This window comes from Felis catus, chromosome D1, assembly GCF_018350175.1.
Source record: "Felis catus isolate Fca126 chromosome D1, F.catus_Fca126_mat1.0, whole genome shotgun sequence".
NCBI lineage: Eukaryota > Metazoa > Chordata > Mammalia > Carnivora > Felidae > Felis > Felis catus.
The window spans coordinates 61,934,993-62,063,414 of record NC_058377.1 but is presented as its reverse complement, the minus strand read 5'-3'; the positions used below and the strand labels follow the sequence as shown (position 1 = coordinate 62,063,414).

Here is a 128,422-nt window from a genome sequence, read left to right as displayed (position 1 = left end):
AACCGTCTTATTATCCCATCATCAGAATTTAGAGCTGTATTCTACAGATATAGGGATCCATGAATGTGTCTCTCTAAACCCTCTCCTCCAAACTTTCCACATGTGACCATTCTCAAGCTGTCTGTGATTCCATTGTGTTGCCTCTTATATTTTAGCTCTCGATGCCTAGTCACCCCACCGTCCTGTTTACCCGCACCTTAGCCAGACACTTGCACACTGTACCTAGACCGGATAGTGTACTTATGTCTTATATTGTAAGAAAATGACAACTAAATGTAGGTTTGTGCTCAGAAGAATAATGTAGGGCTTATTAAAAATGAGGAATGGAATAGATTTCAATGTCTGTCTTAGAGGTAAGGAGGCAGTTGGAGATTTTTATGTTATATACCTGCCACTTTGAACCTATACTTTCAAATAAATAAATAAATAAATAAATAAAATTCAACAGGTAAAAAACTCAATTTAAAAAATAAAATCAAATATTTCTAAATTCTAAATGGAACTGCAAGTTTATCTCACTACCTATTTGATGATTACAAAAAATACATAGAAATTCAAATGTCCATTGAATTTTATAATTCTTTAAGTAGGTATATATGCATATCTCTAAGAGCCAATGTGTTGATTAAAATAATTGCATAGAGATATTAATTATGGTTACTTAGAGATTCATCAGTAATGGTGTATTATTGACATTTATGTCTCTCAGCTAAATCTGTATGGAATGTTAAAGTAAATTTTTTTTAATTTAAAACATTTTAAAAATTAATATGTCCTAAAAATCTAAAAATAGAATTATCTTACGACCCAGCAATTGCACTACTAGGTATTTACCCAAGGGATACAGGTGTGCTGTTTCGAAGAGACACACGCACCCCCATGGTTATAGCAATGCTTTCAACAATAGCTCAAGTATGGAAAGAGCCCGAATGTCCATCGATGATGAATGGATAAAGAAGATGTGGTATACATATATAATGGAGTATTATTTGGCAATCAAAAATAATGAAATCTTGCCACTTGCAACTACGTGGATGGAACTAGAGGGTATTATGCTAAGTGACATTAGTCAGAGAAAGACAGAAATCATATGACTTCACTCATATGAGGGCTTTAAGAGGCAAAATAGATGAACATAAGGGAAGGGAAAAAATAATATAAAAACAGGGAGGGGGACAAAACAGGAGAGACTCATAAATATGGAGACCAAACAGAGGGTTACTGGAAGGGCTGTAGGAGGGGGGAAGGGCTAAATGCATAGGGGGCATTAAGGAATTCACTCCTGAAATCATTGTTGCACTACATGCTAGCTAATTCGGATATAAATTTGAAAAAAATAAACTAAAAAAAAGTTTAAAACTATTTTATAAGGCATTAAAAAATAACAGTCACTCTGCTGTGTTTTTTTTTTTTTAATGTTTATTTATTTTTGAGACAGAGAGAGACAGAGCATGAACAGGGGAGGGGCAGAGAGAGAGAGGGAGACACAGAATCCGAAACAGGCTCCAGGCTCCGAGCTGTCAGCACAGAGCCCGACGCGGGGCTCGAACTCACGGACCGTGAGATCATGACCTGAGCCGAAGTCGGACGCTTAACCGACCAAGCCACCCAGGCGCCCCATCCGCTGTGGTTTTAATCAGCTTCGGGGCTATCACACAAGGAAGACAGTCATCTGGAGTTAACACATTTTTACAATTCCCCATTCTTATTCCTTATTCTGTTTAGCTGCTCCATTTTTCCTAACAAGACTTCTGATGTAAGCTTGTTACAATCTTGTTAGCACTGCAGTTCTTGTCCATTGCTGCCACTGTTCCATCAGAACAACTTCGACACCAAACGTAAAGCCTTTGTTGGTATTTGTATCCTTCATAGTTTTATATCAGTTCAGAGTTAGTTGGGTTTGTTGGCAACTTTAGAAAGAATAACTCCTCCTTCAAGTCACTGCTATGTGCAAATCACACATATAATAAAATTATGATGTTGGGCAACGAAAAATACTTTAAAGCTTTATTTGCTCTGTGAGTTGGCTTCTGTAACATGACCCAGTTCCCAAACATGTGGTGCCGTGCTGTCATTGCAAAATGGGCAGCCGGCCTACGGCAACCACAAGTGCAGGGTGGATTCCTCATTTAGGACTCTTAGGAAGAAATCACCATGTTTGCACAGTGGGCTCGCTGTTGACAGTCCCTCGCCTTATATCAACAGCTGCTTTTAGAGTTCCCGTTACAACGCACCCACAATGACTCCACAAGGGAAAGGCTGGACATGAGAGGCGGTTACTGGACTGTTCTAGAATATTAAAAGACACTTTTACAATAGTAGAGAATTGTTTTGATAACCTGTAAGTTTGTTCTGTGACAGTGTGAACAGAAAACAATTCATTCAAACTAGGTCTCCAAAAAAATCCACGCCGTGGAGGAAATACCGTGAAAGACCTGTCGTTACCGCATCCTCTCAGGCCCTGCTACGTGGAAGGGAGGGCACTTTTGAGGGAGGGGCGATGTTGTGAAAGGAATTATGTTGTGAAAGGAAGGGCCGGGCAGGACCCCATGTGGGCCCAGCAGGCCAGTTTTCCTCAGCTGACTCTGCAAGCCACGGCCTTGACTGATGTGGTGTCTGCTGTCCTAACACAGGCACCTGCTGGGGCTCCACGCTCGCTGCTCATCTTCACATCACCTGTTTGGGAAGATCCGGGAATCCTCATTGTACAAAGGAAAACACTGGGGTCGGAAATCTTAAGTAACTTGCTGCAGGCTGTCTGGTAGTGGAGCCTTAATCATTCCCCGTCTGCAGGACTCAACAGCCCAGGCTCTTCCCATCACACTTCTTTGTCTGTTTATAGGGCTGGGGGGCAGAAAGGATGCCAAGTGACGATGACGGCCCGTGTCTGGGTGGCACTCGGGTGTGTTATTTGTGTGTGGCGAGGCACGTCTCCATCTGAGTTCTCTGTGCCCCTTCCAGTGGTCCTGCCTGGTCTCTTCCTCTCCTGGGTCCTGAGCCCAGGAGCCCGTCAGGTATAGAGACCTGGGACCAGGAAAGTCGGCAGACAGGACTGCAGACCGCTGCTAATTCCTCATTAACAGTGCACAGCTGTGACCAGCAGCTTCTCAATCCCCCACCAGGGATGCAGGGTCCAAGCCCTCCCGAGGGCCCCGAGAAGCGACCCATAAATCCATCCTACCCATCCCTGCTCTCCCCCAGGCTTGCCCCGGGAGTCCCCGTGGAGTCTCCCTGGTCACCAGTGCACTGACTCCTGAATGGACCAGCTGGAGCAGTAGGGACTGAGGCAGCACTGGGTACGTGGAGGCTGGATGCCCTTCCTCGTCTCTAATCGCACCTCTGCAGCAGAGAGGTGAGAGCTCCCGACCCCTCAGCAGCAGGAATTCATCAGCCGAGATCAGGCACCCCCTAGACAGGGTGTGGGGCTCCTGAAAAGGTCTCCTCCCTGTGATCTACCTGGATTTATCCCACAGTGAGCCAAGCACTGAAGGTGCTGCTAAAATGCCCATCCCCATGGGATGGTCTGAGAAGCCTCTTTGTCCTGACGGAAATAGGTGGTTCAGACTCTTTTTCAGAGAACAACTTGGGGGTGCAAAGGAGAGCACGAGGCAGAGGCCACCGTGGCCGTTAAGTTTCAGAACTGAGGGTGAGGTATCAGCAACCCCGTCTCACCCTTTCTGGGTCAGAAAAATGTGGAAAGTGTGGGCTGGGGACCAGGAGTAGGGATTAGAGGACAGCACCACCACATTCTTTTTTATGTGGAAGCAGTCTTGTGTTCAGCCCCCTTTTATTGGCTCCGTCCTGCAAGAAGGTTCTTTCTTTGGTTGATGCCGTCTAATCTGATACTCTACGCGGTCTTTTAGCCATTATTTTTTCCTTACATGGGATCACATTGCTTTCAGATACACTTCCTTCAGTCTCCAACTCACAGTTTGGGGTTTGTTTTATTTTTTTTTAAGGTAATTTAAAGGGTGGATGTTCAGATGATAAAGTTGAGAGCTATGATCTCACTGGAAAGGAGCTCAGTAGGAACGGGCTCAAGAAACAATACAAGTGCTTCAAATAATTATGTCCATATTATTTGACATGTATGGGGATTCACTGTCATCCAGGGAGAACTGCTTTACATGTTATTTATTTATCCTTCAAGGATTCCTGTACTGTTGGTGCCTTTATTCTTATCCCTAGTTTAGGTAAAAGAAATAAAGGCATAGAGCAGTTGAGCATCTTGTACAAAGTCACACAGCTCGTTTGTGGAATAATTAGGGTTTGAACCGAGATAACACGGCCTCGGAGCCCTCTCTAGATCTAAACGGCTGTGCTGACGTGGGAATACTGGGAACAAGAAAAATGGACCTTTGTGCTGGCTTTCCCTCTCATTCCTCTCCCCTCCACAATCAGGGTGGCATGTCAAATTCTGATTAAATGGAGGTTCAAAGTGCTCAGTCAATTCAGGTTCATAGTGGCGAACTCATGTTGCCAGAGTTCAGTTCTGGAACTCTTCCCTTCTGCCTTCTTTTTGTCTTACTGCTGCCAGCCACATTTACTATGTTCTTGTTCTGCTCTTCCCTGGAGGGGAAACTTGTCCCTCAAGCCCCTTGGGTAGGACACAGTACGTGAGCCACTCTGAGGACAGGGAGGCTCCCTGAGAAGGATCCATAGCAAAGGGCGAGGGAGGACCCGGGCTCTGGCCTGGAACCCACGGGGCGGAGGCATTGATGATGGAAGGGGACGGGTCTCAGTCTGCAGCAGGTGCAGGCAGGTCTGTGCGCCCCCAGTGACCCTGCCAGTACAAAGGTGTGCATGTATGAATGGAGTCAGAGTGAGGACACCCTCAGCGTGGAAGTGAGACCCAGGACCAGATGATGTGCAGAGTCTGTGTGAGTGGCAGAGGCGGCCTCTCCTGCCCAGAGGGAAATTGCTGTCAAGTGAGGAACATGGTAAGGCTTACAGGAGAGGAAGCAGTCCTGGACTGGGATCCAGGGGTCCTTGTTCCGTATCCCAGCTGTGTGTGACCCTAGCTTTTTTGTGCATTGGTGTCCTGATCACGGAAAGGGACCCACGACAGGGTGATACTATGCATGCGGTAGCACATAGGAGAGGCCCCAGGACTTCAGCCCTTAGCACAGAGATGTTGCTCTGCCTGGAGCTCAGGAGGAGAGGCATCCAACTTCCACCCCCTCGGCATGTCCCTTGGCAACTCCTGACTCAGAGAGGATGCTGAGCTGTGTGAGGCCTGGAGACCATGTGAGATTGGACAGAAAGCAGAGCGGGCAGTGAGAATCACGGCTATGCACCTTCACTGAGTTGATGATACAATGTTCTCTGAAATTGAGGGCATAGTGAATAGTGTCAAACGCTCCTGAGACGTCAGGAAGGACTGAGTTTGGGACATGGACTTCACTGTTGATCTTAGTAGATGCCCCTCTGGTGGAAAGATGAGGACAGAAATGAGATTGATATGGGAGAAAGGGTAAGCCGGACATGAGAAGAATATAAGTGGTGGAGAAGAGTACATATCTAGCTATGAATGAGAGATTAGAATTGTTTCTATTAATGTAGACTAGAAAATATCTGAGCACACTTTAGTTGTTTGCTGAAGTTTTTAGTTGTTTAGTTGTTTTAGATATTGAAGAAGTAGAATTTTTAAAGGCTGGGTTGAGCTTAGAAGCAAGAAGAGAATGAAGGTTAATGAAGATTGGGAAGATATGATATAGAGATGGGTTTGTTTTGGGTCAGATACAAGAAGGATAGTTTTCCATTTATAATAAGAAGAACGGTAGCGTGTGTGTGTGTGTGTGTGTGTGTGTGTGTGTGTGTATTACATATATATGTAGATGTGAGGACTGTCTTGCACAATATCATATCTAATAGCTTCAAATTTCTCTGTGAATTAAAATAAAAGATTTTCCCTTGAGAAAGAGAGGTTTGGAGTTAGTGGATGTGCTTGGAGTAAAGTAGGGACAAAATCATCTAGGGAGATTGAGCTGAACAAGATCATGTTGTTGGGTCATCGGGCATTGGGGGTGAAGTGAATATTGGTTAGGATGAAATTATGGGAATACAAATATTCCTGGTCAGGAAGCATCTTTCCTTCATGTCCTAGAGTGCTTATTATGTCGGTGAATCTAGAAATTGAGTTTTGCATTTTTAGGTGATGGAAGGTCAGTGGAGCAAGGGCACGCCAAATATGTGTAAGAGAGTGCTTGACGTGATGAATCAGAATTTAGCCTAGAAAAGAGGAATGCAGTGACAAGGGGATACTGAATGAAATGAGTGAAAAAGAAAGTGCCCTGGAGGGCTCAAGGTTGTTGAGAAACTAACTACGTGTGTGATGTAGAAGGCAGGTGAGTTCTAACTTACAGTACTTCAAGATCCCACCCCAGAATCAAGTACTCAATTTATAGCAACAAGATAAAGCATCCAAGAGGTGTTATATTAAGTTTAGGGCAAAGGTTGGGGTAAGTGAGTGACAACCGGTAAACTTGCTGCAAAATGATCACCACAATATGTCAAGTTAAAATCCATCACCACACGATTGTGAATTTTTTCCTTGTGATGTGAACGATGAAGACGTAGGCTCTTAGCAAGTTTCAAACACACAATACGTATTATTAACCAGAGTCACCATGCTGTACATTCCACTCCCACGACTCATCTAGTGAATAACTGGAAAATTCATGCATTAGACTACCTTTACCCATTTCACTTACCTCCACCACCTCTTCTCACAAATATGTTCTGTGTGTCTACTAGTTCCAAGCTTTTGTATTGTTGTGTTGGTTGTTTTAGATCGCACACAGAGCATTTGTCTGGAAGATCATACGATATTGGTCTGTGTTTTCTCTATGTGACCTAATTTTCGATCTTCTGCTCTACAGATATCACGTACGTGCCATTTGCCATATGCTCTATAGAAGATTTCCTTTATCCCAGAAAGTCTATGAAAAGACCTGTGTTTAATGTGGAGCTCTACCATTTGCTTGTCATGCATGTGGCCTTTGGCGGGTTACTGAACTTCTCTGTGCCTCAGTGTCTGCAGCTTCAAACTGTAGGTAACATTATTACCTGTGTCATAGGGTTTTAAGAGGATTATGGAAGTCATTTCACGTAAAGAACTTCAGACTTGCGTAAATTGTAGAGGTTTCCAAAAATATTAGTTTCGTTATGGAAGTTTGCTGGCTTTGATCTTGACCTGGTATTCAGAAGGTAGCAATTTTATATTTCTTCCACTAGAGGGCCCTCAATCACTTTCTATGAATACATGTCTTCAGGAGTTTTGTTTTGTTTTGTTTTGTTTTCCCCTTTCCTTTTTTTAAACCACATATGCATAGTTTGAGAAAGAAGTATGATAGAATAGTTTAAAACACACAATTTGAAATAAGAAGTATCTGGGTTTGGGTCTTACTCAAATAGACCATTTATTTTCTACGTTAGTCTCTATAAAAGGGGTAAAATAATGCCACTTAGGGGTGCCTGGGTGGCCCAGTCAGTTAAGTTGTTGGACTCCTGGTTTCAGCTCAGATCATGATCCCAGGGTCATGGGGTCCAGCCCTGCATTGGGTTCCACACTGAGCTTGGAGCCTGCTTAAGATTCTCCCTCTCTCCCCCTGCCCCTCTTCCCTGCTTGAGGTCTCTCTCTCTCATAAGTAAGTAAGTAAGTAAATAAATAAATAAATAACGCTGCTTATATCATACTGTTATTGTTGATAGTTTATTTCATTCAAAACATTAAAAAGATTCTTTTTTCTTATTCTAGGAAACAATGATGATAAATGGGCTAAAATGACAAATGTCAACTACAACATTCTTACATATAAGTTAACCTCTTAAAATATTATTTTAAAACGTAATAATATAAATACATATTTAATGACAAAGAAAAGAACACTTGAACCGATTTCCTCAGTAAATCCTAAGAGGGATCTGGAGGCTGAGCCGTGTATCTGCTTCCATATAGTTCTGGTGAGGCACCAAACATCAGTCTCAGGAACATTCTCGTCTGCAAATGCCAAGTGCTTTAGTATAAGGGATATCAGGAGAGTAAGTGCAATCAGTGTAGGGTTAGTGTTCTGGACACACTGCAGTTTGGGTGTTAGGCTTTTCCTTACTGTCTTCTCTACAACCCATGCCTCTTCTCGGTCCTTGGCATCTCACAGTGTGTCACCTGAGGCAATCGCCTAGCATGGTACCACAGCATAAAGGAATATTAACTGAGGACTGTCATAATGCTAGCTTGGCCAGTTACTAGAGATGAGATCTTAGATAATATCATCACTCAGAGTTTTAGATTGTATAACAAAAAATAATAGAATAATTATTAACACGGCAATAATTATTAACACATTATTAACACGGCAATAATATTTTACACTATATGAAGAAGATTCCAGAGTGATTGAGTGACTACTACCAGGAGTATCATGTCTGGGGAATCCGTCTTAAAGACCTAAGCATTGGTCTTGCTAGCAGTAGGAGGTTCTTTCTTAACAGATAGAAAGAAGGAGGAAGAATTACCTTACAGTTTTTTTCAGGTTCGTTATACACAATTTGTTTTTCAGATACAGAATCTATTCATCAAATCACACCGGCCATGTACAACCTGAGTAGCGACCACACAGGTGACTTCACCCTTTTGGGCATCCCTGGCCTCGGGCAGTACCACGTCTGGATCAGCATCCCCTTCTGCTTTATCTATCTCGCGGCCATTGTGGGCAATAGTATCCTTCTCTACCTCATTGCTGTGGAACATAGTCTTCATGCACCCATGTTCTTTTTCCTTTCCATGCTGGCCATGACAGATCTGATACTGTCTACCACTTGTGTCCCCAAAACCCTTACCATCTTCTGGCTTGGTCCCCAGAAAATCAGTTTTCCTGGTTGTCTGACCCAGTTATTCTTTCTGCACTACAGCTTTGTGCTGGACTCGGCTATACTCTTGGCCATGGCATTTGACCGCTACGTGGCCATCTGCTCTCCCCTGAGGTACACCACTATTTTGACCCCCAGGACCATTGCCAAAATTATTGTGGGAATCTCCTTCAGAAGCTTCTGTGTTATAGTTCCATGTGTTTTCCTTGCAAATCGTCTACCCTTCTGCAGGACACGCATCATACCGCACACATACTGTGAGCACATAGGTGTTGCCCGGCTCGCCTGTGCTGACATCTCCGTCAACATCTGGTATGGCTTTGGTGTTCCCATCATGACGGTGATTTCGGATGTGATCCTAATTGCTGTCTCCTACATCCTGATCCTCTGTGCCGTCTTCCGCCTCCCCTCCCAGGGCGCCCGCCACAAGGCCCTTGGCACGTGTGCTTCCCATGTCTGTGTCATCCTCATGTTTTATATACCAGCATTCTTCTCCATCCTCGCACATCGCTTTGGGCGTAACGTCTCTCGTACCTTTCACATCATCTTTGCCAACCTCTATATAGTCGTCCCACCTGCACTCAATCCTATCGTCTATGGAGTAAAGACCAAACAGATCTGGGACAAAGTCATCCATCTGCTCTGTCCCCTGAGGTCCCAGTGATGCATGCCTGAAGTGTGTGGGCAGGGGCAAGTTCTTAGTGTATATCAGCTTAAAGGCTGAACCTGTAGCCAGTGGTTCAGAGAAGGGACAGATCAAAAAATTCTTTATTAAGAAGATTTGAAGTTTTGCCTACTCTGTTATTTTAGTCAGAATTTTACTCCTTAATTCCAGTTGCAAAAAACTAAATTCTGTGTCTGGGAAACGGTGTATATATATTTTCAATTTCTCGTTATTGTTATGAAATGATTATCAAACTCTTAATTGAAATAATAAAATAATCCTATCTCTTGAGGCACCTGGGTAACTCTGTTGGTTGAGCGTCGGACTCTTGATTTTGGCTCAGGTCATGATCTCAGGGTTGTGGGATTGAGCCCCACATCATACTCTGTGCTGAATGTGGAGTCTGCTTAAGAGTCTCTCTCACTCACCCTCTCACATGCTCATTCTCTCTCTCCGTCTCTAAAAATAAAAAACAAAAATAAAAAATGGTCATCTGTTTTTCATGATAAATATGTTTCTAAGGAAACAGATTTTTTTTTTTCAGTTTTATGTATCTTAGTAGTTTACACATCACTGGAGATCACAGAATTTCTCTTGTGATAGCTCTGAAGTTCTGGACTTTGACTTTAAGTATGAGCCTTGGCATATAATAGGTGCATAAGGAATGTTTATCAAATACACAAGTGGCAAATAATCATGCAATTTAAATTAGAGTGCAGGCATTTATTGTGGACAAAAAGAAGGCAATGAGGAAAGCAAAGCTCATTTTTCATTCAATCTTGAGGAAGGAAAATGAAGTGTGGTGGTTAGAGTCCTCTAAGAACAAATATAAAGATGACACTAACTTCCTTTGGCCAATGGGAAGGAAAAGTATGAGACGGAAAAGATTGAGATGAGGGATCGAAACCTGGACAATTGGAAGAATGGGTGGCCCAAGTCTCTTCTTCCTTCTCAAATCTCAAAAGAGATGTAGTCCAATGGTAAATATGTATCTTTATCTGTATGATGCATTCTTTTTCTAATTAAAAAAATTTTTTTAATGTTTATTTGCTTTTGAGAGAGAGACAGAGCATGAGCGGGGGAGGGGTAGAGAGAGAGGGAGACACAGAATCTGAAGCAGGCTCCAGGCTCTGAGCTGTCAGCACAGGGCCTGACGCAGGGCTCCAACCCATGAACCATTAGATCGTGACCTGAGCTGAAGTCAGACGTTTATCTGACTGAGCTACCCAGGCACCCCTGTGTGATTCATTCTCTTTTCAAATCCAGTATGTCTAATTTGGTCAGAGGCAGTCACTCAGTCACTAAATTAGTCAAGGAATCACTACTTTTGGTGTTTGTCGAGTGTCAAGGATAGTTGATGTCTGCTTTTCTCCCAGATCTAAGACGTCCTCAATGCTCATTGCTTCTTTCTCAACAACCTCTAGGAGTTACCAGTGAGTGTGAGTACCGTCTCCCTCCCCTCAGTGGTCCCAACACAGGTCACCTTTCCTCTGAATGAAACACCAGAGTTCTATGTGGTCTCTCTCCTACTCTTTTCCTGCCTCCATTCATGTGGGATTAGATTCACCATTTTACAGTAACTCTCTACATATAATTTTAGTAAGAAAGATATGTTTTTGTGGACACAGAGACTATAGTTTGACTCTATGTTCTTTTACATGGGACAGCAGTCATATATAGTTTCTTCCAAAATTATTTGATGTATTTTGAACACCATAAATAAAAATGTTATGAAGTGTAAGTAGAAAAGATAGTAGAGACAAAACACAAAAGCATAGATGAAGATTTTTTTAAAAAATAAGGTAAGAAATAGGCCAGTGTACTTTTATCTTCATGGGTTCCTATTCTCTTATTACATATGTGGGAAGATTTAAGCTCTAGAGTATGTGAGAGATAAGCATGATTTAGTTCCATAATTCGCACTGCATACAAATAAGAAGACAGTGAGATGGTCAGAGAAATAGAACTATTCCTGTTATGAAGAACAGAAAGAGATATCATCAGAAAGCTCTTAGAGAGAAGCTCCCAGTAAGGTAATTAGTCACATTCTTACCAATTATAGTTTCATTGGGTCTCCTATGTCCCTCATCTCAGTATAGAGCAGTAGAACATCCTAAATTTTCATTTAATAAAGGCTACAGACTTTTCTGGGAGCTAATATAATACAAATCTCCTTAGGTCTGGTGTGGTCCAAACATTCTAGATTATTCTGAGTACAGAGTAGATTCCAGTCAATCTTCATTCATTCATTCATTCATTCAACAATATTTACTGAATATTTGACAAATGTTTTCTAAATCTGCAGCACTGTGTTAGGTAAACTGTTTCCTACGTTGACCAAAACAGGGATGGGTGTTATGCTCCTGGTGTTTGTAATTTAGTGAGGGAACTGAGCCTCAATCATGTAACCAGACCAAAGGACATGTAACTTCAAGTTGTGTTAGGTTTTAGGACACACAGACACCAACAAAACTTTAAAAACGGTGCTCTTGAGGACAGACTCTCAGAGGAAACCAGCTTCCACTTAGGTGAGCAGAAAGCTCTTCCTGAAAGAAGCGTTATTTTCTCTAACAAAGATGGGAATCATGAGAAAAAGCCAGTCAGGTGGGAGAGGGAGGGAGGCAGAGGATTCAGGCAGAGGAGGTGAAAAACCTGTACACTGAAAATTGAAAGACTTTAATCAGAGAAATTGAGTAAGACTCAAGTAAGTGTAAAGGTATCCCATGTTCGGACTGGGAGAATTCATAGTAATAAAATGTACATATTCCCCCCAAAATCCACAGATTCAATATAATCCATATAAAAATACCAATGGCATGTTTATAGAAGTAGAAAAACTAAGCCTAAAATTTGTATGGAATTGCAAAAGCCAAGCCAAGCCGTGTTGAGAAAGAAGCACAAACCTGGGGCATCACAGTTTCTGATTTCAAACAGTATTACAAAGCTATAACAATCAAAACACTATGAAACCAGTATAAAAACAGACATATAGATAAATGGAACAGAATACAGAGGCCAGAAATAAACCCATGAATATACTGTTAACAAGGACCCGAAAATGGAAAGGATAGTCTATTCAAGAAATGGTGTTGGGGACAGTGCATATCTACATGCAAAAGAATAAAACTAGACCCTGGTCTTAGACCATTCACAAAGCTTTATTTGAAATGGACTCAAGACTTAAATTTAAGACCTGGAACTATAAAACTCCTACAGGAAAACATGGGACGATGGCTCTTTGATGTTGTTGGCAATGATTTTTTGGATATGATACCAACAGCACAGGTAAAGCAAGTAGAAATAAAATAAGTCGGACTACAACAAACTAAAAAGCTGCTTAGCAAAAGAAACATAAACACAAAGAAAAGGCAGGTATTTACAAACCATACATCTGATAAGGCGTTAATTTCTGAAATATGTAAGGAATTCATACAACTCCAGGGTAAAATAGTAATAATCTGATTAAAACAATGGGCAAAAGACCCTAATAGACCTTTTTTTCCTCAAAGAAGAAGACATTTTTTTTTGAAGTTTGTAATTTATCGGTATCCTGATTTTATTAGTTTTTAAAATTTCAAGCATACGGAAATATAGAGAATAACGCAATAAATACCCATGTGCTACCATTGAGCTTAAGGGGAAAAAAAACATATATAATTGAAGGGTGTTAACCTTCCCTAATCTTATTCCCTTCCTTCCTTCCCAATGATAATTACTATCCTAAATTGGTATGTAATACTCATATTTTTATATATCCATAAACAACATATATTGCTTTGCATGTTATTAAACTTATCATTAATGATATGTTTATTTAAAATTGTATATGTCCTGCAACTTGCTTTTTCATTTAATAGTGGCTTATAAACTTTATCTGTACATCTTGGTCTAGCTTATTCATAATTGTTGAAGAGTAGTACATTCTGCGATTTACTACTTTTTACTTATTTGTTTGTTTATTTATTTAAATTATTTTAAAAAAATTTATCCAAGTTAGTTAGCATATAGTGCAATAATGATTTAAGGAGCAGAATGCAGTGATTTATCCCCTACATATAACACCCAGTGCTCATCCCAACAAGGGTCCTCCTTAATGCCTCTTGCCCATTTAGTCCATTCCCCCACCCACAACCCCTCTAGCAACCTTCAGTTTGTACTCTATGTTTAAGTCTCTTATATTTTGTCCCTCTCCCTGTTTTTATATTATTTTTGCTTCCATTCTCTTATGTTCATCTGTTTTGTGTCTTAAATTTCTCATATGAGTGAAGACATATATTTGTCTTTTCTAATTTTGCTTAGCATAATACCCTCTAGTTCCATCCATGCTGTTGCAAATGGCAAGATTTCATTCTTTTGGATTGCCGAGTAATACTACATTGTATATACCACATCTTTATCCATTTCATTCATCAGTGGGTGGACATTTGGGTACTTTCCATACTTTGGCTATTGTTGTTAGCACTGCTATAAACATTGGGGTGCATGTGCCCCTTCGCAACAGCACACCTGTATCCCTTGGGTAAATACCTAGTAGTACAATTGCTGGGTTGTAAGGGTATTTCTATTTTTAATTTTTTGAGGAACCTCCATGCTGTTTTCCAGAGTGGCTGCACCAGTTTGCATTCCCACCAGCAGTGCAAAAGTGTTCTTCGTTCTCTGCATCCTTGCCTGAGTTGCCTGAGTTGTTCATGTCAGCCATTCTGACAGGTGTGAAGTGATATCTCATTGTGATTTTGATTTGTATTTCCCTGATGAGGAGTGATGTTGAGCATTTTTTGATGTGTGTGTTAGCAATCTGGATGTCTTCTTTGGAAAGTGTCTTCTCATATCTTTGCCCGTTTCTTCACTGGATTATTTGTTTTTTTGGGTGTTGAGTTTGGTAAGTTCTTTACAGATTTTGGGTACTAACCCTTAATCTGATATGTCATTTGCAAATATCTTCTCTCATTCTGTCAGTTACCTTTTAGTTTTGCTGATTGTTTCCTTTGCCATGCAGAAGCTTTTTATCTTGATGAGGTCCAAATAGTTCATTTAGCGTTTGTTTCCCTTGCCTCTGGAGACATGTTCAGTAATAAGTTGCTGAGGCCGAGGTCAAAGCGGTTTTTGCCTGCTTTCTTCTCGAGGTTATTTATGGCTTCCTGTCTTACATTTGGGTCTTTCATCCATTTTGAGTTTACTTTTATGTATGGAGTAAGAAGGAAGAAGACATTTGAGTGGGCAACAGGTACATGAAAATGTGCTCAGCATCACTAATCATCATGGACATGCACATTAGAAGCATAGTCTGAAATCATCTCACAGTTGTTAGGATGGCTAATGTCAAAAAGACGATAACAAATGTTGGCGTGGAAGTGGAGAAAAAGGAGTATGCTGCTGGCAGGAATGTAAATGGTTACAGCCATTATGGCAAACAGTATGAATGATCCTCAAAAAATTAAAACTCTCATATGATTCAGCCATCTTACATCTGAGTACATATTGGAAGAAAGCAAAATTTGTCTCTTGAAGAGATTATCTGCACTCCCATGTTCATTGCAGCATTGTTCACAATAAACAAAATATGGAAAGAACTCGTGTCCGTGTTTGGATGAGTAGATATATGTACATCACATTTTATACGAGGGAATATTATTTAGACATGAGAAAGAATGAAATCTTGCCTTTTGCAACAACATGGATGAAGTGCATTATGCTAAGTGAAATGAGCCAGATAGAGAAAGACAAATGCTGTGTGGTATCATTTGTATGTGGAATCTAAAAATAAAAAATCAGACTCATAAAAACAAAGAGTAAAATGATTGTTCCTAGGGGCTGGGTTGGGGGGACACAAGAAGATGTTGGAGAAAAGGTCCAAAATTTCACTTATAAGATGAATAAGTTCTAGAGATCTAATGTTAGGCACAATGACTATACTTTATAATACTGTATTGTTTCCTTGAAATTTACTAAGAGAGTAGATGATAAGTGTTCTCACTAAACACACACACATACACACACACACACAACGATATGACATGTTAACCAACTTGATTGTGGTAAAATTTCACAATATATATATATATATATATATATATATATATATATATGAAATCATCACTTAGTACACTTTATATATAATTTTATTTGCCATTTATACCTGAATAAATCTGAAAAAAATAAGAAAGTAAACATTTATGGATGAACAGATGGCAAGATGCTTACTTAGAAAGGAAGAAAGAGAGAGGAAGGAAGGAAGGAAAGAAGGAAGGAATGAAGGAAGGAAGAAAGGCAAGGAAGTAGCACATGAGAAGACACAGAGCTGAAAAGTCTCTGTGCATTACAGGAACTGGAATCTAATGTGGGGGGGAAGGGGTTAGATAGACAGAATACAAAATGGTAATGTTGCAGAAGATTGGAAAACCCAGATCATTTTAAGGAGTGTAATATTCTAAGAACAATGGGAAGTCATAGGAATTCTATAATTTTTTTTGAAGTTTTCTGATTTTGAGAGAGAGAGAGAGAGGAGAGAGAGATCATGAGCAGGGAGGGGCAGGGAGAAGGAAAGACAGAATCCCAAGCGGGATCTGTGCCATTATTGCAGAGCCCAACATGGGACCTGAACTCACAAACCATGAGACCTGAACCAAGATCAAGAGTTAGACACTTAACCAACTGAGCCACCTGGGCACCCCGGAAGTCATAGGAATTTTAATCAAGGCAGCAACTAAGTCCAAATTGTATTTTAAAACATTATTCCTAAATCTATTGTTTTTTACGGGGTTTGTCATAGTTTGGGGCGGTGGTGGCTCCCTGGATTCAGCAGTCACTCTACTACCCTTTCACATACATTTTAACCCTCAGGAGGTGGGCAGCCTCTTTGCTCAAGAAAACACTTAACCCCTCAACCGCCTGAAGGAAAGGCAATTTCACCACAAATTAGAAACAAAACAATAGAAAAGCTTTGCTCAGCCTACATGAAAAAACTCCGATTTCATTCTGTGCAAAATAATGAAATAGCAGTTCAAGTAATTGATAGGGGCCAAACTCAGCGTGTATAAAATATTCAAATAGGCATAAGGAAATTCCTCCCTACTCATTTCACCACTAAATCACTTTTTTTTTTCCACGTTTTTATTTTTGGGACAGAGAGAGGCAGAGCATGAACGGGGGAGGGGCAGAGAGAGAGGGAGACACAGAATCGGAAACAGGCTCCAGGCTCTGAGCCATCAGCCCAGAGCCCGACGCGGGGCTCGAACTCACGGACCGCGAGATCATGACCTGGCTGAAGTCGGACGCTTAACCGACTGCGCCACCCAGGCGCCCCTAAATCACTTTTTTTAAAAGTAACATGATTTTAAGTTAAACATACTGCTACAGACACGGTGGTGATTGAATTGTAGGAAATACCATTTTGAAATAGTGGGTCAGGACTCCTATGGGGCATCCTAGACAGAGGGCCAGTTGTCCATTAAGGTGCTACCCTTCGATCTTGCGAATAGAACCATAATATCTGTGTGTAAAATAATAGTTTTTGATGATATTTAAGGAAGTGGGAAGGCTGAGAGGTGTGACTCAATTTTTTAGGATGTAAATTATAAATAAAGTGGGAAGGGGCACCGGGGCACATTCCTATTTAGTCCAGTGGAAATCATTAACTGAGACAATGATTTTTATTAGCCCAAGACAATGATTTTTATTAGACAACACTAAGCTGCAAGTTCTACATAACCTTCTGATTGGACCAGGTGTTCACATGAGACTCATTCAAGTTTCCATAACCAGCTCTGCTCCACATAATCAACAAAGGAATGCAGACGTTTCCGGAAGGGGACAGATTACACCAAAGGTAAGGATTGTACACTTATATGACTTAAACATATCTCCTCTTCCTGTAAAATATTGGCCAAGGAACTTCCACTTCTAGTACATCAAACAAAACACCATTGTGCATTTGACCGTTGTTTTCAACAGTCTTGCGATACAGGATTTAAAACGATAGCCATTGGAACAAATGAAAGTTTTGTACAGTGTGTCCAACCAGAAGGAACTATGCCTGTGGATGAGACAAAGACCAACAATTGGCAATTTGGGGTCCACTACTCAGGGTTATTGACCAATGTCTATGCAAGCATAGAGACAGAGACTCTGGCTGTGCCGTCCCAGGGACAGTGACCTGGCTGCTGATCTGAGGGATAAGCGCCTGTCAGGTCTAAACAGACCTGGGCCTCCAAGCCACCAAGAGTGTAGGTGGGCATATCTGGTAGTCTTCCCACAAGATTGTACTTTATTGTTCATATTGGTTTTTACCAATAAAAATTATATTAGTGTTTCAATTGAGGTTGAGTCCCATTAAGGAAAACGTAAAGATAAGAGGAAAATAAACATGAAGACTGACAAAACTACTGGAAGTAGCAGGTGCCAGGACTCAGAGGTGAGAACAGAACAGGATTGAAGCGAAGGGAGGACATGATCAGATACACAAGGTAGGAGGAGCAGTGTGCAGAGGGGAGAGGCAGGAGGGAGACACAAGGAAATACGCTGATCCTTTAGGAAGCCATGAGAGTGATGTAGGTAAGAAGTGAAGGTAGCTGGACAATGAGAAAGAAAAGGGAATGGCTCGAGGGCATTTTAAAAGGGCTCAGCAGCACATTTTTATAAGAAACCTGAATCCTCATGAGCAGTAAAGTGACATTTGCTGATCCTGGGAGCACTAAGAGCAGGGCTAGGGTGGGGAGTGGATGCAGTTCAGGACGTGATGGATTTCAAATAAAAATGGGATGTTCAGGCAAAGATATTGCAAAACAGCAGCCACTGGATTGCCAAGGGCAACATACTGACTTTGGCCATCAAAGGAAATAGCGCCCAGGATCTGCTCTCCTCTGCCTCCGTAGAGGCAGTGCCAACCCACTTTCTTGTTTTCCGGTTGTAATGCTCACATCCACATATGCATTGGGCCCCCAGGGGAAAACAAGGCACAGAGATCCACTGTGGAGCCTATGAAGGCAGATGCTGGGGCCCCACTTTGAAGGCAGTAGAGCATCTTGACATGGGCCATGTGAGCAGTTTAACAAGGGCTCAGTGAGCCCGCACTGTGTTAAACATTTTCACAAGCACTGTTCTATCTAGTTGGTCACCCTTCTAGAATCTCGAGAGGTAGGTACTGTATTACCACCTTCTTGCACACATTAAGTGCGTCATCCAAGCCCTTTAGCACAGAGGCAAGGACATGAGCTGGAACCTGAGGAGATGTAGCAGGTGGGCATGTGCACAGCCATGTCCCGTAGGCATACGGGCTCACGTGTGATGCAAAACATAAAAATAAACAACTGTAGGCAATAGGAACTGCCAGGCATGGGCAGGGTTAATGTGAACTTCTTTCCATTCTCCCCTTGAGAGTGATAGGATGTCCCTGAGGCCCTATTTACCTCTTCCTCCCCCCCATTGAACATCAGCCAGAAATAATAAATGGGCAGGGAATCTACCTGTCCACCAGTCCCGGGCTTTCCCGTCCATTGTTTTCTTTGTTTGGTGTGTTTGCACCTCCTGCAGTTTCTGGCTATCTCTCAGCATGACCTTTCTTCTTCTGGTCTGGCCCAATCTCCATGAATAGGTGAGTGTTGGCTGTTTGTGGTGTGGGGCCTGGACCAGGATTGGCCAGAAAGAGGGGTTGGGTGAATGCTCAGGGCTCCATTTCCAGAAGACACGCACTGAGACTGTCGCTTCCTTTCTGGAGTGATTTCCACTTAGAAGTCCAGGTCATGGTCACACGACTCACACAGATACTCCATTTAAGGGACCACAAAAGATTTGAACGGATGCACAGTCATACACCTGGGTTAAGCATGGCCAAGTAACTGAGTTCAGCAAACTTCTGGGTCCGACATGTGACAAGGACTCACCGTCCTCACCTAAAACTTGGGATAAGTGTGCAGATGTGTGTGTGTGTGTGTGTGTGTGTGTGCCGGGGATACTCTGGTTAGTATATGCATCTGTCTGTCTCTGTCATCTGATGATACAGGTGATATCAAATATGATCTATTATTTGTCCTTATAATAAATGAGAATTATAGATATTAGGCTCTTTTGAAAAATGTGGGACCTAAGGATTATCGTTCAGGTATGTCCACACAGGTTGACAATAAATATGGATCTGGGACGAAAGTGCTCACCCATCTGGCTCCATAGCATATCCTTTTGGCCCATCCTTTACTGAGATACTGTGGCATCTGTGTGTGTGTGTGTGTGTGTGTGTGTGTGTGTGTGTGTGTGTGTGTGTATGCGCTTATCTACCATAATGCTATACACACAAAATTTAATAAAATGAGTACTTATGTTTTATATCATCCATTACCTGAGTCTTATTTAAATTCCCACAATTATACATCATATTCCATTACTGATTTGTTTCAACAGAATCCAATCAAGAATTTCTTCTTTCACTTTCTTAAATTCATTTAATCTAGAAAAGTATTTTGAACATCTATGTTCCCTGTACTCTATTGGTGGCACTGACTTGGTGAACTGACCGGACTCTTTCATAGATTGCCCCACATTCCAGATTCATCTGACCTTAGAATGACAAGCCTCAGAGTTCACTCGCCCCATGTGTGTCTGTATGTGTGTTTGTAGATGCTTGGATGACTGTATGAAGATGCGTTGTGTCTGAGTGCATGACACACAAAAACTAGAGAAGATCCCTCCTCGCATAGGTGTGAATAAAGGACGACCTCACAGGAGCTGGGAGAGAAGCGATTCCAAGCACTGGTTTCAAGGACCTGATGTGGGTTTTGTTCTAGGACGTGACCAGCACATGGATGGAACTTTTCACAAGAAGCCTGAACAACCTAATCAGCTCTCTCCTGTTGGTGACAGGTGGTGACTAGGTGCCCTCCATGCTTAAGAACCAGATGAAGGTCACTCAGCTGGAGAGCAGGAATACTCAGCAAATGGGAGCTGGACTGTGGCCACCTTTGAACAGTGAATGTGTTCCCAGAGCCCAGAACCTAATACAAAGGAGATGCTATGGAGGAGGGTTTTGTTGCTCCAAGAAAAGTGTTTTTACACCTTTTTACTGATAGAAATGGGGGGTTCAGAAAGAAAAGAAGAGAGTATTTTGTTTCCCTTTCCCAAAAGCAGAAGAGTGATGAAAGTAAGTCTGACGAGCTGGGTCTTAGAATGAGCTAAAACGCGGGGGTTGGCACAAGGCTGAACATGAGCTTGGCCTTGTAAGTCCAGGAATCGTAGGTGTAGGAACATCACCATCTTCCTCTCCCAGTGCTGCTCCTGGGAGTGCTTGGCCTTGCTCTGTGGTTGGTTATGTGTAGATTATAAGTAACTTCCTATGTACTGACATCACTGGAGGAAGAAGAAGGTAAGGAAACTAGTCTTTGAAAGAGCAGCTTTGCAAGTAAAAACGTACATGGCAACTAGCAGTTCCATAATTCATTTGTGAAATATGTTGTTTATATTTTTGTCGCCATGTGTTTGTATGATGTGCGCCTTGTGTATGATGTGTATGGTGTATGCATATGTGTAAGGTCTGTGTGAGTATGTGTGACACAGAGAGCAAGGTGCTAGGGGGAGTGTATCTTGTAGGAGCATAGGTAGGTGAATCTATTATGGTGAAATGTATGAGAGAATGTAAGTATAGATCAGGGAATATTTGAGATCATAAATATAAATTGTGTGTATCTGAGACAATGTATCTCGAGGGGCCTGTGTTTATATCCAATAGGATATGAGTTTATGAGGACACACTTGTCTTCTGGACAGAAATCTCAACTTGGAGTGTTATTAGTTCAAATGTTAGGATGTTATACAGCTGTATAGCTAAGGGGTACTTGAAAATGAGTTTTGTGTGTGTGTGTGGGGAGGAGAGGAGTAAGGACCCAAGAACTTCACTAGATGGAACTTTGCTAATTTTTCTTTGTTATACGTATTATCCAGTGTAGAGTAGGAACTCAATTTGTGTTTGCTGAATTGACTATATTTTTGCATGGCCATGAAGGGGTGTTGACCTCACAAAACTGAGAGCCATGGTCATCACAGATCCTTGAAAGAGCAAGCAAGTATCCTGGGACAAATTTTGAAATTCCACATGACAGAGCAAGCAGATCTTGTCAAGGTCTTGTCAAGACCAAGCAAACAATAATGTCTGTGAATTCACAGAAACTATTTCCACCTGGAAAAAGTATGTGCTGTAATTTTAAACTGGTATCAGTGGCATACCATAAAATGAGAAGAGTGATTGCAGCCCATCTGGAAAGCTGCTTGGAGGAGTTGTGTACAGGGCAAAGGTGGCCAGAAGAATGAACATATTCTCGTTAGGTAGTATGACTATATATCTCAATATATCTGAGACAATCCAGGATTATGCAAGTTCCCTGCAGTCGTTTTAATATCAACCTATTTTCACTTCAAAGGTGTCCCACGTTGAATGATAAATCATCTTACCTTTAGGAGTCAATAGTCATGAGTGGTTGGAAGTGAGAGTGACTCACGTGACCCTAACTACTCTCTACTACCCTCTGTCCTCAGGACCTGAGGCCTGTGTCACCGTGTTCGACCATGGTCACTTTCAACCTGAGCAATTACAACCCAGGACCCTTCATTCTGGTGGGGATCCCAGGCCTGGAGCAATGCCATGTGTGGATTGGGATTCCCTTCTGTATCATCTACATTGTGGCCGTGGTGGGAAACTGCATCCTTCTCTACCTCATCACGGTGGAGCGTAGCCTTCACGAACCCATGTTTTCCTTTCTCGCCATGCTGGCCATGACTGACCTCGTCCTGTCCACAGCTGGTGTTCCCAGGACACTCAGTATCTTTTGGCTCGGGGCTCGAGAAATCACATTCCCAGGGTGTCTTACACAAATGTTCTTCCTCCACTATAGTTTTGTCCTGGATTCAGCCATCCTGATGGCCATGGCATTTGACCGCTACGTGGCCATCTGCTCTCCCCTGAGGTACACCACTATTCTGACTCCCAGGACCATCATCAAGATTGCAGTGGGCATCTCCTTTCGAAGCTTCTGCATTATCCTTCCAGTTGTATTCTTGCTCACACGCCTGCCTTTCTGCAGGACACGCATCATACCGCACACATACTGTGAGCACATAGGTGTTGCCCGGCTCGCCTGTGCTGACATCTCCGTCAACATCTGGTATGGCTTTGGTGTCCCCATCATGACGGTCATCTCAGATGTGATTCTCATTGCCGTTTCTTACAGCCTCATCCTCCGTGCCGTCTTCCGCCTCCCTTCCCGGGATGCCCGCCACAAAGCCCTTGGCACGTGTGGTTCCCATGTCTGTGTCATCCTCATGTTTTATACACCCGCCTTTTTCTCCATCCTTGCCCATCGCTTTGGACACAATGTCTCCCGCACTTTCCACATCCTGTTTGCCAACCTCTACATAGTTATTCCCCCTGCACTCAACCCCATTGTCTATGGAGTGAAGACCAAGCAGATCCGAGATAAGGTCATACTTTTGTTTTCCACCAAGGCTACGGAATGATGTTTCAATGTGCTATGGAAAAGCAGATATCATTGTATAGGGGATATTAATGTAGCAAGACTGAGAAAATAGCTAATTCTAATTGAAGTGAGAACTGCCTGCAGGTGCTTTTGCATACAAGGAAAATGGTGTGGTCTCTTTAAAGGACTTTCATTATTCTATACATAAAAAAATCCTTGATGGTGTGTTTGCTTCTGGAATATGAAGTTGTATAGGATATGATCAAGAAGAAGAGGTGAAAACAGAGAGCTGACTTAGCGTAAATGGACAAAGGAATACAAATTTGGAAATTGACATTTGACTCTGTGGAGAGAGAAAAGTGTGTTATGCACAACAGAGACCCTGAGGAAGTGAGACTAAAAGTGAAAATATCAACAAATAACTCATTATTGAGGGGATTGGTAGATGGATTTAGGACATTTATGATAATATTCAGTTGTCACTAGTGTTCATCATGTGCTTCTGCCATTCACTTTATATTCCCTCTCCCCCCAACAGACACACACATAAAATCATTCAGTACCAGAGCTAGGAGCAGCACGATCAACCAGCAGTGCTGTGACGGGGAGGAGAGAGCATGTATTTCTCAACACCTGCATTCTAGCTCCAGTGCTGGCAGAAGAGAGGAGCTTCTAGGCTCCAAGACACTGAGAAAGTGAGCTGCAGAGATGTGCCAGGAGATCTAAAGCCAGTTCAGTGAGAACGCAAAGTAGATGTTTAACCCCATTTGCAGAAGACCTGTGGGACTTTTATCGACAGAGTGTGTTTCCTGGACTGGAAGAGAGAATCAATTACAAGACACATCAGTGCAGTGAAGGGGGATGAGGAGAGAAAATCTACAAGAAAGTGATGCATCCATGGTAAGATGCATCTAGTTCCACAGGATTACATTAGAGACAACACTGCTGTGTTCACAAAAAGATCTAGAGTTCTTACAATAAATCTTTTTTCTTCTTTTGACCATTATCCGCCGATGTGGAATTATTTGTTGGGTACTCACTGTATTGCAACACGGTTCTAAGCATTCGGGAAATGAAGGTTAACGACACAAAGACTCTGCCCTGCGTTTGTGGAGCTTATATTCTCAGGAGAGTGACACACGAGAAACGAGAGAACAAGTTCTACACCTTCAAAGAGGGATGTAACCGATGGAAAAATGCAGCGAATACAGTGATGCACTACAAGTGGACGAGGAGGATAGGGCAGCGAGGACAGCAAAGGCAAAGGCCCTGGGGCAGGACACAGTGTGACGTGACTGTGCACAGAGCGGAGGCCAGCGTGTCTGGAGCAGAGCGAGGCGGGGATGCAGGAGCAGGGAGGAGGGGGGAGCGTGGCCGGGTCCTGTGGGGCTGGAATCATCGGAACCTCATTGTAGGAGGAGGAAACTGATGCCAGCAGAGTGAACGTGACTTTTCCAAGGCACACAGCGGGGCGGTCATCAATGTGGAGCTACACTAGACTCTGCCAAGCCCCAGTTCAGAGTTTTCCCCACTTGACATAACCTCACTCTCGTAAAAAAGAAAACATGAGTAGGAATATCAGAGCCCATTTTTCTTCTTTCTGTGAAGCCTCTTGTCATAAATTAAGCCACATCCTTCTAAGGGAGGAGCCTGCTTTCTGTGCCAGCTGCTAGAAATGCCCTGAAGAGATGATCTTTTACTCTCTTCTGATTATTTCCATTCTGCTGAGAACATGGATTAGCCAATGCTTTTATTTTTAAAGTTTACCAAGGAAGACATAGTAAATAAATAGATTCTGAGCTATTTATTTTGTATTTTTATTATTTTTATTTATTATTATTTCATAAATTTATTTATTTTTGAGAGAGAGAGAGAGAGAGAGAGAGAGAGAGAGAGAGAGAACACTAGCAGGAAAGGGGCAGAGACAGAGACACAAAATCCAGAGCAGGCTCCAGTCTCTGAGCTGTCTGTACAGAACCTGAATCAGGGCTCAAACTTGTGAACCAGGAGATCATGAACTGAGCTGAAGTTGGACTCCTAACCGACTGAGCCACCCAGGCGTCCCTAGACTGAGCTAACTTAAGAGTACATATTCATTTCATTGTGGTAGGGAGTCAAACTCGTGGTTATTCACCAACAGGCATGAATGGCTCACATGAAAGCCTAAAGACCTAGAAAAACCAACATAGGAAGCAATTGTCTCCTGCACTGTCTCCCTTACCCTCTCCCACTATCTTTGGGCCAGTTATATGTTATTATGTTTCTACTTCTTTCCCAGGACAGTTCATTTATTTCTGTGACTTATGGCCTCTTTTCTGGTAACTCTCTATCTCAGTTTTCAAAAGAGCATCCTGATAAATCTCAGTGTGTTTTCCTACTTCATAGGCTTGGTATTAGGAGTACATGAAAAATGTAGATCAACGTGGATAGCAGACTGTAAAATACTAATCTAATGTCAGGTTAGTAGTTGACTAATTACCACTGCCGTTCTCATCTGGAAGCAGAATCTCAGCAGCATGTGCAACTCTGAGCTCATCATTGTCATTTAAAATCCTCCCTCCACTGTACTGTGCATTGGAGGAAAAAACAGGTTAAGTCTGGTGTTTCTCTTCCCTCAAGGTCCGATCTCCTCCCCGGCTGCCCCAATGGCTCTTTGTGGTGACACTGGCTGCAAACATTCCGTTCCAGTGTCAGACTAGGAATGAAATTATGTGTTGTGGTTGGATTTAAAAGACAATAATTATGCAAATATCAGCAGGTAACTTTCTCATACGTAAGTTATCGTTTCCTATACGTTGTTTTTATAAATTCCCCATCCCTTATATTAAATATAAAATACGTTGACCTTATCAATGGGGGATGAAACCGTCTTATTATCCCATCATCAGAATTTAGAGCTGTATTCTACAGATATAGGGATCCATGAATGTGTCTCTCTAAACCCTCTCCTCCAAACTTTCCACATGTGACCATTCTCAAGCTGTCTGTGATTCCATTGTGTTGCCTCTTATATTTTAGCTCTCGATGCCTAGTCACCCCACCGTCCTGTTTACCCGCACCTTAGCCAGACACTTGCACACTGTACCTAGACCGGATAGTGTACTTATGTCTTATATTGTAAGAAAATGACAACTAAATGTAGGTTTGTGCTCAGAAGAATAATGTAGGGCTTATTAAAAATGAGGAATGGAATAGATTTCAATGTCTGTCTTAGAGGTAAGGAGGCAGTTGGAGATTTTTATGTTATATACCTGCCACTTTGAACCTATACTTTCAAATAAATAAATAAATAAATAAATAAAATTCAACAGGTAAAAAACTCAATTTAAAAAATAAAATCAAATATTTCTAAATTCTAAATGGAACTGCAAGTTTATCTCACTACCTATTTGATGATTACAAAAAATACATAGAAATTCAAATGTCCATTGAATTTTATAATTCTTTAAGTAGGTATATATGCATATCTCTAAGAGCCAATGTGTTGATTAAAATAATTGCATAGAGATATTAATTATGGTTACTTAGAGATTCATCAGTAATGGTGTATTATTGACATTTATGTCTCTCAGCTAAATCTGTATGGAATGTTAAAGTAAATTTTTTTTAATTTAAAACATTTTAAAAATTAATATGTCCTAAAAATCTAAAAATAGAATTATCTTACGACCCAGCAATTGCACTACTAGGTATTTACCCAAGGGATACAGGTGTGCTGTTTCGAAGAGACACACGCACCCCCATGGTTATAGCAATGCTTTCAACAATAGCTCAAGTATGGAAAGAGCCCGAATGTCCATCGATGATGAATGGATAAAGAAGATGTGGTATACATATATAATGGAGTATTATTTGGCAATCAAAAATAATGAAATCTTGCCACTTGCAACTACGTGGATGGAACTAGAGGGTATTATGCTAAGTGACATTAGTCAGAGAAAGACAGAAATCATATGACTTCACTCATATGAGGGCTTTAAGAGGCAAAATAGATGAACATAAGGGAAGGGAAAAAATAATATAAAAACAGGGAGGGGGACAAAACAGGAGAGACTCATAAATATGGAGACCAAACAGAGGGTTACTGGAAGGGCTGTAGGAGGGGGGAAGGGCTAAATGCATAGGGGGCATTAAGGAATTCACTCCTGAAATCATTGTTGCACTACATGCTAGCTAATTCGGATATAAATTTGAAAAAAATAAACTAAAAAAAAGTTTAAAACTATTTTATAAGGCATTAAAAAATAACAGTCACTCTGCTGTGTTTTTTTTTTTTTAATGTTTATTTATTTTTGAGACAGAGAGAGACAGAGCATGAACAGGGGAGGGGCAGAGAGAGAGAGGGAGACACAGAATCCGAAACAGGCTCCAGGCTCCGAGCTGTCAGCACAGAGCCCGACGCGGGGCTCGAACTCACGGACCGTGAGATCATGACCTGAGCCGAAGTCGGACGCTTAACCGACCAAGCCACCCAGGCGCCCCATCCGCTGTGGTTTTAATCAGCTTCGGGGCTATCACACAAGGAAGACAGTCATCTGGAGTTAACACATTTTTACAATTCCCCATTCTTATTCCTTATTCTGTTTAGCTGCTCCATTTTTCCTAACAAGACTTCTGATGTAAGCTTGTTACAATCTTGTTAGCACTGCAGTTCTTGTCCATTGCTGCCACTGTTCCATCAGAACAACTTCGACACCAAACGTAAAGCCTTTGTTGGTATTTGTATCCTTCATAGTTTTATATCAGTTCAGAGTTAGTTGGGTTTGTTGGCAACTTTAGAAAGAATAACTCCTCCTTCAAGTCACTGCTATGTGCAAATCACACATATAATAAAATTATGATGTTGGGCAACGAAAAATACTTTAAAGCTTTATTTGCTCTGTGAGTTGGCTTCTGTAACATGACCCAGTTCCCAAACATGTGGTGCCGTGCTGTCATTGCAAAATGGGCAGCCGGCCTACGGCAACCACAAGTGCAGGGTGGATTCCTCATTTAGGACTCTTAGGAAGAAATCACCATGTTTGCACAGTGGGCTCGCTGTTGACAGTCCCTCGCCTTATATCAACAGCTGCTTTTAGAGTTCCCGTTACAACGCACCCACAATGACTCCACAAGGGAAAGGCTGGACATGAGAGGCGGTTACTGGACTGTTCTAGAATATTAAAAGACACTTTTACAATAGTAGAGAATTGTTTTGATAACCTGTAAGTTTGTTCTGTGACAGTGTGAACAGAAAACAATTCATTCAAACTAGGTCTCCAAAAAAATCCACGCCGTGGAGGAAATACCGTGAAAGACCTGTCGTTACCGCATCCTCTCAGGCCCTGCTACGTGGAAGGGAGGGCACTTTTGAGGGAGGGGCGATGTTGTGAAAGGAATTATGTTGTGAAAGGAAGGGCCGGGCAGGACCCCATGTGGGCCCAGCAGGCCAGTTTTCCTCAGCTGACTCTGCAAGCCACGGCCTTGACTGATGTGGTGTCTGCTGTCCTAACACAGGCACCTGCTGGGGCTCCACGCTCGCTGCTCATCTTCACATCACCTGTTTGGGAAGATCCGGGAATCCTCATTGTACAAAGGAAAACACTGGGGTCGGAAATCTTAAGTAACTTGCTGCAGGCTGTCTGGTAGTGGAGCCTTAATCATTCCCCGTCTGCAGGACTCAACAGCCCAGGCTCTTCCCATCACACTTCTTTGTCTGTTTATAGGGCTGGGGGGCAGAAAGGATGCCAAGTGACGATGACGGCCCGTGTCTGGGTGGCACTCGGGTGTGTTATTTGTGTGTGGCGAGGCACGTCTCCATCTGAGTTCTCTGTGCCCCTTCCAGTGGTCCTGCCTGGTCTCTTCCTCTCCTGGGTCCTGAGCCCAGGAGCCCGTCAGGTATAGAGACCTGGGACCAGGAAAGTCGGCAGACAGGACTGCAGACCGCTGCTAATTCCTCATTAACAGTGCACAGCTGTGACCAGCAGCTTCTCAATCCCCCACCAGGGATGCAGGGTCCAAGCCCTCCCGAGGGCCCCGAGAAGCGACCCATAAATCCATCCCACCCATCCCTGCTCTCCCCCAGGCTTGCCCCGGGAGTCCCCGTGGAGTCTCCCTGGTCACCAGTGCACTGACTCCTGAATGGACCAGCTGGAGCAGTAGGGACTGAGGCAGCACTGGGTACGTGGAGGCTGGATGCCCTTCCTCGTCTCTAATCGCACCTCTGCAGCAGAGAGGTGAGAGCTCCCGACCCCTCAGCAGCAGGAATTCATCAGCCGAGATCAGGCACCCCCTAGACAGGGTGTGGGGCTCCTGAAAAGGTCTCCTCCCTGTGATCTACCTGGATTTATCCCACAGTGAGCCAAGCACTGAAGGTGCTGCTAAAATGCCCATCCCCATGGGATGGTCTGAGAAGCCTCTTTGTCCTGACGGAAATAGGTGGTTCAGACTCTTTTTCAGAGAACAACTTGGGGGTGCAAAGGAGAGCACGAGGCAGAGGCCACCGTGGCCGTTAAGTTTCAGAACTGAGGGTGAGGTATCAGCAACCCCGTCTCACCCTTTCTGGGTCAGAAAAATGTGGAAAGTGTGGGCTGGGGACCAGGAGTAGGGATTAGAGGACAGCACCACCACATTCTTTTTTATGTGGAAGCAGTCTTGTGTTCAGCCCCCTTTTATTGGCTCCGTCCTGCAAGAAGGTTCTTTCTTTGGTTGATGCCGTCTAATCTGATACTCTACGCGGTCTTTTAGCCATTATTTTTTCCTTACATGGGATCACATTGCTTTCAGATACACTTCCTTCAGTCTCCAACTCACAGTTTGGGGTTTGTTTTATTTTTTTTTAAGGTAATTTAAAGGGTGGATGTTCAGATGATAAAGTTGAGAGCTATGATCTCACTGGAAAGGAGCTCAGTAGGAACGGGCTCAAGAAACAATACAAGTGCTTCAAATAATTATGTCCATATTATTTGACATGTATGGGGATTCACTGTCATCCAGGGAGAACTGCTTTACATGTTATTTATTTATCCTTCAAGGATTCCTGTACTGTTGGTGCCTTTATTCTTATCCCTAGTTTAGGTAAAAGAAATAAAGGCATAGAGCAGTTGAGCATCTTGTACAAAGTCACACAGCTCGTTTGTGGAATAATTAGGGTTTGAACCGAGATAACACGGCCTCGGAGCCCTCTCTAGATCTAAACGGCTGTGCTGACGTGGGAATACTGGGAACAAGAAAAATGGACCTTTGTGCTGGCTTTCCCTCTCATTCCTCTCCCCTCCACAATCAGGGTGGCATGTCAAATTCTGATTAAATGGAGGTTCAAAGTGCTCAGTCAATTCAGGTTCATAGTGGCGAACTCATGTTGCCAGAGTTCAGTTCTGGAACTCTTCCCTTCTGCCTTCTTTTTGTCTTACTGCTGCCAGCCACATTTACTATGTTCTTGTTCTGCTCTTCCCTGGAGGGGAAACTTGTCCCTCAAGCCCCTTGGGTAGGACACAGTACGTGAGCCACTCTGAGGACAGGGAGGCTCCCTGAGAAGGATCCATAGCAAAGGGCGAGGGAGGACCCGGGCTCTGGCCTGGAACCCACGGGGCGGAGGCATTGATGATGGAAGGGGACGGGTCTCAGTCTGCAGCAGGTGCAGGCAGGTCTGTGCGCCCCCAGTGACCCTGCCAGTACAAAGGTGTGCATGTATGAATGGAGTCAGAGTGAGGACACCCTCAGCGTGGAAGTGAGACCCAGGACCAGATGATGTGCAGAGTCTGTGTGAGTGGCAGAGGCGGCCTCTCCTGCCCAGAGGGAAATTGCTGTCAAGTGAGGAACATGGTAAGGCTTACAGGAGAGGAAGCAGTCCTGGACTGGGATCCAGGGGTCCTTGTTCCGTATCCCAGCTGTGTGTGACCCTAGCTTTTTTGTGCATTGGTGTCCTGATCACGGAAAGGGACCCACGACAGGGTGATACTATGCATGCGGTAGCACATAGGAGAGGCCCCAGGACTTCAGCCCTTAGCACAGAGACGTTGCTCTGCCTGGAGCTCAGGAGGAGAGGCATCCAACTTCCACCCCCTCGGCATGTCCCTTGGCAACTCCTGACTCAGAGAGGATGCTGAGCCGTGTGAGGCCTGGAGACCATGTGAGACTGGGCAGAGGGCAGAGCAGTCAGTGAAAGATGAGAAACCGCAACTTTGTCTATAGAAAGCCAGGCACAAAGCAGAAGCTGAGGCTGGAGGTTGGGAGCAAGGTCTTTGCCTCTCCCTCTCCCCTTTCTCTTAGCCTATGAAAGGAGATGGAAGGAGCAGAAGTGTGGACTGTTGGCATGTGGGATATGGGGCAGTTGTTCCTGGAATTTTGCCATAAGGAAGTGTGTTGATAGGGTCCACACCTTGAGTTCAGGACTTTTTTATGGGGCCCCTGTCTGGTACAGGTCATGTTTGTCCTGTGGTTTGGGGAGAGACATTCCCAGGCCCTGAGGGTGTTGACATCTTTCTTTCCTTGGAAAGGCTGGCCCTGTCTTGTTGGTCCTAGAATGACATCCCCAGGGTGCAGAGGAACCCACGGGTCCCCCACCATGAGAGTGTCAAGACCAGACCCCATGACTTGGCAAAGCCTTATTCTTCAGAAAGAAGTTCTGGTTTCTAAACCAATAAGACTTTTATTTGGGAAAGTCTATCCTGGTTTATTACCTAACACTTCTCTGCAAGAGTCAAAATGTAAGGCTGTGAAAAAAGGCCCAGGAGGCACTGCTGCAGAGAAGCCTAGAGCACACATGGACCATGAAATGCTTGATAGCCATCCTTCCCGCCCCCATGCCCAGACCACTGTATACTCCATTCACCTGCCCCTTCATTCCCTGGAACAGCTTAAAATACCAAATGCAATATCTCATGAAGTTCATGGACATAACTGTGGTCTTTAGCAAGAGCGTGGAAAGCACATTTAGCTTGCATCCTTTTTCTAGGCTGTTCCTTATCCACCTAAACCCAGGTAAGTAAAGTTTGTCCACATCCACCATTGGATGCACCATACTGCACTGTCATTGTGGTATCTGACCCCAGTCCCTTCCACTGCAGCCAAACCTTGATGCTCTTCTTTGTCCTCCCGGTGATCAGAACTTTTCCAGACTGAGTTCTTCAGAACCCAAAGGGTCTGTCCATGGACAAAGAACAGAAGAAAAAAGAGCCACAAAGCTGAGTCAAGGGATGAGTTTCTACACTGGTCAAAGCAGGAATTAATTTTCACAACCCAGGCATTTTGAACTATTATGAATAGCGCTGGAGGTAAGAATTTCAAAGCCATTGAAAGCTGGGACAAAATATTAGACAAACTAGAAGGAATATACTGTTTGGGAGGGTAAGTGAGCTAATAAAGTGGCTTCTGGAAAAGGACTTTGGAAGAGGAGCTTTGTCTGAGCACCTGTGGGTGAATGAATGGAAAAACAGCCATTCCATATATGCTTCCTTCTGACTTATAGCTTCCCTGGGGTAGAGGGGGACACAGACAATGTTGGCAAGATTGGGCTTGTTTGACATGAATAACTTCCTCTGGGACGGGTCATCAGGAAAAGCATATTCCAATGCTTTCATGTGCCTGGGATGTTGAGGAGACATTCCTCCCAGAGATGACTGTCAGAAGAGTGTGGTCTGTAATCAGATGAGTTTTGATTCAAATCCTAGTTTTATTAACCAGATGGGTATCCTGGAGTAGGTCTGTTGACCTGTCAGAAGCCAGATTCCTTCATTTATCATATGGAAACATTAGCAAACCCACAGACGGCTAGGAAATCCATAGGCCAGCATAGGGCTGTCAGCAAATGCTTTAGTACCCAAAGGCTGGACCCTCACCTCCACCTATCTGAAATCTCTGGGGGAACTGATGATTGCTTCTCACAGGCCTCATTCATACCCTGCAGGGACAGAGCCAAGTGGAACCAGGAGATGGAAATGGATCCTGTACTGGCTGCTCTCAACCAGACTGTGCTCATCTCTGGGCCCGGTCCCTTTGTCCTGCTGGGGGTGCCAGGACTGGAGACCCTGCATGCCTGGCTTGCGGTGCCCGTATGTCTGCTGTACATGGCGGCTTTGGCAGGGAATGTCCTTCTACTGGGGCTGGTGGCAGCTGATAAGACACTTCAGGCACCCATGTACCAGCTGCTGGGGCTTCTGGCAGCTGCTGACTTGGTTCTGGCCACATCCACGGTACCCAAAGCTCTGGCTGTGCTGTGGGGCCTGTCAGCAGAGATCTCTTTCGCGGCCTGCCTAGCTCAGCTCTTTGTTACCCATGTGGCCTTCATTGCTGAATCTTCAGTGCTCCTGGCCATGGCCGTGGACCGCTATGTGGCCATCTGTCAGCCTCTGCGCTATGGGGCATTGCTGACACAGCGTGTGGTGGGTGGAGTGGCGGTGGCTGCCGTGACCCGTGGTGCCTGTGTCATGGCACCCCCTGTGGCCCTGCTCCAAAGACTGCCTTACTGTGGGCAGCGGGAGCTCCCCCACACCTACTGTGAACACATGGGTGTGGCTCGGCTGGCATGTGGTGACACGCGCCCCAACGTTTGGTACGGACTAGCCACCACACTTCTATCCCCAGCACTGGACTTCGGGCTCATCGCCACTTCCTATGCCTTCATTCTCCGTGCTGTCTGTCGCCTGCCGTCCCACGGTGCCCGCTGCAAAGCCTTGGGTACCTGTGGGGCCCATGCCAGTGTCATCACTCTCTTCTACACACCCGCTCTCTTCTCTTTCCTGGCCCACCGTTTCGGCCGCCACACGGTGCCCGGCCACATCCACATCCTACTGGCTAACCTGTATGTGGTGGTGCCCCCTGCCCTGAACCCTGTGGTCTATGGAGTACGTACCCAACAGATCGCTCAGAGGCTCAGGCACTTGCTTCGATTGTGCTGGGTCGGGGCCATAAGGGGTGTAAGCCCTGAGAGGGCCTCCCATAGCAGTGAATGAGCACATGTTTTCTGCAGCCTGTGCCGTCAGATGGCCAAGTAGTGCTACAGCAATCCTTGGAGCAGAGCTCTGACCAGGGCATCTTCATCATCTGCCGATAGGTGACGCTATGGTCACCCCAGCCCTGTTCCCATCTCGTGGACAGAATGCGCACTGAACACATCTCTCCACCAGGGTCTACCGTGTCCATAGACTTTTCCTGCTCTTTCTAACTCTGTATTGATCTCCACAGTTGCATCTCACACACATAGAACAGACTGGGCCCGGACTGTGGCAAACAGGGAGGCCCAGGATGCAGCCTGGTCATCAAGATCTCATCTTTCCCCATCATTCTGACCAGCCAGGGCCAGATTACTGAAAGGTTGCTCTGAGTGGGGCCTTTTGTATAGCGCATGACGCTAAGCAGGAACTCCATGTTTGCTGAAGGAATGAAGACAGGAGGGCCTGAGGAAATGGCGCAATATGAGTAAAAGAGCACACAGCTCTGGAAATTGATGTGCTTTCTGACCTGGAGACTAACACCTAAATCTTGAGAGAGCTGCTGGTTCTGGGAGGGAAGGCAGTGGACTACCCCATGCTGCCCACCTAAGCTCTTTCTCCTGTCTGCTCACGTGCCGAGCCTTCCCCTGCTCTCCCGGCTAGATCCCCTCACTAGTTTTCATTGGCAGAATATAGGAAGATGACCCCAGCACTAGTTGTCGTGCTTCAGGCTCTGTGTTCTTTCATACTTCCTCCTTTCCATCCCTCTTTCCATAACGTTCTAGTAACACCCACCTGCGCAGTGATTCAGGATAGGTTTTCTGCTCCATGTAGCTTAGGGTTCCCAACTCATTCCTCTCATACCTCCCTAACCTCTATGGCTCCTCTGGGACAGAGGCTAGGCCACAGGAGCTGATGGAGAATGGATCCCAGGCCATGAGCAGGGAGTCAGAAGGTGAAAATCTGTAAAGCAAGATGAAGGTATGGTCTCTCATCAAGGATTGCCCAAGAGAGTCCAAGGCATTTCTTCCTGGAGTCATCCATTCACTTAAGCTCTCTCATCCTTTTCCTAGGAGGAAAAGTAGAGACTTCATATGCCTTTCTCTAGTAGGTATTATGTGCTGGGCAAAGGGCTATAAAGTACAGGATGCATTAGCAAATGGCCTTTATGCTGAATGTCTATGATATCTGAATTGGGGTTGCAATGATAAGTAGGAAAATAATAAGGGATACAAATTTCTCAATGGGAAAATGCAGTCTTCATAGGAAGCTGACATCCTCTTAGGTATTTGGGGGTTTGAGACTCACCACTTCCTGGGAAGTTCTCAGTAGACACAGTGGAAGAGAAAGGGGTAATTTCTGGTGGCCAGCCCTAGGAACACTGAGCTATGACTCAGGATCAATTCTTCCTTTTCTTTAGGGTACCCCAGGTACCAGGCCCAGAGGACCAGAGGCTTGACAAGAAGATATTGGGAGGGGGCTCTCTTGAAGGACAGGGAGTGAAGGTTGCTGACATCCGGAGCTTGAATTAGCAGATACATTTGAATACTAGTTGGGTGGGATGGAAACATATAGAGTGCTCAGAACAGTGAGGAGGACAGACTTCTAGGTGTGAGAGGGCACAGAGCAGAGCAGCCAGCACTGTGCTGCTGAAGCAATCCCCCCAGGTTCACAGCTTGGCCTGCATCCAAGGTCACTTAATTAAATAAATGGCTTCTGTCCTGGAGATGGAGCAGGTAGGGTTACATTTTCCTCTAGAGTATTCCTCCCTTAAAGCTGAGGGAAAGACCATAGTCCCTCCTGAAAGAGACCCATCCCAAGGCCCCCTCAGTGTGTCTCAGGTTAGTCTTAATCTATGTGGACAGGAGGGCCCAGCAGATGGAGGACAGATCTCAGCTTGAGAACACGACGAGAAAGATCTTGTTTGTGTAAAAAAGTCACTTCCAGCCCTTCTCTGGAAGCACAAACACACTTTCAGCCCTTCTCTGGAAGCACAGCCCTCTCCTCCCATGCCCCGCCCTGTCCCTTTCCAACCCCCCTCACACCCTCAGACCTTTCAGATGATGAAATCCTTATCTCTCCTACTGAGACCATTCACATGGACAAGAGATAAAAGCCTAGGGGAACTCATAGGTCTTGCTCCCCTCCTGCAGCAGATGCAACATGCAGTCTTCCTTGGCTCTCCTGATAACCATCCTACTGCTGCCTCTGGCACTCCCAGGGCAGCCTCAGGTACAGGCAGAGGATGGAGGGATCTCAAGTGGGTGAAGAGATGGTTCTGGGTTTTGGACTGGCTTCCCTCACCGCTCTGATCCATTTCAAGAAGCCCCAGGTTCTGAGAGAGAGTGAAGGTGGAGAGACCCAGGGACGTCTGAAAGGAGGATGGGATACCCAATATGCTCTGATTGTTGCTCTGATTGTTGTCAGGCATAGGGTGACAGAGGGAAAACACAGATGAACTCTGGGCTGTACATCCTGCTCTTTTATGAGGCATCATTTCCTGCAGAAATATGCCACCCTTTTCTTGTATGAAGGATGCTGGAACTAAGGAAGGACAACCTGGGCTATTGTAAGCATGCACCCTTTGTGTCATGATCCCAAAAGCTAAACCACTGGGCTGGAGTTGCAGACTGAAGACACAGCCAAATTAACTCCCAGGGCCACAGAAGATATGTGTGGGATTATTCAGAGAAGGACAGTGGCCACACATCTTGATTCTTGAAAAATCTATAAGGAAACCCTAGATGGTTCTTTCTTTTTTTTCTTTTTTTTTTTTTTTTTTTACATTCTGAGAACCTCTGGTTTTTCAACTACAAAATAAAGAATTCAAGTCATACCCTCCTGTGTTCTTGGGAATGCTAAATATCAGTCCAGACTTTGGTGCCTAATGGTGCTGTTAATATTCATTCCCTTCTTTGACAATTTGGAACTCTCTGTTCCTGCTGTCTTCAAGACAAAGTGAACTTGTGGGAATCTACTTATGTCCAGAGTAGAGGTACTGCAGCCACCAAGCTAGTCCCTGAACATTTCTTTTCAGATCATCTTTCCTCTTTTCCACAGAGCCTCAGAGAAGAGTCTACTCCCAGTTCTCTGAACTGCAGCCAGACCCAGTCAGTGCATGAGGTAGGGTGAGGATGGTTCCACCATTAGGAGCTGGAAGGAGACTATATTTCAGCTCTGGGAAATCAAGGGAAGGATCAAACTCACGACAGAAGGAGACTTAGACAGTCATGAACACTCTCCTGTGCAAAGAGGTCTCTTCTCAGACTCTCCAGAGTAGGGTCAGCTCTTCTGCTTCATGTTCCCAAACCGTGCACTGTGCTCCAATGTATTTCATTATGCTTAACGTGCCTGTGATCTTGCTTTTGCAGCTGGTGCCAGGCTCTACGGGTAAGGATGGCCTGTGCCATTGTGTGGTTCACCTGGCCAATGACCTCATTCCCCTGAAGAAGCTGGAGCAGCTACAGAGTACAGCCCAGGAGCTCATGGACAAGTATGATCAGGAGCTCTTGAGGGTGAGTGCTGGAGCTACGGGTTGAGGCTGGGAGTTACATGAGCACATTCTCTCCTGCATCCAGAATGAGGATGAGCTGGGCCAGTAGAGAAATTCCTGGAGAAAGCATAGCCCTCATCTTTGAGTTGAATCCTGAGTGTGAAGGAAAAAATTAGGTATTGTCCTTGGGATTCTCAGAGGCCATCACCATACAGAGAGGTTTGTGGAGGATGTGCTTTCCTACATTAACAGGCCAATTTGTGGGTATAAGTGCAGTGGGAGATGGGAAGAGGTTAGAGAAGAAGAAGGAAGTGGAATGGCCAGTGGAAAAGAGACAGAAAAGAGTTTGAATTGAGCTAAAATAGGGGCAATATCTGGAGAGACTTGTGGACCAGGCTAGTGAGCTTGGAATTGATGCTGTCAGTAGAGTGAGGAGTGAATAGAAATGTGGCATCCAGCATGTGATGTGGGCAGTTGCTTTTTGTAATGGGCACTTGGGGAAGGTTGATGAGAGAGGGCCTGAAAGCTAGCTGTCTGTGTCCATTCATTCACTCACCAAGACACTCCTGAGAATGTGGCTGTAATCAGGAAAGGGGAGAGAGAACCTGGGTATACAGAGGAGAGAGTCATTTTTTTCTGTAGCAAAGAGGGACACAATGTCCTCAGCTATGAAATGGAAATAACACTAATGCTCACCTCAAGAGCTGTTTTTGTTTTTGTTGTTTTTGTTGTTTGTTTGTTTTTTACTTACATCCAGATTATTTTATTTATTTATTTATTTATTTATTTATTTATTTATTTATTTTTTCAATATATGAAATTTATTGTCAAATTGGTTTCCATACAACACCCAGTGCTCATCCCAAAAGGTGCCCTCCTCAATACCCATCACCCACCCTCCCCTCCCTCCCACCCCCCATCAACCCTCAGTTTGTTCTCAGTTACTTATATCCAAATTAGTTAACATATAGTATAATAATGATGATTTCAGGAATAGAATTTAGTGATTCATCACTGACATATAACACCCAGTGTTCATCCCAACAAGTGCCCTCCTAATTCCTGTCACCCATTTAGCCTTTCCCCCCACCCAAAACCCCTCCAGCAACCCTCAGTTTGTTTTCTGTATTTAAGAGTCTTTTTGGTTTGTCTCCCTCTCTGTTTTTATCTTTTTTCTTCCCTTCTCTTTGTTCATCTCTTGTTTTTTAAATTTCACATATGAGTGAAATAATATATTTGTCTTTCTCTGCTGATTTATTTCACTTAGCATAATACATTCTAGTTCCATACACACTGTTGCAAATGGCGAGATTTCATTCTTTTTGATCACCAAGTAAAATTCCATTGTATATATATATACCATATCTTCTTCATCCATTCATCAGTTGATGGACATTTGGGCTCTTTCCATACTTTGGCTATTGTCGATAGTGCTGCTATAAACATTGGGGTGCATATACTCCTTCAAATTAGCACTCCTGTATCCTTTGGATAGGTACCTAGTAGCACAATTGCTGGGTTGTAAGGGAGTTCTATTTTTAATTTTTTGAGGAACCTCCACACTGTTCTCTAGAGTGGCTGCACCAGTTTGCATTCCCACCAGCAGTGCGAAAGGGTTCCTTTTTTTCTGCATCCTCGCCAACATCCATTGTTGGCTGAGCTATTAATTTTAGCCATTCTGGCAGGTGTGAGGTAATATCTCATTGTGGTTTTGATTTATATTTCCCTGTTGATGAGTGATGTTGAGCATCTTTTCACGTGTCTGTTAGCCATCTGGTTGTTTTCTTTGGAAAAGTGTCTTTTCATGTCTTTTGCCCATTTCTTCACTGGATTATTTATTTCTGGGGTGTTGAATTTAGTAAGTTCTTTGTAGATGTTGGGTGCTAACCCTTTATCTGATATGTCATTTGTAAATATCTTCTCCCATTCTGTCAGTTACTTCTAGTTTTGTTGATTGTTTCCTTCACCATGCAAAAGTTTTTTTATCTTGATGAGGACTCAATAGTTCATTTTTGCTTTTGTTTCCCTGGCCTCTGGAGACATGCTTAGTAAGAAGTTGCTGTGGCTGAGGTCAAAGAGGTTGTTGTCTGATTTCTTCTCTAGGATTTTGATGGCTCCTTGTCTTAAGTTTAGGTCTTTCATCCATTTTGAGTTTGTTTTTGTGTATGGTGTAAGAAAGTGGTCCAGGTTCATTCTTCTGCATGTTGCTGTCCAGTTTTCCCAACCATTTGCTGAAGAGACTGTCTTTATTCCACTGGATATTCTTTCCTGCTTTGTCAAAGATTAGTTGGCCATATGTTTGTGGATCCATTTCTGGGTTCTCTATTCTGTTCCATTGATCTATATGTCTGTTTTTGTGCCAGTACCATAGCGTCTTGATGATTGTAGCTTCATAATACCGCATGAAGTCCAGAATTATAATGTCTCCAGCTTTAGTTTTCTTCTTCAGGATTGCTTTGGCTATTTGGGGTCTTTTCTGGTTCCATACAAATTTTAGGATTGTTTGTTCTAGCTCTGTGAAGACTGCTGGTGTTATTTTGAAAAGGATTGCATTGAATATGTAGATTCCTCTGAGTAGTATCGATATTTTAACAATATTTGTTCTTTCAATCCATGAGCATGGAGTGTTTTTCCAGTTTTTTGTGTCTTCTTCAATTTCTTTCATAAGCTTTCTATAGTTTTCAGTGTAGATTTTCACTTCCTTAGTTAAGTTTATTCCTAGGTATTTTATAGTTTTTGGTGCAATTATAAATGGGATTGATACATTTATTTCTCTTTCTGCTGCCTCATTATTGGTGAATAGAAATGCAACTGATTTCCGTGCAGTGATTTTATATCCTGCGACTTTGCAGAATTAATGGATCAGTTCTAGTAGTTTTTTGGTGGAGTCTTTTGGGTTTTTCATATGGAGTATTATGTCATTTGTGAACAGTGTAAGTTTGACTTCCTCCTTGCTGATTTGGATGCCTTTTATTTCTTTGTGTTTTCTGATTACTGAGGCTAGGACTTCTAACACTATGTTGAATAACAGTGGTGAGAGTGGACATCTTTATTGTGCTCCTGAAATTAGTGGGAAAACTATGTTTTTCCCCATTGAGGATGATATTAACTGTGGGTTTTTCATATATGGCCTTTATGATCTTGAGGTATGATCTTTTTACCCCAACTTTCTTCAGGGTTTTTATAAAGAAAGGGTGCTGTATTTTATCAAATGCTTTCTCTGCATCTATTGAAAGGATAATGTGGCTCTTATCCTTTCTTCTATGTGAAAGTATAATGTGATGTATAATATTGATTGATTTATGGATATTGAGCCAGCCCTACATTAAGGAATAAATCTCACTTGATCGTGTTGAGTAGTTCTTTTAACATATTGTTGGATTCGGTTTGCTACTATCTTGTTGAGAATTTATGCATCCATGTTCATCAGGGAAATTGGTCTATAGTTCTCCTTTTTAGTGGGTCTTTGTCTGGTTTTGGAATCAAGGTAATGTTAGCCTCATAAATGAATTTGGAAGTTTTTCTTCCATTCTATTTTTTGGAACAGCTTCACAAGAATAGGTATTAACTCTTGCTTCAATGTTTGGTAGAATTCCTCTGGAAAACTATCTGGCCCTAGACTCTTGTTTGTTGGGAGATTTTTGATTACTGGTTTAATTTTTTTACTGGTTATGGGTCTGTTCAAATTTTCTATTTCTTCCTGTTTCAGTTTTGGTAGTGTATATGTTTCTAGGAATTTGTCCATTGCTTCCAGATTGCTCAATTCATTGGCATATAATTGCTCATAATATTCTCTTATTGTAGTTTGTATTTCTGTGGTGTTGGTTGTGATCTGTCATCTTTCATTTGTTATTTTATTCATATGGGTCCTGTGCTTTTTCTTTTTGATCAATCTGAGTAGGAGGTTATTAATTTTTTAAATTCTTTTGTTAATTCTTTCAGCTCCTGGTTTTGTTGATCTGTTCTACTTTTTTTTTTTAATTTTAGTATCATTGATTTCTGCTCTAATCTTTAGTATTTCCTTTATTCTGCTGTTTTTGCTGTTCTTTTTCTAGCTTTTTTAGGTGTAAGGTTAGGTTATGTATTTGAGACCATTCTTCCTTTAGGAAGGCCTAGATTGCTACATACTTCCCTCTTATGACCAGCTTTGCTGCATCTTAGAGATTATGGACTGTTGTGTTTACATTTTCATCGGCTTCCATGAACTTTTTAATTTCCTCTTTAAATTCCTGCTTGACCCATTCATTTTTTAGTAGGATGTTCTTTAATCTCCAAATATTCATGGTCTTTCCAAGTTTTTTCTTGTGGTTCATTTTGAGTTTCATATCATTGTGGCCTGAAAATATGCAAGGTATGATCTTGATCTTTTTTACTTCTTGAGGGCTGATTTGTGACCCAGTATGTGATCTATTCTGGAGAATGTTCCATGGGCACTTGAGAAGAATGTGTATTCTTCTGCTTTAGGATGAAATGTTCTGAATATATCTGTTAAGTCCATTTAGTCCAGTATGTCATTCAAAGCCATTGTTTCCTTGTTGATTTTCTGCTTATGTGATCTGTCCATTGTTGTAAGTGAGGTGTTGAGGTCCCCTACAATTATAGTATTATTATCAATGAGTTTCTTTATGTTTGTAATTAATTGATTTATATATTTGGGTGTTCTACATTGGGGCCATAAATATTTACAATTGTTATATCTTCTTGGTGGTTAGACCCCTTAATTATGATATAATGCCCTTCTTCATCTCTTGTTACAGTCTTTATTTTAAAATCTAGTTTGTTGGGGCGCCTGGGTGGCGCAGTCGGTTAAGCGTCCGACTTCAGCCAGGTCACGATCTCGCGGTCCGTGAGTTCGAGCCCCGCGTCGGGCTCTGGGCTGATGGCTCAGAACCTGGAGCCTGTTTCCGATTCTGTGTCTCCCTCTCTCTCTGCCCCTCCCTCGTTCATGCTCTGTCTCTCTCTGTCCCAAAAATAAATAAACGTTGGAAAAAAAATAAAATAAAATCTAGTTTGTTGGATATAAGTATGGCTACTCCAGCTTTCTTCTGATGACCATTAGCATGATAGATGGTTCTCCATCCCCTCACTTTCAATCTGCAGGTGCCTTTAGGTCTAAATTGAGTCTCTCATAAGCAGCATATAGATGGGTCTAGTTTTCTTATCCATTCTGATAGCCTATGTCTTTTTTTACATTTTATTTTTAATTTTTTAAAATTTACATCCAAATTAGTTAGCATACAGTGCAATAATGATTTCAGGAGTATATTCCTTAGTGCCTCTTACCCATTCAGCCCATCTCCCCTCCCACAGCCCCTCCAGTAACCCTCAGTTTGTTCTCCATATTTATGAGTCTCTTCTGTTTTGTCCCCCTCCTTGTTTTTATATTATTTTTGTTTCCCTTCCCTTGTGTTCATCTGTTTTTTCTCTTAAAGTCCTCATGTGACTGAAGTCATATGATTTTTGTCTTTCTCTGACTGACTAATTTCACTTAGCATAATACCCTCCAGTTCCATCCATGTAGTTGCAAATGGCAAGATTTCATTCTTTTTGATTGCCGAGGAATACCCCATTGTGTGTGTGTGTGTGTGTGTGTGTGTGTGTGTGTGTATGTATCACAATTTTTAATCCATTCATCCATCGATGGACATTTGGGCTCTTTCCATACTTTGGCTATTGTTGATAGTGCTGCCATAAACATGGGGATGCATTGTCCCTTCGAAACAGCACATCTGTATCCTGTAAATAAATACCTAGTAGTGCAATTGCTGGGTCTAGGGTAGTTCTATTTTTAGTTTTCTGAGGAACTTCCATACTATTTTCCAGAGTGGCTGCACCAGCTTACATTCCCACAACAATGTAAAAGAGATCCTCTTTCTCTGCATCCTCGCCAATGTCTGTTGTTGCCTGAGTTGTTAATGTTAGCCATTCTGACCCGCGTAAGGTGGTATCTCATTGTGGTTTTGATTTGTATTTCCCTGATGATGAGTGATGTTGAGCATTTTTTCATGTGTTGGTTGGCCATCTGGATGTCTTCTTTGGAGAAGTGTCTATTCATGTCTTTTGCCCATTTCTTCACTGGATTATTTGTTTTTTGGGTGTTGAGTTTGATAAGTTCTTTATAGATTTTGGATACTACTCCTTTACCTGATATGTCATTTGCAAATATCTTCTCTGATTCTGTCGGTTGCCTTTTAGTTTTTCTGATTGTTTCCTTCAATGTGCAGAAGGTTTTTGTTTTGATGAGGGCCCAGTAGTTCATTTTTGCTTCTGTTTCCCTTGCCTCTGGAGATGTGTTGAGTAAGAAGTTGCTGTGGCCAAGATCAAAGAGGTTTTTGCCTGCTTTCTTCTCGAGGATTTGGATGGCTTCCTGTCTTACATTGAGGTCTTTAATCCATTTTGAGTTTATTTTTGTCTATGGTGTAAGAAAGTGGTCCAGGTTCATTCCAGTACCACTTGTTGAAGAGACTGTTTTTATTCCATTGGATATTCTTTCCTGCTTTGTCAAAGATTAGGTGGCCATATGTTTGTGGGTCCATTTCTGGGTTCCCTATTTTGTTCCATTGATCTGAGTATCTGTTCTTGTGCCAGTACAATACTGTCTTGATGATTACAGCTTTGTAGTATGGCTTGAAGTCTGGGATTGTGATGCCTCCTGCTTTGGTTTTCTTTTTCAAGATTACTTTGGCTCCGATAGCCTATGTCTTTTGATTGGAGCACTTAGTCCAGTGACATTTAGAGTGAGCACTGAAAGATATGAATTTAGTGTTATGTGTAGAGTTGGTGATGTTCAATGGTCCTTTCTAGTCTTTGTTGCTTTGGGTCTTTTTTGTTTTTTTTGTTTTTTTGTTTTTTTTTTGTCTTTTCTCCACTCAGAGAGTCCCTCTTAAAATTTCTTGCAGGGTTGTTTAGTGGTCACGAATTTCTTTAGTGTTTGTTTGTCTCAGAAACTATATTTCCTTCTATTTTGAATGACAGCCTTGCAGAATAAAGAATTCTTGGCTGCATATTTTTTTGATTTAGCATGTAGAATATATCCTGCCACTCCTTTCTGGCCTAACAAGTTTCTGTGGATAGGTCTACTGTGAAACTTATCTGTCTTTCCTTGTAGTTTAAGGATTTTTTTCCTTTGCTGCTTTTATAATTCTTTCTTTGTCTGTGTTTTGTGAATTTCACTATGATATGCCTTGTTGATGGTCAGTTTTTATTTAATCTGATGGGAGTTCTCTAGGTTTCTTGGATTTTGATGTCTGTGTCCTTTCACAGATTAGGAAAGTTTTCCAGTATAATTTGTTCACATTAACCTTCTTCCCCTTTTTCTCTCTATTCATCTTCTGGGACTCCTGTGATTCAGATTTTATTCCTTCTTAACAGGTGACTGAGTTCTCTAAGTCTTGTGTCATGCTCTTTTGCCTTTGTTTCTCTTCTTTTCTGCTTCATTATTCTCCATAATTTTATCTTCTATATCGCTGATTCATTGCTTTGTTTTATCCATCCTTGCCATTGTGACATCTATTCAAGATTGCATCTCAGTTATAGCATGTTTAATTTCAGCCTGAGTAGATTTTACTTCTTTTATCTCTGCAGAAAGGGATTCTCTGGTGTCTTCTATGCTTTCAACCCCAGATGGTATTTTTATTATCATGGTTCTAAATTCTAGTTCAGACATCTTACTTATATTTGTGTTGATTAACCCTGGGTGTTATTTTTCGTGTTCTTTCTTTTGGCATGAATTCCTTCATTTTTGTCATTTTGGAGGAAGAAAAAATTAATAAAATAAAAAATAAAAAGTGAAAAATTAAATACACAATAAAAAATCAAATAAAAGAACTAGATCCTAGGTGTGTTTCAGTCTGATTGTTGAAAGAATAGAGAAAAAAGGGAAAGGAGAGAAGAAAAGTGTAAGAAAAAAATTTAAAAATTAAAAAATATTTATAGAATAAGATAAAATAAAGAAAATGAAATACAATAAAAAATTTAAATAAAAATAAAATAAAGTAAAAAACTATAAATAAAATTTTCACTTTCTGTATCCAACAAAGAAAAGAAAGAAAAAAGAAAACAACTTAAACAAAAACAGAAGCAAAGAAAGTGAACAAATAAATGAACCAGCAAACACAATGAAACCCGAATGAAGTTACATCCAGTTTCCCCTAGAATTTAAACTAAGCACTCTAGTGGCTCCATGGTGTAATGGCTCCATTATCCACTAGGTGACGCTGCTTATCTTACTGGGGTGGATCATTGTGCATGTGTAGGATAGGTGGAAATGGCTTCACCCAACTCCCTAGTCTGTGGCACAGGAAATTCCCTCTCTGACTGACCCATGATAAAGCATCCCTCCTTTGTCTCAGGACTTCATTCACTCCTGTCTCTACCCTGTCTGTGTCCAAGCCATCTGCCTGCCAGATGGCACCTTCCTCCAGAGTTTTATTTCAGATGGGGTTGTTTCAAAATACAACACTTCAGAGACCCCTTCACTTGGTCCCACTGATTCTCTGTGGGAGGGTCTTGCTGAGCAATGGCTGGGTGCCAGCTAGCCCCAGAAAATGTTTGTGTGATCCTGCAGCAGCAGAGGTTCAGAGATGGTGACAAATCACAGCACACAGCCGGCTTCAGGTTTCACCATACTCTGGGGTCTTTGTCCCAATACCCTCAAATGTGGCTCCTCTCCAGGGTCCCCTGGGACCTTTGCTGTGGGGAGGCCATTTGGCCTCTACCAAATGCTCTCCAAGCAGGGGAACTGCTTCTCCCCCTGTGGCACACGGACCCCTCAGACCCCACTGCTTGCTCCTGGGAATTTGCCCAGCTTCCTCACTCGAGCGCCACCAGGTACTGAGCTCCAGAACTTCAGACTCAGCAATCCACTGTTTGTAGAATCCTGGTGGTATTGGTATTGACACCTTCTCTTTTCTCCCCATCAATGGTTTTGGGGAACAGGTTTCTTGTTCAGTCCCCTGCGAGTGTTTTCACTCTTTCTTTCTCTTTCTCTCCAGCTACTTTTGCAGGGAATGCTTTCTTGCACCATGCCAATGTTTTGCACTCTCTCCCTTTCTCTTTCTCTCTCTGTCTTCTCTCTGCAAAAATGGCTCCCTACCCCCCAAGGCTTTTCTCCCCCAAGTTCACCTCTCCACACCGTGTACCTGGCAAGTTCTGTGACTTAAGTTATGCAGGTGGTTGCATTAATCCTCAGATCAACTTCCTAGGTGTTCAAAATGGTTTGGTGCTGATCTAGCTGCATTTCAGGGATGAGATAAGCTCAGGGTCTTCATGCTGCTCCACCATTTTAACTTCTCTCAAGGGCTGTTAATGGAACAAAATAAAATGATAGATCCAAGACAGTATTTTTTAGGCTACGTGGCACTGAAGGCATGCAAATAAAAGAAAAAAGTCATGGATGTTGAGGTTTGGGGGAACTGCCTGTCCATGCCTCCAGACCCAGGTCAGTGAGTACACATGCACCACTGAAGGTCAGGATAACCAGGTCTTAGAAATGAATGGTGCCCTGAAGTCCAGGATTCCCACTACCCTTGCTTCCTCCTAGAAGGCCCCAATCTACAACCTGCTGTGCCTGCAGCTGGAGAGACCACAGGAGTTGGTGACCTGGCTTATGGCCAAGGGAGGACTTAGTGAGGCTGAGAGCCTCCTCTCTTAATTCCAGAGCCATATACATAGATAGATTAGAGAATACCTCTGCCTCCATAGTCTCCTGTCTTACTTAATTTCATAAATTTGATGATTTACCAAATCACTTATTTCTGGAGGAAAAAAAGACACAGAGCTGAGCAATATGGAAGGCTGACATCAGTTCTTAAGAACAGTCTGTGACCCATATCCTTGGCATCTCATTTCCACAGGTGGCTAATGCCAGCCTCATACTCAAGCTTCTGGCTGACTCAGACCAGCACGATCTCTGTGCTCTTCGTCAGGAGGTGGATAGTCTCAAGGACCAGCTAAGAGAGTGTGAGAAGGAGAAGCAAGAAGTGGCCTCTGGACACTCTGGTCCACCCCTGCCCCCCGGTGAGGCCTCAGACTGAATTTATGAAAATTTCTTTTCCCCAAAGATGGTTTGGGAATGCAGTGTTGGTTATGGCATACTGAGGGGTGGGCAGTGAATGTCTTGATGTAGAATAAATCTTTCATTTCCTTGTTTGGTACATCATTAAGCAATGCAGACAGAGATAGGTATAGTCTCACATATAGGCATCCTAGTAAACATAGATATATATAAATACACCTAAAATCAGACATATACACTAACCTCTATTTGTGCAAAGTCAAGCCTGCTTATACACCTATGCATGTCTTCAGATGTACGGACACATGCTGAAATACACACATAGCTATTACACTTTCATAGCCCTCTCCCTGTGGGCTTTGTGCTTCACTCCTAGTTTCTACCTTGCCTGCTCTCTTCTCCAGGCTCTTGTGACCATGGAGGCCTCCAGAAAGTCAGCAGACCCTTTGTGGTGCAACTCAATTGGAGAGGCTTTGCACACAAGGCAGGTACCTGGGGTCGAGACTCAGCACCCAATCCAGACTCTTCCCTCTACTGGGTGGCCCCTATGACTACAGACAACAGGTAAGTTCAGGATGGTTTCTCTTTTGTACCCAGGTTCATTCCAAATGTTTGCGATCCTACCCTAACGGGATTCTTTATGGCCCCAGCACAACTTCCTCTCTCTGTTTTAGGTATGCCCCTGGACAAACTTAACCTAGGTCTGACAGGTCACCTTCTAGAGCTCCTCTCATGATTAAGAATGCCACAGATGGCTGTGAGCTCCTGCTTGAACCTGCTGTCTGAAATTTCTAAACCCATTGTAATCCAAACTGGTTCTATTGGTAGTCTGATCTTATCTCAAGAACAAACTGTTCTCTACCTGGGCTTCAGAATCCTAGGTTCTTCTCAGAAGAAATTTAGAAGATGAACTTGACTTTACTTGGGACTTGGACTCAGACAGGGTTGAGTTTGAATCTGAGTACTGCCACATAAGATAAGTGAACTTGGAGAAGTACATGAATGTCTCAGACCCATTCTAGCCATCTGGAAAGTGCGGATAGTTAAATTAGAGAATATCACATGAGATTTTATAAAAAAAAGTGTGGACAGCATTGTCGGTGTTGATAAATGTTTGTTTGTTTGTTTTAGATGAAAGGATAGCTAATTGAATCAAAGAGTAAATGAATGAGCCCTTAAATAAACTGGCAGCCTGGTTAGGAAGCTAGATGCAACTCACAAGCAGGGTGTTTAACGGTAGTCTATATAGGAATATGACAAAGATCCAACTGAGTAGGACACCACAGGAGGGAAGGATGAACGTGGCTTAAACCTGTCATTGAAGAGCTCAGTGGAAGCTCATCTCAGAAAGATTAGTGTTACTGATAATATTGCTCCCAATTCCTATAGGCATTTGCAGCATATGAAGCACAATTTATGTGTCTTTGCTTTTTAAATCTTCTCCAAATCTCTGTGGTAAAGGAAGACTTACTGACCAAGGCCAAGCAGTGACAACACTCATCATTCAGGAATTATTTATTTATTTATTTATTTATTTGTAAAAGTTTATTTATTTATTTTGAGAGATGGAGAGAGACAGTGTGCAAGCAGGGAAGGGGCAGAGAGAGAAGGAGACAGAGAATCCCAAGCAGGCTCTGAGCTGTCAACGCAGAGCCTGATGTAGGGCTCAAACTCACAAACCATGAGAAAATGACCTGAGCTGAGATCAAGAGTCAGACACTTAACTGACTGACCCACTCAGGCACCTCATTCAGGGATAATTTAAAGGAGTTTCCAAAGTGACCTCAATGAGCATAAATCTCTCCAAATCCAGCTCCAGAACCATGATCTACCACAGGACATTGTCTCAGGGACGGGTGGAGGGGCCATCCATAAAGAAGAGCATCCATAAAGAAGAAAAGAATAATAACCATCACTTGTTGATTGCTTACTTTGAGATAAATATTCTAATTGTTTTATTTGCATTATTTCGGTCAGTCCCGACAATCAATGAGATAGAATCTTTTTTTTCTTTTAATGGATTTTAATTATGAGCTGAGGGACTTTGAGCAAATTACTTAGTCTTTCTGAGACCCAGTCTTCAAATCTGTGGGGATAAAACCTACTTTATGGTACTTTCACTATAATTAAATGAGATAATGCACGCACAGTGTCCATGAGACATTGTTGCATTTGATGTTAATGTTATTGCTATTACTGATTTTTTACAGTTATTTTTTGTCACAGTATGTTATAAGCAGAAGAGAGATTACCAATCAGTTCTGTATGATTCCAAAGTTCCAACTATTAATTTGAACACTAGCCTGCTCATTTTTATTAGCATTGTGAACCCTGATAATTCTGGTGTGGGGCTTGGCCTAGGTACTTTGACTACTACCAGATGTACAAGTCCTATGATGACCTGGTATTGATGAAGAACTATGAGAAGAGGTCATTTGGCTATGGTGATGGCAGTGGTAACACCGTGTACGAAAACTTCATGTACTTCAACTACTATGGCACACGTGACATTGCCAAGCTGAATCTTTCCTCCAACACCCTGGTGCTACGACGCCCATTGCCCAGCGCCACCTACAACAACCGCTTCTCTTATGCTGGTGTGCCCTGGAAAGACTTAGATTTTGCTGGTGATGAGAAGGGACTGTGGGTGCTCTATGCCACCGAGGAGAGCAAGGGAAACATGGTTATAAGCCGCCTCAATACCAGCACCTTAGAAGTGGAGAAAACCTGGCAAACCAACCAGTACAAGCCAGCCATGTCAGGAGCCTTCATGGCCTGTGGAGTGCTGTATGCCCTACGCCCACGGAGCACCCACCAGGAAGAGATCTTCTATGCTTTTGATACCAACACTGGGCGGGAGCGCCATCTCAGCATCCTGCTGGATAAGATGCTGGAAACACTGCATGGTATCAATTACTCCCCCTTGGATCACAAGCTCTATGTCTACAATGATGGCTATCTGATCAATTATGATCTCAGCTTCCAGATGCTGAAGCATAAGCCATCAAAACTGCCAGCTGAAAAGTTCTCTTGGTTTCCTATTGCACCAAAGCCTGTCAAACCCCAAAAAACATCTAGTCCCTGAGACCCCTGGGGCAGAGTATTGGGAGAAGCATATGTCCTCCTCCTCACCCTCCAGATGGATCACTCCCCACACCCCCCCACAAATGGTCATCAGTCCTACTGATTGAGAAGTGTTGATTATATTTTTATGATTGATCACTCTTTATAATTGACAATTCTGTATGACTAATGACTCAATCACATTAAAGTTCTTTTTAGTAATGGTCTAGGTGGATTTGATTGGGGTTTGATTGGGAAACAAGCACCAACCCTAACAAGACACCTCTTTACTAGAAATCTACAATTCTAAGAGCTGCACTCCAATTTGTAAAACAAATCTCCTATTCTGTGCTTTGAAAACTGTGAATCCAACTCCTACAATTATAAAATTCTGTGAATTAGGCTTAGAATGGTAAGTCTTAGGTTGAGAGCATCTGGTACCAGTGCAGAAGACCCCAAACAGCTTGTCATTAGAATAGTATGTAGAGGTCCCCTTTCTTTTTTTTTTAAGATTTTTTTTAATATGAAATTTGTTGTCAAATTGGCTTCCATACAACACCCAGTGCTCATCCCAACAGGTGCTCTCCTCAATGCCCATCAGCCACTTTCCCCTCCCTCCCACCCCCATCAACCCTCAGTTTATTCTCAGTTTTTAAGAATCTCTTATAGTTTACCTCTTTCCCTCTCTGTAACTTTTTTCCCCTTCCCCTCTCCCATGGTCTTCTGTTAAGTTTCTCAGGATCCACATAAGAGCGAAAACATATGGTATCTGTCTTTCTCTATATGACTTATTCCACTAAGACTAACACTCTCCAGTTCCATCCATGTTGCTACAAAAGAGACCCCCTTTCTTATCTTCAACCTCTTGCAGGGTAGCTGGCGAGAAAAGTGCAGCATGTTGGTGTGAAAATCAATGTTTCACTGTCCTGAATCAAACTCACTCTGAGTGCAACTAGGAGAGGGGTTTAGGCTTGAGTTCCATTCTAGGAAGTGAGCAACTAATGGCTGAGCATCAGACACTCCACCTATTACTTATCTATCTGCATGGTTCACTTCTTTTCCATGCAATGGGATGGAATGTTCAAGATTTCAGACCCCAAAGTCTTCACAGTCCCATGAAGGATACCAGAATACTTTATACACCCAGTCTCATGCTTATACTTCCCCATATGTATATACATTCGCAAATATACATCCAATCAGACATGTATACAATATTCCATCTACATAGACATAAATGTATATTTTAACATATCTATTAGAAAATTCATGTGCTACCCAAATAAAGATCAAACACCATCCCCTACAGGTGCATGGAACTGAGAATCTGTTCTAGTTGCCCTGTTAGGAATTTCACTATGAATCACCACCCCCATCACCTCTTGATTTACAGGCATCTCTCCCCCTAATGCTTTGACACAAAGGTGGGCACCAAAGATTGGGCTAAGACATTGAAACAAATCTTTTTAAAAGTTCTGCTATAATGACATAGAAAAGACCATAGAAAAGACCAAGTGAGAGATGAATAAAAAATACTTTGCAAGGAAGGGCTAACTCACCTTTAATTTTAAATGGCCCTCAGAAAACCTCCCCAATGAGCCCCGCTCCTGCTTCTAGAATAGAAGAAATCTTTCCCCACGTGGGAGCACTCTCAATTAAGTGCAGAATCCCTAAGCCTAGAGGCAGAGAAACACATGACCTCCTCTACCCCTTGTGAACTTTGTTCTTGCTCCATTTTTCTTTGTAAGGCCTCACTTTTTCAAGATCACTAACAAAAGTGAGAAGATCTTTCCTACAGGAAAGATTCCATTCTTACAGGTATGTAGTTTTATCTATGGCTTCAACAAACTCAACTTTCCATTATAACAAGCCTATCATCCCAACAGGGACCCCCACACAGGACCACAGAGAAACATATCCCACATAAGCAATCTGGTCTCCCCCCCTCCTTTTTTTAATAGTTCCATCCTAAGAACTTTGTCCCCTGTTTTCTGGAAAATGACCTTTTTAATTTTATTATGGAGACCCGGTGTCTCCCACCCCCACACAAATATGTCTTATTGCCCTAGCTAGTCCTTGGAAAGGCTGTGAGACTAGAGTTGACATCACAATATCCCTTTTTTTTGAGAGGTTGTGGTATCTGTGGGTGGGGCAAAAGGGAGGGGCATCCCTGGGTGGAGTCATCTTTACTTAGCCCACCTTGTACTAAGTATGAATCAGTAGCCACCACAGGCCTCAGCTGGGCCACATCTGGAGACCTGGGGTGGGGGGTATAACATCGTAAAATACCTGGCCCCAGTCTCATCACTCATCCCTTTTTGGGCATCAAGGAAACCAGCCTTTGGCCTGAGAACACGACACCTGAGACGAAGGCCAGTGGAAACATTTGTCTGCCCTCACCCCTTCTGCCCCAGCTTCCACCTCCTCACCATCTGTCCTCCCACTAAGGTCCATGCTGCATGTCATCTCTCAGACACCCAAGATGGCCCAGAGTGGGCGTCCTTCAGGTTTGCCTACAAATGAGAACATCTCTCCTAGTGTCACCCGAGTGATAGTGAAGACAGCAGGCAAGGGGGAAGACTTTATGATAGCGGACAACACCTCTGTGAGGCAGTTCAAGGAGAAGCTATCTGCTCACTTTGAGTGTCAAATGGACCAACTAGTGCTGGTTTTCAGGGGCCGCCTTCTTAAAGACCATGACACACTGAGACAGAGGGGCATCCGAGACAGCCACACCATTCATTTGGTCATCAAGTCCAAACATAGGTCCAGATCCCTAGCCCATTCCTCCCAGAACCTGCTGACCAAAGATCCCTGCCACCGGGACAGAAACACCAAAGGAAATAGCAGTGGGGTACACCAACTTGCCAGTGTGAGTCACACCCCAGTGGAATCGGCCCTCCCTGTGGAGCCTGATGCACCCAAAGTGCATACCCAGGATCTGGAAGTGGGATATCCAGATTGCATAGCACAGATGCTACAGAATCCTAGCATCCAGCAGCTCCTGTCCAACATGGCCCCCATGAGACAGTTCATCTCAGAACACCCAGACTTGCAACAGTTGATACAGCAGAACCCAGAAGTCTCCAACCTCCTTGACAATTCTGAGATCCTATGGCAGACTCTGGAGCTGGCCAGAAACCTTGCCATGATTCAGGAGATAATGCAGATCCAGCAACCTGAACAGAATCTTGAGCATCCACTAAACCCACAGTCATACCCGGGTTTGGAGACAATGCCAGGTGGGGACAATCCCCTGGGCCGGAGTTATGCTGATTGCAATGACCACATGCTCAACAGCTTGCAAGATCCCTTTGGGGGCAACCCTTTCACACCTCTCCTGGAAGGACATGTTTTAGAACCAGTTCAGTCCTCACCCCTGTCTCCACCACAACCCCAGGAACGGAGGGACCAGCTCCCACAGCTCCCTACAACCCGAGTCATCTATACTAGTTCCTGTGGTTTATCCTCCATCACCTCAGCCAATGTTGTCCCTGACAAGGTGAACCATACTTCCAGTGCCAGTACTACCACTATCTCCACCAAAGACCGGAGTCATAACTGGGCCATTCAGCAGCCGGCTGGTGTACCAGCCTTACCTAGCATAGAGCTTACCCAGCAGCCCCAGGCAGAGGACAAAGATGCCACCACCTCTCGAGATAGCTCTGACCAGAAATTAAAGGATGATCCCCAGCTGTCGGATGAGCAGAGCAGCTCTCAGATCACAGGAAGCATGGTGCAGTTGCTTTTGAAAAACCCCTACTTGGCAGCCCAGATGATGTTGTTCATAACTATGCCCCAGCTGAGTGAACAGTGTAGGCAGCAGCTGCCCACATTCCTGCAGCAGACACAGCTTTCCGACATGCTTCTGGCCCTAGCCAACCCTAAAGCATCACAAGCAATATTGCATATTGAGCAGGGTCTGCAGCTGTTGGCCACAGAGGCTCCTGTTCTTCTACCCTGGGTTGCACCCTATCTATGGGGCCTGGGTTGGCTTCCTTCACCCAGCTGCAGCTACCCTGACACAGTGCCCTGGGCCTGGGATGTGCCAGATATGGCTGAACCCAAAGGTCCTGAGTGCTGCCACAAATCCGGAGCAGCCCGGCAGAGGCTACAATCCTTAGCTGGAGACTCTTCCCACCTTCCACAAGCCCCTGAGATTCGTTTCAGCCAGCAAATAGAATCTCTCCAGGCCATGGGATTTGGGAACCACCATGCCAATCTGCAGGCACTCATCGCTACTGAGGGGGACACCGGTGCTGCTATTCGCAAGCTCAAGAGATCCCAGGGATTCTAACCGCCATGCCTACTTCTGTGCTTCTTGTTACCTGCCTGCTGACCCATTTGACTACATCATCTGCCCCTTCCACCTCTTCCAATGCTTCCAGCCAGGAAGCATTGGCCATGGGTAAAAGATCTGTCAGTAAAATGGCTACTCCCACATGCCCCCATCTGAGGTTTGGCTTTGTTTCTCTTGCAAGAAAAGCCACCGTCTGTGTGTGATATCCCTGTCTCATGATGCAGACATGAGCACGCATACACACACACACACACCATGCATATAAAGCACAGATATCATACCATACTCTCATACCCAAGAACGTGTATATGTAGCCCCAGACAGGTGTGTGCACACATACACAAGGTCACATGGCCAAAGATTTACATATAAAGGCACACACATTCAACACACTGCACAGACAGCCATGGGCATGTGCAGCAACACACAAATACCTAAAAACACTACACTGACCCACGTGTAGAGGAAGACAGTCATAACAAAAAGGGAAAAATACTATAGATAGACACAGATATTCAGTCATAAAGACTTCCTCAAGTTTTCAAGTCAAATTGTTCAAGTCTGAAGGTGGGAGAAGAATGGCCTGGTGGGTCAGAGTAGGATAAGTCCACATTTCATCCAGGTCTTGGTAAGTATTTATCCTCCCAGGAATTTCTTACTAATTGTCACAATCATAGGACTTTTCTGGACTGTTACCATTGTCTCTTTAACTTAGAGAGGTACAGCTGCTTACCCTCACTGTATATTGCCATCACCAAAACACAGCCTCAAGGGGACATGGTACCTTCCAAGAATATCATGTCCTTCAGCATATCTAATGCTCATAACTTGAGTTCTCTGTACTTAGCCAAGGTCCTATCTCCCCCTCTCCTGGCCTCACCAAGAGCATCCTAGCCAATTGGCATGTAAACACTTGTGGCAATTATTCAATCATTTAATAAGTTAAATGTTGTTTTAGGTATTGAAGAAATAGCAGTGACCAAATAAAGTTCCTTTATTTATGGGGTTTACTTCTGTGGGATAAGACAGTACTTTACCTAACTTTTGAATAAGTGCTATGAAGAAAAATAAAGCAGGATAAGGTCTTACATAGAGGGCAATCCAGGAAGGCCTCTCTGGAAGGGCAAGAGTAGAGCAGAAACCAGAAGGGATTGGGAGAAATGAACATGCACTCCCTTGGGAGAAGTATGTTCCAGACAGAGAGGACGACTTAGGATAAAAATGTGAGGTGGGAATATTCTTGATGTGTTTGAAGAATAACAAGGAGATGATGTAGCTAGAGTGGAGTGAATAAAACAGTGGGAGGGAAAACAGGACATCAGAGAAATCAGGAAGAGCCTTGTAGGTCTGGTAAGGACTCTGGATTTAATTTTTTTTTTAATTTTTTTTAACGTTTTTATTTTTATTTTTGAGACAGGGAGAGACAGAGCATGAACAGGGGAGGGGCAGAGAGAGAGGGAGACACAGAATCTGAAGCAGGCTTCAGGCTCTGAGCTGTCAGCACAGAGCCCGACGTGGGGCTCGAACTCACGGACCATGAGATCGTGACCTGAGCCGAAGTCGGCCGCTTAACCCACTGAGCCACTCAGGCGCCCCAGGACTCTGGATTTTACTATGAACGCAGCGGAAAATCACTGCTGGATTTTGACCAAATAATGGAGGTGTTTCAGTGGATTCTCCGGCTGCCGAGCGCAGAAAGACCATGGTAGAGGTCCAAGTAGAAGTGGGAGCGCTGGTGCAGCTCCCTTGCAGTGGAGCAGGTGGGAGATGGTAGAGTCTGGAGCAGTGGAGATGGTGACATGTATTCATATTGTGGTCTGCAAAGGGTCACCACAGAATTCCGTGTGCTCCTCACAGACCACCTTCCTCCAGCCCTGTCTCTGCCATCAGCGAGAGTGAAGGAGAGCCCACAAAACTCCAAGTACTCCTGTGGATCTACCAGAATCCCACTCTTCCCCTTCAAACTAGGAAAAAGATCGGTCTCAAGAAAGACATGACCACCAAAATGGATTTTCTACTTTCCCATTAAGATGCCTCCATCCCATCAATTAGTCTGATTAAGCTTTATACCCTGTTTGCCTCAGGTTACATGAAAAACCCAAGTTGTTTGAGTCGTCTTTCTGATTCTTGGCCCACTATGCTCTGAAAATCCCTCAGCTGACCCAATTTTCCACCGGTCATCGATTCCCCACACTTTTCCACCCTACCATTTAGAACTCATAATTTAGCAACAGCAAACCCTACTGTATCTACAACCTTTTCTCTAAATGATCCCCACCTTTTCACCATGACTGAGATCTGGCTCTCCACTGACAGCCTGCATGTTCTCTGCTCCATCCTGTTGTAATGCATAAATTGTCTGTGGACCCAAATCAAGCTCTCCCTTTGGGCACTGATCCCAACCTCTCCAATCCATTTACTCAACAGCTGACTTTTTCAATCATCTTCTCTTCCTTCTGTGTCATTTTTCCCTCATTGTGTTATATCCACCAGAATAAAAGCATGCTGTAACATTCTCAGTTTAAGAAAAAGCAAAACAAAAATGTCTTTATCCCCACAAAGTCCACACAGCCATCATACCCATTCTCTTACCTGTAATACTCTTATTTAATCCATTTCCTTTCCAACCCACTTGCTTTGAAACCCCTCCAGTCAGTGCCCCCTCCACTCTTCCAAACTGGGCTCATCATGGTCCCCCCCCCTTTTTTTTGGTCAAATCCAGAGGTCAGTTCTCTTCCTTTATCTTCCTGACCTACTGGCATCATCTGACACTGTCACTCTCTCCGTTTTGAAACTCTTCTTCATTTGCTTTCTCTCCTTCTCTCCTTTTTCTGACTTGATGTTTTATTTCTTCTCAATTTCTTTTGTAGAACACATCTAATATTCCATATTTGAAAATATGTAGTGCCCATGCCTTGGTCTTTTTACTTCTATCTTGTTCCTATACTCACTAACCTTATGGCTCTAAATAGTCAGTGCTGGATAACTGTGGACTCCCAATAATGAACTCTCTCCCTTCATGTCCATTTGGGTATAAGACATCTTGAATGTATGTGACAATGAACTCTGGATTTTCTGTTTAACAACTTTATTCCCCGGTCTTTTTTTTTTTTTTTACATCTTGGTAAATAGCCAATTCATTCTTTAAGTTATTCTGGGGAATAACAATAATCTTTTTAGAAGTAAAATAAAAACTTCATGTCATTTTTGGACCCTCTCTCATGCTCTAGATCCTGCCCATCAGAAAGTCAACATTCTGAAAATATATAAAAAATTAATGGCTTATGAATCAAAGAGAATACAGAAACATCGAATGCCAAGAAGACCAATTCAGGGTGCAGCTGAATTTGGTCTTAACAGTGACATAGGGGGCTAAGCCTTTCCTAATTGCCTAATCCAGAGCTGAGGCTCCACACACTACCTACAGGTTGTGTGGAAGTAGGATTCTTGGCCTGAGATGGAAGGGTCAGCCCAGGCCCCTCCCTATGAAGAAGCCAATCAAGAGAAAGGAAATAGAAGAGGTAAAGGTGGAGGGGGTGGTTTGGAGTTCCTGGGGATACAGAGCACCTTGGAGAGGTCTCCAGAATCCATTGTGTGAGGCTGTGATGTCAGTGCTGAGGTCACAGAGGTCTCCTGATGGAGTGGGTTCCGGCCCAGAAGGCTTCAGGGGTGGCTGTTAGCAAGATGAGGGCGGTTTGGAGCCCTGTATAAGAGGAAGGACGGGGCCACAGCTGATTGGTATGTATGCCCTGACCCAAACCCTTCTTCCTGACTTTGCCTGTCACTCATCAATAGACCTCTTTCTCAGGGCATTTGGTCTCCTCTCCCAACCCCAACACCTCTCAGACCCATAATCCTCCATAACCATCCCATCCTGAGGACCTCATTGACCCTTCCATGCAGACCTTCCTGTGCTTTTACCCTGAGACTCCAAGCCCTCTTCCTGCTTACCTTTCCTACTTTCACCACTGCTTGAAAGGATGATGTTGGTACCCCATCCCCACCCCCCAGCTGTGTCCCCACAGACCTGGGCCTCCTGCTGCCTACCATGGCCAAAAGCAGAGAGGCCCTGCCACAGGGCAACCCAGCGCCGATCCCGGACCACCACCTCATCAAGGTGACGGTGAAGACACCCAAGGACAAGGAGGATTTCTCAGTTACAGATACTTGCACCATCCAGCAGCTGAAGGAAGAGATATCTCAGCGCTTTAAGGCCCACCCTGATCAGCTGGTCCTAATCTTTGCTGGCAAAATCCTCAAGGACCCTGACTCACTGGCACAGTGTGGAGTACGAGATGGCCTCACTGTCCACCTGGTCATCAAGATGCAACGCCGCACCATGGGCACTGAGTGCCCAGCTGTTTCAGTCCCTGCCCCAGCCTCCAGCCCTAGATCATTCCCTCAACCAAGCTCCATGTACCCAGCAGATGGGCCACCCACCTTTAGCTTAGGTGTTCTCACAGGCCTCAACGGGCTAGGCCTGACCTCTGGTAGTTTCCCCGACCAGCCAAGCTCACTGATGTGGCAGCATGTCTCTGTGCCTGAGTTTGTGGCTCAGATCATTGATGACCCTTTCATCCAAGGTCTGCTGTCCAACACAGGCCTGATGCGCCAGCTGGTTCTCGATAACCCCCATATGCAGCAGCTGATCCAGCACAACCCTGAGATAGGGCATATTCTCAACAACCCCGAAATCATGCGGCAGACATTGGAGTTTCTCCGCAACCCAGCCATGATGCAAGAGATGATGCGTAGCCAGGACCGGGCACTCAGTAACCTGGAAAGCATCCCTGGTGGCTACAATGTGCTTCGTACTATGTACACGGATATTATGGACCCGATGCTTAATGCTGTACAGGAGCAGTTTGGTGGCAATCCCTTTGCCACTGCCACTACTGTGAATGCCACCAGCAGCAGCAGCCAACCTTCGAGGACAGAGAATTGTGACCCTCTCCCCAACCCATGGGCTTCCACATATGGGGGCTCTGTTGGCAGGCGAGGCAGGCATCCTGGGGACCAGGATGTATCCGAGACTAGAAATAGGGTTCCCACCATTCTGGGTAATATAAGGCTCTATGACTATCTTCAGCAATTACATGAGACCCCCCAGTCCTTGGGAACCTATCTGCAAGGGACTACATCCACTCTCAGTCCAAGCCAAGAACCACCACCAGGAAACCGAGTTCCCCCAACTTCATCCTCCTCCCAGGAATGTGAGTCAGGCCAGCCTCTCCCTAAGGAATCAGGAGCCATCAAGGGAAAGTCCTCTTGCCCATTGTTCCTGAGATATCCCCCAGAGAGCAGTACTGGACAAGATAGAGGTCAAGGTGGCACAGGGAATGGCTCCACTGGCCATGGCACCAACATGCCTGATCTTGTCTTAGGGCTGGGGCATTCTGCCAATAGGGCCCCATTCGTCCCTTCATCAGCTTCCCCTGTGCCAGCTACCCCTGGGATCCCCGAGCATGCCCGGCTGCCACCGGTAGCTTATCCAAGATCTCTGAGGCCCACCAGCGTGAACCAGGTCCCACAGCTGCAGGACGAGATGCGCCGGCAGCTGCCCCTGCTGCTGCACCTTCAGGCAGCCATGGCCAACCCTCGTGCCTTGCACGCGCTCCTACAGATTGAGCAGGGTCTGCAGATCCTGGCCACTGAAGCACCTCGCCTCCTACTGTGGTTCATGCCTTGCCTAACAGGGCTGGGAAGTATGGTAGGCAGTACAGAGCCTAGAGGGGGTGCCCTTATGCCTGAGGATCCCCCTCTAGCTCCAGCTCCTGAGGTACCCCCAGCACAGGGCTCTGTGGAGCTGGGCCCCCATTCCACCCCTTTCCTCCAGATGTGGCAGGCTCTAAGTGGTGCCAATCCCCAGCAGATGCAGCCTGAGATTCACTTCCGGGTGCAGCTAGAGCAGCTGCGAGCAATGGGTTTCCTGAATCCCGAAGCCAATCTCCAGGCCCTCATAGCCACTGGGGGTGATGTGGACGCTGCTGTGGAGAAGCTGAGGCAGGCATAGGAGACCTGGTTGTTCAGACCATGTCTTTTCCTCTGTGCCCTTTCCCCGTATGCCACTACCCTAACTCCCCCGATCTTGAATGCAGCTGCAGTATGAACCAAATCCACTATGATGCCCTTTACTGTGGAGACAATGTTGTTCCAGAGTCAATGAGGAAGATTTGGAGCCAGGAGCAGGGTGGGGGTGCTATGAGTGACCCAACCACGCCTGCCACTGTACAATCTTGGGGCCCCAGTCTGCACTCTGCTTATGCCTATCTGGAGATGCAATTACATCCAATCTCCAGTGTCTGCAGTTGCCTGAGTCTGATTCTTTGTGGGTTATGGGTAAAGGGGGGGATATGGGACGAAAGGTGGTAATAGGAGCTGTCTCTGCATGGGTGGGGAGTGAGGCTTGGAGGGGAAGATCAAAAGTTTGAAGTTCAAAGATTCAGAGGCATAGAGAACAAAGGAGAATGAGCTGAGGCCTTCAGCTTTCCTGGTGTCCTTCCAGAGGTCCCCCAGACTTTGTGTCCTGTAGAAGCTGCCACCATGTACTTTGTTCTTTAGAGCATTCCTGCCACCAGCCTGACCAGGAAGTGGGCACAGTTTCATATTTCTAACACCCCTGAAGAGCATCCCACAGGTGGCTCTCACTTTCTGGATTTGGTGCTGATTCCTGAGTAGATAGGGAGCCCCAGGATTTCAGGCTAAGTTCCAAGATTCCCTAATCCCACCAAGATCACAAAGTACTGTCCCTGGTGAGCACCCTGGATGTTGTCTTTCTTGCAGCTCAGAAATGGAGGACTCACCCGGCGCTCAGCATTCTGCTCGAAGTTTGAAATTCAATGTGAGAGTCACGATCCTCTTTCACGAGGTTATCGTCTGGTGGCATGGAGTGTTCAAACTGTAGTTGAAGAATACTTATTATATATAGTACAAACTATGATAGGTGCTGTAAGGACCAGAAGCTGTTAAACAGCAAACAGGTTTGCTCTTGTATAGGGAGACAGGCAAGGCTCCATGAGTATGTGCTCTAAGCTGACATCTTAAAAGTGGTAAGAATGAAGTAGGCCAAAATGTGATGGGAAAAGGGAGAGCATTCCAGCAACAGAGCCATTGTGGACAAAGGTACTGAGGCGAGCTGTGCACAACACACATGAGGTGCCCTCGGCATCTCACACTAAATTCTTGTTTGCACTCAGAAATGCTGCCCATTACCCGTGTCCTTCCAGGGGAAGAGTGATACAGTTCATGAATCAAACAAGCAAACCATACCTCCCCCACATGAGTGAACATTCTGGAGAAATGCACCAACATACAGTGCGTGTTCACACTTAAATCCATCACTACATGGCCACATCTGTGTACATGTGCTCACACATACACGCAGAATAGTCTGCTAAAGTTTCATCACAAAATGAAGGTGTAAACACAAACATTAATGTGACCTTCTTGTCAAGGCAAGGAAACGGGTCTTTAACAGAGGGGACCACTATGGTAAAAGTGGCCGTGGTATGTACTTAAACATCAGAGACCTGGCATTGGGGGTTCTTTAGGAACTTGGAGAAACAGAACCTCTGCCTGGGACCCAGGATGCTGTACTAACCAACCTGTCTTACCTTTTAGCGGCCAGCAGGTGTCAGTGGTGAAATGAACTTTGCAACTTCCTCCCCCTGGTTTTGGGTTCAGTCTCTAGGTGAAGCAGGAGGCTTCAAGCCTCCTTTCTACCTCCTCTTCCTTCCCCCTCAGTTGGGCAGGAGTTGTCCTGATCAAAGGAACTACTAGGCAGGGTACTAGGCAGGCAGGGGACAGTCTTTGCCTGTCTGTCCCCTGTAACTAACAAGTGGGTGCTGTGGACTGCCTCTGACCTGGAAAGGTGTACAAGGCAATCTCTAAGTGGAATCCCCAGAAGGCTAGGTAGGTAAGACAAAAAGCCTCTGGGAAAGATATATGCCTTTCATTTGTCTTTCATTGGGCCAAAGGAGGCACGAGAGCTCATTTGGAGTAAGTCTCAGGGCAGATAGGGGATGACAGTCTGGGTCTAAAAGTTCTGGCTAAGGAGGAGAGTATTCATTTAATAGACTGTTTCCTGGCCATATCTTAGGAGAACCCTGGACAGTGGATTGGATGTTTGGAGTATTTGCTGTAGCCTCATCAGAGACTGAACTCATGGACACATGTCCAGCTCCATGGTGGTGTCCAGGAGGAAAGGGGTTCCTGGGGCAGGGAAGGTCCTTGTCAGCCACCTAGGACTCCACCTAATGTATGGTCTGGCACATGGAAAGCAATCAAAAACATTGAATAAATGAATGAGAGTGATGAGTGAGGAAATGAGCAAGAAAATGAGAAAGAGGTTAGGGAAATGAGGCATACAGGGATCAAAAGAGGGTACCAGGGGATGGGGCTTGGGAAAATGGCAGCCGTTGGAGTTTGGGAAGAGGGAATCCCATCAGGCTGATGTTACTGAAAGGGCAGCCCTCCCGAGATGTCCCACTTTCTCCCTGCTCTGATTCCTCTGTTAGCAGAAGTCTAAGACCAACTGATTTGCTAGAAATAAAAAAGAACAAACACCCCAAACCCCCCCAAAAACAAACAAAAAAACCAGCATTGAAGCCTGTAACACTGCATCACAAATAGCCAGCCAGGTAGGCGGACAGCAATTTAAAAGGAAGGTGTTCTTCAAACAACAGAAAGTGTTTTTATGCACCTGTTCTTTTTTTTTCCTTTAGATACTCCCCTAATACCTCTGTCATAAATATACGCACACATTTTTTTTCTAGATATTTTAGGGTTTCACTACTTAATTTTAAAAGTTAATGTTTATTGAGGCTTTCCAAATGCCAGCCCTGTTCTGAGCTCTTCCTATCTGGATCCACACAACAGTCCTCTAATGCAGGTGGTGTTACTATTCCCATCTTTCAGAGGAGAAAAACTGAGACTTAGGGAGAGGGGAAAGTACACTGCTTAAAGTTGGGTAGCTCCCGCGCAGCCGAGGCAGGATTTGAAATTAGTCTATTCCAGAGTCCACTGTACTCAGTCAAGTTAATTCATGCTTTAATCCCTACCCAAAAAATTGCAAAGGGCAGGGATTTGTCGTATTTAATTGGAATTTTTGCCTCCCTGCAAATAACTACACTGGACTGAATATTTCCTTTGCCGTATCTTATATATGCTTCTACATGTGTATTTATGGTGTTTTTAAAACAATCTACTAGTGCCACTCTTCTTAAATTGTTTTAACTTTGAAATATTTAAAAAAAAATTTTAGTGGTTATTTTTGAGAGAGAGACAGAGTACGAACCGGGGAGGGGCAGAGAGAGAGGGAGACACAGAATCCAAAGCAGGGTCCAGGCTCTGAGCTGTCAGCACAGAGGCTGACACAGGGCTTGAACTCACAGCCCATGAGATCATGACTTGAGCCAAAGTCGGACACTTAACCAACTGAGCCACCCAGGTGCCCCTTAAGTTTGAAATATTTGATGACAAAATTTTCAATGCTTGACTCCTTATTCCTTTGCAAAATACCATTGTCTAATTTTGTCTCTTTTTCTTTATACACTTAGAGTAGATGTCAAATTTCAGAAAGGGCCAAATGAGATCTTGATTGGCTTTCCTCTACATTATGAATTAGAGGGAATCGAGAGTTTTACAATAGCGCTCTTTCCTTTTAGAATAGGGAATGTGTCCATTCAAGTTTCCTTTGTTTCTCTACAAAGAAGGGTAGTTTCTCCAAGTGCTGGTTAACTGAGGAGGAGCGGTTGGGAGCAGACAAAATGGATGAACGGGATTAAGGGGTATAGAAACCTCGAGCCATAGAATAAATAAGTCATGAGAATGTAATATACAGCATAGGGAATGTAGTTAGTCATATTATAATAGCATTTCGTGACATAATGTATAAAAATACCAAAGCACTGTAATGTGCACCAGAAACTAAGGAGATATTGTGTGTCGATTATACTTCAACAACAGTAACAAAAGAACTACAGTTTCTTTATGTAAGTCCCACACATTTGGGTTTATTTAACTGTTACATTTTTCTGATTATTTTGAGTGAAATTTTTTCCATTGTATTTCCAGGATGGCTATTATTCTGATGAAGCTGCTGCCACTGGCTACATTATGAATCCTTATTTTACACAGATTTTTTGCTGATTCCCATGCAAACAACTAAATGCATCCTTGAAAAACAGTTATAAAGCCTCTACGGTTCTGTTAAGCCTCTTTTCTAAAATGTAATTTAACTTGTTTTCTCAGTTTAAAAACAACATAGAAGTACGGTTGATCCTTGAACAACACGGGTACAAACCATGAGGGTCTACTTCTGTGTGGAATTTAAAGTTTTGTTATGAGTTGAGAGCAAAAGCCATGAGCCATTTATTCACCACTGCCTGCCCCGGTCTCTTTGAGACCCAGTACAAGGCAACTGGCACAGAGGTCGTAAAGGCTGCCCTCTGAGTACCTTGGGTGGTCCCCAAAGGCCAGGATCAGGCTGGGCTGCGGGTCACCCCTTGTGCCCAAGGTGCCTCACGGGCATGAGGCTGGGCTGAAGTGGAGGAAGACGCCCAGAGGGCAGGGATGGCACTGTGCAGGGAGTCCTGCACCCCGTGTCCCCTCCCCCCCCCTCCCCCCGCAGAAAGGCCAGCGCACTCACTTGCACCGGCAGGTGCGGATGGCCAGAGGTGGGCGGCACAGCTCCAGGCTGTTGTTGCTGTCCACAGTCACCCCAGGGGCCACTGCAGAACACTGCCGTCTCCGGGCCAGGCCCATGGCTCCCTCCCCTGCCCTAGCCCTACGTGACCAACCACTTACAGACAGATTTTCCAATAAATATGCATACAATACTGTTTTCTCTTCTGATTTTCTTAACACTTTCTTTTCTTTAGCTTACTTTATTGTAAGAGTACAGTATATAATTCATACACAAAATATGTATTAATCTACTGTTTATATTATCAGTAAGGCTTCTGGTCAACAGAAGGCTAGTAGTAGTTAAGTTTTTGGGGAATCAAGTTCAGTTTTTAGGGAATCAAAAGTTATATGCAGAAGATTTTTTATTGCATGGGATCAGTGCCCCTACCCTCGGCATTGTTCAAGGGTTAACTGCATATATCAGATAATACAGATAAGCAAAGTAAGAATATAAAAACCAGAGATGCTGTTACCATGATGTTTGTCCTTCCACATATTTTACAAAACTGTGATTCTATTATACATAATGTTTTATAACCTGTCTTTTTAACTTGATAATATATCACGAAGATTTTTTCCGAGTTGCCAAGTAGCTTTTGCAACTCATACTTTAACCAATATTTCCTGAAGGCTTATTAATGCCAGAAACTGTGTTTGGTGCTAGGAATTCAATGGTGAACAAGACCCTAAAAAGCTTACAATATAGTGGAGATAAGACACTTCAAAAAAACAAGAAATAGAATAGCTAACAGAACACTCACTGAGAACTAGGCATTGTTCCATAAGCGTTGTGCATATTAACATTTAATTCTTACAACATCCCCCAAATGTAGGTACTATCATTAGCCAATTTTACAGATAAATAAAGACATAGAAATGTTAAGTGTCTAATCCAAGGTTGCACAGCTAGTAAGTAGTGGAGTAGGAGCTGGGATTTGAAACGGCGTTTGTAGAGGTCACACTTTTTTTTTTAAATGTTTATTCATTTTTGGGAAGGGGGCAGTGAGAGGGGGGCAGAGTATCCAAAGTAGGCTCCACACTGTTAGAACAAAACCCAATGTGGGGCTCGAACCCCAGAACCAGGGAACCATGGAACCGTGAGATCATGACCTGAGCTGAAAATGAAGTCAGATTCTCAACCCACTGAGCCACCCAGATGCCCCCAGAGGCCACACTCTTAGTCTCTATTCTATTGCATGTAATGCATGCATATATTGCATTTAGAGAGAGGAGAAACATATTTTTAGAAGAGTGGTGTGAGTGTATCTCTCTGGAGGGAGTATTTATGTAGAGACTTGAAGGGTAAGAGGAAGTCAGACATTCAAAGAGCTGGGGGAAGAGTGTTCCAGGTAGAGGGGAAAGTGTAAAGGAGCTCCCTGAGTTAAATTAGAGTTCAGGGCACCTGGGTGGCTCAGTCAGTTAAGCGTCTGACTCTTGATTTCCACTTACGTAAGGATCTCAGGGTTTGTGAACCCTATGTGGGGTCCTGAGCTGACAGTGCAGAACCTGCTTCGGACTCTCTCTGTCTCTCCCTCTCTCTCTGCCCCTACCCCATTCATTCTCTCTCTCTCTCTCTCTCTCTCTCTCTCTCTCTCTCTCTGTCCCTCCCCCACCCCCAAGTTAAACACATTAAAAAAAAATAGAATTCAACACGTTTGAAGAAAAAGGAATGAAAGCCAGTGTGTCTGGAGTACTGAGAAAAGGAGGGAGAGCACTTCAAAGTGAGGTGGGAGAGACAGTGAGCAGGATGGCACAGGGCTTTGTTACCCCACATGGAGTGTGGATTTCATTGTCCTCTCTGTGGAGCATGAATGAGAAGGTGGCAGGGGTGGAAACCAAGTCAAGAGGGAAGATCCTGCCATCATCCAGGTGAGGGATGGTGTTGCCCTTAGATTAAGGTTCTCTACAAGGGCATATGGCAAGAAGTGGACAACTGAAGAATTTTGGAAATGGAATTGAAGAAACCCTTTTGATGTGCTGATAAGACTGGATGTGCAAGATTAAAGAAAAGGAGGAATTAGAGATTCATTTATTCAGCTAACACTAACTGAACATTCTATCTCTGTCAGGTTCTGTGCTGGGTGCTGGAGATGTTAGGTGTTCTAGATCACAAAGCCCTGCCTTCATGGAGCCAACAGAGAGGAGGCAGACATCGACTAACTGTGTAATGTAATTTCAAGCAAAAGAAGAGGCTAAGAAATACAGAACAAGGAGACCGAGATTGACAGGTGGACTTTTTGAGCTTGTAATCACCAAGAACATCACCAAAGACAGCATTTAAGCAGAGATATGATCAATAATGTGAGTGAGCAAGTGAAAGTTAGGAGCAAGAGTTCCCACACAAATGGGATGTCAGTTAAAAAGCAGGCATGAGCTGGGTATGTTCCAGGAATACAAGAAGGCCACTGTGACCGGGGCAGGGTGCTCAAGAGATGAGTCAGGCGGTCAGCCCGGGGCCAAATTGTCAGAGCATTTTAATCTTGGTAAGGCATTTAGATTAATCCAAATAGAATAAGAAAAGCTTTGGTAGTTTTGCATAAAGAGGTGAGGTTTGGGGCGCCTGGGTGCCTCAGTTGGTTAAGTGTCTGACTTTGGCTCAGGTCATGATTTCACGATTTGTGAGTTCAAGTCCCACATCAGGCTCTCTGCTGTCAGCATAGAGCCTACTTAGGATCCTCTATCCCCCTCTCTCTCCTCCTCCCCCACTCATGCTCTCTCTTTCTCAAAAATAAATAAGGGGAACTGGGTGGCTCAGTCAGTTAAGTGTCAGACTTTGGCTCAAGTCATGATCTCACAGATCGTGAGTTCAAGCCCTGCATCGGGCTGTGTGCTGACAGCTCAGAGCCTGCAGCCTGCTCCGGATTCTGTGTCTCTCTCTCTGCCCTTCCCCCGCTTGCACTCTGTCTTTCTCTCACTCTCTCAAAAATAAACATTTTAAAAACAGACAGAGGTGAGGTTAATTGACCTATATTTGCTACTGTGGGAAGTAGTGACTCAAATGGGCCAAGAGAGGAAGTAGGGAAACCAGCTAGGAGGCTGTGGCGGTGTTGGAAGTGTCGAGGTGATCAGAGTCAGGATTTATGTCAAAGAAAAAGGCTCTAATACTTGCTGATAAATTAAATGTGAAAAGAAAGGACTCAGGGGTGATTCCTGTGTTTCGGGCCTGAACAACTAAATGAATGATGATCTTTTGAAAAGGGAGAAGAGGCCAGGGGGAGCAGTAACTTGAGATTCTGTTCTGATATTAGCTGTCTTGTTTGTCAAACTAGCCGGGATAGGGAAGACTATGGGAGAAACAGGTTTGCGGAGAGAGAGTCAAGAATTCATTCACTGTTTTATATGATTCCATTTATCACGACAACAAAGGATTCTTGTATATGTTTGCTCCACATTCATTCTGTTGTTGGATTTTATTTAGGTAAGCAAAACATCACAGACTTCCATGACGATAAATCATTGTCTGTGTCCTTAATTCAATTTCTCTTTCTGCCTCCTTCCCTTCCTCTTTCCCTTCCACCTTTCCTTTCTTCCTTCCTACCTGTATTTTATTAAGGGCCTGCTGGCAATGGGGCTACAGTAGCAAATAAGATAAGGTCCTTGGTTTCATGGAGCTTATATTCTAGTGAAGGGGAATGGAAACATAAAATGAATAGTAAAGAAGAAATATGACATAATAAATTCTGTGCAGATAATTAAAATAGACTGATAAGATACAGAATGGTTGGAAAGGGCTTTGTGAAGAGATGATTTGAAAGGTAAGAAGGATGAACCTGTAAAGATTAGGTGGACAAGCATTAAAGGTTTAGGGAACGGCAATCGCAATGGCTTTAAGTATGGGGAGGCACTTGGCCTGTTTCAGACGTAAGAGGGAGGCCAGTGTGGCCGGGTTTCATAAGGAAGGAGAAATCACCATCAGAAAGTCAAGGTGATAAGCAGGAGTCCAACCAAGGAAGGCTTTGTAGCTAGACAAAGGCTTTGGATTTTATTGCAAAGGTGATACGGAGGTAATCTTTGCTACTCCCGCCAGGGGAGTAATCTCTTCTGGAGTTTAGTTAAATTTATAAGATTATCATAAATCACACTTGGCTCAAACCAACTCAGTGGAGTACAGAAAGGAAAATAGCTCACTAGCAGGTCAGAATTAGGCATTTTTCATTTAAGGGGAATCTTTACAGCAGTCCATGTCCAGTTAGCATGGCCACCCAGGAGCCATCTTCTCCCAGGTGACAATATTTGGTTAAAAAAAAAAATTAAACTCTCATTAGTTTTTTCTGGAGCAAATTGCTGACAAAAACACTGAAACTGCATTTAATAATAAGTTTTCATAGAGTTTGATGTCTAATAAAACTATTATTGAGATGGGAAAACCTTAACCAATCTCTGTGAAGAATATGGGAATGTAATATGTTTTCTGGAAATTAGATCTTAATATAATAAACTTTAAGGCAGGTGCATAAAGTCAGTGCTTTATTGAACTGATTGGACTCCTAAGAGGAGACCACACTTCCCTCACCAGTCCATTTGGAGTTGTCTTCATCATCTGCAGCTGAATATGCCTCTGGGCACTTGGTCAACTCTAACTTGGTCAAATCTATTCTCCTTGTCTCCCAGTCTAGTTACAGACCTGACCGCAGGATGTGCCAAAGCTTGGCAGTGACTGTGGTATTGAAGTCATACTCAATTTGACAAGTGTCTTCTCTGTGCCAGTTACTTTGGATGGCACTTTGTATGCATTATCTCCTTGAATCTCTGAAACAAATCTGTGAAAAACTACCCATTTATAGACGATAAAACTCTGGCTTCCAAAAAGGATAAATGACTTATTGATGGTTCTAAAAAGTAGTAGGAGTGGGATTTAAACGAGGGCTACTTTACTCTAGAGAGCCCATGTTCCCCATTTTCCCCCTAGGTAGTAAGTTTTAATTGATTAAATAAAATAGCAAGTTGATTGTTTTATTTTCTAATGATAAAATGAATATAGGTACACTGTAAAATATTCAAATGGTGTCAGATTCTCAGGAAGGATGAAGTGAGATTCCCGTGCTAAATAACTCAGTGGACAATGTGGGAAAGGCATCCTCATTGAGACACAAGTGTATGAATGGTCCCCTTGTCTCCTCTCTTACAGGTTCTATTGTCAGGATCTGAGATGTCTCCTTCCCGAGCACCCACCGGACAAGAGAATCTGTGAGAGAGGAGACAAGGCAATGGTTCACCTCACAGGCTACATGGGAGGAAAAATCCCTGGAAACATGAGATATGTGAAGGCAATTCTGGAGGACTGTTACCTGGAATGGTCTTTAATTCCTGTTACAGATTAATTTATTAGTTAATGAAAAGCAAGGAAAGTTAATTTGACTATCAATTCTGCTGGGTGAAACTCAAACAAAATTCCCACAAGGAATTGTTTGCTAATAATATTCATACGATAGAAGTTGTTCTGAGGTCTGGGCATTCCTAGGAAAGGCCCACTAGACTGCTTGCTACCAGCCAGCCATGAGGCTCACTGTATGAAGTTCCCCAGGACTGAGGAGCTCTTTTAAACTCAGAAATTGCAACTTATCAGAGTCCTGCTATTAGTTTAATACAGGAGATGCTGATTCAAACTAGTCCACGTTTGGGGCCCCTGGATGGCTTCAGTCGTTTAAGCATCCGACTTCGGCTCAGGTCATGATCTCATAGTTTGTGGTTTCGAGCCCCACGTTGGGCTCCACACTGACAGTTTGGGATTCCCTCTCCCCATCTCTCTCTGCCCCTCTCCCACTCAGTCCCACTCACTCTCTCTCTCTCTCTCTCAAAAATAAATAAATAAACATTAAAAATTTTCAATTATCCCAAGTTTAAGAGCATATATCAGTGTCCCATAAACAATTTAGTTGTAGAGAGATCTAGATGCTCATGTTCCCCACGTCGAGCAGAACCTTCTGAAGGTGGTCTTGTAGACAGCTAAGTTCTAAATTTATAGTCCTTGGAAATCACAGAATCAGAAAAGGGGTCAAGTATATAATGGCAAAAGACTGACAGCCTGACATCTTCACAGTTTAAATACAATTACCTCAGAGATCTGACCGACTTTACCTGGGGTCTCACCTGCCTGGAGTGGTCAAAACAGTGCCTTAGAGAGTCACCATTTTCTGCTTTTTCAGCTGAAATATGTCCCCTCCCAAGTGACAATTTCCTTTTCAAATGTATCTTAAATCTAATCATTATTAAGTCATCAAGACCTAGAGTAGAATTACTTTCTCATAATCTCTTTTGTCTCAGCTCTGATCCTCGAGAGTTGAGATCCGACTTGATCTCTCTAAGAACAACTGAGTTCACAAGTTCTTGGGGAACATGATGCTGTTTTTCTTAGAACCATGTCAATAAGTCACTCAGCGTGGTAGGCCTCAGAGATACAAGCTTCCTACAAGCCTCGGATGAGGCCAAATGGACTGGTTATACTTATCTTCACTCTGTTCATTTAGAAACAAGGGAACTTAGGGCCTTGACTGGGCCATGGTCCCAGTACAGTAACTTAGTGAATGACAGGTGACTAGAATCAGCACTTCCTGAGCCAGATTCTTAAGCCAGCGCCTTTTCTGCTCAGTTACATTCGTTTACCAAAAACTCAAGAGGTATGATTTTCAACAGTGAAATAGGCTGGTGCAAAACATGTTTCTAGACAGAAACATTTAATTTTTTTCTATTGCTATTTAAGTCGAATTGTAAACAGAGCCAACCTCACACAGGGAGAAGAGACCTCTGCCCTTCCCCCATTCTGGTCTACTTCTCAACTGTGACCTCATCACTGACATCATATTCCCTGAGGCTGGCCCTGGCGAAGGGCTGCTGACACCCTATGGGAGCCAGGTGGCTGCAGGGCTGCATTAGGAGGTGGTGTCCGGAGTTCGTGGGTGAGTGGACGTCCCTGAACACCTATGGTCCCTGCATCCGGGTGTGCTTAGTGCTGCATCTGGGCTTCTACATGTCCGCAGGTGGCCCTGCATTTCACGCTTGAGGACATATGGCCCGGGCTAGGGAAGAAGCAGGGGACAGCCGGCTGGTATCTCGTAGGGAGCCGTCATCACGCATCATCAGAGTGTCTGTCAAGACCCCACAGGACTGCCAGGAATTTATGCTGGCAGAAAATAGCAGTGTCCACCACTTTAAGAAACAGATCTCTAAACGCCTTCACTATAACACTGACCAGTTGGTGCTCATTTTCACTGGAAAGATCCTCCGGGATCAAGACATACTGAGCCAGCGTGGCATCCTTGATGGCACTACGGTCCACTTGGTGGTGAGGACCCATCTGAAAGGAACTCCGCCTGGTCCCGGAACTCTGCTAGGCCCCACCGGCCACTGTGTGCATCGCTTTGGACCGTCCACCTCGGACAGTGCTGGGATGCTGGCCAGGCTGGGCCGGCTGGCCCGGAGGTCCCCTGATCTGGCTGACTTTCTTGGCCAGATGGCTCAACTCTTAATGGTCTTCTCGGAAGACCCTATGGTCCAAGGCCTGGCAAATGAGAAAGCAGCCAATGCCAGCCATACTCTTGAATCCTCAAGGCCAGTACAGAAATCTGAGCCAGCTCCTAAGGCTCTGGAAACCTTGCAGAACCCAGCCCGGCAACAGCAGCTCCTGCAGGCAGACAAGTGGGGGCTAGAGGCCTTGAAGGCAGTGCCAGGTGGTGACAATGCTATGCATCCAGTCTGCTCTGATATCCAGCAGCTCATGCTCTTCACTCTGGCCCCATTACTTGCCTCCAAAGGCCACAACCCAAGTTCAGAGCTTTATAAAGAGGAGGTCAATGCTCACAGCAGTACTGACACTACTACCAACATCCCCACAGCCTCAGCACCTGCCAGGCCATTTGCACAAAAGGTCAGTGCAGAAGAGGTTACCCAGGCCAGGAGCGTGGCCTCAAATCAGGCCAATTCAGGATACGGGACTGGTATGCCAGATGTAAGTTTGGGCCAGGATCTTCTCTTTCAGGATGGTCAGCAGCCCACAGGGAAAACCACTTTAACCGGTCAGCTTAGACCCTCACCCTCTGCCTCGCATAGGACCTTGCATGTCCTGCAGCAGAATCCAGCTCTTCTCCACCAGTTGGCAACTGGAAGCCCCCTGAGACATCACATGCCACTGCTTTCCATCCTGACCAATCCACGAGCACTGCAGGCATTGATACAGATAGGAAAGGGCCTGCAGATACTGTCCAAGGAGGTGGCTGGGCTGGGACCTTACTTATGGGGCCAGGGTAGGCCACATGGGACTAGACAGTGCCCTGAAGCTAGGGCTGGAGGGCAGGGCCAGAGAGCAGACTCCATACAACCCACCTTGGCTGTTCTTCAGCTTCTCCACGCACTGGACAATGCCTGCTTCCAGTCCACTCAATCCTCACTACCTTCATCCCCCCTCACTGAAGGCCTCTACCAGCGAGAACTGGAACATCAGAGGGCCATGGGTTTTACTAATCGGGATGCCAATCTACAGGCTCTTATGACCACAGGCGGAGATAGTCATACTGCCATTGACAGGATGCTGGGGGTACCGGAAGCCCAGGTGCCTCCAGCTGACGCCCCCAGTGCACCACCTCATGGAGAGGGAGGGAAGGGAAGGGGGAAGGGAGGGGAGAGGAAGTAGCCTATTTTGAATCCTTCCTACTTAGATCGTGTGCACACTTGAACAACTCCCCTCCCTCACTGCCCAAGCCTGTTCTACATTAAAAACATTGCTTGGATCTTATGTGTGATGTCAATTTGGGGGTATGTAGGCAAAGAAAATATTGTTTGGGGGAGAGATTGATCATGTTATCGGGTCTTGGGTCTGGGCTGCACCTACTCTCATACCCCTAATCTCAGAGCTTTTTCTAAATTTGAACGTGAGGTGGGGAAATCCTGAGTGTTTCCAGCAACCTAGTTCCCTATCAACATTACCATCATCGTCACAAGCCACCTCTGGTCCAACGCCAGAGCGACTCTGAATGAATCCCGGCTCTGCCCCCTCCCCCCCCCCCCCCCCACTCCACCGCGGGAAGCCGCTCTCTCTTTTCATCTTCGGGTCCAGTGTCTCCGTATTACAGAAAACCTGTTCAACCTCCCTCTCAGCTCTGGCTCTTTCCTGCCTGTCTGTGCCAGAATCCTGCTTTAGGAGGTGAACCCCCCCGCCCCCCACCCCCACCCCAGGCAGGTTTCTTCCCTTTATGTCATAAAAGACTTGACTCTGCTGCCTTATCAGACACTGAACTTCTCTCTCCTTTCGTCTCTGAATTTCTTGAAACTCCTCCTCTTTCAATGCCCACGTTTCCCCATCCTCTGCAATCAGACACTTACCGCAGTGAGTCATTTCTCCTCTTCCCATTATTTTTTTTTGTATGGAGTCTTCTATGCAGACCCATATAGCTGCTTTATTTACTCTATTTTTTTATCCCTTTTTTGTTTTTGAGTGGTGATTCCTGTGAGTATGCTACACTGATTGATTCTCCATTCACCATTCAGGGAATTTGACCATGTCCTTTGCTGTGGCTCTTACTTCCATGTTCGTGGTTCCTTAATATCTTAGTCCATTTGTACTTTCCTTAGTTTACCAGCCTACCCCTGGGTGTCACAGAGGAACCTCTGGCTGGCATGGTCAGAAAGAGCTCAGCATCCTTCCCTGGGCCCCATTCCTACTCTCAATTCTGGGGTCCTTGTGTCTTAGTGAAAGTCACCAATACTTTCCTAATCCACTCATTCTCTTTGTAAACTGTCATCTGTCAGTGAGGAGATTCATAGTGTAGGCACATGAAGCGTGACCAGAAGACCAGGGCTCATATGTAGCCATGCAGCAGGATAACAGCTGATGAAAGAGAGGTAGGAAGCATATTAGAAGCGTTACTTTGGGGAAACCAGCGACTATAGATTTAGAGCCAGCTCCAGGGGTCAACTGACCCTGGGCTGAAAAACAGCTGAATCTCGTGCTTCCTGGGGGCTAGAGAGGAGGGACATCTCTGAGCTACACACTGTGACTTCATTGTTTTGTGACACCCCATGAACAGACCTGAAGGTTGTGGCCATCAGGGACTGTGGATAAAATACTTTTGGGACCACATGACCCACCAACGGTCCTGATACACTTCACTCTATTCTTCACTTCCCTGTGGCACCAGGATGTTAGTCTGAATTTCTGAGATCAGGGATGCACATTTGGTCCCAGGGAAGAGTGAGAGTCTGGGGTGAAGTGTGAGTGATGGGCAAGGCAGTATCCCGAGCCTCTGGAAGCATGCCTCCTCTTTTATCATGTGGAGTCCCATGGTCAGACACCTGAGTGAGGTGGGAAATCTTGACAATAATGTTAATAGTCTTCCTGTGGACTGGACCCTGCTACCTCCAGTTTTATAGAAGCCTATGGACTTCTACAAATCCCCTTCCCCATCTAGGGAACTATTACATTTTAGCTTCAGGATGATAAAAGGGCCAAAAACAGAACTTTAAGGAGTGGAGCTTGCTGCCAGGGCTGTAGAATCCTCCATCTGTCTATTATCTATCGTGTGTGAAGCTTGGACTTCAGTCAGTAATGAGAAACCCTGGGGAAGACATGCCCAGTGCTGTATCCATAGGGTATCCGTCCAGAGTACAGGCTGTAGCTAGACCGGCCCCCGGTACCAAGGTGTTAGCAGCTGGGTGATCCTGCATCCCCCCTTCTCTTCTATTTTCCACTCTACCCCTGTAAACTTTCTCCTCGAAGCTTCCTTGAGACCTCAGACATGAAAGGGGAGAATTGTTGATGAATTTGTTGGGGGAGATGAGGGAACACTAGCCTGCAAACTATGTCGGACACATTTGTCCACTCCTGAACTTAAATTTACTTACCAATACCTCAGTCTTCTGTAGCTCTGTGGTACTGTAAGTCTAGCCCCCAGATGGATGCATTTTCAATATTACTATGGGAGTCCAAAGTCCTGAATCCTGGCCCTGCCTTTGATAGTAACTTCCTGGGTTACTGACTCTCTCTTTCTTCTAGGAAAAATGTGAGGTTCACGGCAGGTAATTAGCGTGATGGTGAGCGTTACCTTGTGAGGTAGACCTTTTGATCAGATGAAGCCAGCATCTTAGGGGAGCAAGCATATGGCCCACAAAGGAGCATTTCAGGAACAGAACAGCACTTCCCCTCCACATTCCCACCTTCCGCTCCTTTGTATATATTGTTCTCTGTTCCTGAGATCATTACATCACTGGGTCTCTTTACCATTTACTGCCTCAGAAGATAACAGCTCTTCACTTCCGCTACTATGTGTTTGTGCAGCTGGGCATCCTCACATGTATCTCATACTGAAGAAGGTATGAGATACTGTCCATATAGATGCATAATCTTGGCACTTTTAGCTTCTCTGAATCATAGGCTCTTAATGAAAGATGCTGATAGTAACCATGTTTTGAATTATGGAAAGGAGCAACCGGTGACTTATTTGTGTATTTTAGAACTGAGGTTACTAGGGCAAAGGAGGGTTATTAAAAAAGGCACTTGGATTTTGAGAAGGCCCCTCTGAATTCTTAATGAGGGATAATTTTATGGCTAAAAGGAAAGGGATTTCAAAACAGAAGACCAGAGGAGGAATGGGAGAAAATACAGTTTTAACAGGCACTATTCATATCCCAAGACCTGTCTAAATATTTTAGGGTTGTTATTTGATATAGGTATCATAATAATCCTGTAAATGATATAATATAAAACCATCCTAAATAAGTTATAAGTTGACTAATAAAGTTCAGAGTGTACATAACGTTCTCATATTTATTGGTTGACCATTTTACATGTCAGGCACTGTCTTAAGTTTTCTGCATTCATTAACTTACTTATTCCTCACCACAGCATTAACAGTTAGATATTAACATTTACTCATTTGACAGTTGGACAAACCAAGGCATAGAGAGATTTAGCATCAGGCTCAAGACCACAAAAACAGTAAGCAGAGGAACCAGGATTCACATCCAGAAACTCTGACCTTAGACTTTTTGCTCTTCATCACTATCCAAAACATTGAAATCAGACAAATTTACCTAAAATGATCATTTTTTAAAACTTGGACTCACAGAAGAATATTTCCACTATGAAACACAGACTCATTTAAGAAAAGGAATTGACCTGATCTTTAGTAAGTCATGGAAATATTTGCAGGAAAAGAAAAAAAATCAGGAGCATTCTGCACGGGCACTATTGTAGCTACTGAGATATCTCCAAGGTGTGCTTATTCCTAATTGTAAAATTTCCCCAAGAGTAAAAATATTATCATCTCTCTGAGTTATTCAGTGTTGCCCAAAGAGCCTCAAGAATGTGTTGTGTTCAATGTGATTTTTGGTATTTCCAATTCATCTGACCTTCCCTTTGCTTCCACTACTTCCTCTCCTAAAAACACGCTTACGTCATATTAGAGGCCTCCATCCATGTAAATGTACCTAGAAAGCTCAGAACCCATTTACTTTCCTTATCCCTAGCCTGTACTCAAATTTCATGTTGAAATTTTCCCCAAGTGAAGCAGCCTCAGAAGTCGGCTCCGAATCTCCTTGGTCCTAGCCCCATAGATGATCGGGTTGAGCACAGGAGGCACCAGCACGTACAGGTTGGCCAGAAAAATGTGCACATTCTTGGGGACTCGGTGCTGGCCAAAGCGGTGGGTGAGGAAGGAGAAGAAGGCAGGGATGTAGAAGACCAGGATGACCCCCAGGTGGGAGCCACAGGTACTCAGAGCCTTGTGCCTGGCATCTTGAGATGGAAGGCGGAAGACAGCATGCAGGATAAAGCCGTAGGAAATGGCAATGAGGATGGCATCCAGACCCATGGCCAGCAGGGCCACAGTCAGCCCATAGACAATATTGACAGTGATGTTGGCACAGGCCAGGCGAGCGATGCCCATGTGCTCACAGTATGTGTGGGCCATGACATGGTGACCACAGTAAGGCAGTCGCCTCAACAAGAAGATGAATGGGGTCACAATGGCCACACTACGGAATAGCCCAACAAGGCTAATCATGCCTATGATGCTATGGTTGAGAATAGTTGTGTATCTCAGTGGGTTGCAGATTGCCACGTAGCGATCAAAGGCCATGGCTAGAAGAACTGAGGACTCCAGAGCATAGATAGAATGGACACAAAACATTTGGGCCAGGCATCCACCAAAGGAAATCTCTCCAGCATGCAGCCATAAAGTGGACAGCATCTTAGGCACCGTGGTGGAGCTGAGAGCCAGGTCGGTGAGCGAAAGAAGGCACAGGAAGAGGTACATGGGTGCATGAAGAGCACTGTCTGTCACAATGACCAGGATGAGGGCAGCATTCCCAGCCAGCGCTACAAGATACATGGCGCAGAAGGGGATGGCGATCCAGACATGGGCCCACTCCAGCCCTGGGATGCCCGTCAGGATGAGTGTGCCTGGGAGACTATCCTCACTGATGTTGGAAGCTGACATTCTGCTTGGAAATAAACGCCTCTATCCAAGTGGTCATGGTATTCTGGCCCTGTAATATCAGGTTGTTGGGTCACTCACATAAAATGATGAACTTTCTGTGAAACCATCTTTTTAGGTGGAGAAAAATATTTATTATTATTAACTTGTTCAAGAGTCTTGAAATATGCTATCACATATAGTCTTTTTCTTCTTTATGCTAATTCCTGTACCCATCCATGATGTTTATAGTTCTATATTCCAAGCACCAAACATTTAAGCATCTTTCCAATATGATCCTTCACAACTTACGTGCTACACATCCTGTCCATCATTTATTAGTCTAGTCCACTCACATTGAGGAATATTCCTTCTCTCTTTCATTCATGCTTATAGAATCTTCTGTCTTCATTTTCCCCCTCCTTTCTAAGCTTTTTTCTCTTTTTTCTAAGCTTCAGTTAGTTTTTCTGCCTCCCAGAAGACTTTCCTTTCTTCTGGTCCTTAATGATCTTTTATTGTTATTTTTTATCCTTCAACTACTTTACAAAATCCCAATGGCTGAGACTATGCCTTTATGCAATTGTATACTCTACACTGACCATGACTGAGTCCTGATGTAGACATTTTGTAAATCGTCAACTTAAGACTCAATTCCATTAACTTTACTAACATATCATTGACTTTTTGACTTCATGATATAATAATGCAATCACTGTATTTTCTGCATTTGTATGTATCTTCATAAATATACAGTGCATAACTTCATTTTATATCTTACCTGGAATGTCTAGAAAAAGGCCAGTCCACCTGATTGTGCTTCCATATCTCCTGATTATCTACAGCGTGCTGAGTATTCCCGAAGATACAGTAGAAGAAAGACAGAGATACATGAGACATTCCAGCTGAGAGACAGACTTCCTACCGTGGCAAAGCCAACCTGAGGTCTTGTGTGACCCCCAGTGTAATGACTGGATCCTGAGGCTAGATCAGAAGACCAAGTGCTGACAGAAGCACATCAGGGGAGAAAATGGAGTGTCCTGGTGTTGCTCACAGTGAAGATATTTTGGAAAGGGAATCTGTTTTTGTTGTAGAAGTCTAGCTGGTATTTCAAACATTTTCCCTTAGTAAAACATTGTCTACTAAAAAGAAATCTGTACAGGATTCTGAGAAACTTGAATTGTAGTCCCAATTCTCTAACAGAATTGATTGTGACACTGAAGAAATATTCTTCTTCTTTGGGCTGTCTTAATTTGGAAAAATTAATGACTCAATAGTCATTCTCTGTTTTGTATCTGCTCATTATGTGTCATTGGAATAATCCCACAACATTTTCAGGCCTTTTGTTTTTTATCACTAAATTTGAAATGGCATCATGTGATTTCTATCCTCAAAAAACTTACGGTTGTGCAAAAAGTAATATTCATGAAATTAAAAATATAAGCACCACAAATAATCACCCCCATTTTTTTGCAACCTCTTTATCATCTAACAACCTTCTGGAGCAAATAGAGTGCAATTACCATTGGCACTCTTAATCAATAGGAAGACAAGGTCTAGAGAAGTAAACTGATGTCATCTACATCACAGAGTATGTTAATTTCACAACTGAAATAAGGGGTCCTGATTTATGTGTCCTGATTCAGATTTTTCAAGTTTTACTTCACCCAAATATGCATAAATGTGACCAATATCTGAATTCTTAGATATTTCTTTCAAATAAGCCACTTTTTCTAATATCAATTCATAAGGCTGCAATTAATTTATTAGTTAATGAATATCAAAGAGATAAAGAGAATTGAGGAGCCCCTCTTATTTGGACAGAGATTTTCACTGATGACACCAAAGAGTCTTGGTCTCAACCTTGACACGAGCCTCGACACTAGGGGAAAGAGGCTTGGATGGTAGAGGGCGGAGAGCGACAATTATTACCATCTTCCCTTCCCCTCTCTTCCCAGCCTATTCTTGCCCCTGAAGGAAGTTTTTAAGTGGTTATTATAATATAGTGGTATTCTGTGATATTCTGGGTTGTGAAGAGCAGAAAAACTGTGGTTACAGAAGAGTTGGATTTATTTCCCCTGAGAAGCAAGGGGATAAGGATATTGAGGGGGTGCCACCCTGGTACACAATGGGCGCATCCACCCAAATGTCCCAGGGTCTTGTCCTTGAGTCCCCCTCTCTGACCTAGACCTCAGTTATTTAACCCTGTGTTCTTTCATTGAACACAGTTGTTGGAATCTGATTTCAAGACCGAACCTCTGTGGTAGACACACACTTGCAGACGGGGCATACTGAGGTTGGAGCTATGTGAGAGGTGTCCTGAGAGTGAGGCTCTGGGGACAGAGGGTGGTCGAGTGACAGCTTGTGCAGGAGGTATGAATCTGAATACACAGTGTGACTAAAGGAGGTAAAAGCTGTGTTTCTGTGCAAGTTTGGGTGGGTGTGGGATGAGGGAGCAGAGGGGGCTGAATGTGTAATCTGGATTGAAATAGCTGATCTTTCTCTCACCTGAGTTTTCTGGGCTCAGTGAATGTCTTCGGTTCAGCTCTATGGCCCAGCCTCCTCTGGTCAACGGGCTTGATAAGTGAGCTTATTTATTGACTCTGTCTGTGATGCTCAGGAGTGTAAAGCAAAGTGGCGACCTCCAGGGACTTGGTCCATGAAACACACTTTGAGAAAGAGAACAAGAAGGGGGGGGTGGTAAAATGAGGAAGAAATAAGGAAGGAGAATCTTCTTTGATGACTTTGCCAGGAAAGTGGAAATGAAACATCCGGTATACTTTGTTTTATGTTTTATCCTTTCCTCTCATCTCTCTGTTTCTCTTTTCTTCCTTGTCACTTCCTTTCTTTTCTTCTCTTTGCTTCTGTCCTCCTGGAACTCTTCTCACTGTGAACCCACCAGAATTCTATGCTCATAGGCAGGAAATAATGGTAGTGGACAAGTGCATACATCGTTGTACTGTAGGCTTCACTTACAAAGTGATCTTACAAAGTGAACACAAGTTCAAATATCAAATTACCAAGAATTTCAATATGATGACAGCAGAGCTTTAAGGAAAGCACAAGGACCTTCTGAGCATGGGCACCATGTAACTGTCCTGCTTGTTTGCCATGAAGCAGACCTGGTTGGAAATGACATCAGTGCCCTAGGTAGATCCCCTCAGCTCCCTAACTCCAGCCATCTCTCTGGTCCCTGCACCAGGGATTCCTGGCATCAAAACCCTTTGCAGAATAGGTGATTTTTCTTCCATGACTTCAGAGTACTCACCTCTCTTATTTTGTAATATACATATCTCCTTTCAAATTATTGTAATCTAACATTCATTCAAACGTTGCATGTGGGTATATCCTAAAAGAATTTTCAAATCACTATATTCTCTTCAAAACTTTAAAAGGACTCTAAGAACTTTCATTAAAAGTGTAAAGAGCAGAAAAAGACCTAATTTCTAGTATTTTGTGAATATTGACATTAGAAATAAAACTCCCATAGGACAGTTTTTAATTTATTTTATGGAAATTGTATGCCCTAGAAATTTCCAATTCAGCAATGCCCATTTAAAAGTATTTGAGCAAGATTTTCTTAATTTTCAGAAATTCAAAAATATTGCTCTCTCTCTTTAAAGTTGGTCTGTATTCCCACATGTATATTTTTGCTTGAATATCTCATTATAACACTTATATGTTTCTAATAATACAAAGAGATTTTATTTCTTGTAATTATGGGATGCAAATGTTAAAATGTTGTAATATAACAATTATTATAATCATTAATTAATAAAAGCTATATGATAATGTTTAAATTTTATCGAGTATATACATAGGGCTAATTTGTTTTCAGAATATTATTTCTTAATGAGGTTGATGGAGCTTTTAATTTTTTCCAATTAACCTCATGTATTCATTAGTCCATATTGATTCAATGAAGTGGGGTTTGTACTTAGATGCTCTTAATTTTACCTTTATAAAAATAAGCTCTAAGAACCCATAGTTAAGTAAGTAACTTAGTTGGGAGTGGAGGGAGTTTCTTCCGCACTGTGGGAATCCAGCTATAATTGAGAGTAACTGCTGTAATCAGCAATGGTCCTGAGAGAGGAGTTTCTGGCAAAGGAGAGTGCCCTCATAGTGGGTACTCTGAGGAGGGATTCCAGCCAGGTGGTGCTGGTATATCTGAAGAACATGACGAGGTTGTTTCAAAGTAAGGACCAAAAAAAAAAGCCACTTAAAACCTACTGTTTCTATTAGAATCAACTGGTATCACCAATGAAAACAGGGGAACTTGGGTGACACGAACAGGAACAGAGTGTGCATAGGATAATCAAATCCCCTAGCCCTGACCCAGCTTTCTAATCGGCCTCTACTGCCCTCTACTGGCAGCGTCTAACAGCCAGCCAGCAGGTGGAGGGAAAGTGTGGTCCCAGCCTAGGCACCCCCAAGCAGAGCACAGAAGGGTTTGAAGCTGAGAGACAATGGCTTAGCAAGTAACACAAAAACCCTGTACTCATATTTGTGCATGCGTGTGTTATAACCTGTATGACATTTTGGGATTTAATAAATATAAGTCATATATAAAAATCAAAATAAATCCATTCATTTAGCTATACTTGATAATTTTTTATTATAAAATAAATGAGAAACATATCACTAAGAACATGGGAAAAATTGTCTGAGATTAACTAAATTTAGGATTGAATAAAACTCAAAAATATTTTATAAAATTTATAAAAATAGTGTTTAATGAATAATACATAACTTTTCTAACGTACATCTTCACTAAAACCAAAAACATGTATAAAACATGACATAATTTTTTTATCTTTAGAAGTCATCTAGTGAATTTTGAAAAATAGAGGAGTTCATAAAATATGTCAGTTACATTTACAAGTACTAAATTTAATAATTCACCTTTCAGAATTATTTTTCTTTCCAGTTAACAGCATAGTCTAATGATAGATATTTAAATAAAATTGCAAAAATTACCTGAAGTTAACCAAGTAAAAAAAGAGGTCTTTACTCTTTGAATCTTTCTTTAATTATCTTTCATGTAACTCCTCATTAAGAACTATGACTTGGGGCACCTGGGTGACTCGGTTAAGCGTCTGACTTCAGCTCAGGTCGTGACCTCGCAGTTCGTGAGTTAAAGCCCCATGTCAGGCTCTGTGCTGACGGCTCAGAGCCTGGAGTCTGCTTCAGATTCTGTGTGTCTCTCTCTCTGCTCCTCCCCAGCATGTGCTCTCTCTCTCTTTCTCAAAAAATTTTTAAAAAACATTAAAAAGTAAAAAAAAAGAACCATGACTTAGTCATGACTGAACTTAGTCATGACAGAACTTTATGACCTCATTTACTTTAATTATGCCTCTAAATGCTAACTTCCAACACAGTTACATTAGGGCTTAGAACTTCAACTTCAACACATGAGGTGTTTTTTTGTTTGTTTCTTTGTTTTTTTTTTTTTGTTTGTGATATACAATCAGCCCATAGAAATAGTATGGATAAAAATCATAAATATCCTCAAATTAACCCAATGTATATCCCTGGCCTCAAACGTTAGCTTTGTCTAGCAATCATTTTGTTTGCTCTGGTTAATTACCTTTATTTTCCCCATTAGGGCTTATCTCCAACATTCATTGCCCCTTTGGAGCTTGCTGTCAGACTTACACTCGGGATATAGAATATTTAAGGTTTGGTGACTACTGAAACAGATATGGGGAATGAATGAGAAAAATACGTGCAAATGACACCTAGTCTAGATTAGACAGTGTGGTTGTTAATTTTATGTGTCAACTTGGATGGTTCCCATGGTTCCTGGATAGTTGGCTAACAGTTTTCTAGGTGTGTTTGTAAGAGTGTTTCTGCATGAAAGTAGCATTTGAATTGATGCGCTCAGTAAAGCAGGTTGTCATCCCCAACATCTGTGAACATAATCCCAGCCACTGAAGGCCTGAATAGAGAAAAGTTTGCAGGAAGAAAACCTAGGTGCTTCTTCTCTGTTTGCTTCAGGTGGAACATCATCTTTTCTGGTTCTTGGTACTCCTGATTCTCGGGCCCTCAGAAGTGGACTAGAATCTCTACCTTCAGCTGCTTTGGTTCACAGGCCTTCAGGTTTAGATAGCATTACATCACCAGCTTCCCAGGGTTTCCATCTTGCACATGACAAATCATGGGACTTTTCAGCCTCTGCAGTTACATGGACAAGGGTAAAGAAAACTGAAGGGAGGTAAATATGGGAGTAAACATGGAGATAGGTGGAGGATCAATGAAGTGCGGCAGTTAGTAATCCGAGAAAGGAGAAACAATCAAGAAATATGGAACAGTCAACTGTAACAGCCTCATAATTGAGAATCCAACATATATAGGAATATTGAGGTCACTGGTGACAGTGGATGCACAGTTTTATGGTATGATATTACTATAATATTGTCCATGAAGGAGTGAATGACTAACATGAAAGAAGACATAAGGGACTCCAATGCCAAATAAGCATATCCTTGAGCAACTCATGGTACAGCGACTTGTACCAGGTTATAATATGTACACTTCTTTTTCTGCCTAAGAAATGGAAGATGAAGTATTCTAGCCAAAAATCAATGGGTCATAGAAATAGACTGATGAGTTAAGACCAAGACCTGAAGGATGGTACACACCTCGGTCATTACCTAATTTTGGAAGAAAGGATAATGTGTATGCTTTGAAGAACCTAAGGAGGAATATTTAGATTTTATAATGATCACTCTGTAAGCAAAGGGAAGAAATTGATGCATTCTGGCAGAGCTGGTGCAGGGAAAAATTAGGAGATTGCTTTGGCAATTCAGATGGTAAAAGTCTAAATTCAGGCAGATAAGGTATAAATAAAATGGAAGAAATGTTTGTAGAAAGGCCATGAAACTTGAAAACTAAATGGACATGGGGATGAGAGTAATAGTCAAAGAGGAGTGGAAGATTTTAAACCAGAGCTGAGAATGGCAGTGCCCTTAGAAGAAAAGTGACAGAAAGTCCTTCCTCTGTGAAGTCAGAAATTCCCTTCTCAGCCCAGCATTCCTGCCTGAGAACATCCACAACTGACAGGAGACAAGTTCTCTGGTTTCTACCATGTCTGTCCTATGATTGTCCCAAAAGGGGGATAGATGCTGGTCTGGAAAATAGCATCTGTTGTACCCCTGCCATCTGCAACCTAAGTAAATAATCCATATGATACTCACAACAACATATGGAGGGGGTTTGTAAGATATTATATTTTTCTAAGGATAGGGAAACTAAGGTTTCAGTCATGGTTTAGATAGCATCGTCTAACTGACAAGTGAGTGACCTGGTGTTCATAACAGGTATGATCCAAAAAACATGTTCTCAAATATAACACACTTCTTCCCTTTTCCCCTAATGGATATCTTGCCTCCCACTCTGCCAGCAAGGAAATAATATGGAGAATGGTGGTAACATCTGTGAAAATGGCAGAGTAAGGACCTCGGAAATTTTCTTCTTCCATTGAGAAAATGAGAAAATGGGCAAGAAATGGTCTGAATCAACTTGTTCAAAATTCTAGACGTTGAACAAAGGCTTGCATCTGTCTAAGTAGAGTGTATTTAAGAAAAATGGTTGACCTTTTGCAAGATCGGTGGCTATGTGTCATTTTGATTTGTCCTAATCCCATTCACCCACTCTCTAGCTCTACTGTAGCCTTAAAAAATAATAACCAGAATGCACAGTGAAAACCAATAGTCCAGGGGCATCCAGAGGGAGCAGTTTGGAGCTGGACTTCTTTCAGAATCTCCTTTCCAGAAAATTGTCATTATCTGGCCTGATACTTCCTGTGAAGATCACTCTTGCTAGACTGTTTCTATTTCATCTGATCTGTAGCCCTCTTAATGCAAACATCATTTTCCCAGTGGGTAAGTCAAAAACAATTACCAGTAATCAATTAACTTTGCGGCTGACTGTGACAGTGGATAACAGTTGGGAAAAATATTAAATTAACCAAACTGCTAAAAAGGAAAAGCTGAAGAATGAGATATTTATAAGAGCTTTGAATATTTTTGATGTATACCTGAGGTATAGAAGGCCATGTGCATGTCAGAGCTCTGCATATGCCCAGGGCTGTAGAAATGACCAGAAAAGGTCTGAGAAGGCCCTCATGTCTCATCCCTGGCTCATCTTGAGACTGTGCCTGAGCAGAAAGATAAAGACTAACGTAGAGTCCCATAATGAATGTCTGGGTGTTGAAGTTGTGTTCCAACATGCCTACAGATCTCTGAGCAAAGACAAATACTGCTTCCAGGTATGTAAGGAAATCTCTTTCCAATTATTAGCTGGCACTGGGCTAACTCAGCAGACTTCAGTGGCTGCACACAAAACAACTGATGTTACAGAATTAATTCAGAAATTCACTAAGTAAATGCCAGCAGCAATAACAACAACAAATAGCAATAAAAATGAATTCTGGGGATAGAGAAAAATGTGATTCCCAGAACTGCCACAAAGTGTCCAGTTTTCAATAGATTATGGGGCATCAAAAGAAACAAAAATTATGGTCCATGAAGAGGGGAAAAATACCAACAGAAACTGTCCTGAGGAAGTCAAAACATTAGACTTATTAATCATGACTTTAAATCAATCATTTTAAATAGGCTCAATGAACTAAAGGAAATTGTAATTGTGATAATACCAGTAAAGAGATAAAAATTATTTTTAAAAATCATATATAAATTATGGAGTTAAAAACATTCAATAATTGAGGGGCACCTGGGTGGCTCAGTCTGTTAAGCATCTGACTTTGAATTTTGACTCGGGTCATAATCTTGTAGTTCATGAATTCAGCCTGCGTTGGGCTAGGCACTAGCAGTGAGGAGCCTACTTGGGATTTTCTCTCTCTCTCTCTCTCTCTCTCTGAGAATGAATAAATAAGCATTAAATAAAGTTCAATAATTGATATAAAAATTTACTCTAAGGGCTCCACAGTACATTTGACAATACAGTAGAAAGAAACAGCAAACATGAGGATTGGTCAATAGTGATCATGCAGTCTGAGTAACTGAAGGAAAACATAATGAAGGAAAATGAGCAGAGGCTCAAACACTTATGAGATATCGTCAAGAACGCCAATATATATATGAAAGTCTGAGAAGGAGCAGAGAGGAGAGAGAAGGAACATTGGAAGAAGTAACACTGAAACTCTCCTAATTTGATGAACAATATTAATTAACAGAAGCTCAATAAATGACAAATATGATAAATTTAAAAGATACACTTAGTAATTGAAATGAACAAGGGTTGTGCAGAAAGGCACTGGGACTCTGAACATGTTTCTATAAATCCTAATAAGAGATAAATTTATGGCTAAAAAGGAAATGACCCTTCAAACAGAGAAGTGGGTAGTAATGGGAGAAAATATGCTTTTAGTGAGAGCTAATCATGTGCCAAGCAAGTCTAACTGTATAGAGCAGTTATAAACATAGTAACAAAAATTATGTGAGATGAGGAAATACAAAATTGTTCTTAGATGATTTATAAAACTAAAATAATTTTTGAGAGGTCACATGACTTTTACATCTTACATTTCTTTATTGAACATTTTAAGCTTCAGATACTTTTCTAAGTTTTTTACACACACTCAATAATTTCTTTTATCCTCACCACAACTTCAAGAGTTAGATCTTATTATCCCCACTTACAGTTGACCTAAATAGGCATAGAAGAATTTAGCAACAGGCTTAAAGCACAAAAGTAGTGAATGGAGAAACAAGTTTTCAAACCCAAGCACTCTGATTACACCATTTGTGCTCTTATGCTCTTAATCACTGCTCAGAGTTTTGAAGCTCAGATTCAGATTCATTCCAAATGTGCTGTTTTTGTTGTTATTCTACTTCATTGCCCAGTAGAATATTTCTATAATGAGAAGCAGTGTGAACTACAGATAGAGATGCATTGCTTCCTGGTAAATTATACTCCCTGTTTAGATGACAGAAAAAATAATCTCATTCTCGGCAATTCAGAATTGCTAAAGGGGGATATTCAGTGTAATCCTTAACATGTCCAAATATTCTGGCCATTCCCTTTTTTCCAGTGCTTCCTTACAAGTTATTATCCTTCTCACATCAAAGGCTTCCATACATACACATGCATCCAGACAATTATCAGGTCTATTTAGCAGTCTTGTCATCTCCAACCACTGGTCAGAACTCACAATGAGACCTTCCTCATATGTAGCAGCCTCAGAAGTCGGCTCCGAATCTCCTTGGTCCTAGCCCCATAGATGATCGGGTTGAGCACAGGAGGCACCAGCACGTACAGGTTGGCCAGAAAAATGTGCACATTCTTGGGGACTCGGTGCTGGCCAAAGCGGTGGGTGAGGAAGGAGAAGAAGGCAGGAATGTAGAAGACCAGGATGACCCCCAGGTGGGAGCCACAGGTACTCAGAGCCTTGTGCCTGGCATCTTGAGATGGAAGGCGGAAGACAGCATGCAGGATAAAGCCGTAGGAAATGGCAATGAGGATGGCATCCAGACCCATGGCCAGCAGGGCCACAGTCAGCCCATAGACAATATTGACAGTGATGTTGGCACAGGCCAGGCGAGCGATGCCCATGTGCTCACAGTATGTGTGGGCCATGACATGGTGACCACAGTAAGGCAGTCGCCTCAACAAGAAGATGAACGGGGACACAATGGCCACACTACGGCACAGCCCAGCAAGGCCAATTTTGCCTATGACTGTATGGTTGAGAATGGTTGTGTATCTCAGTGGGTTGCAGATTGCCACGTAGCGATCAAAGGCCATGGCAAGAAGAACTAAAGACTCCAGGGTACAGATAGAATGGACACAAAACATCTGGGCCAGGCATCCACCAAAGGAAATCTCTCCAGCATGAAGCCACAAAATGGCCAGCATCTTGGGCACAGTGACAGAGCTGAGAGCCAGATCGGTGAGTGAGAGAAGGCACAGGAAGAGGTACATGGGTGCATGAAGAGCACTGTCTGTCACAATGACCAGGATGAGGGCAGCATTCCCAGCCAGCGCTACCAGATACATGGCGCAGAAGGGGATGGCGATCCAGACGTGGGCCCACTCCAGCCCTGGGATGCCCGTCAGGATGAGTGTGCCTGGGAGACTGTCATCACTGATGTTGGAAGCAGGCATTCTGCTTGGTAAATAAAGGCCTTTATCCAAGGGGTAATGGAATGCCTTCCCTGTAACATCATTCACATAAAATGATGAACTTTCTGTGAAATAATCTTTTTAGGTAAGAAAAATATTTACTGTTATTAACTTGTTCAAATATCTTGAAAGATTCTATCGCATACAGTCTGCTGTTTTTTCTTTCTGTTAATTCTTGTACTTGTCAATCATGTTTTGAGTTCCATATTCCAAAGTATTTAAGAATATTTCCAAGCTGATCCTTCATGACTTACCTCCTACACATCCTGTCCAGCATTTTTTAACATTTAGTTGACTCACATTGATGGTTGTTCCTTGACTCTCTCGTTCATGCCTTTTCCATGCCTATGGAGTCTTCTGTCTTTATTTTCCCCTTCTCTTTTTTCTACGCTTCAGTGAAAGTTTTTCTGGATTCCAGATGCCATAACTTTCTTCTGTTCCTTAATGGTCTTTTAATTTTTGATCCTTCAAATAGTTTACAAAATCCTGTTGGCTGAGATCATGCTTTTATGAAATTATATACTCTACACTGATCATGCCTGTGTCTGGATCTAGACATTTTGATCAATGTTCACTAAAGACTCAATTTTGATAACTTTAGTAAGATACCACTGACTTTGAAAATTCATAATATAATAATACAATCTATATTTTCTGTATTTGTAATGTATCTTCATATATATACAGTACACAACTTCATTTTATATCTCACCTCGAATGCTTATAAAGAGGCTAGGCCACCTAAATATGTTTACAATTCTCATGATTGAGTGTCTACGGTGGTTTGAGTATTTGTCAGGGTATGATAGAAGAAAGCAAGTGACATCAAACATTGTAGCTGAGAGAAGGCACTCCCTACTGTGGCAAAGCCAACCTGCATGCCTCCCAGTGAGATGGCTGGATACTGAGGCTAGATCAGAACACCGAGTGCTGAAAAGGCAGATTAAGGGAGAAAATGGAGTGCCCTGGGGTTGTTCACAGAAAAGATATTCTGATAAGGAATCTGGTTTTGTTGTAAAAGGCTAACTAATTTTAAAAGCACATCACCTACTGAAAGGAAAACTATGTAGGATATTGAGAAACTTGAATTTTAGACTGGATTCTCTAACAAAACTGATGTGTGATTTTGAACAAATCTTCCATTTCTTTGGGAGGTTTTAATTTAAAAAAACCAATGACTCTAGACATTCTTTCCTCTGAGGTCTCATTACGTGGCATTGGAAAAATACGACAATCTTTTTGGGACTTCTTTTTTCCATCTCTAAATTTGAAACGGCATCATGTGACTTATTACCTTAACAAAATTTATGGTTAAGCAAAAAGTAATATTCATGAGATTTATAATTTTGACACCCCAAATAATCACCCCCCCTTTTTTTTCAACTTCTTTATTTCCTAACAGCCCTCTGGATAAAACAGAGTATAATCATCATTTGCACCCCTAATCAGTGGGAAGACAAAGTCCAGAGAAGTAAACTGATGTCATCCACATCACAAAGCATGTTAATTGCACAACTGAAATGAGGGGTTCTGATTTATGCGTCCTGATTCAGAGTTTCAAGTTTTACTTTAACCGAATGTGCATAAATGTGACCAATATCTGAAATCCTATGTTTTTCAAACAAGGCACTTTGTCTAATATCAATTCATAAGGCTGTAATCACTTTATTTGTTACCTGAATAAGAAAGAGGTAAAGAGAATTAGGGAGCCTCTCCTGTTTGCACAGACTCTTTCACTGATGACCTCAACTGGCCCTGGGCTCAGCCTTGACGTGAGCCTTGTCACTAGAGGAGAGAGGCTTAAATGGTGGAGGGCAGAGAGCTCTCTTTCTCTTCCCCTCTGTGGGGTTATTTGTAGAGAGTGTATTGTAAGCCCTGGGAAAGTGAATGGGGTAATTGCTGAAACATCAGCGATGTTCTGGTCTCAAGGCTGTAGAATGCCACAGCACCATGAGAACAGAGCCCCAAGATCCCCCACCCCAGGAGCCCGTGAGGGGACAGACCCACTGTAATTGCCTAGCAGTCCTTGAAACTGCACACCTTCCCTGCATGCTTTCAGGTAAACACCAGATGTGTGTTTGGTCTATGTCTGGATGCTCTTTGCGTTTTCCTCCCAGACTGTAACATTGTTTGATGTTTATACCTGGCGAACATAAAATAAAGACTATGTGCAGTTTGCTGCTTTTGCTGCCGCTGCTGTTTCTCTGGCAGGGGCAGCCCTGCACGTCCGCTCAGTCTAAGTTTCTGAGAACTTTATCTTCAGTGCGTGGCTACACCCTCTCTTCCCAGGCTATTCTTGCCCCTGAAGGAAGTTTTTAAGTGGTTATTATGAGATAGTGGTACTCTGTGATATTCTGGGTTGTGAAGACCAGGAAAACTGTGGTTAGGGAAGAATTGGATTTATTCCCCCCTTAGGAAGCAATGGGTAAGATATTGAGGTAGTGCCACTCTGGTCCACAATAGGGGCCTTCTCTCCAAATTGTCCCAGGGTCTTGTCCTTGAGTCCTCTCTCTGACCTAGACCTCAATTAGTTAACTCTGTATTCTTTCCTTAAACATGGTTGCTGGAATCTGATTTCAAGACTGAACCTCTGGGGTAGACACACACTTGCAGGCAGGGCATGCTGAGGTTGGAGCTGTGTTGGAGATGTCCTGAGTGTGAGGCTGTGTGGACAGCTCGTCCAGGGACAGCTTGTGCCGGAGGTGTGTATCTGGTTTTACAGTAAAGGAGGTAAAAGCTGTGTTTCTGTGCAAGTTTGGGTGGGTGTGGAATGAGGGAGCAGAGGGGGCTGAATGTGTAATCTGGGTTGAAGTAGCTGCTCTTTCTCTCACCTGAGTTTTCTGGGCTCAGTGAATGTCTTCGGCTCAGCTCTATGGCCCAGCCTCCTCTGGTCAATGGGCTTGATAAGTGAGCTTATTTATTGACTCTGTCTGTGATGCTCAGGAGTGTAAAGCAAAGTGGCAACCTCCAGGGACTTGGTCCATGAAACACACTTTGAGAAAGAGAACAAGAAGGGGGGGGGTGATAAAATGAGGAAGAAATAAGGAAGGAGAATCTTCTTTGATGACTTTGCCAGGAAAGTGGAAATGAAACATCCGGTATACTTTGTTTTATGTTTTATCCTTTCCTCTCATCGCTCTGTTTCTCTTTTCTTTCCTTGTCTCCTTGATTTCTTCTCTTCTCTTTATTTCTGTGTGTCTTCTTGAACTCCCTCTCACTGTGAATAGACCAAAATTCCATGCTCATGGGAAGCAAATAAGGGTGGCAGGTACATACATGCATCACTGTACCATACGTTCACTTACAAAACGCAAGTTCGAAAATCGAATTACCAAGAATTTTATTATGATGACAGCAGAGCTTTAAGGAGAGCACAAGACCCTTCTGAGCCTGGGCACTGTGCAACTGTCCTCTGCCCCACTCATTAGCCTTGAAGCTGGGCCTGGCAGGAAATGATATCAGTGTTCTAGGTAGATCCTCTCAGATTGCTTAACTCAGCCATCTCTCTGGTCCCCGCGCCAAGGATTCCCTCTGTCAAAGCCCTTTCCAGGATTAACTGTATTTTCTCCCAAAACTTAAGAGTAATCTATTCTCTTCCCTTGTAACAAGCTTTCTCCTCTCAAATTATTTCATTGTAATGGTCTTCAATCTTTTCATATGGGAAATTCCTAAAAGAATTTTCTTTTTTTTTATATGAAATTTATTGACAAATTGGTTTCCATACAACACCCAGTGCTCATCCCAAAAGGTGCCCTCCTCAATACCCATCACCCCCCCCTCCTCCCTCCCACCCCCCATCAACCCTCAGTTTGTTCTCAGTTTTTAACAGTCTCTTATGCCTTGGCTCTCTCCCACTCTAACCTCTTTTTTTTTTTCCTTCCCCTCCCCCATGGGTTCCTGTTAAGTTTCTCGGGATCCACATAAGAGTGAAATCATATGGTATCTGTCTTTCTCTGTATGGCTTATTTCACTTAGCATCACACTCTCCAGTTCCATCTACGTTGCTACAAAAGGCCATATTTCATTTTTTCTCATTGCCACGTAATATTCCATTGTGTATATAAACCACAATTTCTTTATCCATTCATCAGTTGATGGACATTTAGGCTCTTTCCATAATTTGGCTATTGTTGAGAGTGCTGCTATGAACATTGGGGTACAAGTGGCCCTATGCATCAGTACTCCTGTATCCCTTGGATAAATTCCTAGCAGTGCTATTGCTGGGTCATAGGGTAGGTCTATTTTTAATTTTCTGAGGAACCTCCACACTGCTTTCCAGAGCGGCTGCACCAATTTGCATTCCCACCAACAGTGCAAGAGGGTTCCCGTTTCTCCACATCCTCTCCAGCATTTATAGTCTCCTGATTTGTTCATTTTGGCCACTCTGACTGGCGTGAGGTGATACCTGAGTGTGGTTTTGATTTGTATTTCCCTGATAAGGAGCGACGCTGAACATCTTTTCATGTGCCTGTTGGCCATCCGGATGTCTTCTTTAGAGAAGTGTCTATTCATGTTTTCTGCCCATTTCTTCACTGGGTTATTTGTTTTTTGGGTGTGGAGTTTGGTGAGCTCTTTATAGATTTTGGATACTAGCCCTTTGTCCGATATGTCATTTGCGAATATCTTTTCCCATTCCGTTGGTTGCCTTTTAGTTTTGTTGGTTGTTTCCTTTGCTGTGCAGAAGCTTTTTATCTTCACAAGGTCCCAGTAATTCACTTTTGCTTTTAATTCCCTTGCCTTTGGGGATGTGTCGAGTAAGAGATTGCTACGGCTGAGGTCAGAGAGGTCTTTTCCTGCTTTGTCCTCTAAGGTTTTGATGGTTTCCTGTCTCACATTTAGGTCCTTTATCCATTTTGAGTTTATTTTTGTGAATGGTGTGAGAAAGTGGTCTAGTTTCAACCTTCTGCATGTTGCTGTCCAGTTCTCCCAGCACCATTTGTTAAAGAGGCTGTCTTTTTTCCATTGGATGTTCTTTCCTGCTTTGTCAAAGATGAGTTGGCCATACGTTTGTGGGTCTAGTTCTGGGGTTTCTATTCTGTTCCATTGGTCTATGTGTCTGTTTTTGTGCCAGCTAAAAGAATTTTCAAAACACTGCATTGCCTTCATACTCTATTTTTTTTTACTTTTAAACATTTTTTTTACGTTTATTTATTTTTGAGAGAAGAGAGAGAGAGAGTAAGCATGAGTGGGGGAGGTGGAGAGAGAGAGGGAGACATAGAATCTGAAGCAGGCTCCAGGCTCTGAGCTGTCAGCACAGAGCCCAATACAAGGCTTGAACTCAGGAGCTGTGCAATCATGACCTGAGGTGAAGTCGGACGCCCAACCGACTGAGCCACCTAGGCACCCCAATTCCCTTCATACTTTAAGTTGACTCTAAGATTTATCATTAGAAGTTTAAAGTGTAGAAAAAGATGTAATTTCTATTATAATGTAAATATTGGCATTTAAAAATAAAAGCCCCTTAGGACACTTTTTAATTTATCCTATGGAAACGTTATGCCCTAGAAGTTTACAACTCAACATTACCCATTTAAAAGTATATGAACAAGCTTTTCTTAACTGTCAGAAATTCGAAATTATTGCTCTGTCTCTTTGAAGTTGGTCCATTTTCCCACATGTGTATTTTTGCTTGAATATCTCATTATGATAACTCATATAATTGTAATAGTACGAGGAGTTATTTTATTGACTGTAACAATAGGCTACAAATGTTAAAATGTTTTGTTATAACAATCATTATAATATATTAATAAAAACAATATAATAATCTTTATGTTTTGTAAATTATAATCATAAGACTAATTTGTTTTGGACATTGTATTCCTTAATGAGGTGGATGGAGTTTTGCTTTTTTCCAAATTACCTCATGTATTCACAATTCAATATTGATTCAATGAAGTGGGGTTCATGCTTAGCTATTCTCAATTTTACTTTTATAAAAGTAAGCTGGGAGAACCCTTGGTTATGTAAGTAACTTGGTTGGGAGTGGAGGGAGTTTTGTTTCTGTGTTGTGGCAATTAAGCCACATACATACATAATTGAGAGTAACTGCTGTAATCAGCAATGGTCCTAAGAGGAGGTTCTGGCAAAGGAGAGTGACTTCATAGTGGGTACTCTGAAGAGGGATTCCAGCCAGGCAGCGCTGGTATACATGAGGGACATGATGAGGTTGGTTCAAAGTAAGGGGCAATTTAAAATTGCCACTTGGAGCCTACTGTTTCTATTAGAATCAATTGCTATATCCAATGAAAACAGCAGATGCTTGGGTGACCCTGACAGGAACAGATGTGCATAGGATAGACAAATCCCCTAGCCCTGCCCGAGCTCTCTAATCGGCCTCTACTGCCCTCTACTGGCAGAGTCTAAGAGCCAGCCAGCAGGTGGAGGGAAAGTGTGGTCCCAACCTAGGCATCCCCAAGCAGAGCACAGAAGGGTTTGAAGCTGAGACACAATGGCTTAGCAATTAACACAAAAACCCCTGTGACTCATATTTGTGCATGCATGTGTTATAAACTATATAAACTGGGGGACTGAGTATATATAAATTACATATAAAAATCAAAATCCAGGGCGCCTGGGTGGCGCAGTCGGTTAAGCGTCCGACTTCAGCCAGGTCACGATCTCACGGTCCGTGGGTTCGAGCCCTGCGTCGGGCTCTGGGCTGATGGCTCGGAGCCTGGAGCCTGTTTCGATTCTGTGTCTCCCTCTCTCTCTGCCCCTCCCCCGTTCATGCTCTATCTCTCTCTGTCCCAAAAATAAATAAAAAACGTTGAAAAAAAATTTAAAAAAAATCAAAATCCACTTGTTTTGCTATATCTTACAATAAGTATTTATTATTAAATGTAAGAGAAACATGTATCCTTAAGAAAACAGGAAACATTTCATAAGATTAAATAATTTTAGGATTGAGTATAACTCAAAAATATTTTATAATATTTATAAAAATAGTGTTTAATTGAATAACGCATAACTTTTCTAATGCACATCTTCACTACAACCAATCCCATATACACATGACTTAATTTTTTCATGTTTAAAAGTCATGTAGTGAATTTTGAAAAATATATAGTTCATTAAAAATGTCAGTTTAGGGGCGCCTGGGTGGCGCAGTCGGTTAAGCGTCCAATTTCGGCCAGGTCACGATCTCTCGGTACGTGAGTTCGAGCCCCGCCTCGGGCTCTGGGCTGATGGCTCAGAGCCTGGAGCCTGTTTCCGATTCTGTGTCTCCCTCTCTCTCTGCCCCTCCCCCGTTCATGCTCTGTCTCTCTCTGTCCCAAAAATAAATAAAAACGTTGGAAAAATGTCAGTTTATTTACAAATACTAAATGTAATAAGTCACCCATTTGGAATTATTATTCTTTCTCATTAGCAAAATAATCTAATAATAGATATTAATTACGATTGCAAAAGCGACCTGAAGTTAAACATGTGAAAAAGCAATCCTTACTTTTTGAAACTTTCTTTTTCTTTCATGTAACTCCCCACTAAGAACTATGACTTATTTAGCTTTAGATCGGGGAGGAAAGACACAACACGATTCCCACTGCCCTGCTGATTTTTTAATAGTATATTTATATTCAGAATATACAAAACGGCCAAAATACTCTGATCCAAAATCATACGTGGCTCTAAAATAAATATGCATAACCAGACACAGCAAGCCGTAGTCAAGTGCATGGTGATTTAATGACTCATGAAGAGGACTTGCCTCTATATCCAGAATTGAAATTGTTCCCTTGCATGATGCCTAGAAGAGACAGAGGACTGGATGAGAAAAGTAGGCTTGAAGTATAAATGATTTTAAGAACACAGAATTTTTTCTACTATGCAATCATAATCCTAACAGAGCAAGAATGATAAAAACTTCCCACCAGAGATTGTTTGTCTGGCAGGGGAGGATTTTTCCTTCCTTCAAAGTAGCTCTCTGGCTCCTAACCTGGATAAATCTCACCATGCAGCCCCTCTGCTTCTATTTCTCGTAATGGGGAAAGCTGTAGTAATCGGTTGGGGCTGCTGTGACAGAGTGCCATAGGCTGGATGGTTCAAACAATGGTAATTCATTTTCTCACTGTTCTGGACTCTAGAAAGTCCAAGAGAAAGGTCAGGTAGGCTTCAATTTCTGGTGAAGACTCTCTTCCTGGCTTGCAGACAGCACTCTGCCTTCACTTCACCTTTCCTCTGAGCATGAGCAGAGAGAGGGAGCTTCTCTGGTGCCTTTCTTAGAAAGACACTAATCCTATCAGCCTAGAGCCCAAATTTTATGACCTCATTTAACTTTAATTACCTCCTGAAATGCTGTCTTCCAACACATTTACACTGGGGGTTAGAACTTCAACATATGAGGGTTATTTTATTTTATTTTATTTTATTTTTGGTGGCATACAATCATCTAGAAAATACTATGAATAAAACTCATAACCATCCACAAATTAACACAATGAATGAGGAATATCTCTGGCCTCAAACCTTAGCTTTATCCAGCAATCATGCTGCCTGCTTTTGTTAATTTCCTCTATTTCCCCACTAGGGGTCATCTCAAAAATTCATTGCACCTTTGGAATTGTCTGACTTATACTCAGGATGTAGAATATTTGGGTTTTGGTGACTACTGAAGTGGATATGGGGAATGAATGAAAAAAATACGTGCAAAGAACACTTGCTCTGGATTAGACAGTATAATTGTTAATTTTATGTGTTCTCTTGACTGGTTCCCATGGATACTGGATTGATGGCTTAACAGTTTTCTATGTGTGCTTCTTAGAGTGTTTCTGGATGAAATTGGCATTTGAATTGGTGGACTCAATAAAGCAGATGTCATCCCCAACATCAGGGAACATAATCCCAACCAATGAAGGCCTGAATAGAGAAAAATTAGGAGGAAGAAAAACCTAGGTGCTTCCTCTGTTTGCTTCAGGTGGAACATCATCTTTTCTGGTTCTTGGTACTCCTGATTCTGGGGCCCTCAGAAGTGGACTAGAGTCTCTACCTTCAGCTGCTCTCGTTCTCAGGCCTTCAGATTTAGATAGCATTACACCACCAGCTCCCCAGGGTTTCCATCTTGCACATGACAAATCATGGGACTTTTCAGCCTCTACAATTATGTGAACAAGAGTCAATTCCTTATAATAAATCCATTTGTTTATCTATCTATCTCTCCCTCTACTATCTATCTAATCATCCTATTGATTCTTCCTCTTCAGAGAAGCCGAAGTAATACTGATCAGCTACACAAATACAAAAAAAAAATCATGTCATTTATTGAGAAAAGTACTAGAAAAAACAAGTTTACATTCATATTTGGCACATGTTGACTTTTGAATTATATGAAGAGTCCAACTATAAATGCCAAACTATTAGTTGAAAAGTAATTATAAATTATAACTAAGGATGTATCTTTGAAATCTGATGTTTTCCAAGATCATCCGGCGAGAATACACAGATCCAACATTGAAGCAGGCTGAGAAAGAGCATGGAGAATGTTAGTATTTAGGAGACAAAATAGGAGAAACATTTGTAATGGAAACTGAAGAAAGGTAAACATGGAAATAGGAGGAGGACCAAAGAAGTGTGGCAGTTAGTAATCCAAGAAAGGAAACACAATCAAGAAATCTGGAACAATCAACTGTCAGTCTCACAAGTGAAAATCCAGCACAAACAGTAATGGTGAGGTCAGCAGTGGGAGTGGACACACAGTTTTATGGTGCGATATTACTAAAATATTGTCCATGAGGGAGTGAATGAATCCCAGGAAAGAAGACATAAAGGAATCCTATGGCAAATAAGCATGACCTTGAGCAACAGATGGTATAGCAACTTGCACTAGGCTATAATATACACACTTCTTTTACTGCCCAATAACGGAAGAAGATTAAGTATTCTAGCCAAAAATCAATAGGTAGAAGTAGAGAGATGAGTTAAGACTGAGACCTGAAGGATGATTCACACCTCGGTCGTTACCCAATTTTGAAAGAAGGATAATGTGTATGCTTTGATGAATTCACAAGGAATATTTGGATTTTAGAGGGATCACTCTGTCAGCCAAGGGAAGAAATTGATGCATTCTGGCAGAGATGTGTAGGGAAAAATTAGGAGATTGCTTTGGTAATTCAGATGCCAAAAATCTACACTTGGGCAGCTATGGTATAAATGAAGGGGCAGGAATGTTTGTAGAAAGGCTATGAAACTTGACAACTAAATGTACACAGGGATGAGAGCAAATGGTCAAAGAGGAGTGGAAGATTTGAAACCAGGGCTGAGAATAGCAGTGCCCCTAGGAGAAAAGTGACAGGAAGATATATGCACATTTGCCTGTCCATCTGTGAAGTCAGAAGTTCCCTTCTCAGTCCAGAATTTCTGCCTAAGAACATCCACAACTGACAGGAGACAAGTTCTCTAATCTCTACCCTGTCTGTCCTATCATTGTCCCACAAAGGGAGTAGATGATGGTGAAGGAAAATAATATCTAACTCCTGCCATCTTGAAACCTAAGTAAATAATCCATAAGATACTCACAACTGCACAATGAGGAGGTTTGCAAGATATTTCTCTTCCTAAGGATGAGGAAACTAAGGTTTCAATCGTTGTTTAGATACCATCATCTACTTGATAAGTGGCTGACCTAGTATTCATAACAGGTCTGATCCAAAAACCACTTCCTCCCTTTTCCCTAATGTTTTTTTTTTTTTTTTTTGGCTTGCATGTCTTCCCCAGCAAAGAAATAATACGGAGAATGGTGGTGACATCTATGAAAATGGCAGAGTAAGGACCTTGGAAATTTTCTTCTAACATTGAAACAATGAGAAAATGGGCAAAAATGGTCTGAATCAACTTGTTCAGAATTCTAGGCATTGAAGCAAGGTTTACATCTATTAGGGAGATTGTATTTAGGAAAAATGATTGAATTTTGGGTAACATCAGTGGCTTTGTGTCATTCTAATATACTTTAATTCCCATTCCCTTAAAAAAAAACAACCAGAGTGCGCAGTGAAAACCAATAACCTGGTGACATCTAGAGGGAGCAGATTGAAGCTGGACTTCTTTCAAAATCTTTCCTGAAAATTGTCCTTATTTGGTCTGTCTGATACTTCCTGTGAGGACCACTCTTGCAAGGCTGTCTCTATTTGATCTGGTCCTTATCTCTCTTAATGCAAACATCCTTTTTTTCATATGGATAATTGTCAAAAATAATTAAAGGCAATCAGTTAACATTGCAGCTTCCTATGATAGTGGGTAACACTTCAGGAAAGTAATAAATTAACCAAAAAGCTAAAAAGGAAAAGTTGAAGAATGAGATATTTACAGGAGCTTTCAATATTTTTGACATATCCCTGAAGTATAGAAGGCCATGTGCATGTCAGGGCTCTGCACATGCCCAGGACTATCTGAGAAAGCTGTCAGACCTCATCCCTGGCTCACCTTGAGACTGTGCACGAGCAAGTCTCACTATGGGCATAGAGGCCCATAGTGAATGGCTAAGTGTTGGATTTGTGCTCCATCATGCGTATAGATTTCTGAGCAAAGACAAAGAGTTACTGCTTCTAGGTATGTTAGGAAATCTCTTTCCAATTATTAGCTGACCCCTGAAATAACTCAGCAGAGACATCAGTCGCTACACCTAATAAACAATTGATGTTACAAAATTAATTCAGAAAATCACTAAGCAAATGCTAATCACAATAACAACAACAAAGAGCAACAAAAACAAATTCTAGGGAAAGTGGAAAATGTGATTCACAGTGTTGTGCATGATATTATTTAAAATGTCTAGTTTTCATCAGGTTATGGGTCATCAAAAGAAACAAATGGCTCATACACAGGAAAAAATGACAAGAGAAACTGTCCCCAGGGAAGCCAAAATATTGGACTTAATACACCATGCTTTAAATCAGCTATTTTAAATATACTCAATGAACTAAAGGAACTTGTGATAGTGATAATATCAGTAGAGAGATAATAACTATTTTTTTAAAAATCATACGTGAAGTCTGGAGTTACAAAATACTATAGTTGAAACTAAAAAAAACTTACCCTAAGGCTCAACAGTACATTTGACAGACCTAACATGAATATTGGTCAATGGAGATTATTCAGTCTGAGTAACTGAAAGAAAAAGAAGGAAGGGAAGTCAGCAGAAGTTCAGGGACTTATGAGACATCATCAAGAATGCTAACATATATGTATGAACGTATGAAAGGAGCAGAATGGACAGAGAGAAAGAAAAAGAAGGAATATTTGAAGAAATAACAGTTAAACTCTCCCAATCTGGTGAACAATTTTAATTAACAGAATCACAACAAACTTCAAGGATGATACATTTAAAAGATATATTTAGTTACTAAAATGAACAAGGGTTATGCAGAAAGGCACTGGGACTCTGAACATCCTCTGAACATTCTGGGACTCCTGTATATCCTTAATAAGGGATAAATTTGTGGCTAAAAGAAGATGGACCTCACAATCAGAGGAGTGGATAGTAAAGGGGAGAAGACATGGTTTCAGTGAGCGCTAATTATATGCCAAGCAGTGTCTACATTTATACAGCAGTTATATGACATCATAACAAAAATAATGTCAGATGAGATAATACAAAATTATTCTTAGATGAGTTAAAACTAAAATAATGTTTTGAGAAGTTACATAACTTTTAAATCTTACATTTCTTTATTGAGCATTTTATGCTTCAGACAGTATTCTAAGTTTTATACATTCAGTCACTAATTTATTTTACCCTCACCACAACCTCAGGAGTTAGATATTATTATCCCCTTTATAGTTGACCTAAATAGGCACAGAAGGATATCGCAATAGCTCAAAACACAAAAATTAGTGAGTGGGTAACTCAGTGTCAAACCCAGCCCCTCTGATTATAGTCCTTATGATCATGTGCTCTTAATCATTGCTCAAAGGTTTGGAGTTCAATTCATATTCATTTCAAATGTTCTGGTTTTTGTTTATCACTTCACCTCCCAGTAGAATAATTCTACCGTGAGCTATAGTATGAACTTCTACTGGGGGAGCATTGCTTCTCGGCAAATTTTAGTCCCTACTGAGACAAGAGAAAAATTTAATCTCATTCTGGGCAATTCAGAATTGATCAAGGGGCACATTCAACATCTTATTCAATGTATCCAATTTATCTGACCATTTCTCTTCCAGTGCTTCCTACCATGTCACTCTGCCTCTCACATCACAGGCTTCCATCCATGTTAAAGTTCTAAACAATCATCCTTTACCTTTATCATTTACTTTATCTTTTACCAAGTATCATTTACCATTCTTTATCATTTCCAACAGCCGCTCAGAAGTCATACTGAGACCCTCCTCAAGTGAAGCAGCCTCAGAAGTCGGCTCCGAATCTCCTTGGTCCTAGCCCCATAGATGATCGGGTTGAGCACAGGAGGCACCAGCACGTACAGGTTGGCCAGAAAAATGTGCACATTCTTGGGGACTCGGTGCTGGCCAAAGCGGTGGGTGAGGAAGGAGAAGAAGGCAGGGATGTAGAAGACCAGGATGACCCCCAGGTGGGAGCCACAGGTACTCAGAGCCTTGTGCCTGGCATCTTGAGATGGAAGGCGGAAGACAGCATGGAGGATAAAGCCGTAGGAAATGGCAATGAGGATGGAATCCAGACCCACGGCCAACAGGGCCACAGTCAGCCCATAGACAATATTGACAGTGATGTTGGCACAGGCCAGGCGAGCGATGCCCATGTGCTCACAGTATGTGTGGGCCATGACATGGTGACCACAGTAAGGCAGTCGCTTCAGCAGGAAGATGAATGGGGAGACAACGGCTATACTACGGAGTATGCTGGCAAGTCCAATTTTGCCTATGACAGTATGGTTGAGAATAGTTGTATATCTCAGTGGGTTGCATATAGCTACATAGCGATCAAAGGCCATGGCGAGAAGAACTGAGGACTCCAGAGCATAGATAGAATGGACACAAAACATCTGGGCCAGGCATCCACCAAAGGAAATCTCTCCAGCATGAAGCCACAAAATGGCTAATATCTTGGGCACCGTGGTGGAGCTGAGAGCCAGGTCGGTGAGTGAGAGAAGGCACAGGAAGAGGTACATGGGTGCATGAAGAGCACTGTCTGTCACAATGACCAGGATGAGGGCAGCATTCCCAGCCAGCGCTACCAGATACATGGCACAGAAGGGGATGGCGATCCAGACGTGGGCCCACTCCAGCCCTGGGATGCCCGTCAGGATGAGTGTGCTTGGGAGACTGTCATCACTGATGTTGAAAGCAGGCATTCTGCTTGGAAATAAAAGCCCTTATCCAGGGATGATGGAATGCTTTCCCTGTAACATCAGGTGGTTGTGTCATTCACATAAAATGATGACCTTTCTGTGAAATAATTTTTTTTTATGTTGAGAAAAATATTTATTGTTATTATCTTATTCAAGAATATTGAAAGACTCTATCACATATAGTCTGCTGTTTTGTTTTGTTTTTTTCTGTTTGCTAATATCTGTGCTCATCAATCATGTTTTGAGGTCTATATTCCAACCACCAACCTAACTATTTAAGCATCTTTCCAATCTGATACATTATGACATATCTCCTACACATCCTATCCATCCTTTATTACTTTGGTCAACTCACATTAACAATTGCTCCTTGCCTCTTTCATTTATGCCTTTTCCATGCTCATGGAGTCTTTGGTTTTATTTCCCCCCTTCTCTTTTTGCTAAGCTTCAGTGAAAAATTTTCTGCCTCCTAGAAGCCCTCCCTTTCTTCTGGCCCTTAAGTTTTTTGTTTTGTTTTGTTTGTTTGTGTTTTCATCCTTCTACTACTTTACAAAATCCCGTTGGCTGAGACTATGTCTTTATGCAATTGCGACCTCCACACTGACTATGCCCATGTATGGACCTAGACATTTTGATCAGTGTTCACTAAAGACTCAATGTTCATGAAAGCCAATGTAACATAACATTGGCTTTTGGACTTAGGATATAATAGTTCATCCAGTTTATTTTCTGTCCAATGTGTCTACATTGATATATAATGTGTCTACATTGATATACACCACATAACTATAGTTTCTATCTCACCATTAATGCCTAGAAAGAGATTAGGCTAACTGAATATACTTACATATGTACAATGATTTGAGAATTCATCAGGATATAGTAGAAGAAAGCAAGACATACATGAGACATTCTAGCTGAGAGACAGCACTCTCTACTATGGCAAAGCCAGCCTGAGGTCCTGCATGCCTCCCAGTGTGATGGCTGGATACTGAGGTTAGGTCAGAATACCAAGTGCTGACAGGCAGATCTCGGGAGGAAATTGAGTGTCCTATTGTTGCTCACAATGAAGACATTTTGAAAAGGAAATTTGTTTGTCATTGTTGTTGTTGTTGTTTTTTCATTAGAGAGAGAGAGTGCAAGAGAGAGACAGCAAGCGGGGGAGAGGGGCAGACGGAGAGAGGCAGAGGGAGAGAATCTTAAGCAGTCTCCATGCTCAGCACAGAGCCTGATACAGGGCTCCATCCCACTACCCTAGGATCATGACCTGAGAGAAAATCAAGAGTTGGACGCTTAACCAACTGAGCCACCCAGGCACCCCAGGGGAATTTGTTTTTGTTGTAGAAGTCTAGACAGTATTTTCAAATGTTCTCCCTAGTAAATATATGGTCTACTAAAAAGAAATCTGTACAGGATTCTGAGAAATTTGAATTTTAGTTCTGATTCTCTAATAAAATTGATTTGTGATTTTGAACAAATCTTCCAATTCTTTGGCCAGTCTTAATTTGGAAAAATTAGTGACTCTATAGTCATCCTCTCTCATCTATCTGCTCATTTTATGGCCCTGGAACAATCCCATAACTGATTTGCGCCCTCTTTTTTTTCCATCTATAAATTTGAAATGACATCGTGGTTTAGTATCTTCACAAAGTTTCTGGTTGAGCAAACATAATGTTCACGAGATTAAAAAAATTAGACACCCCAAACAATCGCTCCATTCTTTGCACTTCTTTATTTCTGAAAAACCTTCTGGAAAAAATACAGTCATCATTTGCACCCCTAATCAATGTGAAGACAAGGTCCAGAGAAGTAAACTGATGTCATCCACATCACAAAGGGTGTTAAGTCATTAGCACAACCGAAGCACAAATGAAGCACAACTGAAATGAGGCGCCTGATTTATATGTGCTGATTCAGAGTTTCAAGTTTTACTTCACCCAAGTGTTCATGAATCTGACCAATATCTGAATTCCTATCTCTTTCAAACAAGGCACTTTGTCTAATAACAATTCATAAGGCTGCAGTCATTTGATGCATTAATGAATATCAAAGAGATGAGGAGAACTAGGGAGCCCCTCCTTTTTGCACAGACTCTTTCACTGATGACACCAATGGATTTTCTCAGCCTTGACATGAGCCTTAACACTAAGGGAGAGAGGCTTGGATGGTGGAGGGAAGAGAGCTGGAATCACCACCATCTTATCTCCCCTCTCTTCCCAGCCTATTCTTGTTCCTTAAGGAAGATTTCATGTGGTTATGATACGATACTAGTACTCTAGACATTCTGAGATGTGGTGAGGAAAAACTATGGTAAAATCAGAATTGGACTTTTTTCCCCCGGGGAAGTAATGGGAGAAGGATATTGAGAGAGTGTCACTCTAGTGCACAATGGGGGTGTCTTCCCAAAATTGTCCTAGAGTGTGTCCTTGTGTGTCCCTTGTCTTACCTAGACCTCAGTCTGTATTCTTTCATTGAACACAGTTGTTAGAATCTGATTTCAAGACCATACCTGTGTGGTAGACACACACTTGCAGGTGGGACATGCTGAGATTGGAGCTGTGCTGGAGATGTCTTGAGTGTGAGGCTGTGTGGACAGAGGGTGGTCCAGTGACAGCTTGTGCCAGAGGTGTGTATCTGAATCCACAGTGTGACTGAAGGAGGAGAAAGTTGTGTTTCTGTGCAGGTTTGGGTGGGTGTGGGATGAGGGAGCAGAGGGGGCTGAATGTGTAATCTGGGTTGAAATAGCTGATCTTTTCTCTCACCTGAGTTTTCTGGGCTCAGTGAATGTCTTCAGCTCAGCTCTATGGCCCAGCCTCCTCTGGTCAACGGGCTTGATAAGTGAGCTTATTTATTGACTCTGTCTGTGATGCTCAGGAGTGTAAAGCAAAGTGGCGACCTCCAGGGACTTGGTCCATGAAACACACTTTGAAAAAGAGAACAAGAAAGGGGGTGGTGAAAAAATGAGAAAGAAATAAGGAGAATCTTCCTTGACGACTTTGTCAAGAAATAGAAATGAAATGTCTGGTATACTTTGATGTTTTATCCCCCCTCTTGTCTCTCTGTATCTCTTTTCTCTCCTTGTCACCTTGCTTTCTTCTTTTCTCTTTATTTCTATGCCTCCTGGAACTCACTTTCAATGTGAATCCACCATAATTCTATGCTTATCGGCAGCAAATAATGGTGGTGAAACATGCATACATGATTGTATTGTAGGCTTCATTTACAAAACACAAGTTCAAAGATCAAATTACCAAGAATTTCATTATGACGACAGCAGAGCTTTGAGAAAAGCACAAGGCCCTTCTGAGCATGGGCACCATGTAACTGTCCTGCTCGTTTGCCATGAAGCCAGGCCTGGTAGGAAATGACATCAGTGCTCTAGGTAGATCCTCTCAGCTCCCTAACTCCAACCGTCTCTCTGGTCTCTGCACCAAGGATTCCCTCTGTCAAAGCCCTTTCCAGGATAGTTCATTTTTCTCCCATGTCTAAAAATACTCGCCTCTCTCCCCTTGTAACAGATCTATCTCCTCTGAATTATTTCAATCTAGAGGTCTTCAAACATTTCATATGGAGATTTCCTAAAAGAATATTCAAAACATGATATTACCTTCTATAACTTTAACTTGACTATAAGAATTATCATTTAAAGTTTAAAGAGTAGAAAAGAATGCAATTTCTGGTATATTGTGAACTTTGCCCTTAAAAATTAAATTCCCATAGATAATATTTAATTCATCCTATGGACACTGTATGCCCTTGAAATTTGTAATTCACCACTATCCATTTAAAAGTATTTGAGCAAGTTTTTCTTAGCTGTCAGAAATTTGACATTATGCTTTTTCTGTTTGAAGTAACTCCATTTTCCCACATGTATTTTTTTGCTTGAATGTCGTTATGATAACTCTTCTATTCTTGTCAAAGAATAAGCAATTGCTTTATTTCCTGTACACCAGTCTCCAAATGTTAAAATGTTTTATTATAACAATGATTATAAAATACATTAATAAAAGCAATATGATAATCTTTAAAATTTCTGAATAATAATCATAGGGCTACTTTGTTTTGGAAATATTCCTTAATGAGGTGGATGGAGCTTTTACTTTCTTCCAAATCACCTCATGTATTCACAAGTCAATATTGATTCAATGAAGTGGGGTTCATGCTTAGTTATTCTTAATTTGATTTTGATTTTGATTTTTTTTAATGTTTTATTTATATTTTTGAGAGAGAGAGAGAGAGAGAAAGAGAGTGAGTAGGGGAGGGGCCGAGAAAGAAAGAGACACAGAATCAGAAGCAGGTTCTAGGCTCTGAGCTGTCAGCACAGAGCCCGACCTGGGGCTCGGGCTCATGAACCACGAGATCATGACCTGGGGAAGTTGGATGCTTAACTGACTGAGCCTCTCAGGCGCCTATTAATTTTATTTTTAAAAGTAAAATCTTGGAACCCGTGGTTATGTAAGTTAATTAGCTGTGATGGAAGGAGTTTTGTTTCTGTGTAATGGCAATCAAGCTATAATTGAGAGTAACAGCTGTAATCAGCAATGGTCCTAAAAGAGGAGGTTCTGGCAAAAGAGGGTGCACTGATAATAGGATTCTGAGGAGGGATTCCAGCCAGGCAGCGCTGGTATACATGAGGGACATGATGAGGTTGGTTCAAAGTAAGGGGCAATTTTAAAATGTCACTGGGAACCTACTGTTTCTATAAGAATCAACTGGTACAGCCAAGGAAAACAGCGGATGCTAGAGTGACACTAACAGCAACAGAGTGTGCATAGTATAGACAAATCCCCTAGCCCTGCCCGAGCTCTCTAATCGGCCTCTACTGACTTCTCAGGGCAGATTCTAACAGCCAGCCAGCAGGTGGAGGCAAAGTGTGGTCCCAGCCTAGGCATCCCCAAGCAGAGCACAGAAGGGTTTGAAGCTGAGAGACAATGGCTTAGCAATTAATACAAAAACCCTGTGATTCGTATGTGTGTACGCATGTGTTTTAACCTGTATGACACTGGGAGCTTGAGTACATATAAATCATATGAAAATAAAAATAAATCCACTTGTTTTGCTATATCTTACAATAAGTTTTTAATTATTATTAAATGTAAGAGAAATGTATATCACTAAGAAAACAGGAAACATTTCAATAGATTACATCATTTTTGGATTGTATATAACTCAAAATATTTCATAAAACTCATAAAAATGGTGTTTATTTGAACGAAGCATAACTTTTCTAATTCATGTCTTCTCAAACCAAACAAATACATACATGTGACATGACTTTTTCATGTTTAAAGTCTTCCGTGATTTTTTAAAAATATTGTAGGCCATAAAAACATGTCAATTATATATACAAGTTCTAAATGTCACAATTCACCTATATGGGATTATATTTTTCTTTCTAGTTAACAATATAATCTAATGATAGCCATTCAGTCACAATTGCAAAAATGTTCTGAAGTGAAACATGTGAAGAAAGAGATCTTTGGTATTTGAATCTTTCTTTCCTTTTCTATCATCTAACTCTCCATTAAGAACTTTGACACATTTAAATTTGGATCGGGGAAGAAAGAGACAAAACCACTCCCACTGCCATATTTCCTTAATAATATATTTATATTCAGAACATGCAAACACTGCCAAAATATTCTGCTCCAAAGCCATTGTTGCTTTTAAATATGTATAAGAAGCGAAAGCAAGCCTTCAGCAAGTCATACAGTGATATAATGACTCATAGAGGAGACTTGCTCTAAATGGAGAATTAAGTGTCCCTTTGCTTATTGCCTAGATGAGACAGTGGACTAGATGAGAAAATTAGGCTTAAAGTATAAATGACTTCTAAGATCACTGAAATTCTTTAAAGATTATTTATTTTTGAGAGAGAGTGAGAGAGTGAAGGTGGGGCTGAGAGAGGGAAAGATAATCCCAAGCAGGCTCCACACTGTCAGCACAGAGCCTGATGCAAGGCTAGAACTCATGAACCTTGAGATCATGACCTGAGCTGAAGTCGGACGCTTATTCGACTGATCTCCCTGCACCCTTGAGATCACAGAATTTTTATAACTATATAATCATAATCCTAACACAAGAATGACAAAAACTAATCTCTTTCCACCATAGATTGTTTGTCTGGCAGGGGAGGATTTGTCCTTCCTTCAGAGTAGCTCTCTGGCTCCTAACGTGGATAAATCTCACCACGCAGCCCCTCTGCTTCTATTTTTCATACTGGGGAACACTGTAGTAATCTTCTGGGGCTGCCGTGACAGAGTGCCATAGCCTGGATGGTTCAAACATGGCAATTTATTTTCCCACTGTTCTGGAGTCTAGAAAGTCCAAGAGAAAGGTCTGGTAGGGTTCAATTTCTGGTGAAGAGTCTTCCTGGCTTGCAGACAGCACTCTGCCTTCACTTCACCTTTTCTCTGAGCATAAGCAGAGAGGTGGTGGGAGGGGGCGGTTCTCTGGTGCCTTTCTTAGAAGGACACTAATCCTATCATCCTAGAGCCTGAACTTCATAATCTCATTTAACTTTAATTACCCCTCTAAATGCTAACTTCCAACACAGTTACATTGGGGGTTAGACCTCAACATATGAGAGCTTTTGTTTTTGTTTTTGTTTTGGTGTCATACAATCAGTACATAGTAAATACCATGGTCAAAAATCATAAATATCCACAAATTAACACAATGAATATCCCTGGCCTCAAATCTTAGCTTTGTCTAGCAATCATTCTGCTTGCTCTGGTTAATTTCCTCTATTTTCCCCCATTAGGTGTCATCTCAAACATTCACTGCACCTTGGGAATTGCTGTTTGCCTTATACCGAGGGTGTAGAATGTTTAGAGTTTGGTGACTACTGGCATGGGTATGGGAAATGAATGAGAAAGATATGTGCAGAATGACACCTGGGTTTTTCCTTTAGTCTGTGTGATAGTTAATTTTATGTGTCACCTGACTGGTTCCCATGGTGCCTGGATAGTTGGTTAAACAGTTTTCTAGGTGTGTTTGTAAGAGTGTTTCTGGATGAAATTAGTGTTTGAATTGTGGACTCAATAAAGCAAGTTGCCATTGTCAACAGCTATGAGCATCACCCAATCCAATGAAGGCCTGAATGAGCAAAAAGTTGGAGGAAAAAAACTCAAGAGCTTCTTATCTGTTTGCTTCAGTTAGGACATCATCTTCTTGGGTCCTTGGTGCTCCTGATTCTCCTGCCCTCAGATGTGGACTAGGGTCTCTACCATCAGCTGCTCTTGTTTGCAGGCCTTCAGATTTAGACAGCATTACATCACCAAGCTCTCTGGGTTTCCATTTGCACATGACAAATCATGGGGCTTTTCAACCTCCATAATTACATGAAAATGAGTCAATTCCTTAATATAAATCCACCCTTATATCTATATCTATATCTATATCTATATCTATATCTATATCTATATCTATATCTATATCATCTATATCCATATAGAATATCTATATCTATCTATCTATCTATCTATCTATCTATCTATCTATCTAATCTATCTTATCGATTCTGACTCTTCAGAAAAGCCTAGGTAATGCAGTTCAGAACAAAAAAAAATCATGTCATTTATTGAGAAAAGGAAACTATCAAGAACGGGTTTGCATTCATATTTGGCACATGTTGACTTTCCAATTCTATGCACCAACCAACTAACTATAGATGCCAAACTATTAGTTGGAAATATTATAAATCATAACTAAAGATATAGATTAGAAATCTGATATTTCTAAGATCACTCAGCAAAAATACAGAGTTAAAACTAGAGCAGGTTTAGGAAAAAAGCTGTGCAGAATGTCAGTATTTAGGGAAAAAAATTGAAGAATCATTTGTAAAGGAAACTGAAGAGAGGTGAACATGGAAATCAGCCTAGGACCAGGGAAATGTGGCTCTACCTAATCCAGGAAAAGAGAAAGAGTCAAGAAATAAGGAACAGTCAACTGTATCAACCTCTCAAGTGAGAATCCAGCACATATAGTGATGGTGAGGTCAGTGGTGGCAGTGGAAGCACAGTTTTATGGCATGATATTACTAAAGTATTACCCATGGGAGTGAATGAGAAGTAGGAGAGAAGATATGAAGGAATCTGATGGAAAATAAGCATGTCCTTGAGCAGCTCCTGGTACCCTGACTTGCACCAGGCTTTAATATACACACTTCTCTTTTTGCTGCCCACGAAAGGGAAAAAGTTTAATTATTTTAGCCAAAATCAATGGATAGAAGTAGAGAGATGAGTTAAGACCAATTCCCAAAGGATGATACATGCCGGCATCATTTCCCAAGTTTTAAACAAAAGATAATGTGTATATTTTAAGGAACCTCACCAGGAGTGTTTGGATTTTAGAGTGAGCACTATGTAGGCCAAGGGAATCATTGATGCATTCTGGTGGAGCTGGTACAGGGAAAAATTAAGAGATTGCTTTGGTAATAATTCAGATGGTGAAAGTCTCTACTCAGGCAGATATGGTATAAATGAATGGGCAGGAATGTTTGTAGAAAGGCTATTAAATGTGAAAACTAAATGGACACGGGGATGAGAGTAATAATAGTCAAAGAGAAGTGGAGGATTTTAACCCAGGGCTGAGAATGACAGTGCTCTTAGGAGAAAAGTGACAGGAAGTCCTTCCTCTGTGACATCAGAAGTTCTCTTCTCAGCCCAGCATTCCTGCCTGAGAACATCCACAACTGACAGGAGACAAGTTCTTTGGTTTCTACCGTGTCTGTCCTATGATTGTCCCCAAAGGAGGGTAGATGCTGGTGAGGGAAATAACATCTGTTGCTCTCCTGCCATCTTGCAACCTAAGTAAATAATCCATATGATACTCACAACTGCACAACAAGGAGGTTTGTAAGATACCTCTTGCTAAGGATGAGGAAACTAAAGTTTCAATCATGGTTTAGATAACATGATCTAACTGAAAAGTGACTGGCCTGGTATTCATAACAAGTCTGATCTAAAAACCATTTTCTCATATATAACATACTTCCTCCCTTTTACCCTAATGGATTTCTTGGCTCTCATGTCTTCAAGCAAAGAAATAATACGGAGTACTGCAGTGACATCTGTGAAAATGGCCAAGTAACAACCTCGGAAATTTTCCTCTTCCATTGAAACAATGAGAAAATGAGAAAAATGATAGTCTAAATCAAACCTGTTTGGAATTCTAGACATTAAACCAAGGTTTGCATCTATGCAGGGAGATTGTATTTAGGAAAAATAGTTGAATTTTTGTAAGATTTGTGGCTTTGTGTCATTTTGATTTGTTCTAATCCCATTTCCTCACTCTCCAGCTCTATAGAAGTCTTAAAGATTGTCAACCCGTGTGCAGAGTGAAAACCAGTAGCCTGGTGGCATCAGTAGATGGCAGACTGGGGCTGGACTTCTTTCAAAATGTCCTTTAGAAACTTGTAATTATTTGACCTATTTGATACTTCCTGTAAAGACCACTCTTGCAAGGCTGTCTCTATTTGATCTGATCTATAGCTCTCCTAATAGAAATATCCTTTTTCCCTGTGGGCATTTGTTAAAACCAATTACAGGCAATCAGTTAACTTTGCAGCTGCCTGTGATAGTGGATAACAATTGGGGAGAGTAATAAATTAAGTAAAAAGCCAGAAAGGAAAAGCTGAAGAATGAGATCTTTATAAGAACTTTGAATATTTTTGACATATCCCTTAGATATACAAGGCCATGTGCAAGTTAGGGCTCTGCACATTCCCAGGGCTGTAGACATGACCAGAAAAGATTTGAGTTGTTTAAGCGACCAACTTCGGCTCAGGTCATGATCACAACATTGATGAGTTCGAGCCCCACATCGGGCTCTGTGCTGACAGTTCAGAGCCTGGAGCTTACTTCAGATTCTGTGTCTCCCCCCTCTCTCTACCCCTCCCCTGCTCACGCTCTGTGTCTGTCTCTCAATAATAAATAAACGTTAAAAAAAATTGTTTTAAAGTCCAGTTTTCCAGGGGTGCCTACGTAACTCAGTTGGTTAATTATCTGGCTCTTGGTTTTGGGCTCACATCATGATCCCATGGTTTGTGAGATCAAGCCTGACATAGGATTCCTGCTGACAGTGCAGAGCCTGCTTGGGATTCTCTCTCTCCCTTTCTTTGTGCCACTCTTTCACTCAATTCTCTCTCTCCTTCTCTCTTTCTCTCTCTCAAAATATATAAATACACTTTAAAATGTCCACTTTTCAGCAGATTATGGGGCATCAAAAGAAACAAACAAAAAGAATAAAAAAAGTATGGCCCATACACAGGAAAAAAATATACCAATAGAAACTGTCCCTGAGAAGGCCAAAACACTGAACTTAATAAACCATGACTTTAAATCAACTATTTTAAAAATGCCCAAAGAACTAAAGGAAACGATGATAGTGATAATATCAGTTAAAGAGATAGTAATTATTTTTTAAAAGAAATAGGGGCAATTAAAAATGCCACTTGGAACTCACTGTTTCAATTAGAATCGATTGCTACTGCCAATGAATACAACAGATGCTTGGGTGGCAGTGACAGGAAAATAATTTATAATATATATATTTTCAATGAAAACATTGATTTTTACATGCAAAAAACTGAACAAATTCCAACTATGATGAACTTAAAAAGACACAGCAACTAAAGTCAACAATGGACTGCGCATAAGGGTACTGGGACTGGTCAGGTTTCTATAACAAGGGATGAAATTATGGCTAAATAGAAGTAAACCTTACAATCAGAAGGGGGGGGGATAATGGGAGAAAATGTGGTTTTACTGAGCACTAATCATATCCCAAGCACTGCCTAACCTTTATTAGCAGTTATAATAATTATGTCAGCTCAGATAATACAAAATAAATCTTATATAAGTTGTAAAATGGAAATAATGTCTAGAGAAGTTACATAACATTTACATCTCATATTTATTTATTGGGTATTTTATATTTCAGACACTATTCTCAGATTTCTACATACACTCAATAATATGTCAATCCTCACCACAACCTCAAGTGTTAAATGTTATCATTATCCCCTTTTACTGTTGAGCAAAGTAGAGATAAAAGGCAGAGGAGCCGGGATTCAAACACAAACACCCCCATGCTAGTTCTCATGCTCTTGGCCACTGCCCAGCGTTTTGGAGTTCATATCCAAAGCACTCCAAGTGTTCAGGTTTTTGTTTGTTTTTCACGTCACTTCCCAGTAGAATATTTCTGCCATGAGATGCAGTGTGAATTCCAGACAGGAATGCCTTTCTTCTTGGTAAATTATAGTCCCTACTGAGATGACAGGAAAAATTTAACCTCATTCTTGGCAATTCAGAATTGGTCAAGGAGCACATTCAACGTCATATTCAATGTATCCAATTTATCTGACCATTTCTCTTCCAGTGCTTCCTGCCATGTCACTCTGCCTCTCACATCACAGGCTTCCATCCATGTTAAAGTTCTAAACAATCATCCTTTACCTTTATCATTTACTTTATCTTTTACCAAGTATCATTTACCGTTCTTTATCATTTCCAACAGCCGCTCAGAAGTCATACTGAGACCCTCCTCAAGTGAAGCAGCCTCAGAAGTCGGCTCCGAATCTCCTTGGTCCTAGCCCCATAGATGATCGGGTTGAGCACAGGAGGCACCAGCACATACAGGTTGGCCAGAAAAATGTGCACATTCTTGGGGACTCGGTGCTGGCCAAAACGGTGGGTGAGGAAGGAGAAGAAGGCAGGAATGTAGAAGACCAAGATGACCCCCAGGTGGGAGCCACAGGTACTCAGAGCCTTGTGCCTGGCATCTTGAGATGGAAGGCGGAAGACAGCATGGAGGATAAAGCCGTAGGAAATGGCAATGAGGATGGAATCCAGACCCACGGCCAACAGGGCCACAGTCAGCCCATAGACAATATTGACAGTGATGTTGGCACAGGCCAGGCGAGCGATGCCCATGTGCTCACAGTATGTGTGGGCCATGACATGGTGACCACAGTAAGGCAGTCGCCTCAACAAGAAGATGAATGGGGAGACAAAAACTATGCTACGGAATATGCTGGCAAGTCCAATTTTGCCTATGACAGTATGGTTGAGAATAGTTGTGTATCTCAGTGGGTTGCAGATAGCCACATAGCGATCAAAGGCCATGGCGAGAAGAACTGAGGACTCTAGAGCATAGATAGAATGGACACAAAACATCTGGGCCAGGCATCCACCAAAGGAAATCTCTCCAGTATAAAACCACAAAATGGCTAATGTCTTGGGCACAGTAGTGGAGCTGAGAGCCAGGTCAGTGAGTGAGAGAAGGCACAGGAAGAGGTACATGGGTGCATGAAGAGCCCTGTCTGTCACAATGACAAGGATGAGGGCAGCATTCCCAGTCAGCGCTACCAGATACATGGTGCAGAAGGGGATGGCGATCCAGACGTGGGCCCACTCCAGTCCTGGGATCCCAGTAAGGATGAGTGTGCCTGGGAGACTGTCATCACTGATGTTGGAAACTGACATTCTGCTTGGCAAACAAAGGGCTGTATCCAAGGGGTGATGGAATGCCTTCATATATTTGGTTCATCACCTAAAAGGGTAACCTTTCTGTGACACAATTTTGTTTACGTTGAGAAAAACATACATTGTTTTTAATTGTTTCCAAATCTTAAAATAATATGTCTCATACAATCCATTTCTTCTATCTGCTATTTTCTTTACTCAAAATCATGTTTTGATATCCACATTCCAAGCCCCAATCATACCTAAGAACGCTTTGTAAGGCACCTGGATTCCTAAACTTTAGTCCTAATTTGTCAAATAATGATGCACAACCTTGAGAAAAAAAATCTTTTCCCTCCTCTAAGCAGTCTCCAGTTATGAAAACCAATGAGTCTGGGATCCTAGTCCCAGGTCTTCTGGATATTCATGTTCAGCATTGGATAGTCCCACAATAATATAAGATTCATTTTTTTCATTTATCTGTTGGAAATGAGACCACCTGCCTTACCTATCTCACATTTTTGTGGGTGAGGTGTTAAGTATATGGGATTAAAACGTTGGACACCAAAAATAATGTCCTCCCCCTTTGTGCAAGCTCTTTTTCCTGTAGCCACATACTGGAGTGATAAAAAGTATCATACCTATCATACCTATTTTACCAAGGGAAAGTCCACGTTCAGAGAAATAAACGGATGCAATCCAGATCACAAAGCAAATTACTATCAGGACTGAAATTATGTCTCACATCTCATGATTCAAAGTTGGATATTTTCACATCACTTGGCTGTCCATTTATTTGGCCAATATTTGAATTCCTTTATTTTTCTTGCCAGACGCTCTAATATTAATATTTAATGCTATAATCATTTTACTCATTTCTGGATTTCGAAAAGACAGATACAATGAAAGCCCTTCTTATTTGCCTGGGGACTTCCACTGATGGAAGTCCAGCCAGTACCGGAGAAAACTGTGGGCGGTCAAGTGGAAAGCTGGAGTCACTACCACCTTCTCCTGCCCCCCCTTCCCAGCCTATTCTTGCTAGCAAAGGGAGATTTCCAAAGATTACTGTAAGGAAGCTGCTATTTTGTGAGATACTCTGGTATTCTATGTGAGTACCAGAAAGATGAGGTCCAAGCAACGTTTCCACCCCCCACCCCCTGCCCAGGGAAACAACGTGAAAAAGACATTGAACTGGAGCACCACTTTGGGTGGAATGGGAGAACTCTCCCAAATTTGCCCCACTCAGCCTTGGCTGTGGATCACCATGATGCCTTGGAGACCTAGGCTTTTATCATTAAACTCTGAGTTCTTTCTTTGAGCATAATCTTTTTCTAGAATGTGATTTCAAAAACATACCTGTGTCGAGTGCCATGTGTTCACAAGCTGAGCATGCTGAGCCTGGAGCTTTGTGATGGGTGTCACATGTGAGTGTGGGGCTATGTGGGAGAGTATGTGGTGGAGCAATAGCTTGTGCAGGTGTCGTATGCCTGAAGGCAGTGGGTTGTTTAGGGATGTGAAAGCTGTGTTCTTGTGCAGGTTGTATGGACGTGATTTGGAGGGTAAAGGGGGCTGAGTGTGGAAACTGAGTTCAAAAGTCTGATCTGTCCTCAATTTTGTGAGCCCATTGAGTATCTTCAGCATAGTTTTGAGTTCCAGCCTCCTCTGATTAAGGGATTTGGTAAGTGAGGCTATTTACAGACTCTCTGTGATGCTCAGTTATGAAATCCCAATGCTGCTTGCTCTAGAGATTTGATCCGTGGTGTTTATTCCTAGGGAGATAATAAGGAGTGGTTGGAAAACAAAGATTAAGGCATGAGGAAAGAATATTTTCCGTAGGATATTTTCAAGGAAAGTGGAAATAAAACCTAGTAGGTTTTATGTTTCTTTTCCCTTCTCTTCTCTTATATCCTCCGTTCTTTCCTTTTCTCTGCTTTCCCTTAATTTTGTGTATTTCACTGAATTTCCATGTATCGTGGTCCACGGTATTCTATGTAGACAAGGCATCACAAATGTTATATGTAAATACAGTGGTAAGAAATGACAGTGGAGATGCTCCTGCTCTGTTGTCTCATTAGCCTTAATACGTTTAAAAATTAATTATTAATAATTTTAACAACATGGAAGCAGAATATTAAACAAACACCGGACCCTTCTAAGTGTGGGCCTTATGCTACTGTGCAGGTTTCACACCCACGAAGCTTGCCTGGAAGTGGAGCGATCACTTCTTTAGCCAAATTCCCCCAGATCCTTTGACATCAGCCATCCATCAAACCTTCACACCAAAGATTCCTTCCCCCCAAAGACTTCAGAGTACTGCATTCTTTTCCTTTGTTCATGCCTATTTCCTCTCATGTTAATACAAACCAGTGGTCTTCAAAAACCTTTGCCTGGGAATTTGCCAAAAGAATTTTGAAATAGTATATGCTCCCTCAAAAATATCAAGTTGACATCTAAGAATTGTCATTTAATACTTAAGCACTAGAAAAGGATATGATGTTCAGTATAGTGTAAATATTGACATTTTTAAGATAAAAATATCACTTTAGTCTTATAAGTCCTATGGAATCTAAATAGCCTTGAAATTTTCTTCCCCACTTTAAAGTGGACCAATAAAGAGGCCCAATAAAGTGGACCTTTATTATCCACTTAAAAATACATGAACAAGGTTTCAATAACTGTCACAAATTTAACATTATTGCTTTGTCTCCTTGAAGTTGGTCCATTTTCCTACATATTAATTTTTAAGCTTAAAAATCCTGTGATGTTCACTCTTTCATACTTTGCAATAAAAATATGTATGCAAATTGTAATGATTAATTTTATTTTCTTTAATCATTTGGCTTTGAGTATTAAAATGTTTGATAATTATAATTATTTTAATTATACATTAATAAAGCCATATAAAGAAACTTTAATTTCATAAATTATTAAACATACACCAATTATTTTCAAAAGTCAAGTTTTTAATATGATTGATGGGGTTTTCTGGACACTTTCTGATACCATACACAAAAATAAAATCAAAATGGATGAAAGGCCTAAATGTAAGATAGGAAGCCATCAAAATCCTCGAGGAGAAAGCAGGCAAAAACCTCTTTGAACTTGGCCGCAGCAACTTCTTACTCAACACGTCTCCGGAGGCAAGGGAAACAAAAGCAAAAATGAACTTCTTGGACCTCATCAAAATAAAAAGCTTCGGCACAGCGAAGGAAACAATCAGCAAAACTAAAAGGTAACCGACAGAATGGGAGAAGGTATTTGCAAATGACATATCAGATAAAGGGTTAGTATCCAAAATCTATAAAGAACTTTTCAAACTCAACACCCAAAAACCAAATAATCCAGTGAAGAAATGCATGACATGAATAGACATGAATAGACACTTCTCCAAGGAAGACATCCAGATGGCCAACCAACACATGAAAAAATGTTCAACATCACTCATCTTCAGGGAAAGGAAAATCGAAACCACAAGATATCACCTTACACCTGCAGAATGGCTAACATTAACAACTCAGCCAACGACGGATGTTGGTGAGGATGAGGAGAAAGAGGATCTCTTTTGCATTGTTGGTGAGAATGCAAGCTGGTGCAGCCACTCTGGAAAACAGTATGGAGGTTCCTCAAAAAACTAAAAATAGAACTACCCTATGACCCAGCAATTGCACTACCAGGCATTTATTTATGGGATACAGGTGTGCTATTTCGAAGGGACACATGCACCCCCATGTTTATAGCAGCACTATCAACAATAGCCAAAGTATGGAAAGAGCCCAAATGTCCATGGATGGATGAACGGATAAAGACGATGTGGTATATATATATATATATATATATATATATATATATATATATACACACACACACACACACACACAATGAGTATTACTCGGCAATCAAAAAGAATGAAATCTTGCCATTTGCAACTACGTGGATGGAACTGGAGGGTATTATGCTAAATGAAATTAGTCAGTCAGAGAAAGACAAAAATCATATGACTTCACTCATATGAGGACTTTAAGAGACAAAACAGATGAACATAAAGGAAGGGAAACAAAAATAATATTAAAACAGGGATGGGGACAAAACAGGAGAGACTCATAAATATGGAGAATAAACTGAGGGTTACTGGAGGGGTTGTGGGAAGGGGGATGGGCTAAATGGGTAAGGGGCATTAAGGAATCTACTCCTGAAATCATTGTTTCACTATATGCTAACTAATTTGGATGTAAATTTAAAAAAATAAAAAATAAAATTAAGAAAAAAAAGATTGATGGGGTTGTTCTTGTTTTTCCTTCAATGAATTCATATATTCAAAAATCAATAATGATGGTATGAGACAAGTTTCACCCTTAGTTATCTCCATTTAATTTTTATAAAATTAAGCTCTGAGAACTCTCGTTTTTATATAAATAGTTATGGATGGAAGAAGTCTGAATTGCAGGGCACACTGACTTGATAGGGATTTGGTAACTGCTGTAATCAATTTCTTCTGTGAGAAAGAAGATTCTGGTTATAGAAGTTTAAAGGACACTGCCCAGAGGGCTGGGGCCCAGACTTCTAAGAATGGGCCACCAAGAGATGGCGCTGGTATATATAAGTTATATCACAAAGCTGTTTGGAGGTAAGAGTGGGGGGAAAACCGCCCACAAACTGGAACCAGCTGCTTATGTTAGAATCAACTGCTGTTGCGAAGGATAAAGCAGTTGCTTGGGTGACAATTACAGGAACAGAAAGCTAACAGGAAAAGTATACCCCTTACCCTTCTTCCAGCTTCTAGTCTGCATCTAATGACTTCTTTCATCAGAGCCTAACAATATATTTAATCTTAGAATTTCCATATACTTCCAAAATATTATAATCTAAAGCCACATATTATTCTTAAAATAAATATATATAAGGCAGGGAAAGTAAATCCTTGGCAATATGTGGTGATTTAATTAATAAAGTGGGTTGCTCTGAGTCAGTTATTGAAACTGTTCTACTTGCTGCTCAGGAGGGGTAATGCACCAGAGAAGAACATGAGAAAGAAAGAAATTGCAATTGCAATTTGGTTTTCAGATGACTGAATGTTTACAGGTAAGTTTGTAATCATAATTCTGACGAAGTTAAAATCAATATAAAAACTGATCTTTCTATCAGAGATGTTTTTTTCTGGCAATTTAGGCTTTGTTCTTCCATCAAACTAGCTCCTTGGTATCTATCCTGGATCAATCTTTGTATCTAGTTTCCCTGATGTTAGCCCTAGGACTGCTTAACACTAGAAAAAAATCACGAATATAAACCAATTAACACACGGCCTTACACTTCAGCTTTACTAAGCAACTATTCTAATAGTTAATTATCTCTTTCATCCCTTTTACCTGCCATTTCAAACACGCACTTCTCTTTTAGAGCTTGCTTTACCACTTATCCTAAGTGGTAGGATATTTAGAATTTGTTGCCTACGTAAATAGACATAAAGAACGCATGAGAGAAAGAATGTGTGGAATGATAGCTAGATTTCTGACTTAGCTACTGAATTTCTGCCTCTCACTGAAAAAATCAATCTAAGAAGAAAAAAAATTATATTCATATTTTGGGCATTTTTATCTTAAAGTTCCTATGAAACAGACAATTTAAGGTGCCAAGTAGTCAGTTGGAAAACAAGAAATAAATGAAAGCAGAAGATACAGATTAGTTGATCAGCATGTTTCAAAAATAATGGAAATCTGGTTTTTCTTCCAAGATCATTCAGAGAGATCATGTGGAGTCAAAACTGAGCTAGCTTGGGAAAGAACCATGGATAATGTTAATATTTAGGAGAGAATAGAAGGAGAGCTGTTTATAAAAGAAATTGAAGAGACAGACATAAAGATAGGTGGAAGATCAGGGAGGAGAAAACTTACTGGTCCAAGAAAGGAGAAAAAAAATCAAGAAAGAAGTGAAGTCAACTGTATCAATCTCTATACTGAGAGTCCATTGTATTTAGCAATGTTGATGTCAGTGGTGACCTTGCAAGCACAGTTTTGTGGTGTGACATTACTAAACTATAATCCATTATGGAGTTGAGGAACAAGAAAGAAGAGACGGTGAGAAGAGGTGGTGGCCCATGAACATGTCCATTAGTAGGTCACGGTGCATCCACTCACCCCAAGCCATAGAAAGTGCACTTCTCCTTGTAAGACTTGAGGAATAGAAGGGATTAACTATTCCAGCTAAAAAGCAAATAGGTCAGAAGAAGTAGAGATGAGTTAAGACCAATTCCGTCATTGTTTCGTTTTTAAAATAAGGGAGGTCTGTCTATTTTGAAGAGTTTAAGCAGGAAATTTGGGTTTTAAAAGTCACTGTCAATAGAGGGAAGGAATGGCTGGGTGCTGGCAGATTTGGTGCAGGGGCCAGTAGAAGTCTGTTTTGGGAATTCAGGTGTTGAAGGTCTACTCTTAGGCAGATATGGTATCAATGAAATGGCAAAGCAATTTGAAGAAATGGTATAAGGTTTGACAACTAATTGGACAACACAGTTGAGAGAAAATAGTTAACGATGCATAGAAATGGTTAGGCCATGGCTGATAATGTCAGTGCCCTTAATAAGAAAGCTGGAGGAGAATATAGTGGGCCTTTGCCTGTCCTTCCTCAGTGAAATCAGAAGATCCCTTTGATTCTTATTGTCCATGCCTGAATATTCTCCAAAATCCTTTTACTGACCGGAAACAGTATCTCAGATTTCCATGCTGTCTGTTCTCTCTTTTGCAAATCTAGATTATTTGAGACAGTATGATACCAATGTAAGGGGTAAACATACAGGCTAATGGAAGAAAACTGACAGTTCAGAGGTAAACCCATACATCTATGGTCAATGAATTTTCAACAATGATACTCAGACTGTTTAATGGGTAAATAATAATTTTTTTCAACAAATGTTGGTGGGATAATTGAATATCTACATGAGAAAGACTGAAGTTGGATCCTTCTCTCAACTTATATACAAAAATTAACTCAAAATTTTAAAAAATTAACTCTGGGGCACCTGGGCTGCTCAGTCAGTTGAGTACCTGACTCTTGATTTTGGCTTCGGTCATGATCTCACAGTTGTGAGATTGAGCCCCGTGTCAGGCTCTGTGCTGAGCATGGAGCCTACTTGGGATTCTCTCTCTTTCTCTCTCTCTGCCCCTCCTCCACTCATACTCTCTTCTTCAAAATAAATAAACATGTAAAAAAATTGATTCAAATAGATAAAAGGTCTACATGTAAGGTGTAAAACTCTTAACACCTTTACACTTGATCTTAGCCAAAAAGCTGAGAAATTATAAAACTATAATACCTTTAGAAGAAAACTCAGATGTATTAGACAATGGTTGTTTTGGTATAACATGACAAGGACAAGAAACCAGAGAAAAAATAGATAAATTGGACTTAACAAAAAACAAACCTTTTGTGCTTTTAAGGACACTGCGAAGAAAGTGGAAAAAAATATTTGCAAATCATATATCTAACAATAGTTTCATATCCAAAATACATAAAGATCTCTTACAACTCAACAACAAAAAGTCAAATAAACTAGTTTAAAAATAAGCAAATGATTTGAGTAGACATTTCTTCAAAAACAGACATACAAATAGCACATGGTAAGCACACCAATAAGCACATGGTATGAAGTTGAGCTTCATCGGCCATTTGGGAAATGCAAATCAAGACTGCTATGAGATACCATTGCATTCCTATTAGGAAAACAAAACAAAACAAAACAGAAAATAACAAAGTTGGCAAAGATGTGGAGAAACTGGAATCCTCAAACATTGCTGATGAAATGTAAATTGGTGAAGCAACTTTGGAAAACCTTTTGGCTTTTCTTCAGACAGGTGAACATAGAGTTACCAAGTGACTCAGCAATTTTATTCTTGGCTACATGCTCCAAAGAACCAAAGATATATGTCTATAATAAAGCTTATACATTAATATTCAAAGAAGTATTATTTGCAGCCTCAAAATGAGAACAATCCAAATACCCATCATGTGACTATTACACAAATAAAATGTGGTATATTTTATACAATGGAAATTTTATCAGACATTAAGTACTGATATATAATGAACCTTGAAAACATGCTAAATGAAAGAAGCCAGACATGAAAAGCAGCACATTTGATTATATTTAGATAAAATGTTCAGAAATGGTCAAGTCCAAAGCAGCAGAAAATGGATTAGTTGTTGTCAGGGGCTAGGGTAGATGAGAATGGGGAGTGACTGCTAAAGGCCAGGAAGTTTCTTTTCAGAGTGATGAAAACATTCTGTGATTTGATGTTGGTGATGACTGCACAACTTTGCAGATACACTAAAGATCACTGATTTCTATACTTAAAAACTGAATTTTATAAGATGTGAATTATATATTAATAGCAAAATTTTAAAAAAGAAATCAGAGAATCAAGTAATCTTTGAAACTTAAAGGTTCAACTGCCTGGGACTCGCTGTATATGTGATACCATAGATGTGATGTCATTCATATAGCAAATACAAGCCCTGGGTTTGGTTGGGGGTTACTGAGGAAGGAGTCAGGCTTGTCTCCCAGATATTAGCTAGTGGTCTTATGGGAAAGCCAGACATTTACAGTCATAGGATGAGAGAGAATAATTTTTGTTTCTTTTATCCTTTTTTCCTCTCTTGTTTTCTCTAGTTATTTTTGAGGGAGTTTGAATAAAGGCAAAGAAAGACAAAGGCAAGAAAGACAATCAAATATGAAAGATAGGATAAATGGGGAAAAAGATAAAGATGATAGTGATTAGCAGGCATATGATGCATGTTTCAGGGTCATTGCTGGATAAATTTTTTTAGGTTTTCTGAAAATGTTAAGTGAATAAATGAATAGTCTATGGATGTAGCTCTGCCACTCAGTGATATAATTTTGGACTTAATTTAACCCCCTTGGCATCATGTTTCTCATCTGTAAAATGAGAAGTGAACATTTCCATCTAAATGTGGTTGCTACGATAGAAAGAGACAATGCTCATAGAGCTCTTGAAGGAGTTTAGGGACATTGTAAACACCCAGTATCCTTGATGATTATTGTTTTTCTGTCACCGATGACCCAAGCCAACCTTACATTCTGGTTTCCGAAAGTTCCCTAAGAAGAGAGCCTTAGGGTAGGGACATGGTGTGGGGAAAAGAAATTCTGGAGCTGAAGATAAGGAAGAATGAGTTATATTCTTAGCTTACTGTTTGCAATCACTGGGTCCCCTGGTATTCACACTCCTCATATGCCAGAGGTGCCTTAAAACTCATCTTTAAGAGGATCTCAGGAGCCATGAAGACATGGTGTGGGGGCAGGTAAGCCCTGCTCAGCTAGGAGAAGAGTCTGAGAGCCTTGATCTTCACAAACAGGTCTGGATCATCCATGGAATAGACAGCAAGCAGAGTCCGCTGGGATCCCCTGTGAGGAATCTATTCCCAGCTGGGTTTGACTGGGGGATATGAATGGCTTCCCATAGCCCCTCCACTTCCCAGAGCCTGGCAGGCAGCTCCCGTGAAATGTGGTGTGGCTAGGGCCTTCTACATCCTTGGCCTAGCTTGGGGAAAACCCAGCCCACCCTCATGGAGCTGCTGAGGCATCACCTTGTAATGTTCTCAGTGTTCTTAAGAGGTGTTCTTGGCCTTATTTGTCTTCTTTCTTCCTCTCCATCTTTAATGTTCTAGTCACTGTCTCCCTATGTTTGGCACCCTCTTTCCTTCACTTGACTCTCCCATTTCCATATTATTTCCTTTGTATTTTTTATCCCCTCCTTTCTGTCTCTTTCCTGTCCTTCAGTTCTTCTCTCTTTGTCAAGTTATCATTTCTGTCTTCATCTTCTGCCCCACTTTTTGCTTTGCCTGAACACTGAGAAAATAAAGAACAGAATAGAACATTCAGCTGAACTCTATCATCTCTAATTAGGACAGGGAGGAGGTACTAAAACTGACCCTCTCCAGGAGTAGTCTTTCACTTGGGACAATTTAGACTTCCTTATAGTGGAACATGTGGCATGATGGGATGAAATCCAGGGGTGAGTGCTCAAGAAGAGAGTGACCCATGCATCTCCTTAAGACTATCTCCTCTAGAATCCTCAGTCAGTTTCTTTGTGTGGTACTAATGGGAGCTCATTGCACTGTACAGGTTTCCCAGGGCTTATCTGCTCCATCCTCCTCCCTCTTCAAGTCCAGTGCTGCTGCTCAGAATCCCCGTCCTCAGCAGTAGTTCTCTGAAGCTTTGTCTCAGACCCTTATCCATCTAGCAGGGAATTTCTCTCTGATTTATAATTTGATTGTTCATTGATATAATATGTGCACCATGGCAGGGCTAAAGCAAATTTCCGCCCAAAGTTTACATAAATAATAAATTACTCAATGGTGAATAATTCCACTCAAGGGTTAGGAACCATCTATGAGAAGTAGAAGGCATCTAACACCTAAATTCCAAAACCAGGGGTGCCTGGGTGGCTCAGTTGGTTAAGCGGCCAATTTTGGCTCAGGTCATGATCTCATAGTTCATGGGTTTGAGCCCCGCATTGGGTTCTGTGCTGACAGCTCAGAGCTTGGAGCCCGCTTTGGATTCTGTGTCTCCCTCTTTCACTGCCTCTCCCCCAACCACACTCAGTCTCTCTCTCAGAAATAAACATTAATTTTTTTAATTAGAAAAAATAAATTCCAAAAACAGCAGGTAAAGCCACTTATTACAGGGTATGCAAGGTTCTCTGGACATACTTTAGAATATTACGAAATATTCTTAAATGTAACTCCCTCCCTAAATGTTTTTTTTTGAAATTCCACAATGCAGGAGACCAAAAGGGAAGATGTAAAATTAATGCTCCTTTATCACCTCTCCTCACAACCTCACTTGGGCTGATGTCAGACAGTGTTTCGCATTTTCTACTCCCTATTGAACTTTGACCGGCTCTGAAATGAAACACAATGGTCTGTTATGGAAATGAAAGAATGCTATTCCTTAACAACTCATAGGAAAAAATAAGGTAATGGATAGAATGTTTTCAGTGTTATAATTTTTTTTTGCTTAATTTTCAACCTTTAGCAATTTACTTCTGCTTGTCTGTACCATGATCTATTATGTGATAACAAGTGATTTAAAAATACAAATTTAAGTTTAATATAAACACATTCAATGACTTTTGTGTTTTTGGAAAGCACAATGTGCAATTTATTTTCCATCTAAACATGCTATTAAAATAACAACTTTTATTTTTTTTTTTAATTTTTTTTTCAACGTTTTTATTTATTTTTGGGACAGAGAGAGACAGAGCATGAATGGGGGAGGGGCAGAGAGAGAGGGAGACACAGAATCGGAAACAGGCTCCAGGCTCCGAGCCATCAGCCCAGAGCCCGACGCGGGGCTCGAACTCACGGACCGCGAGATCGTGACCTGGCTGAAGTCGGACGCTTAACCGACTGCGCCACCCAGGCGCCCCACAACTTTTAAATAATAACAATAATAGTAGTACTTATGTAATGCTTACTGTGGGCAGGACCTATTTCAAGTCCAAGTTCTCTCTCTCTCTTCCTCTGTCTCTCTCTTTCTGTCTTACATATGCATGTATCCATATCCATAGGGCAATTTTCTTTTATTCCTGTCTTAAAAGTAAAGACACAGGAGAAGAGAGTTTAAGAAATTTACCTAATGTCACTGGACTCAAACCCAGGATGTTCTGGCACCATATTCTTAACTAGTA

General features: G+C 42.2%; 11 protein-coding genes and 1 long non-coding RNA gene across 13 annotated transcripts; 8 read left to right on the top strand and 4 right to left on the bottom strand.

Moving 5' to 3' along the window:
* The first annotated feature begins 8,593 nt into the window (after positions 1–8,593).
* LOC123380273 (olfactory receptor 52H1-like) lies at positions 8,594–9,535 on the top strand. Its single transcript, XM_045038126.1, has one exon. It carries the CDS (start codon positions 8,594–8,596, stop codon positions 9,533–9,535), a length of 942 nt encoding a protein of 313 aa, XP_044894061.1.
* A 12,546-nt stretch (positions 9,536–22,081) lies between these two features.
* On the top strand, positions 22,082–23,029 carry LOC123380272 (olfactory receptor 52H1). The gene has a single exon (XM_045038125.1). The coding sequence runs from the start codon at positions 22,082–22,084 to the stop codon at positions 23,027–23,029; it is 948 nt and encodes a 315-aa protein (XP_044894060.1).
* Positions 23,030–32,900: 9,871 nt separating this feature from the next.
* Positions 32,901–33,920, top strand: LOC111556649 (olfactory receptor 52D1-like). Its single transcript, XM_023239719.2, has one exon. It carries the CDS (start codon positions 32,901–32,903, stop codon positions 33,918–33,920), a length of 1,020 nt encoding a protein of 339 aa, XP_023095487.2.
* A 2,057-nt stretch (positions 33,921–35,977) lies between these two features.
* LOC123380486 (olfactomedin-4-like) lies at positions 35,978–50,697 on the top strand. Of its 2 annotated transcripts, XM_045038827.1 has the most exons (6): positions 35,994–36,131; positions 36,960–37,022; positions 37,271–37,414; positions 47,247–47,409; positions 47,812–47,971; positions 49,769–50,697. In XM_045038827.1, the coding sequence occupies exons 1-6, from the start codon at positions 36,063–36,065 to the stop codon at positions 50,490–50,492; spliced, it is 1,323 nt and encodes a 440-aa protein (XP_044894762.1). In that variant the 5' UTR covers positions 35,994–36,062; the 3' UTR covers positions 50,493–50,697. The 2 variants fall into 2 exon arrangements, with proteins under 2 accessions (XP_044894763.1, XP_044894762.1); XM_045038828.1 differs by lacking the exon at positions 36,960–37,022 and having other exon boundaries at positions 35,978–36,131.
* A 1,959-nt stretch (positions 50,698–52,656) lies between these two features.
* On the top strand, positions 52,657–54,915 carry UBQLNL (ubiquilin like). Its single transcript, XM_003992894.5, has one exon. The coding sequence runs from the start codon at positions 52,923–52,925 to the stop codon at positions 54,765–54,767; it is 1,845 nt and encodes a 614-aa protein (XP_003992943.1). The 5' UTR covers positions 52,657–52,922; the 3' UTR covers positions 54,768–54,915.
* A 3,437-nt stretch (positions 54,916–58,352) lies between these two features.
* Positions 58,353–61,073, top strand: UBQLN3 (ubiquilin 3). Its single transcript, XM_003992867.4, has 2 exons — positions 58,353–58,508; positions 58,782–61,073. The coding sequence occupies exon 2, from the start codon at positions 58,819–58,821 to the stop codon at positions 60,781–60,783; it is 1,965 nt and encodes a 654-aa protein (XP_003992916.2). The 5' UTR covers positions 58,353–58,508; positions 58,782–58,818; the 3' UTR covers positions 60,784–61,073.
* An 11,174-nt stretch (positions 61,074–72,247) lies between these two features.
* On the top strand, positions 72,248–74,177 carry LOC102901394 (ubiquilin-3-like). Its single transcript, XM_011286574.4, has one exon. It carries the CDS (start codon positions 72,463–72,465, stop codon positions 74,080–74,082), a length of 1,620 nt encoding a protein of 539 aa, XP_011284876.2. The 5' UTR covers positions 72,248–72,462; the 3' UTR covers positions 74,083–74,177.
* Positions 74,178–74,703: 526 nt separating this feature from the next.
* Positions 74,704–82,517, top strand: LOC123380485. Its single transcript, XR_006586321.1, has 3 exons — positions 74,704–74,775; positions 75,198–75,290; positions 79,702–82,517. It is a non-coding gene; the product is annotated as an uncharacterized LOC123380485 (long non-coding RNA).
* LOC101101666 (olfactory receptor 52D1) lies at positions 76,311–79,318 on the bottom strand. The gene has a single exon (XM_023239495.2). The coding sequence runs from the start codon at positions 78,881–78,883 to the stop codon at positions 77,927–77,929; it is 957 nt and encodes a 318-aa protein (XP_023095263.1). The 5' UTR covers positions 78,884–79,318; the 3' UTR covers positions 76,311–77,926.
* Positions 82,518–88,694: 6,177 nt separating the features above from the next.
* LOC101094046 (olfactory receptor 52D1-like) lies at positions 88,695–90,091 on the bottom strand. The gene has a single exon (XM_003992866.5). The coding sequence runs from the start codon at positions 89,981–89,983 to the stop codon at positions 89,027–89,029; it is 957 nt and encodes a 318-aa protein (XP_003992915.2). The 5' UTR covers positions 89,984–90,091; the 3' UTR covers positions 88,695–89,026.
* A 13,191-nt stretch (positions 90,092–103,282) lies between these two features.
* On the bottom strand, positions 103,283–104,344 carry LOC101101411 (olfactory receptor 52D1-like). The gene has a single exon (XM_011286576.4). It carries the CDS (start codon positions 104,260–104,262, stop codon positions 103,306–103,308), a length of 957 nt encoding a protein of 318 aa, XP_011284878.2. The 5' UTR covers positions 104,263–104,344; the 3' UTR covers positions 103,283–103,305.
* An 11,305-nt stretch (positions 104,345–115,649) lies between these two features.
* On the bottom strand, positions 115,650–116,759 carry LOC101093799 (olfactory receptor 52D1-like). Its single transcript, XM_003992865.6, has one exon. It carries the CDS (start codon positions 116,745–116,747, stop codon positions 115,791–115,793), a length of 957 nt encoding a protein of 318 aa, XP_003992914.1. The 5' UTR covers positions 116,748–116,759; the 3' UTR covers positions 115,650–115,790.
* Positions 116,760–128,422: the final 11,663 nt, after the last annotated feature.

Bases quoted from the DNA above. Each gene is read 5' to 3' on its own strand.
- LOC123380273 (XM_045038126.1), top strand. From the start codon at position 8,594: ATGTACAACCTGAGTAGCGACCACACAGGTGACTTCACCCTTTTGGGC.
- LOC123380272 (XM_045038125.1), top strand. From the start codon at position 22,082: ATGGTCACTTTCAACCTGAGCAATTACAACCCAGGACCCTTCATTCTG.
- LOC111556649 (XM_023239719.2), top strand. From the start codon at position 32,901: ATGGAAATGGATCCTGTACTGGCTGCTCTCAACCAGACTGTGCTCATC.
- LOC123380486 (XM_045038827.1), top strand. From the start codon at position 36,063: ATGCAGTCTTCCTTGGCTCTCCTGATAACCATCCTACTGCTGCCTCTG. The intron at 37,023-37,270 runs GTAGGGTGAGGA...TTGCTTTTGCAG, and splicing joins AGACCCAGTCAGTGCATGAG to CTGGTGCCAGGCTCTACGGG. The intron at 37,415-47,246 runs GTGAGTGCTGGA...TCATTTCCACAG, and splicing joins ATGATCAGGAGCTCTTGAGG to GTGGCTAATGCCAGCCTCAT.
- UBQLNL (XM_003992894.5), top strand. From the start codon at position 52,923: ATGCTGCATGTCATCTCTCAGACACCCAAGATGGCCCAGAGTGGGCGT.
- UBQLN3 (XM_003992867.4), top strand. From the start codon at position 58,819: ATGGCCAAAAGCAGAGAGGCCCTGCCACAGGGCAACCCAGCGCCGATC.
- LOC102901394 (XM_011286574.4), top strand. From the start codon at position 72,463: ATGGCCCGGGCTAGGGAAGAAGCAGGGGACAGCCGGCTGGTATCTCGT.
- LOC101101666 (XM_023239495.2), bottom strand. From the start codon at position 78,883: ATGTCAGCTTCCAACATCAGTGAGGATAGTCTCCCAGGCACACTCATC.
- LOC101094046 (XM_003992866.5), bottom strand. From the start codon at position 89,983: ATGCCTGCTTCCAACATCAGTGATGACAGTCTCCCAGGCACACTCATC.
- LOC101101411 (XM_011286576.4), bottom strand. From the start codon at position 104,262: ATGCCTGCTTTCAACATCAGTGATGACAGTCTCCCAAGCACACTCATC.
- LOC101093799 (XM_003992865.6), bottom strand. From the start codon at position 116,747: ATGTCAGTTTCCAACATCAGTGATGACAGTCTCCCAGGCACACTCATC.